We start from the raw sequence: 144,179 nt of genomic DNA, 5'->3' as shown, positions 1-144,179 counted from the left end.
AAGAGTCTCTGAAGTGGAAGAGACCTCGCTTTTGTGGCTCCTGAACCCCCACCACCATGAGTCCCCCAAAGCCTACCACTACCTCCCCAATTTTCTTAAGCTGGGTACTCATTTTACCAACCTACAGAAAGCTACAAGGTTGGTTGGACCTTGGAGCCCCTGGGATTGAACTCACAACTTTTGGCTATACAGGCATTTAACCATTGTGCCACCAGGGCTCCTGGAATACTCACACGCAAAATAAAACAATTTCAAAAATATTTGTGGCAGATGGTGGGTCTGGGCTGCCTTTTGGGTCTGATAGGTCCACTGGCCAAGCAGAAAAGAGAGTCTCCTCTCTCTCCCTCCTGGCCAGAGCTCTGGAAGACCTCAAAAGGCTGTGGGGCAGCGGGAGCAGCCCATCAGCAGCTCGTGGTGGGAAGAGGCTGCTTTCCATGTCTGGTGGCTTTGCTAGTCAGGCAAGAAAGAGAGTCTCTTTCCTCTCCTGTCAGACCAGCAGCTCCAGCAGACCGGAAAGACTTTGGGGGATAGGAGGAGAAGCCCACTCCAACCAGAAGCTGCTGATGGGAAGATGCTGCTTTCCATAGTTGGTGACTTTGCCCGGTGGCTTTCCTGCCTGGTAGCCAAGCAGGAAAGAGAGTCTCCTTCCTCTTCTGCTAGGCCAGCAGCTCCAGCAGATCTGGAAAGGTTGCTGGGCAGCAGAAGCAGTTCAACTCTACCAGTAACTGCTGGTAGAGGATGGAGATGTTTAAAAAGTAACTACACCAGATATCAAAAGTACTAGATACACCACTGGGCCAAGGCATCCCCTCCTCTTTTTAGAACAAGTCTTGCCAACAAAACCCCATGGTACATTTGCCTTAGGCTCACCATAAGTACAAAAGTACTTGAAGAGATGGAGTGAGAATCATGCAGCCCTCTAGATGTTGAACTCAAATTCTTACAATTCTTACTTATTGAAATCCAACATCAACTTGATGACCACATATTCCTTGTCCCTGACAAAATATAAATTGTCTCTGTCTATAATAATCTGAACTATAGTCAGGCATTGCAATAATGAGAAAGGGTGTGGGAAAACTGCCTCTGGCACTGAAACTCCTTCCCTCTTGATCTGTGGACAAACAAGACTAGAAGTTGTTGGAGTTGGATTTCCTTCAGGGTATTAGGTCATGGTAACCTTGCTGCAGGATGTCTTTCCCAAAATGTATGATCAGATTTTCTAACAAGGTGTAGAATTTAGATTAACCTTCTTAATATCGTTTGGACAAATTATATATGTTAGTATTTTCAACTGAGAAGGCTACTTTAAAAAAAAATGTATTTGCAAGACCAGCCAAGAAGGCTAGTATTTCAGCTGCACCTAACTTCATTGCCAGTAAAAGGTTTGAGAAATACTGTGATATTGGTTTCGTTCATATAAAATATGCCAGTTCTAGTGCAAGTCCTTGCATGTGCCTCTCTACATACATGCTTCGAGCAGAAGCAGCAAAACTAATCTTTCTACAGAGGCTTGTGGAAAGAAATCTTAATCTGTCCATAGGGATAGAAACTCCACAAGCACGCAGAAGGTCCTAATTATCCTTCCATTCCTGGAGTTTTCAGCTAAAGTGATTCCCCTTCTCCACTGCCATTCCCTTCTCCTTTTGTGTCTTGGCTTTTTAGATTGTAATCCTGAGGGCAGGGAAATGTCTAATTTTTAAAAAATATAAGCCACTCTGATAGCCTTTTGGCTGAAGAGTGGGGTATAAATATATTATTATTATTATTATTATTATTATTATTATTATTATTATTATTATTATTCAGAAGGGCTGCATCCTATAGAATCCTGAGATCTGTGAATCCACTTTGACATTTAGCCCACACTTTTAAAAAGACCTGTAAAAGCTAACCTGTGCCTGAACCAACAAACTGTGCCTGAACCATCTCCTGTTTCAAATCAGTCCTTTGTTTCTATGACTGTACATAAATTCCAAAGTACTAATTCCAAACACTTAAAGTAAATGTTTGGTGAAAGTTTCTTAGACGCTTCTTTACAGTAGGGGCTGTGAATGAGGCTGAGTACCTGTCTTTATTTCTGTCCCTTCTATATGAGTAGTCATTCATTTAACTGCATAAGAATATAGGAAGCAGGTGATTGATCCCTACCATTCAGGACTGTCTAAACTAACAGACAGCATTTCACTAGTGTCTCTCATAGCTTTATATCAATTTTTCCCAGTCCTACTCAGAGCTTGGAAAATTACATTGGCTTATTATTGTTAATTGCCCTCAAGTTGATCTCATGGCAACCCTGTGAATGAGACATCTCCAAGACCCCCTATTCTCTACTGCTCTGCTCAGGTCCTACAGGCTCAGACCCATGGCCTCCCTGATTGAGACTAGCCATCTGATATGTGGTCTTCCTCTCTTTCTACTGCCTTCTACTTTTTCTAGAATGATTGCCTTTTTTAATATGTCATTCGTTCTCATGATGTGGTCTAAGTATGACAACCTCAATATAGTCATCCTGGCTTCCAGGGAGAGTTCAGGCTTGATCCTCCAGTACATTTGCCAGCATGGTTAGTAAAAGTTACTGTCACTAAAAAGTAACCTTTCTAAGGGCTGACCCATGACCCCTTCACACTACACATATGATTCTACTTGAGCTGCCATGGCCGTGTCTTATGGAATCCTGAGTTTTGTAGTTTGGTGAGCAATTACAACCTTCTGGCTAAGATTCCATAGGATGTTGCAATGGGAATTAAAGTGGAATCACAGTGCTATAATTGTGTAGTGTGAGATGGGACATTAAACTTTTCTATTTGCAAAGCATTTCTTTTATCACTCAGCTACTGAGTTACAGCCCTGTCCCTTCTTGCTGTACTGTGCCACTTATGGATGCTCTACCCAATTTTTTTCTGATCCATCCTCTGCCATTTGAAGGCTGAAATGAAACTTCTACATTGTTCCAAATGGATGCTGTATGAGCAGAAACTTGACAGTGTATACACAGCTAATGTGACAGTTGTGCATGTGTACACTTGTGTTGGAGGCGGTCCCTCAGCCTCCAAATACAAATGCACATTTCCCTTGGAGACATCCCATTAAGGCCTTTATGTGTTTCAGGGTCAGGGAGAAAAATCTTGCTGTGTTGTTTCTAGTAATAGTAGACGCAGTGGATCATCAGACAGAATCCTGAAGTTTAGCCAAAGCTCTGTCAGCACTACAAATGTTTAGAGGTACAAATGACAGCTTGGTTTCTTTTTATTGTTTAGGGGAGCATTGCTGCAGTGGAACAACAGATTTCCCCTAGTGCTGAAACAGGAGAGCTCTCACGCCTATACATGCCTGATAGTTTACTGACACATTCAGCAAAAGGGTGTGTCTTTGAGAATGGAGCTCAACTGATATTTGCAGTGCTTTCTTTCTTAGTGACTGAACTGAAGACAAGTGAAACTTGCTTCTCTTAGATTCACATGACTTCCCTTTTGACTTGTTTTTTCAGGTTTATATTTTGCTATTCAGCAAGTCTGCCTTTTAGCTTTTTAAAAATAATATCTTTTATAAGGCTTTATATATTCCAAAAGACTTGTTCATTTACTTGATGTGGTGTCTCGAATGGCCTCTTTTGGCAAGCATGAGAAAAATTATATTTGTTACACCCCTACAAACTTGCCTGTTTCTCTCAGGTAATGGAGAGCACTGTCCCATTGCCTCTGTTGAAGTCATCTGGAGCAGCTGGTTGGTCTCTTGTGGAAACAGTGAATCCACTCTTGGTTTTCACTTTTCCTGCAGCTATTCTGCATTGCTCAGGGGGTCTCCTCATATCAAAGCCCTCCCAGTAACAGGCTCCAGCACATAGATAGCTTCTGTATAATCCACACTAGCTGCAGGAGGAGAAACCATAAGTCTGAAAGTTAATTCATTGTTCTGAAAAGAATGAATCTGTCAGCTGCCCCTGAAAGTCAGATTCAACTGCCCATCTAGCTGGCTTTTCTATATGTATTAGGGCTGGCTTGTTTTCTTTCCACCCAGCTGGTAGCAAAATATTATGGCCTGACCCTCTTCCCTGCAGAGCTATAGAACCTGCCAGTTGCAGCAAAGTAATATCATGTTAGTTATGACAAAGATCTGCCAAGTAGCTTGACATTTGTTTGGCGTTACCAGGTTTATGTAGTTAATGAATTTTGTAACTCCTTTCATTAACCTTTTTAAAATGTTTATAGCAGTTAAAAGGGTACATGCCAGCTGCACAGGTTCAATGGAAAGAGTGACTAGGTAGAGATGTCCTCTATTACCCGTGTGATTTGCTCTTGCTTTAAAACTGCTAGTTACATGTATCAGATCATCCCCATTCATAGAAAGGATCAAACTTGATGGTAAAGAGCATACATTGAATCTTTATGTAGATGATTTGTTGCTTTTCCTGCAAAATCTTGCCATGACAATAGAAGAAGTAAAATAAATTTTTACTTATATATATTTTGTCTCAATTACAGGATTTAAAATCAGCTATACAAAGTCTTGATTATTTTGCATAAATGATCCTCTCTATGAACAGCTAGCCCTCCAGAGAAAGATGAATATGATCCTTTCTCATTGCAGTTTTAGATTTCTGGGGGTATAGATCATTAAATGTCCAGCTCAGCTCCTTTACAGAAGTCATAAAGAAATTATACAGTAGATAAAATTTAAAATGTAGGAATAGTCAGCCTTCTATTTGTCTCGTTTAGGATGAATTGAAATAATTAAAACCTTTGTTTTACCTAAAAAAAAAAAATTATTATTCTACTGTTCTTCCTCCTCAGTAGCCATTTCATTTCCCCACTTTTTAAAATCTTTATTAAAAAGAGGGAAAGGAACATAGAGTAAAATAGAGCAACACAAAGTAATACAGAATCTTATATCAAATTTCAATCATCTTCCAACAATTAAACAAAGGCATAAGTTGTGGTTCTCTACCTAATATGACTCTCTTGTCTTCTATGTGATTAGAAAACGTAATAAGAAGAACAAAATGAAGGCATAAAATCATGTTGGTTCAATCAAACAGGTTCTCTTTGCCTTATAAAGTTATGTTCATGAACAATGAGTTTCTGCAAAAAAAAAACAATTATTTTCCTGAGGAGGCTGCACATAGTACAAAAAGTATTTATATATCCAATATATATTGACCACTCCTCCTGCAATGTGTTGTATCCTTTGTGCCCATGAAGAACTCTTACGTTATGCAAATGTTTTTCCAGTAGATAGGTGTTCCATATTCTAATCCACCAACTGATTAGGTTAAGATCTCCAGTCTTCCATTTCTTAGCAATCTCTATTCTGACAGCCATAATTTAAAAAAAACTATCAAATGTCTATCCTCATTTTTGATGGAGCTTAGATGAATGGAGCCTGACTCTGTCAACAATCACTTGCATAACTTTATGAACCACTTTGCAGGATTTAAAAGATGTCATGCAGGAAGAGGATAGCAAAATCTGTATGCGTATCACAGTGGTCCTGTAATGGTGCACTAATGACTCAGCTTTGAGCTCAAAATTCTTCTGGCTTCACTGCTCCCATTAGGATATGTAGATAGCAACTTACTGCAAATTAAAGATGATGCTAATTCCCTCTAATACATCCCTTCCCCTCAACAACTCACTTTTATTATATATATTTTAGTAGCATCTCCTTTCCCCCAATCAAATTTAATAAAGTTAGAAGGCAACAGTATTAAAGGGAATTCAGCATTGCTTTATTTGACAGTAGCCCGTTAATGATAATGAGAATGGGATTCCTAACTCGGCGATCATTAAACAAAATGATGTTAAACTTAACTCTTGACAGCAGCAGCATAAGTCACATTGCATCACATATGATTTTTTTTTAATCACAATTATCTACCAATTACATGTTCCTCTATCAAAACCCCATGAGCCATTAAGGATATTAATGCACTTGCTCTCTGCCCACTTTCTTTCTCGACAGAATACAGTTTGTCTGGCTCTTATCAACCAGAAATTAGGAAACAATTACTTTGAAGTAGATGGGAAGCACACACTTAATAAGGCTATTTAGAGAGTTGTGTAACCCCAGAAGTAAGGGTCTATACATAATCTATCCCTATAAGTAAACAAGGACAATAGGCAATCTATAACAAAGTGAACTATAAACATAAACATACAATAGACTGGATCATCTTGAATCTTAGCAAACTTTCTAAAAATGTTATTTTTCTCCAGTTTCTATGCAATGTCTCATTCCAGAATAGTTTAAACTATTTGCTCTTTTGGACTCCAACTCTTTGAATCCCCAGTGGATTGAGGCAGCTGTAGTGCAAAAATTAACTTTCCCAAGCTCTTAGTTTAGCCCAGACATGGACAAAATCAAAACACTGAGGCCCAAATGAAAAAACAAAAATATCAAAGTTGGGGCATATTTGTTAGTTTATCTGATAAAAACAAAATAAAAATAAAAATGTTGAAACCCAAAATGTGGGGAAAGAGCTGAACCAATTAGAAATGGCATTAAATGTAAAATTAAACATTTAGCTATTTGCTTTTGCAGATATGCTCCTTCAAATGATGGAAGATATTTGTCATAGCACCTGGGTATTTTTCTGAGGTGGGGTCCACGTATCTTGTATTTAGAGTGCTTGGGGAACAAATCTGAAAGTATGATGGCTGAAGCACCTGTATCTGAAGAAAACTTATTGTGGTAGAAGTAACCATTATCTCATGCAAATACACATTCCCTTTAACATCTAGTTTGACCTTATGCAATTAGGTGCAAGTGCAAAACAGAAACTGTTAAGTTCATCTGTTTTAATTTTGGATCATACTGTAGCAGCAGCTTCATTCCATTCATAATTGTCTCTCTAGTTTGTCTGGTTATCCCTTTTTCCTCCAAGTAATAGTATCCTTGTGAAATCTGAGGTGACATTCCTTTGTTATCTTTAAAACAGCATGAGATACTGAATGCTCAATAAGCATTATTGCCCACCAAAACAATAAAGATATATATAGTGGTATAAAATGGGAGATTGGCCATTTAATATGTGTATTTCAAGAGTGCTTCTAAGCTGTTTATGATTCAGCCTCTAAGGCAGGCTGGCTTGATCCAGATGTCTTTAATTACCATTACTTTGGGATTTATTTCTTTGCTTATCTGTTACTGCCCTACAGCATGTTTGATTAGATCAGCCTCAGTAAGATCATATATCTCTACTGGTACACACACAAAGCATTCCAGTCTTAGTTTCTTCATTACCATGTTGGGTAAGATGTCAACGTTACTCCTGAAGAACTATAGGTGGAACAAATGGTGTGGTGTCACCGCACTCTGTTTCACTGGCTGCTTTTTGTGAAGGCAGGAAAAACTAATGTCATACATACTGTAGCATTACACATTACCAGGAGAAGGAGATGATTCAAGACTGTGGTTTTCAGAAAAAGCCATCTCCTGCAATTTTTCATTTTGGTGTGACTGGAATAGGGAAGTCAAAAACCCTCCCTGGATCCCCTGGTGATAAATAATTATAGACTGGTCTCCCTTCTACCATTCTTAGGAAAGGTGATCGAGAGAGCAGTTCCCTTCCAACTCCAGGCTGTCTTGGATGAAGCTGATTATCTGGACCCATTTCAAACCGGCTTCACAGTGGGATACGGAGTTGAGACAGCTATGGTCACCTTAGCTGACAATCTCCATCTGGGCATCAACGGGGGAAGTGTGACCCTGTTGATGCTCTTGGACATCTCAGCGGCATTTGATAGCAAAGACCATGGTATCATTTTGGAACACCTGAGGGAGCTAGATATTGGGGGTACTACGCTCCAGTGATTCCAGTTCTACCGCTTGGGTAGATTCCAGGTGGTGATGCTGGGGGACAGCTGCTCTTCTTGTTATAATTTTGTTTTGACAAGCAGCATATATATTCAAGAGAGTACATATCTCTGTAGAGAGGAATCCCTAATCTTTGACTATCCTAGCTTGGGTAATGAGAGTTGCAATCCAGTAGCAATTAAAATCCAATAATATTTCCCACACCCAGTGTAGGAGAGAACTATAGCCTAAGAAAAAGTCTCAGATGTGTGTTAGGAGCACATCCAGACCTAAAGCTTGATGATACTGAAATTTATGGAGTTTGTTAATTAAACAAACAAATATTTGTTACAATTAGTTGAAAAAAGCAAGAAAAAAAGGAAAGAGACGACTGGTAGACATTAGAAAAATATCTAGATTTGTTCTTTTTAATGGACTTTGCCTAAGATACAGTATCTGTAGAGAGTACAGTTGCATTCATGAATGTAATTAGCTCAGACATTGGTTAATGTTGATTTATTAACTAATTTAATTTTCCTTATTGTAGTCTTGCCTGCTGCATAAGTAATTTACTATTTTAATGCTTTGGGTCAATACTAATTTCATAATTTGTGAAATGTTGAATTAATATGAATTAGTACCCACTATCAAGACCTCACTTCTTTAGATTTTCTTAATTCAATTATAATATCAATTCACCACTATTTCACAATTACATAGACACTTGATCCAATAGAAAGGGATGCTATAATTTCTGTTGAATTTTCATGCTGATACAAATCAAAGCAACAGCAACAATCTGTTGTTGTCCTCAGAAACATTCCTAAACACCCACGGAAGCATCAGCTAATGATACATGTTAATGTATAATTTTAACAATAAAATTAAATAAAAACCTGTACTAAATGGAAATTAAAATTAATAGGAAACATGCATGATCTGAACAAATCTAAGTATTAGGCAAGAACCAATGTTGCAAGTTTTAACTGACTGAATAGTGTGACTAAGAAATTAAACCAGTAATCAAAAATTGCACTTGATTAATCAATACCCACAACCATGTCTCTCTGCTCTGATTCAATTAGATTGAAACAGGTAAGCTTCCTCAACCCTATCTCTTTAGAACAATGGTATTTAAAACTATACAGGCAGAGCTAATACCAATATTCAACTGACACATTCTTAAGTTTTGGAATCTCAGGATATTTACATGAGATAATGAGCAGACTCTTTGCTAATCTTTTAAGCCAGTGGTTCTCAAACGATGGAGCAGGACCACCAGGTGGGACATGAAAATTGCTCAAATGGAACATGAAACTTGGATGCCCTGATCGCCCTCCTCCTCCTGTTTCTCTTCTCATACTTTTTATGTGTAAAATTTAAGTGTGTTGAGTTAATCGTTGAATTAATTTAAATAAAACTGTTTTAACTTGAATGGTGTTATTTCCTTTTAAAATGCTAAAATATGAATATGTATAAATATACTGAAGAAAATACACACGCTAAATAAACAAAATATTTTTATTCATATACTGCATCAGGGAGATTGGTGACATCTGCATGTAGATGTAAAGGGGTGTCCCAAGGGTAAAAAGTTTGAGTACCACTGTTTTAGGCTGTTTATTATATGCATTCATAAATACTCAAATATATACATTCCCCTCAGGGAGAAACATAGATGCGGGCACTTGTTTTCATGACATTACATCAAACTGCATAGTAGGCATCATACGTTTATTACATATGGCCATTAAGATGTTGTACTTTCAAAAGGACTGCACTTTTATCTCTCTTCCTCTCTTTAACTGTTTTTCCAATAGTTAACACATATAGGGACATTACCATCTTAAACAATATCACTTAGCTATTTATTCATTAAAAATACTGTATCTTCTATTGAGAAACTGTGCTTCTCTGAACAGGCATCTGTGAACACACGGGCATCCAAGGGATAATCTCCTTGAACATTGTTAAATCCTAACAGCATCCATTATCTCCACAAGCATCCTAATGGGTATCCATTACAATCAGAATGGGACATATATCTATTTGAGCATAGCTAGATTTTCTTACCAGGTCTTCACCCGCCAGTAAGAAAAAAGAGACAGGAGGGGGCTAATCAGATTTCTTGGTGGAAGAGAGTGCCACAGCCTGGGAGCAGCCATTGAGAAGACTCTTTCCCATGTCCTCACCTAATGTGGCCTTGAAGGTAGTGGGAGTGAGAGAAAGTCCTTTCCTGAAGATCTTAAGACAATGCAGGGATATAAATGTTCTTTGTGTCTTGCTTGTATCTTGCGAAGTAACCTGACATCCAAAATGAAACCACAAGAAAAACCAGAGGTGCCATAAAATGTTGAAATCAATATCAATTCCTCTTTTAATCCACAGTTGTCCACTTAATTCCCATTCCCTTGAACTTGCTGGTTTTCTGACTTGGATGTATTAGTATAATAATAGACAATGTCATATTCCAAAATTAGATGAGGGAAGATATTAGATGGTATTTTTCTTGTATAGTAGCAATGATAATGCATTTGTTTTGTTTTGATGCAGGAATGGGCAGTGTGTGGTTTCACCGATCTGCAGGCTCCAGATTCATTAAAGTATTCCACCAGGAGGGAGATCATCAAGGGCAAATACCACTCCTGGAATGACCTGTGTGACCCCTCAAATGGTGTTTTTTTTATTAAACCAGAAGAGGACTTTTGGCCCACTCCAGTTTTACTGGGAACCCATTCAGACTACCTTTTACCCTGATTCAGAAATCGATCCTTGCACATGAAGTGCACTCCAAATCCCCCACAAGCGAATCAGAGGCTTGCACACCCGTTTTGTGTCAAATGCCCCTTAGCGCAGGTTAAAAGAAATTGGAGCATTTGCTGTTTCTTTTGGGAGGAAAACAGGTTCTGCTGAATATGAACTTTCCCCCGATCATGATCAGGGCAAGTTCAGGGAGAGATTTAGGTCAGAGGGCAGGCAGAGGGCAGAGCATTCCCTTCCCTTAATCAGAGAAGAAGGAGGAGGAGGAGGAAAGAGCCTGGATGCAAAAGACAGGAGGCAAAGGTGACAGGGTAAAAAGGGAAATCGAGGGCTGCAAAGGGCTGTCAGCAGGTGGGCGGGGGGTACTGGAGAAAGTGACAGAGGAGGAGGAGGAGGAGGACAAAGGAGCCTTGGGAAGAAGGGGGCCATGGAGAGCATTCTATAACAGAGCAGGAGGAGGAGGATGAAGGAGCCAGGGCAAGTCAGAGGGAGGGGAGGTCAGAAGGAAGGAGGAGGAGGAGGATTGCCAAGGGAAATTGGGCTGCGGGGCCAAGCCGGAGGAGGGATGTAGGGAAATCAGGTTGAGGAGGAGCACCTCTCTCCTTTTATTTTTTATTTTTTTATTTTTGACAGTCTATGCGCATGATTTTTTGGTTGACATAGGATGTGTGTGTGCTTGTGCTACTTTCATTTCCTCTTGTTTCTGGAACTTAAGAGCCATCATTATTATTATTATTATTATTATTATTATTATTATTTGTGTTATATGTGGATGCTACAGTCAGAATGCCTGCACTACATTTCCCTTTTATTTCCAATTGATTCCATGGGTCTACTTTAGTTGAAACTGACAGGTCACTCTCTCTCAGTCTCAGTGGAAGGCAATGGCAAACCTCCTCTGAAGAGAATGTAAGCAGGAGGAAAAGGGTAAGTTCAGTTCAGGTCAGAGGCAGGGCATGAACGGAGCTCGCATCAGGCACCTTCCTCCCCCCCTTTTATTTTTTTAAAATTATTTTTGGCAAAAAATGTGCATGATTTTTGTTTGAGGTAGATATATAGATAGATAGAACGTGGCTAGCTGCTTGTTCACTTTCCCTTTCATTTCCCCCGCTTCCAGCAAAGGGGAAATGTTTCAAAGAGTACTTTGCAAAAAACTTTTTTTCCTTTGCGAATGACTGCTACAATTTGAATGTTACAATGTTTCTCTTTCCAATTTGGCAAATTGGCAAATTGATACACAGAATGCTTTTGCTACTGTCTCTAAGGAATTCAGGAGTAGCCTAGGGAAAGCAAAAAGGAATGCATGGCATGGCATCCTTTTCTGGCATTCTGAGGTGAGGAAATTGTTGTTATTATTATTATTATTATTATTATTATTATTATTATTATTATTATTACATATGTGAGAGGCATTCTGGGGTGGCAAGGAGGAGGGATACAGGATGTAGAGATGGCATTAGCTTGCATTTTGGGGTTGAAAATGGGCAGATCATAACCTGCACTGACCCAAATGCCCACAACACACACACACAAGAGTTTTTTAATTTGACAGAATCTGCACATAGAGGTGCCTTTAAAAAAAAAAAGGAGGGGGAAGGACACTTACGATGCCCCAATGAGTACTGCAAACCTATGACGATCGCTTGATTGACAGCAGGCGCCTTCATGTTAAACCCGATTTCCCCAAGAGGGCATTCAGGTTTAAAATGCCCCTGATTTTGTAGTGGGCACTTGCTTTCAGAGAGATTCAGGAGCCCCCCCCCCCCCCCCCGAATCTGCCCAGTTCCTTCCAGGGCAACAGTGCCAGTGGGAATGGAACCTAGGATTGATAAAAACCAATTTATAAACTTCAACTCCCAGAGGTTTTCCGCCTTGTGCTAATCCATTAAATAAATCCCTCCAGATTTTAGGGCTAGAATTGTGGGTCTGATGGCAATGCAGACATGTACCCCATGTGTTCAATCACCAGGGCTCCACTCTGGATTTTTTTTTCAAACCAGAATTGTGGAACCAGTAGCTGTCCAGATGTTCTTGGAACCTGACCCATCCTGACCAATGGCAAAGCATGATGGGAGTTATAGTTCAACATCTAGAAGGCCTGGACAATGAGTGAATGATTCCAGGTTTTCAAACTCATAGGATGGCCATTGCCTCTTCTTGGCAAAAGAGAACAGGCTTGGACTTTTCAGGCTTTAACCTTGTTTCAGATTCTGAGTATGGTTCCCTCATCTCAGTTATTTATACTTGCTAAAGGGAAGAGGAGCATTCTCCTTTACATCAAGTGAAGCATAGGGAAAGAGAAGGGAAGAGACTCCAGAGCTGAATTGAGGAATTGTTGAAGGACCAGCTTTTCACCAGAGCAGTGCTCAGAATCAGCATGGAATCTTAGGAAGCCACTACCTGGTGTTTCGAATGCCATTGTTCTGTGTAGGAAGGAAGCCAGAGTCAGCTCTGCCATTAGACAAAAGCTCTGCCTCAACCAGAGAAATGAGATGTGAATAATTGCTTTGCTACTGGGGTTTTTATTTAACCACAGTTAGGAAAATTACTGTTTGTAATATTGGCTGAAGATTTTGGAAGTTATAGATGCAAAAAGTAACTTCTTCAAGATCTGATTTCTACTGCCCAGAATATTGGCAGGCGCTTAAATGTGAAGTATATAGAGCAGACCTTGGAAAAGGGATGGATTTATTTATTTATTTATTTATTTATTTATTTATTTAGGATCATAGATCCCCAAATCCATGATGAATAGGGGATTCTGAGACCTGTAGTCTAAAAAAGGTAGCATTTCCAAAGTGTTATATTTTTACTGTCCAGGATGAGGAGAGATTCATTTTAGATTTTCCATCTCACATCCAAAAATAACTTGGCTAACACAGGATGCTATTTGTTGTTCTCCTTTAGGCAAACAAAATTATTAGGCTAGCACTACAAGAAGCAAAAGTACCATACTGCATATATGTGAGTGTGAATTGTCTTTGAAGGAAATGCCCCTTTCCCTCAGGATAGTCAATAATCTCCTTAATGGAGCCTCTGCAACATATAAATGTATTTTAAATGATAAAGGATTAATCAGTTGCAATCCACATGGCTAATCTGTTTAAATGCTTTAATCAATTTACAGATATAATTAGAACGTATGTTTCAAAATGATTAGCATGATTAGTTCTTCTTAACCTAAACCAGCGATAGAGAAACATACCACATATGGGCCACAAGATCACTAGAACAGAATACTAGATCCACATTAAATCTGGCCATCATCTGGGTTGTGAAGTAGTATATTAAAAGTAATGACATTATCTGTAACATGTTGTTTGGGCGTGGTAGCCAACAACAATATCATTACTTTTTTAAATTAACATAATACATGGTATCAAATTTATATATTTTAATCTGATGAATGACATTTTTGTTCATTACTCTTAGAATGTTAATTTGTAGTGAAATTTGGTGATATGTTTTTTTAAAAGCCATTAAAAAGTAAATCACTAGTAATGCATAAATTGGTAATGTACCAAGCTACATTTGGGTAAAGTATAGCATAGAGATTCTCCATTTTCAATTCATAACAAGGAATGGGAATTAATTATTTTCTAAGAGCAATAAGCCAAACTCTGATCTACCCCATAACTTGATTATGCACAGCTCTTTTTTATATAAAAAAGTAACACAACTTTCCAATATTCAGCTCAACAAAATAAAAGTAGATTTAAGATCTAACACCACTTCTTAGCAAATCATGTAAAATCTCATTTTCAGATTAAGATATCCTGACCTGATATATGACACAGACGACATCAACATGACCAATGGTACAGTCTAAGAAAAAAAGACATTGTCTGGAATTGCTGAGAGAAGGAGGACATGAATATTTAGCTTCTGGTTTCTCAGTCTTAAAATGGATCTGTAAAATCCACATTTTACAAAAATCCAAAGCAAGTTGAATAGAAAGTTTCTTATCTTCAGTGTACAAAGCAAAGATTATTCTCCATGTTTGTTTTTCCTTGCAATAGTCAGCTAATCACTTGGTTATTTTTAATATTGATATAATCACCATCTAGTAACGGAATGGGAAATAATGAGTAGGAAACTCAGAAAAATGCTGGGGGAGGGCATGTTCTGTAATAGCTAGCAGCTGGAAGTTTGATTAAAGTTAAATGTGAATACAAGACAGATTGTGGGCCAACAATATCATTCACTTTAACTGACTTCTCATGAACTGCCTATTATTTTTTTACATTTTTTTATTATTCTCCAGCTTCTTATCAGGTTCTAGTATCTACTACATAGTAGAATGTTTTCTCAATGAAAAATTGTCATTCTTACCTTAGCCCAACTTTATCCACTGCAATGTCTTCCAGATGCTTTGGGAATTGTAGTTCAATACTTGTGGAAGTCACCAGATTGAGGAAGGCTGCCCATATCAGTACAGTATTCATTTGATATGCATTTCACATGAGAAACAAAAGTTTGTGGGTTTTATCCAATCAGTCATAAAATGCTTCTTGACAGACCTGGAACCAGGCTTAAATGGAGCCAATTAGTCTCTGACTTTGCCAAAAAGAAAAATATAAAAAGAAGTGTTTACTTCAAAGTCATGGCAAAAGTATTCCAGGATTATCCTTGGCAGGTGCTTTATCTTAACCATCCAGGTTAAAAATAATTAAATCTTAAATGGTTTTCTTTAGTATAATGTCAGGCATACATAACACCATTCTTTCATCAAGCTGCTATGGAAGTATCTAATTATTAGGTGAGATCATGTATGTCTTGTTATTTAATCTACTAGAACTGATAATAATAATGTCAAATGCTTATTAGAAACTCATGCTTTGTTCATCCTGCTGACACAATATGACACTACATAAGACAATATATCATAGTTCCTTTTGTGTCAGATAGTGAAAATTTCCTGTAACATTTGGTATTGTACTGAAGTATTGCACAATGGGAGCTACATTTGAGCTATAGTACTCTGTCCTCCCATTTATTTCAGGTGCATTTAAAATGTCCCGGTTTCTCTCTCCTCCTCCTTCTTTCCTTCTTTGTCCTCAGTTTATTTCAAATGCTGCAAACTGAGTTCAAAGTGCAAAAGTAGTTTTCACTCAGCAAGGGGTAAAAGGGGCTGAATCCTGCCCTTTCCAATAGGCTAAGCCAAAAGCCAACTGCTGAAGTAAAGTTAACTGCTGAAATAATGCAGTTTGATACCACTTCTAGTGTTGTAGCTCCATCCTATGGAATCCTGGGAATTGTAGTTTTATAAGGTCTTTAGCTTTCTCTGCCTGGTCTCACATGTGTGTTCTTTCTCATTAACAATTATTACCATCTTGACTATGTTCTGATGTTAGTTTGCCAGGCATGTTTCAGTGTTCTTTTGTTAAGTGTTGGTGGGTATGTTATCAAATTCAACTTTCTGTTGGGAAAGTAACTAACCATATACCTACTGGAAGCTATCAGAACATGAATCCTATAGCATGCTCCTCCCAATGTTTACCAGCAACTGATACTGACAGTGGCATATCTCCTGTGGAAGTACAGGCAATATCCAGCCCTCATGATTAAGTAGTCTTTTACATAACTTCATCCTCCAAGAATTCATTTCATCCCTTTTGAAAGTCATCCAAGTTGGCAACCATCCCTACATCCCTGGTAGCAAATTCCACAGTTTTATAATATCCTGTTTATAGAACTATTTCCTTTTATCTGTTCTGAATCTCTTACCATTCAGCTTCAGTGGATGGGCCCAAGTTGTAGAATTATGAAAAAAACAGAGAACGAACTAGCCAGATCTCTCTTCTTTTTCTGCACACCATGCATACTTTTATACACTTCTCATCTCCTTTTTTCCCCTAAGCTGAACAACATCAAATGTTGCAACCTTTTGCTCCAGCCCAGGGGTAGGCAACCTTTTTGAGCCGGGGGCTGGGTTGCTGTCCCTCAGACAACTGGGGGGGCAGAAGCCAGGGGGTGGAGCTTCCACCCTTCAGGGGCGGGGCCACATGCTGGGGCAGAGCTTCCACCCTCCGGGGGCCAGGCCTCCTCCTCTTTGCCAGCCCCTGACAGGGCCCCAGGCCCCGTCAGAGGCCAGGAAAGAGCTGGCGGGGGGCGCCAGTGCTGGAGGCCTCCTCTGGCAAAAAAAACGGCGGGGGCCGCCAGCGCTGGAGGCCTCCCCCTCTTTGCCGGCCCCTGACGGGGTCCCGGGCCCCGTCAGAGGCCGGCAAAAATGCCGTCGGGGGCCGCCAGCGCTGGAAGCCTCCTCCTCTTTGCTGGCCCTTTTGCCGTCGCTGGGGCCCTCCAAGAGGGCTCTGGCAGCGGCAGCGGGCCTCTTGGAGGGCCCCAGTGATGGCATCGGGCCTCACAGAGGCCCGCTGCCACCGCCGGAGCCCTCTTCCAGTGAAGGCCTCCCAGAGGCCCGCTGCTGCCGCCGGAGCCCTCTTGGAGGGCCCCAGCGAAGGCAACGGGCCTCCCAGAGGCCACCGCCAATGGCAGTGAAGTCTCACACGACCTTTCTTGTGGTCACACGAGACTTCACCTCTAGGCTGCCGCCATTTTGTTTTTCAAAATGGCAGCGAAGTCTCGCACGACCTCACCACCATTTTGAGAAATAAAATGGCGGTGCCCGGGAGCGGCAAAAAGCCACAATCATTGGTGGCGGCAGGGGCAGGCAGGGGCCGGCCGAAAGGCCTCCGCGGGCCGCATCTGGCCCACAGGCCGGAGGTTGCCAACCCCTGCTCCAACCCAATAAGGACTGATGGTTATCATAACATTATCATGTTAAGGGACAGTAGGAAAATGAAAATGAAATACCAAAATAGACTGTCCTGGGAGCAGACTGCTATACTTAAGTAATTCCCAGGGTGCATCTACATTGTAGAAATAATGAAATTTGACACCATTTTAACTGGTATGGCTCCATCCTATACAATCCTGGGATTTGTAGTTTTGTGAGGCACTATCATTCTTTTACTAGGCTAAAGACTTTGTAAAACTATATATTCCCAGATTCCACAAGATGGAGCTACAGCCCTTAAGTGGTGGCACACTGCATTATTTCTAGTGTGTAGATGCACTCAGTCTCAATTTACCTGTACCATCCTCGGGATTAAGACAGTGAAGTCTTTCTAGTAGGAGGAGGTTTGGTTGGAATATTTCGCTGTACCTCTGATGTGGCTCCTAGTCACAATGGCTATATGTTACCTCTGGTTTTACATACAGGAGGCCCTATACAGACTGCCCAAAAGGCCGGCTTGTGGGTGGTGTCTATGATGCACACTCTGATTCCACCCCCAGGGTGCCTTGATGCCACGCACCACTCCAGATGGCATGCGGCATCATGGCCCGTCTCCAGCACTGTGTCCAGATGATATAGCTCTGAAGGGGCGCCATACACCCACTCTGTAGTGGGCTTCCTAGAACTCCTGGATAGTCATGGAGGAAAATTGGGATGCTAGGCTAATCTAAAGTGCTGAAATGTGCTGGATTAGACTACCCTCTCATTGGACCTACCAGAGCTCATCTTACATTCAGTTTTTAGAGTACACAGCATTTCCTGGGAATGCAGCAGTTGGCCATCCCTGATCCTGCAGCTAAATTGCCAGAACCAGATGGAACTGTCTGTTTTACTGTTTCTCAAATGAAAAAATGATGAATGATCAGGATTTGACACCAAGTGAAAGACTCAAAGGGTTGATGGAACAGGGAGATCATTTTAATTAAAAAGGATTGTTGTTCAAAGAAACTGCACTTATTAATATCTGAAAAGGTTAGCAAGACACCTGGGAATCTCCAGGCATTTCTGTTCCTTCTTGTTTCTTACACATAGTGCTTGTTTAATATAAGGAGTCATCAAAAGTTTGAAGCATTCGAATGCACAAAATTGATGTCACTGAGATTGAATAGGATGCTGCCACCTTGACAAATCAACATCACTATCACAATGAATCCTCAGAGACTCAAAGAAGGGTTGTTCTAAGAAACTGGAGGAAGAAGGTCTGTTCTCTCAGTTCCCCCAGTGCTCCCAGCAACCATGCTGGATGATTTTGATAAGTGTAGTCAAAAATTAACTCTTCAAAACTCTGTTTGTTACTATTTTCCACAATGTCCAGTGGCATCAGGACCACGCTCAGTAGCCTTGTTTCACATTCATTATTTTTGTCTGAAAAATCCTGTGCATTTGTTGTGTCCTTGGTAAGATGGTGGTCCTATGAATTAAACATTTCTCTCTCTCAGAGTCTCTGGGATAGAGAAAATAACAGCATTTTTATATAAGGGTCATTTGCTGAGTGAATCACTTTTAAGAATGTATACAAAATATTTATGCACCCTACACTCACAAACCACAACCCAACATCAGCTGGCAGATGTATCTTCATACCAGGTGTATCTTCATACCATCCCCCCTGTCACCACATATACAGATTGAGAGAGAGAGAGAGAGAGAGAGAGAGATCTAAAAAGTACTCTTCCATGACCATTTTTGGCAGGGTACACCCAAGCAGCATTTCTGAAGCCAGAAGCACAAAGAAGACATCATCTTCTGGATTTCCTGTGGATCCAGAAAAATGATATCTCTTGCATTCAGCACACCCCTGCCCTCTAAACACTAAACAGCTGTGGGGGCAATCTCCAACAATTGACAGGTCAGCAATGTATAGGAGTATAGCATAAGGAGACACTTAGGACCTGCTTCTTCAATGAATGTAGAATAATGTATGCAGGCAGAATGGGAGTTTATGTCACCAACAGAATTCCAGCCTTTACCTTCAGCATATGGATAATTCAAGGTCGCATAATGTTTTCTGAAAATGCCTAAATTGGGCAATGTTGATCCAGTAAAAAGGGTAGCATCTAAGGCTACCCTTATCACACCCGGGGGGGGGGGGGGGCTGTGCAGCTCAGTACCGATGTGACTGCACATCCAACAATTTGAATTCACATTAAAATGCAATGTTTTATCCTACCAGGTTGCCTTTCCGAATCGAGGGGGAAGCGGAGTGAGTGCAAATTGTATCCCCACACCAGTGCGGATTCAACTATTTGAATCGGCACCCTTATGCATGCTCAGTGGTTGTCTGAGCAGGCAGGGGATGATGGGGTAGGTGGCAGGGTGAAGGAGGGGAGCAGATCGGGGTGCAGGAGCAGGCAAGAGATGATGGGATAGGCAGCAGGGTGAAGGAGGGGAGCAGATCAGGGTGTAGGAGCAGGCAAGAGATGATGGGATAGGCAGCAGGGTGAAGGAGGGGAGCAGATCAGGGTGTAGGAGCAGGCAGGGGATGATGGGATAGGTGGCAGAGTGAAGGAGGGGGCAGATCGGGGTGCAGGAGCAGGCAGGGGATGATAGGATAGGTGGCAGGGTGGCAGAGGGGGCGAGATGGGGTGAAAGAAGAGGAGGGGGATGAAGGAGCAGGATGCAGGGGGCCAAGGAGGGCGACATCAAAGTGATCTTCCACACCAGGCCAATTCAAAGTGAAATCGAAGTGAGCTTAGAAGAAAATTTTGGTGAATTCGCTTGTTTCCGAATTCACCAAAATGAGGAGTCAGTGCAGATTGAATGCAGAAGCACCTCGTAAGAACCCCCCATAGAAAGCAATCACATGAGACAATACATCACGTTTTAGCGTGAATTCGCATCATTAGACCCGCAGTCACGTCGGAACTGAGCTGCAAAAACTGTGATAAACACCTAACACCTATAAACACCTATATCAGCATTTAAGTTTGAGGTTGGTACCACAATATGAGAAATATAGCATGTGAACTGACTGGCAGTCATTTGTTCTTTGCCTTCTCAGCATTCTGTGAGATGGCAAGCAGACTTAAACGGAGAGGCAGTGATGTCTCTTTTCTCTTAGTTGCCATATGAAATGTTCCAGTGTGGGTCAGAATCCATCTGATTTGTCAAAAATCATCCATGTCAAAGGAGCCTATTGCACAGCTTTTATAACATGACTTACCGCTCCTGAACTGAAGCCTAATTCAGGCTGCATCCTGGTCCTATTGCATGGCTTTTGTCTCCTAATCTGCCATCTGAGTATAGCCCAGCTTTCCAGCTTTAAAAATGGCCATTGAAGTGCATTAAGGGATGTGGGCTGCAGCCAGACTGTACTCATATAGCAGATTGGGAGACAAAAGGCATGCAATAGGACCAGGATATAGCCCAAATTAGGCTTCATTTTGGGAGTGGTAAATTACATTACAAAGCTGTGTGATAAGCCCTTTAGTTACATTGTGAGTTGAGTACTGCATGGTTTTGCATGGGTTTACACTTGAAGAGCATGCAGAAGCTTCAGCAGAAGTAAAATGCACAGTCTAAGCTGCTACTGAGATCAATATCTAGATGATATTACTCAGAAAGTAATTAATGAAAAACATGTAGTGTTTGCCAATCGTTTTCTGTGCCAGTTTTAGGTGCTGATTTTTAACTTTTAAAGCCCTCAACAGCTTGAAGACTGGCTTTTTAAATGATCACAGGTCTTGTTATGAACTGTATGGTTGCTAAGTTCTTCAGTGGGGAGAACGAAATTATTTTTATCCACCAGCTGCTTGGTAGAAAACTGTTGAGTTTGCTTACTTTTTACTAGCCTACTTTCTTGTTATTTACCTTTAAGCCAATTCTGACATAAGGCAATCCTATCCTAGGGTTGTCTTGGTAACATTTATTCAGAGCAAATTTGCCATTGCCTTTCTCTGAGGCTGAGAGACTGTGACTTGCCCAAGGTCACCTGGTGGGTTTCCATGGCTGAACAAGTATTTAAGGTCCTACTCTCCTAAAGTGTTAGTTCAGCACTCAAACCACTACACCACACTGGCTCTCTGCTTGCTTACTAGTAACCACTTAGTGGGCAGGAGTGGAAAAATCAAACTAATGACTTCATTATACTGAATGCTAGCATACTGTAGTGATTTGAGCATTGGACTATGACTTATGACTCTGGAGGCCAGGATTCAAATTCTAGTTCAGCCATGGAAACCCATGGGTGACTTTGAGCAAGTCACACTCTCTCAATCTCAGAGAATGAGAATGGTAAACCATTTCTGAAGAGACTACCCCCCCACAAAAAAAAAAAAACCCATGATAAGTTCTCCTTAGGGTTGTCATAAGTCAAAACAACTTGAAGGCACACAACAACAACAAGAGAAAGAAAGTAAGAGAAAATGGTTATGTATAATGTGGCTTGATATTTAAATTGAGGACAATTCTGTGCCCTGGAAGGATTTCACTGTATCACTGTATCATGTACAGGTGTAACATGGAAAGACAGACATATAAACGATGAGGAAAAGCAAATTATCTAACTGTATAAATTAAAGCTGCTCGTGGCACCATTTAAATTACGAACCCATCATTTACGCATTGTGCATAATTGCTTGAGGAATTACACACTTTATCACCAGGGGACAAATTCTAGGCTATGTGCGGGGTTTTTTAAAAAAAAAAAAAATCTGCAAATCGCTATGCATTTCTCATGGTGACACTTACTGTTAGTTTACAATGGATCTATTGTGTGTGTGTGTGTGTGTGTGTTAGCTGTCAGTACTCATAGACTTTCCCATAGGTTTTGTCCAAACTCTGTGATCCAATTAGAAATTAAATGTATTTAAAATTCCAGTTTTGTGGATACATTTCAAGACAAATACATATTTAGCAAAAGTGGCAAGTCTACCCAAAAAGCTATGACTAAATTTAAATTGAGTAGATTTAAATCTAGCTAGTACGTAGTGTTTTGACGACATTATCAGACAAGCCCCATTTTTCTCACAGTCTCATTAATAAAAATATCTAGATACACATTGGACTGGGAACTTTCCTTATTGTACATTCCTCCAAAAATGCAACTGAGACTGTTTCTGGCATTAACAGTCCCTTCCATTCTCTTCTGCACTTCATCTTAACCCTGCCCCTCTGTCCTTTGCCCTAACCTTTTGGGATTTTTATTTTTATTTGTAATGCAATTTACCAATTATGATAATGCTATTTAGTAATAAAAAGATGAAAGAAAAGAAGAGAACGTTTTAAGAAAGAAAACAGGAGGCTTGGGAATAGCCAGGGTGAGGGAGGACTGAGGGAGAGGAGGACATTATGTGGCTACCCTATGCCAGAACAGGAGAAACCTATTGTACCAGAGGACTGTGTGATTTGCAGATTATTGGTGGGTGCATACTAACCACATTTCAGAGATACAACAGTGAAGTTGTGTGATAAGTATCACCAGATGCACTATTTTCCAAATTTAATTGTCATTTAAAAGCCATGTGTGATAATCTCCTGAGTGTTGTACTACAACTATGGAGACCAGGATCTGAACCTCTGCTTGGCTATAGAAATGCATAGCTGATCCTGGGCAAGTCACATACTCTCAGCCCCAGAAGAATGCAAAGTCAGCTCCTCTGTGAACAAATCATGCCAAGAAAACCACATAAGAGGTTTGCCTTAGAGTCAGAAACAACTTGAAGGATCACAGCAACAACAATAATTTGTAATCCTATGGGTAAATGGTCACTTTCACCATATCCCTTGCTCACAATGTCAGTTTCTCATGTGAGAAATTCTTGAAGCTGCAACATGAGAAGTGAAAAATACTTCATGTTATCTCTAACAAAAGTATTGTGTCATCCTGTTGAAAATATTACATTTTTTTTTTCTAAACGATGTCTGTATAACTAAATTGGCACATCCATATTTCAGAGCTTGGCTGGCTAAGAGATTTTTATAGATATAGTCCAAAAAAACAATTTTGATAATCTTTGAAAATTTGTGTAAACCTCAATTTTCTTCTGGTAACTTCATTTCTCTTCTTCTCTTTTTTTTCTTTTTCTTTTTTTGGGGGGTGAAGGAGAGGAGTATGTGGCCATATTATGCCAGATTCAGGTTATTTTCCTTATTGCAAAAAGTGCATCCCCTCTAACATTTCCAGATGAAAAGTGGGACATGTGTGACCATGTAACATCAGAGTGTAGTCAAGATAGGAAAGTGAGGAACGGGGGTCGGCAAACTACGGCCCGCGGGCCGCATCCAGCCCGCCAAGGCCTTGGGACCAGCCCCTGCCTGGTCCTGCCGCCGCCCCCGCCACAGCTGGGTTGATCGAGCTGCGCGGCCTGGGGCGGAGGGGCGGAAAGGGAGGCCGTGCGCCGCCCTCTCAGAGTGGCCCCGCGCTGCCTCCTCCTCCTTCCCCTCACGGAGGAGGAAGAGGAAGCGGCGCTTGGGCCGCTCTGAGGGTGGAGGGGGCAGAAAGGGGGCCGTGCGCTGCCCTCTCCGCCCTCCCCCACCCTCTCACAGTGGCCCTGCACTGCCTCCTCCTCCTCCCCCTCGCAGAGGAGGAAGAGCAGGGTGCTGGGGCCTGGGGTGGAGAGGGGAAAGGGCAGACCGCGTGCGGCCTCCCCTTTCCCCTCCCCGCCCCCAGAGCGTGGCCCCGCCTCCTCTGCCTCCTCCGCCCCACCCCCAGGGGGGAAGAGGAGCAGAAGGGGAGGGGGAGGAGGAGGAGGAGGGAAAAGGAAGAAGAGGAGGGAACAGGAGGAGGAGGAGGAGGTGAGTGGCCAGAGAGGCCTCAAGGGGTTTTTTTTTGGGGGGGTGCTTTTAATGCTAACAAGTCTCCCTTGTTTTGACGACGACGACGATGATGATGATGATGATGATGATGATGATATGAGTCAGCTTGAGAGGCATGCAGGCACTGTTTCAGAAGCCGAGAGAGTGTGACTTTCCAAAGTGCCTTTTCTGTGTGTTTTTGGTTCTGAGGCATGGCCAGTGTAAATTGCTGTGATTTTTACAAACTCATGCACAGTGAAGAAAAACCAAAGCCCCTTGACCAAATACACACTTCTGAGAAGTGTGAAACCCAAAGAGTTTGGTTCTGCAATAAGCCTCTGATTAAATATGCAAGAGATTGCCATGTTAAGTAAAGCCATGTGAAATGCCCAAATGTGCTTAGTGTGTGTTTTGGAATTGTGTGTGTGTGTGTGTATGGGGGGGGCAGTGTTTGGCCAGAAAGGGAAGTCCATTTCTGCCATCTGTCTAGGAATAATGCCCAAATGTCCTCTATTTTGATCATGCCTAAGAAACATGCATTTATATTAATATTTTTTAAAAATCATCAAATTTTTTCACATGTCCTCCATTTTTAAAAAATGTGTCCTACATTTGAAAATGTTGTCCTATATTATTTAATTATTTAATTATTTATCCCCCCCCCCCCCCCCGTTGTCTGGCGGACACCAACCTGGCCCCCGGCTCAAAAAGGTTGCCTAACCCTGGTGAGGAAGAACATCCAAGCTACGAGATGTTTGCTTTTGCCTTAGCTTATTGGGAAGGGCAACAACCCACTCCTTCCTCTCTTTTCTCCCTTGCTAAGTGAATTGAGTGCAAACTACTTTTGCACTTTAAACTCAGTTTGCAACAACTATAGTTAACTGAAGATGAAAGGAAAAAGGGGGAGGCCAGAGAGGAAATGTGATATTTTAAATGCAACTGAAAAAGAGGGCCAATAGGAGATTCACTAGCAATCTTACCAAATCAGGACAGTTGGATGATATAGAGGTGTTAATTCAGGAAGCAAATTCCCACTCCTTGTATTACTTATTTATTATCATTATTATTATCATGATGGTGTCTGTACATAGCATTGCATACAAAATACTTCCCCTTTGAAGTCATGGCCTTGTGAAACTGGCCTTGTATTTCTTCTGTGTGGAGTGCCTTCTCCCTCCCCAGTTTTGCTTGCTTTTTCCCCTTTTGTCTGTCTCCCATTGAGGAGAGTTTTAGGGAATAGTTCACTTTTATGTATTTCTTTTCAAAATCTGCACTGATCTTTAAACAGAAGAAGAAGGAGAAGAGTCCCAGGCATCCGCCAGCTTATGCAAGCATGCATTCAAATGTGCAATTGATTATCCAATTTTCATACAATTAACTTTTCAGAATCTGGCTGTGCATTACTTGCTCATTTGACCATGTAATAATTAATTAGCATTAATTACAATAGATTGCACCTTCACACTCTGCAGACACATTCAATTAGGGAGGGAGGGAGCAGGCTTTCATGGCAGTCTTATTTTTAGATAGAAAAGGAAAGGCATTCACCAACTAAGAAAGAGTATCCAAAAGAAGGGCACATCTGTTAGAAAAGATATTTTGAGTAATGGAGTGTTATAATGTTTTCTAAACTGTCTGTTTGTTATGGGACTAAATCAATTGAATTTTTTTATTTAAAAAATGAGCATACTAAAAGCAAAACCCCTTTTAAGCCCCCTGTCTTCTAAATTAAGAGATGTAGAAAAACTAAATTAAAATTAGTGAGGCTTGAAGAAATTAGTCAAGCAACCATACTATGCCTGACTGAAAACCAAATATAATTCTTCCTGTACCCAGCCAGAATTACTCTGTGGGGGGGAAATGTATCCCAATTCCTGACAGGTTGTGTTAGGCCTATCCATTTGTTATGTACCTTGTAGATTTAGCCCACAATCCTATACCAAGTCATACTCGCTCATGGATGGATAGTCCCTGTTGACCCATGAGTGGAACATAATCTAATAATTCACAGAAAAAAACTGTGAGGAATGGCCAAGCATCATCAGAGTATGGCCAAGATGTCAAAAATTATTAATGAGGAAGAGCACCCAAGGAAGGGGAGGCTGCAGCAGCTTGCTTTTGTCTGAGCCTACAGGGAAGGACAAGATTTTGTCCTTTCCTCTTCTCTCCTCCATGCTGAGTTGATTGCTTACAAACCAGTCCCTGGTTACAGGAGAGTCCAATAGATACAACCCTCTCCCTCTCCCTCTCCATACTATTATTATTATTATTATTATTATTATTATTATTATTATTAAGGTTTATTTATAAAGCACTGTAAATTTACACAGCACTGTACATACAACCAGTAAAAAATAAAATAACACAGCACCACATTTCAAATGGTTGGATTCTTTTCCTACTAGCTTTCTTCACTGTTCAGCTTTTACACGCATACATAAAAAAATATGAAATACAATGGCATGGACAATTCTAGCTAATATTCAGTTTTATATCTTTATATATCTTTGTGCTTCAGGATCTAGTCCAGTTCCTTCATGGTTGCCCTTCCAAGTCCCTGTCTTCTGATTTCTTGACTGCAGTCTTCATTCTGATTAATGACTAAACAAAGGGATGGAAAACTATTGAACTATTTCAATGTCTTCATTGTCTTCTTTAAAGTTATGTAAATCATTTGTGGTCATTGTTTTTGTTTTCTTAATATACAGCAGTGGTGGGATTGTGTTCTGTGAGGCAAAAGGCCATGCTGATGGCAGTAGTTCTGATGGTAGGGTTCCCCATCTGAGAGAGGCTTTTGCCAAAGAGCAAAAGGGCCCAAACAGACAGGCCAAAATAAAGCTGCTTTGGGTCACTTCGGAGGTATGCTGTTTAAATGCTACATGCATCCTAAGAGGCCAGAAGCCTCACTAAACCCACACTACAGTCCTAAGGAGTGGAGCGCAACTTTGTCGCAGCTTGGGACCTCTTAAGATACGTATGTCATTTAAACGGCATACCTCCAAGGTGACCCGAAGCAGCTTTATTTTAGCCTGTCCAGGCCCTAAATGTGCCAAACTACTATTGGGCAGCAACAGTAGTGGGAGAAGATCACTCTGAGACAACAACAGTAGTACCATGGCTAACACATGTTAGTACAGTAAGTACTAATGGTAAACCACTTTTGAATGTCTTTTTCCACAAAACCCTAATGATTAAACTATCCAAAATGAAACAAATGACAGTGCCAAAAGATGAAACTCCCAGGTCAGATGGCACTCAAAGACCTACTGGGATACAGCAGAAAACAACTACTAGCACTGTGTAGCACTGTGGCTAATGACACAATTGGACTGAAGCCAAAAGGACATCCAGCTGTTGACATGCTCAGAGGCAAAAGGATCATCTGAAGCTCTGCAACACAACCTTTAATTTTTTTTAACCTTTATGTGTTTAATATGGATATACCTTGAATTGTATCTACCCGCAGTAATATTAGTTCTCTGCTCAGTTAGTTTTGTTAGTTTTATACCACTTTAACTGACAAGAGCTGCATCACCAGGAGAGATGGTTAGTACACATCTAGTGTGATTTTGGGGAGGAGCACCATTTGTGGTTTTGCCTCAGTCAGCAAAATGGCCCTAGGCCAATGCTCCTGCATCAGTACAGTCAATCTTATGAATGTTGTGGTTTTAATAAAGGACTATGCCTACTTTGTAATGCAGAACTGCATCTACACTGTGTATACTTTTTAGGCATTCTGATACAATTTATAGCTCACTCTAAGGAATCCTGGAATTTCTAGTTTGATAAGCTACTTCGAGTTTTGTGGTGGAGAGCTGCAGCACATTCTTTTGAACTACAACACTAGAGAGCCAGAGACAAGAATAATGAGTATTGTTCCAAAGAAAAAAATCAGGTATCTGTAGGATGGGACCATGAGAGTTAAAGTGATATAAAATTAACGCTATTGTGTATAGAGACAATCTAGGGGTGTAGCCAAACTGAACAATTATAATAGTTTGGTGCTATTTTAAATGCCTTGGCTCCATCCTACAGAATCATGGGATTTGTATTTTTGGTGCGTTTTACTTCTATGAACTGCAGAATTAAAATTTTCTGGCAGAAATTTTTAATTATATCATGCTTCTACAAATTACAAGATTCCATAAAATGGAACCATGTCAGTTAAAGTGGTATCATAGTTCCAGTTCACTATGATAATATCTAAGATCATGCTGGCTTTTACCACATGTAGAAGAAAAAGTGGACATTGGCATATTTTGTTTTCTTGTTGTTGTTTTTTCTATACATTTTAAACATAGCTTAACACTTTCTCTGAGCAGCAGAGGGCTCCATGCTATAAAGGATCCATTTCTCTATGAGAAGAGAATATTTAATGAGTGTTGTGGGCATCTGTGTGCTTCCAAACCTATATGCATGTTTTTTATTGAAAACATTTCTGTCACACCTTCCCACAGCAAAAGTCAACAAAAAGATTACCACCAAAAATTCAAATAAAATGCATTCAAATTAAAACAGTCTTAAAAAGAGAGAAACGTTTCCCAAAGCACCAACAGCAAACCAGAAAGAAAGCAACTAATGAAAAAGATATTTCAGATCTGGAATCTAAAAGGCAGTTAGTAGCAAGGTTTTAGGCAAGGAGGAGGCAACAGCATGGAGAGTGGAAGCCATGTCCCCAACACCATATTTGTGCATTAAGAATGTACAAGAAGTGATGTCACATTACTTCCGTACTCAATTTGAGAATGAAAATGGAGGACATTCTGAGGTTAAGGAAGGGGTGGGCTTTTGCTATTTTCAGGTCAAAAATCACCTGGAAATATCCCAAAACAATTAAACTGGGGGTTCTGGAAACTTCAGGGGCTGCAAAAGTGAGTCTTTGAAGCGGCATGTTGTCTATAGGTCAACACTTTGTTACCCTTGGTTTAGAGCTACCTATCTACTTCTCTCTCTCTCTCTCTCTCCCAATCCTCTCTTGATCCCACAGTCAACTAACTGCAAGGGCTTTTAAGAATTTGTTGCTCTATTTATTTTTATCTTTGTTTAAATGGATTTGTTTTTAATGGTGTTATTTTCTATGGATAGTTTAATTACTTTTTAATTATAAACTTGTCTGTAAATTTGTCTGGTTTTGCTTATGTCTTTGTATGTAGTTTTAGCCATTCCTGTTTTTATTTTTGGAAACCATCTCTGCTTTGGGGAAAAGGAATTATATAAATAAAACAATAAATCAGAATCAGTATTATCCTGCTGCCTCTGAATTGAGATTTACCAAGGAGGTATGTTGAGTGATGTCCTCACCTATCCTCCAGAAATAGTAAAACAACCTTATCAGTGGTAACACCCCCATGGCCAAGATATTTTTTCCTTGGAAGTTAGAGTAGCATCAACATTGCTCAGCATTCAATACCAAGTAAAAACTGCCCTTTTTCAACAGGTCTTTTGAAAAAACAGTCGAGCCTTTGAAAGCAAACCTGTTTTATGATTAGTTGCAATATATGGGTACACACATACAGGCACACATACACATACACACTCACTCATTTCTGTGCACTTGCATTGGTTTTATAATTATTATGAGTTACCCTGGTATTGTTCTGGACAAATGGTAAATTGGAGATATTTATGAATAAATAGAAACTATATACATTGGATTCACCACATTTGCTGGGGTTAGGGGCACAGAATCCCTGTGAAAGTGGGAAAACTGCAGCTAAAAATATACTATTTTTTTAAACCTGAGAACACATCTCTGGGAATCTCTAGGTGCTCCAGCACAACCCTGTGGGAGATACAAGCAGCAGAATGTAACAAGCCAGGGAAGGAAGCATGGTAAGTAAGGAAAGGGCAGCAGTACAGCTGCAGTGTAAGAGAGGGAAGCATTTTGAGAGAGGGAAGCAGTCCCCAGAGGGTTCAAGGGACAGAAAATTGGCTCCCAAAGCCAATGCAGTTGCCCACTTCTGGGCCTAATGAGTTGTGGTGCTTGCCAACCAGCCATGGCAGCTCACAGAGTAGGGGCATACAGGCCAGAGGCCCAGGTATTGCCACTGGTTAGGCAGTGCACATATATTTGAGATCAGCACAAAAACTGGGGGGGGGGGGGGGGGAGTTGGGGACTGCTAGCCTAGAGTCTCATTCATGCTTATTACGTAAGCCATGCACAAAATCCTATCCTCTAACTGTGAAATACTGGCATGATGCAAAATGAGAGAGAGAGAGAGAGAGAGAGAGAGCAGACTGGACTGTCCCTACATAAAGAGAGAGGATAAATCATAAACCATAAACCACTGACCCGGACCTGTACTGAACTGCTTTTTGGTTAAGGAGACTCAGCACTGTGCCCCCTCCCCCCCCCCCCTTTTTATTCATTATTGTTCTGTGTAAATCATTGGTTTCAGTGACTCATCCTTCAGGGAGGAAAAATGCAAGTGCTCTTGGATTTTTCTAAATGAGAATTTAAATGGCTGTCAGCCTATCTGCTGATAACGGAAAACAGATTGTCAGTGTAACAGGGATGCAATCAAGTCAAACAATTCCAGGGAAAGCAGCAGAAGGCTTAATATTAGGATAACTGGCATTCACAGTCTTTGCTAATGACTTAACAATTATTTGTGCAGATTTGTGCTGGCATTTATATGCAGAGAGAAACTCTTCCAAATTGAAAATGAGACAAAATTGTCAATGAATTGTCAACCAATCCAAATATGATATATTTAAAATATTAAATAAATACTAGATGCCTATTTTATGTGTCAAAAAGCGAGAAAAAACACTTCAGTCTCATTCAGTGGGGAACAACTGAGATATACAACTTCAGTCTTCAGGTGGGACTAATAGCTCTAAATGCACCATTGTGTAAAATAATAAACCTTCTTGTACATAAAAAATTGGGTGTTTGGAATAATAATTATTATTATTATTATTATTATTATTATTTCTCACCCACCTCTCTTCATTTTCTTTTAGGAAAAAACAGAGCAATTGTACCTTTCCAAACATGAAAAGATAGCCAATTAATAAGGTTACTGGTGGGGAAACACACAGCTGACAACTATGGTGTAAAGAAACATGCATTACTTTGTAAGCACTCACATGGATTTAGAAATGGTTGTATTCCTGATGTTTTTGCTAGATTACCTTGGCCTTAAAGCTAGTTATGGCCTTTTGGCCTAAATAAGCATCAACAATTAGTCTCTAGTTTATTTATTATGTTTTTTAAGGTCAATTGTGCGTTTTGTAGAATGACTGCTTTAAGACCCGATGTGGATGATCAGTCATTGTTGTTATTCTTTTGTGATAGCCTCCTGTACTTTTACCACCCTAGCACTAGAGTCTGAGGTAGAACATCCATACCACTTATATTAACTCAGATTTACCTAGAGTTTGCCAGAGTTTAGCATTAAAACCAATAAGTAAGTTCTACAAAACCAATAAGTAAGTTCTGGGTTTCAACATAAATGGAACTGTATCACAACTGTATCCACCTAGACATAGGACCCACACAATCATCTTTCTATTTCTATCTTAGGCAGAGTCTGGAAATAAAAAAGTTACAAGTGACATAATTAATGGTAACATGTTGCTGTTCTTGGAAATGAGGGTGTAATAAAGTTACATTTGAAAAGTAACCAATGGAAATCATGTTGCTTTCTTTGCTGTAACAAGTCACATTTTCTTGTTTCTTTTAAAGTGTTCTTGAAAGGATTTTCAGCAGATTTTTATGAGGTTCATGCCACTTTCTTATTAATTCTAGGAAAGTGATTAAATAATAAAAAGTAGCCAAAAAAAGAAGCCAAATAAAACATAATGAGTTAATGGAACTGTTGCAACATTAATAGTAACAAATTACTATTGGGCTTTGGAACCAGTTACACAGCAAATTTGATTTTACATGTAACTTTCCAAGTCCTGATCATGTAGCAAAAAAAGGCTTTGGCTCAGAGTGAAGTAAATGGGCTTATCCACCATTATTATAGTCAGAAAGCTAGTGCTAAGGAAGCAGTTGCTAGTTTGATATATAGTTCTAGCCAGATCACTCACTTCTTGGTTTCTTACCATGCATGTCTACTGCATGGTGATGTCCATGAGATTCATTCCTAGGTGTATATAGGATTGCAGCCTTGATCAAAGTATAAATACATAGAAGCAGGTGCCTACTGCCTTGAATGGGGAGGTGGTTTGTCCTTGCTTGCAGAGGACCTCTCTGGACCCAGAGGCATGTGACAACAGGCCCAAGGGGACTCTGTAGGGTGTTTAGTGGCAATAGTGACCAGTGCACCATATATGGCCTTTCCCTGACACTACTTACTTATCCATGGTAGCCCAAACACTGGTGACTTCCCAGTTATACTGCTGCAATGCACTCTACTTAGAGCTGCCCTTGGAAATGGTTCAGCAGCTACAGCTATTGCAAAATTCAATGGCCAGAATGCAAACTGGAGTACTATATAGACAATATATAAAGCCATTGTCAAACGAGGTCCACCAGCTACCAGTTTGTCTGAATTCAAGGTGCTGGTGGTGACATTCAAAGCTCTAATGTGATTGGGACAGCAATACCTGAAGGAACTCCTCTCCCTATATATGTATAACAAAAACTGAGGTCTCCTTGCATCCCGCCAGTGGAGGCAGTAGGAAGTTCAAGGACATGGGACAGGGCCTTCTCCGGTGTAGCACTCCATTTAATTTATTTCAGAAAAATACACAATGGCTGTAGCTTTTTAAGTGGTTTTGACTGTGGCTTTTAGAGTGGCTTGAACTATTTCTATGTTTAATATGTTTTTATTGTGTTCAAATTATTTATGGCTTTTTAACCTGGAAGTATTTTAAATTGTTTATATCACACATGGGATCAGATGTGTTAATTAATTAAATAAATTCATAAATAACTCATTTCACACAGACTAAAGTACAGAATATTGCCCAATAATACAAACTTGACTGGATTTCTCTCTATCTGTCCATCTCTCTAGTAAGCAAAGCTAGCATTGAGAGTGATTCAGAAATCTCCCCCAAGGGTTTGTAAAGAACGTTTTACATCCTGGGAACTATGCAATAAAGAGACAAATGGAAAATTGTAAGGAAAGGGTAATAAAGTGTGGATTTTTTTTAATGGTCCATTTTATAGAATAATCATAATCCTTCTTTTCTTAGTTATGGCTTTGGAAAGCACTAATTAAAATTTATAACAAAGCGGTGCCCTAGTGTTAGGACTTTCTTTTCACATAGTCCATGTTAGGCAGGATACTAGCCAGACAAAACATGAAGGTGTTTGCTGCCCTCAGGACATTCCTAGTCTTACTTCTAGATTATCTGTAGGGCAGAATGCTTGTCATAGCCAAAGACACAAGTGATGCAATAAAATGTTTACCAACCTGAAATGGAACATTTCTAGAAATATGATGCAATGAAATAATTTATATGGAGACTGACTAGAGTGCACTTTATGTCACAGACAGGCAGGTCTGGGAGCCAGAAGCATCAGTGACTTTGGAATTCCTAGAAAGGAGCAGAAAAAGTTGGCAGGCCTTTTTAAAAAGAGAAAGAGGAGAAGAGAGGAGAAAGACTGGGACCTAGAAAATGAGTGAAAGACCCTGAGAAAGCAGCAACCCAAAGACTCAAAAGGTGTCAAGGAAGAAGGTTTGAAACACAGTAATCTGGGAATGAGAGGGAAGTAAGAAGTCCAATAAATGGAATCTATGTATCAAATTAGACTCTCTCTCTCTCTCTCTCTCTCTCTCTCTCTCTCTCTCTCTCTCCCTCTGTGTGTGTGTGCGTGTGTGTGTGTATGTGTGTGTGTGTGTGCGCACATATAATATATATATATATATATATATATATATATCACATTTTTAGCAGAGGTGCTTCCTCAAGTAATGGATTTTTTGGTTTTGGTTTTGTTTTGTGATTGATCATTGAAACATTAGCAATTAGATACGTCTAAATGCTGAAACACCTTTTTTCTTGTCTTGCCTTGTCTTTTTTCTCACAAGAAATGCTGTAAACTAGATTAGACTGAGAAATCATGACTGGCAGTGGTCCAAAGTCCCTCATTAAGTTTCATGGCCAAGTGCAGGATCTGAACCCATGTTTTTCAATAGTCTAACCACTACATCATGCTGGCTTTCTATATAGAAATATGTTGTCCATACTTGAAGCACTCTCTATATAAAGTCTATGTTGGAAAATCTCATTTTAGGTCAAATTACATGGAGTGGGTTTCCACTCAAGGGTGCAATTGGGATAAAACTGCACTTCTTTTGTACATTTGGGGGAAGGGTGAAATTTACTGGCAATTTTGCCAACCATCTCTTGGCTGCTGGCAACTTTTTTAAAGCTTTCTTCAGAATGCCACAGAGAAACATTATATCATGATGTAGCATATTTCTGGAGCTTTTTAGGGAAGGAAAAAGTGGAGTAGCTAACCAAGCAAAGCTCTGAAGAGCAATGGTGATACCGCCCATGCTCCTGAAATTCACTCCCACGCCTAAAAATCCCTTAAATGGTTTTTACAGCTTCTGAATGGAACCACAGAATCATGCTCCATCCCCAATATAACACCCCCTTGAAATACTTAAACAGAGCTATCCTGTTGCCTCTTAACCTTCTCTTCTCCAGGCTAAACATCCCCAGCTCCCTAAGCCTCTCCTCATAAGGCATGGTTTCCAAACCCTTCACCATTTTGGTCAACCTCTTCTGGACATGCTCAAGCTTGTCAACATCCTTTTTGAATTGTGTCCAAGAACTGGACACATTATTCCAGGTGAGGCCTGACCAAAGCAGAATAAAGGAGCATTATTACTTCCCTTGATCCAAATACTATACTTCTATTGATGTAGCCTAGAATCACATTGGCCTTTTTTAGCTGCTGCATCACACTGTTGACTCATGTTCAACTTGTGGTCTACTAAGATTCCTAGATCCCTTTCACATGTACTGTTGTCAAGCCAGGTTCCCCTCATTCTATATCTATGCATTTCATTTTTTTTACCTCCCTAAGTGCAGTATCTTACATTTCTCCCTGTTCAAGTTCATTTTGTTAGTTTTGGCTCAGCTTTCTAAACTATTAAGGTCATTCTGAATTTTGATACTCTCCTCCTACTCCCCTCCTAGCTACTCCTCCTAATTTGGTGTTATCTACAAATTTGATAAGCATGCCCTCATTTCTTTCATACAAGTCATTGATAAAGATATTGAATAGCACTGTTCCCAGACAGACTGGGAAGGGGGAATTGGCTCAGCACTATATAAAAATTTAAAATATCAGAAGAATTAAGACAAGAGGTTAGGTTTACAAAATCCCACCTAGTCTTTCCTGGGCAGATGTCATTCTTTTTCAAATGCAATCTTTCTCTCATAGAAAGACAAGCCTTTAGTTTGGAAATCATGTCATTATTCCTATCTCCCTGTTATTATATCTCATCTACTTCAGTATCTCCCATACTACCCCCTCTCTCTATTTTTTTAATTTTTTAAAATCATTTTGGTATAATGTGCTTTTCACAGCCATGTTAGCAAACTAGGTCAGGATAAGGCAGACAGACAGAGACTCAAATGTTCTGGTATGTCGGACATTATTATAGAAGATAATTTTCAGAGCTAAAGGCAAGAACTGACAACATGACAACATGGACCAGTTATAAAAGAGGTGGGTGACTTGTGTCTTTGCTGGACTACAGCTCCTATCATCTATCACCACTAGTTAAACTAGTTAGGCCTGATCTGAGTTGCAGTGCAACAATATCTAAAGGGTAAAGTTGCCCACACACTTCTGAATTATAGAATGAAAATGTTTGTAAATGAAATGTGTGCTATGAGCAAAAGGTTCTGGAAAACAGTCTCTTAAGAACATCAATAGAATTCTGGGTCAGTCAAAAATATACTAACCTAGTTGCACGACTACAAGTGAAAGCAACAACCTAGACCCCAAAATATACTAGGTTTTCTCAGGAGAACTATCTAGGTCACAAAGATCTCCCACCTAAGCTTCACACACTTGGTTGTCTTACTTCCTTTATGGTTTTGCCAATTGTGTACAGATCGCCTTATGGAGCATCAAATACTCAAGTGAGGCACTTCTCTTGTGGGAACTGGGGAGTCGCATATAAATCAAAGATAGCAACCACAGATCTCAAGATCACAGAACTCTCTGCTAGGCTTCACAAGTACATCTGATAAAGAAAGGAGATGCATGTGTGCACCACACAAGACATGTAATGCTGTAAAACTCCTGCTAATAAAACTCCTGCTAATAAAAGCAAGTTACAGAAAGAAAGGGGCAAAACACTTAGTAACTCTTAACATATGGAAACTGCAAAAATCTATTTTGAATTATGTCACCGCAGTTTGTTAATCCATCAGCTGAATCTAATTTAAAAATATTTGCTGACTAGATCAAAAAAAGAGAGTGACCTCACTTGTTCATGTATACAATTCTTTTCAGTTGTCAGTTTCACCAGCCATGTACATGTGTACATAATACACAGGTATAAACCTGCCTTTTCTTTAAGATCAGCTGTTGTATAATATTGCCTGCGTCCATATCAGAACTTGGAAAAATTGCTTGTTTAGACTAATGGCCATGTTGTCTGGAAGGTTTTGTGGGGTTTAATACAAACAAGTAACTTTTCTGCATTCTGCCCAGTACCTTCAGAAACATGGTTCGTAGCAATGCATAAGAGAGGTTCTCAGTGGCATGTGGAACTCAACTCTTTGCTCCAAAAGATTATGTTGTCTTCCTCTTTATTTGTATTCTACAGTACCAGCAATTGAAGACATTTTTTCCAGTACAAGCATTAGACACAGTTGTACCTTAGTTTCATTCACTGACCATTGGTTTTGCTTTTGGATTTTGAATGTCTGCTTATTGTTTTAATGCTTTTCTTTTAAAAAAAAATTGCAAGCCACTTTGAGCAAATCCCCTTCCTGGAGGAGAAAAACATAATATAACTTCCTTAAATAATAAACAGCATTATTTATGTATATTCAGGTGTGTATATGAATGTGTGTATGTGCACTGAGCTAGCGTGGTTCAGTGGTTTGATTGTTGGACTAGGATTCTGAGAGACCAGGGTCTCAATCTTAGTTTAGTCATAGAAACCAAAGGATGACCTTGGGAAAGCCACATTCTCTCATCCTTAAAGGAAGTCAGTGGAAAACTATAGTCCAACTTTGTTTATTTCTAAAAGCTATTAGCCATCACAATTCAATATAATTAAGGTAAAATACAAACAAATAAACTACATTAACAGTAATAAATTTAAAATAGAATACAGTTAACAAGCAAGTGATACAAAAATGTACAAATGCAAAAATATAAAATCATAATTAATAATGGCGTGGGACAGACCATCCAAAAAGGACTCTCTCCCGGCACCTAGCTTTGGTCCGCAGGGAATCCACAGCCTCCAGACCGCAAAACTTCCCCGTGGACCAAAAAGAACCCGCAAAAAGCAAGTTCTTCTTGCGGCACCATTATGACGCCACAGTGCGCCAATGGCGCACTTGCGATATCATAATGGTGCCACGACGTGCGGATGCTAGACGTCCATCATGTAATGATGATGGTGCCCATCTGTACAGGGCGCTGCCATTTTGACACCCTTGTCACATACAAGGGGCGAGGGGAATCCAGAAGCGCCGCCCTTCGCATGTGACGAGGGTGTCCTATTGCGCCCGTCTGGATTGGGCCATAGATTAAATTTTTTAAAAAAAAACTTGATCGGGTACCATGTATCTTTATCACCTCCATGTAATTCTTACAAATGATTTTGATGCCTGGAGCTTAACTTACAGCTGAGGCAAATTTTGCCGCCATAGCAGTAATATATGCATTTTTGCCTGCCAATAAGATACAAATCTGCTCAAGGGGAGGCCGATTGGAAAGAGTGTGGAGAATATAATTAAGAAACCTTTGTCTAGGTCATATAGAGAAGACATTGCAAAAGATAGTGGTGAATGTCCTCTACTCCCTCTGATTCACAAATGCAAAATCTTTGGTGCATTATTATATCTTACCTCCAAAAGTCTTGCCAAGAAAGCCCTGTGATAGAATTTCCACATGTCAGAGTTGACTTGCAGGCATATAAAAACAACAAATGCATATCATTCCTGGTAGGCTGGTTTTAATTCATCCCTGTATCTTCTGCCACTAGTATCAGCTTGTGTATGCATCAGTTGACTAAAGCAGTGGTTCCAAATTTGGGTCCTCCACATGTTTTGGACTTCAAATCCCAGAAACCCAGCCAGCTTGGCCAACAGTTAGGAATTCTGGGAGATAAACTCCAAAACATCCAGAGAACCAAAGTCTGGGAGCCACTGGACTAATGGAAAGGCTAGGGAAACTGTGACTGTCCAGTCCACAATTTCAAAAAAGGTACTTTTTTGGACTAGAACTCCCAGAATCTCCTGAACACCATTTTGATTGGGAAATTTCTGGGAGATGTAGTTCAAACCTTTTCCAGATTCTGCTGCTGAACTCTTATTTGCATTAGTCCCCATTAGCCCAGCCAATAATAAAACCATTCAAATGGGAATGGTTCTAGAATAAAGGAAAGCACAGACATGATATTTATATCATACAAACATATCACCACTACAGTGTTATAGCACTATTCTTCCACTTTAACTGCTATGACTGCCTCCTGTAGAATTCTGGGGTTTGTAGTTTAGTGAAGCTTAAGTGCTCTCTGGCTCAGAATCCTAAATGCCCCTCTTTAAACTGCAACTCCCAGGATTCAACAGGAGGCATCCATAGCAGTTAAAGTAGAATAATAGTGTTATAACAGCATAATGTGATGTTGGCCATAGCCTGATACTGTGGTACTGTTGTTGTTTTTTTAAAATAGACTGTAGGTAGTAAATCAGGACTGAGGGGGTGTAGGGAGTGGGCTCCTACTGAGGTGCTTTTACCAAACTTGCTATCTGCAATGGGATGAAAGTTCACATTTGCACCACTATGGGCTTTCCTACCACTGACAGCAGCAACTGTTAGATGGTGGAGGTTTGGATCAAAAGCAGTACAGTGATAAAGGATGAAAGCCTACCTTCCATCAGTTATGGTCTCTAAATAGGTTATGTTTCTCACATTGCAAGCTATTTAGTGTTGGGTTTTTTTAAACAGCTACATGGTACTAAATAAAATAACATAACACATATCATGTCCAACTTGCCTACAGTATCACATGTTCACCACTATGCATGTCTGCTCAGCTGTGCGTCTCATTTAATTCGGCCACATTCATAGGTAAGTGAGTATAGCATTGAATAAAAGACTATGTCTGGTGCTCTATGTAATTCACCATTTCCCCATCCAAAGTCTTCTTGAATATTGCTATGTATGGATCAGACATTCCAATCTGCAGTGATGACATCTGAGAATAGAGCCAGTGAATTGGTTGATTTTTCCTCATTAATTTTCAAGTTAAGAGGTGTAATTTTTGAGTATATATAGCATTTCTGATACCATTTGCCAGCTTTATGGATGGTTGGAAACAGGTTGTGTGACATCATCTTTCTATAGGCATGACTTTGAGTTCATGGAATTGCTTCAGCTGCACATTTCTCTGTGAGCTCTTCTTATTAGGGCTTCATTAAGAGACGCTTGTAAAGTAAGATGAACTGAAACAGATATATGAGGCAGATAATGGGATCTCAAAGCCAACTGGAAGCTGCTTTCTGTCTGTGTGTGAGTCTTACTGTCACTACCCCACACTCTTCATACCATTAGGATCTCAAAGGGAAGGCATAGACAGTTGACACCCTTTCCTTCCCATTTGCCTTTTGAATGTCTCATGCATGTAAATTAATCAACTGAACTGACAACTCAAAATTCCAGAGTAGAAACTATCATAGGACACTTACTATACTAGTCATGGAGAAAACTGAGGCCTCTATGTCACAGTTGGGCAGAAAGTCTGTCTGGTTTTATTAGATGTTTTTGTGGCAATCTGTTGAAAATCAGCATAGAATCCCAGTTAACAATTAATTTAATTCAATTCATTTTTTTGTTTGTTTTTACTGAGTTTTAAACACAATTTATCCAAGAAATCAGATAATGACAGACTCATAGAGTGCAAAGAGATGACAAGAACCATCCAGTCCAACACCCTACCATGCAGGAATACACAATCAAAACAATCCCAACAGCTGGCCATCCACTCTCTGTTTATAATCCTCCAAAGAAGGAGACTCCACCACTCTCTGAGGGAGTGTGTTCCGCTGTCTAACAGCTCTTACCTTCAGGAAGTCCTTCCTAGTGTTTAGGTGGAATCTCTTTTCCTGTAGTTTAAATCCTTGCTTCATGTCCTAGTCTCTAAAGCAGCAGAAATAAGCTTGCTCCCTCTTCACTTTGACACCTCTTCATATATTTAAACAAGGCTATCATGTCACCTCTTAACCTCTTCTCCAAGTTATACATACCCAGCTTCCTAAGCCAGTCCCCACAGGGCATGGCTTCCAGACATTTTGCCATTTTGGACACATTCCAGCTTGTTAATATCCTTCTTGAATTATTGTGCCCAGAATCAACACTCTGAATTCTGCCTTGAAACAGAGGGTAGCCAGTTTAGCTGTTTTAGAAAAAAATGTTATTTTCTCTTTATTATCATCCCGGATCAGCAGTCTAGCAACAACATTTCGAAGCTGATGACGTTTCTGAACAGTTTCCAAAAGCAGCTTCATGTAGAGTATGTTACAGTAATTCAAACATGTTGCTTCTATGAAGGGTACAATGTTAAATATTTCAGCTTGTAAAGTACCTGGCCTCCAAAATTCAAATCAGCACCTATACTGGCTGTTGGTTTGTATAGACGCTGCAGGCTTAGGACTGAATCACTGCTTATCAGTGAAAATCTGGATCAACTTCAGTAATTAGGTATTGAGATAAGATGAAATATGTGGACATTATGTTAGTGGCTAAATTAAAAAAAAAACAACCTTAAGTAGCATGTCCCCAACAAAATATGATGTCATTTAAGGGCATTTCCTGGGAACAATATATGGGTTGTTTTCATTTGTTATATTCTTTCCACTTTTTGCCTTACCAGGTTTTTTCACTCCATGGTAGATGGTGACTGTAGTAGTGAACACTGTGATGCATGACAAACAGCAAACCACAAGAAAAAGCGAGGAAGGAGCAAGAAGGGGAGGCAATGCCCTGCTTCATGTTGCAGCATGCATGCAGAGGAAAGAAAGTCAACTGCAGAGTAAGCAAAAGAAAGGGAGAGGAAGTGAATGCACTGATGAGAGAAGAGAAGAAAGAAAACAGACAGACAGAGGAGAGGGGCAAGATAGGTGGCACACAGGAAGGGAGAAAGAGAAACAGGAAAAGAAAGATAGACTATACAGATTTGGCAGGGGGATGGTGATGGAAGATGACTTGGAGAGGAATTAAACAGTATTAGTAAGAAGGGCACAAAAAACAGGACATTCAGGAAAAGTAATGATGACACAGACACTGGAAAAGAATAAGACTCTGGCAGTGGTGAGATGAGGGGGAAAGATAAGAGAGAGACCAGGCAGCAGGGAGGAAATGGAATAAGGGAGAAGTGATAAAAGGTGGCCTGGCCAATCAAGTATCATTTGTAGGTAATACAGGTGTGGTACAGACTGCCCCAAAGAGGCGGCCTGTGAGCGGCCTATTTCCCTCTGGAGGGAAGCCACAGCCACCAAACCGCACAGCTTCCCTCCGGAGTAAAAAGAACCTGGTATTTCCAAGTTCTTTTTACAGTGTCGGAGTGAAGTTACGAGTGCACCACTAGCACACTCATGACATAAGCAACATGCAATACCATGTGGATGCTGTGCAGCACTTACATCGCAATGGTGGTGCCTGTGTACACAGGACATCGTCATTACTATGCCGCCAGTCCGTGCTGAGGTTAGGGACCATGTGGTTGGTTCGCAGTCCCTAACCCTAAAATTGGCACCAGCATGGTGCATTTGGCTCGTCTGTGACCATGTTCTCGAGGAGTGTCTTTCTGATGTTTCGCCAGCATCTGTGGCTGGCATCTTCAGAAAATGCTTGCCTGGAAAGGAGATGGTCCAGAATTTCAGTGTTTTCAAACAATATTTTATGCCCAGGATGGTTTGTGGCACGTTCTGCTACTGCTGATTTTTCTGGATGGCCCAGTCTGCAGTGTCTGTCGTGTTCCTTGATTCTTGTTTGCACACTGCGTTTGGTGGTGCCTGCCAAGAAATACCATGTCAGGATGCACAGGGAAACCATTGAAATCCACAAACACCTGGACAATTTCAACAGGAAAGAGGAAACTATTTAGGTAAACAAGGTTTGGCTACCAGTCCTGAAAAATAGCAAGCTGAAGATTCAACAAATGCAAATGAGAAATTTCCCAGGGTCAGGGGGTTCCCAACAGATAATGAGCACTAATCAAGCAGACACTAATCCTCTTTTGCAGACCTTCCTACCCTGAGGCCTGCCATTAGCAACAGAACAATCCACATGCAAATCACTCCTGCCTTCCCAGGTTTACACAGTATATGTATACCCACTCCTTTCCAGGCAAACATTCTCTGAAGATGTCCGCCACAGATGCTGGCAAAACGTCAGAAAGAAACTCCTCTAGAACATGGCCACATAGCCCGAAAACCCCACAAAAAACTATGGATGCCGGCCATGAGAGCCTTCAACTTCATACATATGTATTTGTTTAATAATTCATTTCCTTTGAGTGAGCAAGGAGGCAGGAAATTGGGTTTTCAGAACTTCATGCCACTGTTTCTTTTCCTCCCAAACTCAAACCCCCAATATAAAGTTGGAAAGAAAGGCACTTCATATTCATAAAACATTCAAAGAATAAAATCATGAATGGGATTTTTTACTTTCATTCTAGTAAGATCTCTAGTGAAATAATATAGCATACATTTGAAACAACAGCCGACTTAAACTGCAAACAATGTTCTCTTTTCAATGTAAACAGAGCTAATGTACTTTTTAAAAGAAAATAGTGTAATGTGTAACACATAGCGCTTTTCCACTGACTATCTTATCTCTGCTTAGGTGTCTCCGTCTGTAAATTTGTTCTGAGGAGAAGAAATAGTTATACTGTAACTTGCCCTAAGCTCTTAAGGATATGGTAGCAATTTAAATCTAAATACATTAATTGAAAGGCATGAGGTCAGATAGCAGCCATGGCAGGCCAAGCTTAAGGCCAGGGTGTTGTACAGTTTGTATTCAAGGGAGACCTTCTGCCATGAAATATTACCCTGCTGGTTTGTCCAGAATGCATTTCTTGGTTTTATCAACCCTGAAAGAACCCTGATCTCTTGCTGGTTATACTGAAGTGCCTCTCAAAAATAACCATGCCACACCTTGAAAAGTAAGCATTTCAAGAATGTAGCTATTTACTCATTCAGCATCAAGAAGAAAGAGTGTGTTTCTGTGTGAATAACTATTTCTGTTTCAATTCCTTTGCTGCAGTCATAACAAGAGAAAGCACGTGCTTTACACAAGTATACAGAGACCTGCCACACTGCAGAATTAATGCAGCTTGTCACTGCTTCAACTGTCATGGGTCCAGGGATGTAGCCAAGGGGGGGTTCTTGGGGTCAGACCCCCCCCTTCCATTAGAAAAATGAATGGTGTGTGCTGCTGCGCCGCCACACCCAAGCCCATTATAATGGTGGCACTTAGTCTGGACCCCCCCCCCTTCCTAAAATCCTAGCTACGTCCCTGATGGGTCCATCCTGTGGAATCCTGGGATTTGTACTTTAGTGAGGTATTCAGTCTTACCATATTATGAATTCCAGACTTCTGTAGGGTAGAGTCATGGCAGTCAAGGTGCTTTATTTTGCAGTAGAGGGTATATCCACACTACAGAATTATAGCAGTTTAACACCACCTTAACTGCCACGACTCTATTGTACAGGAACCTGGGGTGCCTAGTTTGCTGAGGCACCAGAGCTCTCTGACGGACTAGGTTGGATACCTCACCAAACTACAAATCCTAGGATTCCACAGAATGGAGTCATGACAGTTAAAGTGGTGTAATACTGGTGATTACCTATAAAGCCCTAAATGGCTTGGGCCCAGGATACCTGAAGGACCGCCTCTCCCCGTACATTCCGCCCCGCACCCTCAGAACTTCTGGGCAGCAACTACTTAGGGTTCCAGGGGCTAGGCTTACCTCTACTACGAGGAAGACATATTCCATCACTGCCCCGGCCCTATGAAACACGCTGCCCACAGAGCTCCGCTCGGCCTCCTCCCTGGCTCAATTCAGAAGGGAGTTAAAAACCTTCCTATTCCATGCTGCATTCCCCGATTGAAGTTCCAGCTGGCTTCCCTTCCTCTCTTGCTGGCAAGAAGATTGGCTAACGGGGTTTTTTAATTGTTTTTATACTGATGTAATTTGATTGGATGTATTTTTATGTATTGTATTGTTTATTATGTTGTTCACCGCCCTGATCTTTGGAAGGGCGGTATATAAATAAAAATGTTATTATTATTATTATTATTAAGTCTGCAGTGTGGATACATCTGTGGCTGCACATTGACAAAGAAGTTTGTGTTTAAGTCTTCTTAAACACATGCAGATCCCTCTTTTTCCTCTGCTAGGTGAAAGGATTTTTTAAAAAAAGCATTGGTTTTGGTAAAATGGTGAAGTAAGGCTGGAGAAACAGATGTTTTGTGTTGGGCTGAAGCAGTTATCTACAGTACACAATGTAATAAATCTCAAACTGGAAAAGAATGGGATTCTACTATAGCTGATCCTGCTGTAGCTGTGTGTTCCTGCCTATAACAGGCAAGATATTTATTTATTTATTTATTTTTATTTACTAAAATTCTGCCTTTCCCTCAATAGAAGGATTCAAGGCACCGAACAGTAAACAGCATCTGCCTCCAGATAATTCCCTGAACATGCATAAACATGAAAATAGAAAGGGGAAACAGATATGCAAGTGTGAAAAAGAAAGTCCTATCATAGAGATGTACGTTCGACCACCAAAACAGAAAACATAAAAAGAGTGGAGGCTGGTGAAAGAAAAAACATCCCTGGATGCATTTTGGAAGAAACTTTCAGATGGTCCCTAGAAAGTTTAGTGTTTTGTTTTGTTTATAAAAGATTTACCTTGCCCAGGTTGTTTCATTTCACATGTGCATATGGATAGTTTTGATTTTTAAAAAGGTTTGCCGAAATATGTTGAACTGCCCTTATTTTCATGGTTCATGAGCCTATCCCTGCTCTTTTCATGTTATTTCAGCCTCTAGAATGAAATTGTCTCTAAAACAAGTAATGCCCAGGAACACATCTACATCATTAACTGAGGTATACCTGCCTGCCTTTTAAAATACTACATTTACTTCATAGAAAACTTCAACATGCCCAGGTCAGCACTTGCTTCCTTTGGTGGGGGCTAAGAAGGGTGGAGGTGCATGTGTGTGCTTGCATTCATGCATGCTCACTCACTCACTCACTCACTCACACAAAATCAACATATGTTATTACACAGGAGGGGAAACATTGGCAAGAAAGGGTCTAGGCTGATTTCCAAGCTGGCCAAAAGCCAAAGAAGGTTCCAGGCAGACAAGAACCACCTGTTATAACACAGAAGGACACAAATCAGACTAGGCTGAGGCTTAAAAGATGAAATTTAAAAAGAGGTGACTTTAAAGACCCTTTTACTAAACATAATGCACATAAATACTAATTATGCCAATGTGCGTAAAGAGAGTATGTGTGTGTATATGTGAAAGTGTACATTTACAGTACAACCTGGTTTACAGTTTTAAAGTTTAATCAACTTTTATTGATTTTGTTGATTTAAGGCAGTGGTCCCCAAACTGTGCTCTTTAAGGGACTTCAGCTCCAAGAATCCCAGACTACTGGCCAACATGGCTGGGGCTTCTGGGAGCTGAAGTCTAAAATCTCTTAAAGAGCACAGTTTGGAGACCACAGATTTAAGTCATGTATTTGTTTGTTTGTTTGTTTGTTTAAGTTCTTCTCAAAACAGAGTTTTAAAACAAAAGTTCTCTATCAATATCACACTACACTGTTATAGCACTATTATTCCACTTTAACTGCTATGTCTGCCCAGTACGGAATTCTGGAATCTGTAGTTTAGTGAGGCCTAAGAGGTCTCTGGCTGAGAATTCTAAATGCCCCGCCCTAAACTACAAATCCCAGGATCCCACAAGAGCAGATAAAGTGGAATAATAAAAGACAATCAAAATAGATATCCTTCATTTTTAAGATCCAAAGGGAAATCAAACTAGCACAATCTTCCCTGTCTGCCAGAAACACAAAATGGATGGAGCTAGCCTGACCTTGCTAAGGAAGGAGTTCCACAGCCAAGGCATTGCTACACAGAAAGTCCTGTCATGTTTACCCACCAGCCTAGTCTCATGGGGTGCTGGAAGACATAACAGGGCCTCTACTGATGATCTTAAATTTCAGGTAGGCTCATGTGGGAGGAGGGGTCTTTCAGATATTCTGGCCTCAAGCCATTGATAAGCCCTACCAGATTTTCTATTGATCAGTTGATCAGTTAAGCATTATGGATAGATAATAATACAGCTGAAGTAAGAATCATGTTTGTTTTGGTTTTCAATGATAGGCACACATGCTGTAGAGAAGACATCCCCTACCATGCATTGGAAAAATGGAACACATACTGCAAGAGGATATTTGGAACATGTATTAAGGGATGATATTGGGTGCCTGCAATTTTTAAGTGCTTGTTTTTAAAAAGATGGGCCTAAATCCAGTTGCTAGTTCAACTATGCACTAGACTCATTCAATCAAATGGAATTTACATACATGCTTAATCCATAATTGAATCAATGGATCTACTCCAGATGGAACTGGCAACTGCACATTAGCCATTGCAAAACAAAACAAAAATTTAACTGCTATTATTTAAATGTTGTTTGATTTTAAATCACTCAGTCTAATGTCATTTTGCAAACTAGTGGGTACAAGGAATTACTCTGAGTTGTTGTTTTTAGTGTTAGTGTTTATTTATATAGTACTGTAAATTCTGCACAGCACATTATACAATTATCAAAACAACATAAAACATGCCACGGCATAAAGTCTAAAGTCACAAAATTCAAAAATTATAAATAAACAATTTATCCCATTAAAATAACTAGAGACAATAAAACAATAAAATATAAACAAAAATCCCTTATCTGAAATACTCAAAAATATCAAGCTGCAGTCTTAAATGCTTCTGTGATCAGAAAAGTCTTTAATTTGGACTTAAAATTGACCAGGGAAGTAATGATCCACAAGTGTTTGTGGAGGTGGTTCCAGGAATGAGGTGGTTCCATTCATTTAAATGGGGCTCGAGCATAGGCGGTATTTGTTTTACGTGGGGGAGTCCGGAACGAATCCCCCGCAAAAACAAAGGGCGAACTGTGTAAGCCAAAATACAAAGTATAAACCTGATGTCTAAAGCAATGGAAATATATATAGAGATATATTTATATAGAAAAATACAAAGAACAAAATCCACAGTATCATCATAATAAATTGAAATATACCCTAACATACATCTGACCTCCTCTCTGTCAATTAGTGAAGTCTTCCACCTGGTGACTAAAGATAGCTTCAGAGAAAGATTTAAATTAACTAAAGTCAGTGTGTGGTAGTCATCTGAGTATTGAGCTAGGGATCCAAGCACGTGTTATCCTGCCCCAGGTTCTGACCTGGGTCAGTCCTCAGGTCAGCATGACGATGGGTAGGTGTTTACACACCCTCCCACAACCACAACATTGTGGACTCCCTACTACCATGCACCCTATACCTGCCTCCACTATTGCATCTTCTCTGAAGACACCTGTTGTTGCCCAAAATGGTGGAAACAGAGTGTCTCACTATACCCATGTGGCTAGGTGCCCCCATCTGACATCACAGGCTGTGACAGGAGTCTTTTGAGAAGATGAAACAGTGGAGGGAGGTACAAGGTGTGTAGTGCAGTGTACCAGCTGTTGACACCGAGTTTCGTGGAAACTGAATGGCAAACAGTGGGTCTATTTGTTCCAGTTTAAAGCCCCTTTGGGTTGGGATCAGTCCAGAAATGCTGAATCAACATCCACACAGGCCAGCCCTGACCCTAGGCTAATGTCCTGAATCATCCATACAGGATGAAATGAGGCCTAGGGGAGCACAGGGCTTTTGGTTTGTGCATACAGGTCCTAGGACTCTGGGAGATTAGCCTCTGAATTCCCACAGCATGGAAGCCCCTTGAGAGACCTTGGGCAAGTCAAACTCTCTCAGTCTTAGTGAAAAGCAATGGCAAACCTTCTCTGAATAAGTCTTGCCAAGAAAAAAAATATGATAGGATTGCCTAAAGTCAGAGTCAATGTGACAGAACCAAAAAATGAAAAATTAATCCATTAAAAATCCATATGAACCCAAAATGCACACCTGAGCTATCCCCTGAAAATGCTAAACCAATAACATCCAAACAATGATAACTTATTAGTCCAACCAAAATGCACAAATCAATGTTGCAAGCTTTTGAAGTCACACTGGCTTCTTCATCAGGCAAAGAGGAAAAAGAAATTGAAGATGTTAGCCAGAGGCCTGCATTTTCTGTTTCTGGTCTAAGTTCAGATGGTATGGAGGGCTATCTTCAGGCTGACACCTCCCACTTTTTGGCCATGTGGTCACTGGTAGATTTTCAAATTCAAGGAAATGTAATGTCCATTTGCAATTCAAAGCTGTTTCCTTGGAATCCAGCATGTCTACTTCCTTTGTGAAGCCACAGGCTCCTATGTAGGAAACTTAGAATACCAAGTTTCAGATGTCTGAGGTCGAAAACACACCACAGAAACAGTCCAGTTTGAGACCGCTTTAACTGTCCTGGCTCAGTGCTAGGAAATCCTGTCAATTGTAGTTTATTGTGGCACCAGAGTTCTCTGACAGGGAAGGCTAAATGACTCACAAAACCACAGTTCCCAGAATTCTCTAGCACTGAGACAGGGCAGTTAAAGCAGTCTCAAACTGGATTATTTCCACAGTGTGTTTTGGACCTGAGTTTCATGGTCTTGGACTAAAGTGGACACAGACAGAAACACTCTTTATTTTCATGAAATCATCCTAACATGTTTCTTTAGTATAATCACATCTTATTTTAAACAGAGGTGTCCTTCTGCTGCAAAATATTAACAGTGCAATGCTAGACTTTTTTGCCCAGAAGTCAGTCCAACAGCATTCAGTGGCATAAGACTGCACTGGGAATATTCCAAAATGTTATTTGTTTGAAAAATAACATAGTATACTATATATACAATGTAAAGATACATAATACTACAAGCAACCCTTGGTTACAATTTATATCTCCATTATTTTGTTTCAGTATTGCTTGTATATCTAGTGGGCCCTTTTCTGTGTGTATTATGTACTCCGTTTTATAATGACTAGAACCTTACTCTGATGTTTTGTGGTTTCCATTTATGTTCCAACATGTTGGATTTCCTTATCTGCGTTTCTCTCTTCTATGTGTTCTCTCTCTCTTTTTTTAAACTTGTAACCAGCAATGTTTATGTTTTGCTTTTGAAGTTTATAGAAAACAACCATTGTTGTTGGGTTGCAATGCACAGAACAAATCCATGCAGACTAAACACATCTATACCATTCCATAGGGGCAAGGTTGTGTTATTTTCAGAGCATGGAAATGTTATTTGGAGGACTGAATTCCCAGGATTCCACAGCTTGCAAGAGCCATGCTGATTTTTGAAAAAATAAAGGAGTGTGTGTGTGTGTGTGTGGCAACTTCATAAATGTACAGTTTTCAGGAATCATTATTCCATCTGTCCAAAAGCAACAACTATAAATCAGCATTATCAGCATCCTCATTTTTTTCCTTTTCTGTTAAAATTAAAATAATATGTCCCATCTGTTTGTGCTGGAACTTTCAGTCCCTATATTTAAGGATGAATTTCAAAACTGCAGATTTTGAACCCACATAGTGTAATGATTTGAGTGCTGGACTAGGAAACTAAAGGGGTTTCCATGGTGCTTGGGAATTCAAAAGCTGGTCTCCCAGAGGCCTAGGAGCAAAATGTCCCTTGCTCCCCCTGGCCTGAAGTCATCACTGGGAGACCAGGGTTCAAATCTCCACTGGGCCCAGGGAAATCCACAGAGTGGCCTTGGGCAAGTCACACTCTCTCAGCCTCTGAGGATAGCCATGGCAAACCCCCTCTGAAGAAACTTGCCTAGAAAACCCTATGACAGTGATGCCTTAGGATTACCATAAATCTGAAACTGAGAGTGAGCATGGCCTGGTGGTATGACTCTGAAAATCAGGATTCAAATCCCAGGTTGGTCATGTAAACCTAATGGGTGACCTGGGACAAGTCTCACTCTCTCAGCCTCAGATGATGACAATGTCAAACTCCCTCTAAACAACAACCATTCCAACCAATTATATTGGCATATTCTAAACCATTATATCTGTCTAGTAGAACAAAAATGTTCACACTTGAGATGGGGCAAACAGAGGCAAGGAGAAAGTAAGTGTTCTGATCACAGGTTGACCAGATGGCCTCCTTTTCCAGGACATGTCCTTTATTTCCACCTTCTGTCCAGGAGGAATTCCAAGATGTCCTCCATTCCCAGCAGGACTAAGCTGCCCAGATTTATGTTGAGGGGGTGCTTTGAGCTTTTGTTTGGTCATGTCTTCCATATTATTATTATTATTATTATTATTATTATTATTATTATTATTATTATTATTAACTTTACTCATAAAGTGCTGTAGGTTTACTCAGCACTGTACATAAAATATAATAAAATAAAATGGACCTGGCAGTGGCCTGCATTCTAGAAAATAGAATATAGGACAAAATTGATAGACAATATCATTCATCAGAAATATACAAACAACAGAGATGTAAAGAGGAGAAGGAGCAAAACCTCACCACCCCCCAAAAATCCTTTTTTTCCCAAGTTGGGGGTTTTAATAGACCTTTAAAAGTAGCCCCCCTCCCCTTAATCCCCCAGTCACTTCCAACCAATTGGAGGCGAGCAAGAGGCCTGGATATGGAAATCAGTTGAGGCGGGGCTTGGGATGCAATGAGGCTGGCTGGCCCATTGTGATGAAGGAGGGGGCACGCGAGTCTCTCTTCTTTAAGGGCTTCGTGAAGAGGAGGAGGAGGAGCAGCGTTCTCCTTGTCGCCCCTCCTCACTCTTGTAAACTCTCCCACTCATTCTCCCGGAAACAGCATCTGTGGTGGGGAATGACAGCTCCTCCTCAGCAGCCCTTTGTCTGCAATCCGTGTGTCACCTTATTGGCAAGCAAAAGGCACTCCCTTCTTCCTCCCCCCCCCCCCCCAACATGTCCCTTTCTGCCTTGGAGGGCAGGGGAGACAACTTCACACGTTCTGGCCTATTACCAGTTTTGGAAGGATGCTGGGGAGACACCTCACACATACAGGGGGATGCTGAACTCCTTTCTCTGATTTTACTAACTGTCTTGGAAAGATCCAATAGCATCCAAACAATGGGCCCGTATAGCTTGCAACATGTAATTGTGCATTTTGGTTGGTCCGATAAAGGTATCATTGGGCCCATACAGACAGGCCAAAATAAAGCTGCTTCAGGTCTCTTTGGAGGTATGCTGTTTAAATGATGCATGCGTCCTAAGAGGATGGAAGCCATGCCAAAGGCACACTCCAGTCCTAAGGACTGGCACAGCTTCTGGCCTCTTACGATGCATGTGTCATTTAAACAGCATACCTCCAAAGAGACCTGAAGCAGCTTTATTTTGGCCTGTCTATCTGGGCCCAATGATACCTTTATTGGGCCAACCAAAATGCACAATTACATGTTGCAAGCTTTTGAAGTCACACTTGCTTCTTCTTCATCAGGCAAACAGGAGAATTGAAGATGTTAGTCACAGGCCTGCCTTTTGGTCTTAGTTCAGATGGTAGGAAGGGCTATCTGCAAGGCTGGCATCTCCTCCTTTTTTTGGCTCTGTGGTCACTGGGAGATTTTCAAAGTCAAGGAAATGTAATGCCCATTTGCAAGTCAAAGAAGATGTTTCCTAGGGATCCAGCATGTCTCCTTCTTTTGTGAAGCCACAGGCTCCTATGTAGGTAGAGAACGCCTTGGAAGGACTAAAGGATGGTGGGGAGACCCTTCACACCTTCAGGAAGCTCTTTCTCCAGTTCTGTTACCCCTCTTCTCAGCACTGGCGGGGAGCTAGCACTTCACACGTTCCCTGGGTCTACTCCCCTTCTTCGAAGGACTGGCTGCTGGTGCTGGGCAGACCCTTCACACGTTCAGGGGAAACCCTGAAGCCCTGTCTTCGGGTCTATTCCCCGCCTTCTAAGGACTGAGGGGTGATGGGGAGACCCTTCCCAGACTTCGGGGAGACTGGGGTTGGGGGACCCTTCCCGCCTTCCAGGGGGACGCTGTTCTTCTCCTCTTCTTGGAGGCCTGTAGGGAGTAAGGAGACCTTCCCCGGGTTCAGGCTGAAGCCTTTGCTTTTCGGCTCTACTAACCCTCTGTGAAGGACTGGGGGGGTGATGGTGGGGAGACCCTTCCCAGGCCCAGGGGGGACGCTGAAGCCCTTCCTTTTCGCTCTGGTGCCCTTCTTGGAGGAAGCGGGCGATAGTGAGGAGACCCTTCCCACGTTCAGGGGAGACCTTGAAGCCCTTACTTCGGGTCTACTTTTCAAAAGAGTGGGTGGTAGTGGTGGGGGGAGACCCTTGCCACGTTCCCCCCTCAGTTCTCCTCCTCCTCCTCCTCCTCCTGGGAGACCCTTCCCTAAGCATCCAAGGGGAGGGAAAGAGGGTCCCTATCCTCCTTCCCAGCCCCCGACCCCAAGCTAAAGGCAGACAAGGGGAGCCCTGGGGTTCGGTGGGGCGGCTCCTGTGGGCCTTCCCCAGCCAGCCAGCCAGCCAGCCCTCCTCCCTGCCCTGCCTTGCCCTGCCCTCCCTTCCCTTGGAGCCGGTTCACATGGCAGTCACGTCCGGCGCTGGGGCTCCATCCTCGCGGCGGCGGCGGCGGCGGCGGCGGAGGGCTGAGAGGGAAGAGACGTCAAAGGGCCCTTATGAATATTGATGCGGAGGAGGCCAGGCTGCTGCTGCTGCTGCTTTCGTCAAGGAGCAGAAGGAAGCAAGATGGCTGCCCTTTAGGACTGGAGCGAAGGGAGAGAGCCCAGCGCTTGGGAGGGAGCCCACAGGCGGCCGAGAGAGAGGTCAGAGCCCTGCCCTCCCCGATCTCTTCCCCTTCCCTTCTTTTATTCTTTCCCTTCTTTCTTTCCAAAGCTCTCCTTCCCTTCCTCCTCCTCCTCCTCCTCCTCCTCCCTTGGGTGGCCCATTGCTATGACTTTTTATGATGGGGATTATTAGTATTGTTGCAATCATTATTTCAACCAACAACAACAAAACCCGGCCGCACAAGTCGTGATGAGAGCTGCTTCTCCAACATGGCAGACAAAGAGACCCACAGAGAGAGAGAGAGAAAGAGAGAGATTCTGTTTAAAAGAGGCTTCTAGACACCCCCTTTCCCCAGCCTCTCTTTCCTCCTTTTCCTCTGGGGAAAGTTGGCTTCTTTCAGCCTTTGAAGCTTCTTTTCCCTGCTTGCTTTGGGCCGATCAAAGAGTAAGTTAGGAGCCCCTTTGGGGGGAAAAAAGTTCTCCCTTCATGGAGTCCTTTCCTTCTTCCCCCCGAAGCTGCCTTTTAAATGGGGGCTGCTTCTCCTTTTCCACACGTGCTGCTGAGCTTCTGCCTCGCCTCGACTTGGATCCTGGGATCGGACTCCTTTGATCAAAGCCTTGATGGTTTTTTAAATATATATATATATCACTTGAGCCAAAGTTTTCGAGCAGATCCACTGGCTCCCTTTTTTTTTTAAAGGAGGTTTGTGATCGTTGGGAGGAAAGAGTAAACTCTCCTTTTCTTTTCTGGAGAGGGGCCACAAAGAGAGACTGTCTCGGTCCGGCAGATGGATGTTTGTGTGTGTGTGTGTGTGTGTGAGAGAGAGAGAGAGAGAGAGGAGGGGGATCTTTCTGTATAAGTCTGTTTTTGTGCTTTTCCTGAACGTTTGGTTTCCAACGGGTGACACAACAAGCAGACAGACACAAAGGGCAGGCGCGATCCGAAGAATGGGGAGCGAGGCCAGAAAAAATGGGAGGAAAAAGGTGGTGGAGTTTTTGTGAAAGAATCTGAAGTCGGAAAGGAGACATTGGAGAGGAGATTTGCACCCCCAGCACCCTTTTCACCCTCCAGGACACAGTCGAATTGTTTTGTCCTCTGAGTTGCTTTATTGACACTCAAGGCATGGCTATGGGGAAGTGAGGGGGATCTTCTTTATGTCCTTTTTTATTGTAGGTCGATATGATCAGGGACGTTGAAACAAATCGAAATCTGTAGGGGCAACCCTGGGCTGCTCTGTGGCAGCTTTGTTTTGTTGTTTCCAGACCTCCTGCCCTCGTTCGCCTCCGCTGCTGATGTTTTTTGACCTGGTCATGGAAGCTTTGATAAAGCTGCTTTTCTCTTTAGTAAGTTGTTTTTCCCCCCACTCCAGCCCAATGCTGACATCCTGTTACTGATTTCCCTTTTGCAAATGGATTAAATGGCTGAGGAATGGAAGAGAGGGAGGAGTTGTCTGTGTGTGTGTGTGTGTGTGTGTTGGGGGGGGGGTGATCTTAGCAGCCTTCCCTTGAAAACAGTCTGTCTAATGATCTCATTTTGAAAAATGGATGGTGGGTAATGCACACATGCAAAACCTGACACCTTGGAGTGAGAAACAGCAGGGAAAGGAAGGGGTCCTGAGTGGCTGTTGTGCCTCGAAAATGTCATTTGGAAGAGACAAATAGAATAGAGATCTTCCTCTCTCTGTCAAAGAAGGTCAGTGGGTGTTGCTTGCCAGCTAATGAGGCCATTGTATTTGCATTTTAATGGCAGGCTGGCATTAGAGAGAGAGAGAGGAGTGCTGACAAGGAGTGGCCATTCGTAGGTGTAATTGCTTGTGTATTCCATGGTGGCACTTTCAGTGGCCTGCCAAACAGGGCTCATTTGTAAAACAAATTTGGCAGATGGGTGTTAATGGTCAAGAGGCATGAATAGGCTTTGGTTGTGGGGTTGGTCCAAAGGCAAAGAAATTCACACTCAGGTGTGCTTAGGCTCCTTTCTCTCCAGGAGACCCTACCTGTTGAAATTCTCCCTCCAGAATGTGAAGTCCAAAGAGTTTCATGGCCAGCATCCATAGTTTTTTGTGGGTTTTTTCAGGCTATGTGGCCATGTTCTAGAAGAGTTTATTCCTGACCTTTTGCCAGCATCTGTGGCTGGCATGGGTCTTCTCTGAGGAGGCCAGCAACAGATGCTGGCAAAACGTCGGGAATAAACCCTTCTAGAACATGGCCCAAAAAACCCACAAAAAAATCCCTTGAGAATCATTGGCACTTTTGACCCTCAAGTCAAGTGTGTCCAACCTGCAGCACCTTTGTAACACTCTTCCGAAAGGTTTAAAGTTGTCCGTTGGCCTGTGCTTGATTGTATCAGGCATTTTTTAATCAAATGGTATGAGCTTCGTATTTCCTACATTGTCCTTTCCCTTTCTGAAAATAATAATAATAAAACTATTAATAATAATAGCAATATACAATATTTCCATGCCCCTCTTAGTAGGTTCCTAGATGAAGATTGTTTTATGTGACCTAATAATACGTGTACAAAGTATTGTGTAAAGAGTTCTGTTCTTTGTAAAACAAAGAAACAAACAAACTATCCACTGCCTACATGGTGATGGCAAACGTCTTTCCAAACTTTGTTTCTTCTGCCAGAAGGGTGGGTGCAGGGATTTCCCCATGTGTTAAACTTTGCTCCATAGCTATAAGCTGAGTGTTCATATTTTGTTATGAGCATCCAGCATTCTGAAAAGCTTAAACAAAAACGGAAATCCTCAGAAACTGATAATGGGCTAAGCATGAGAACAGATTCTGCACACAGATTTTCAGTTAGAAGACGTACACGGAGGTTGGTTGAGGATAGATGCTGTCCTCCTGCACAACTTCCACTCCGTGATTCCATCTATGGCCACTCCAAATAGAGTAGACCATTATGTCACCTGCTGAATGCCATGTTGGATTGGATTGCTAGTATGTACAGAGGTGTGTGTCCTCCTGTGTCAGGGCTGGGGAACATTTGGCCCTCCAGATGTTGAACTTCATCTTTCCTCATAGCCAATGCTTGGGGATTGCAATCCAACAACACTTGGAGGACTACACATTCTTCAGACTTGCTGTATGCATTGTAACAGACTTGGAGCCTGAATTCTCAACTGTTTCAGGCTGTATTTTGGTGCACTGATTCATAGAATTTATTAACTCTCTCCTCTACAATTCATAAGTACCTAAATGCCTATTTTTTCCAATCCATAAATACAGTACCAATGTTCTGTGACACATTCTGCAACACAGGGCTTGAGAACCTGTAATCAGTTCAGAACTCCAACTCGTGTCAGTCACAGCCAGCATGGCCAGAGGTCAAGCATGCTGCAAAATGTCAAACAACACTTGAAAGACCACAAGTTCCTCACCAGTACTATAAAACCAAGTCATCTTTTAGGGTTAAGAGTGCTTACACCACTCCTCTGAAGTACTTAAATGTATACCCATTTGCAAGACAAAAAGTAATGTTTAGAGACATAGTCATATACAGCATGTATAGTGCATATAAATCAGTCTTTTTTAAAGTCTTTTTTCATCCCATTGTGGTATATCATCATATGTGCCATTAGAGGTCTAGACCACTTCATGCCTTGCTCTTTAGAATTAATAATGAAAAACATTCTCAGAGCATGAAGAACCTTATAGAGGTAAAGCATGTCTTTAGCATTTGTTTTAGATATTTTTATTTACTGTACTTTCTTGTACATGTCTTGGAAAAGGAGAAGAATAATATATCTGCTATGTAATTGAAATGTTGCTTTTATTATTGTTTCAACCAGGACTTTTGTCCTGCATTGGTTGCTGCTTCATGTTCTGTCACACTAGTCCTGTTATGCTACCCCCAGTTGTAAAGTTTGTGTTGTGGTTGTGTTTAGTGATTTTTTTTTTATGGGAGTGAGATTTATTTAGCTTTTTAATGACAAAATGAGGTGACTGTGACAGCAACCCATGGGTCTTTCTTCTAAATGAGCTTAAGATCATGCCACCATTGGCTTTTTAATATCACTGGTACCACTGAAATTCCCTTTAATATTACCTTAAAATTAGTATATTATTCCTCTCAAACCAACTAAAACAAGTCAAACCTAAGGATAATTTAAGTGTCCTTATCTAAAAACATCTTTATGCTCAGGCTTTCAAAAACGTAAAGTTGTATATGGCCAAATTTTGTTAGAGCAGACCCAAACAGTTACTCTACTGAGACTGTTAACCTCTCTTCTCCTGCTCACCCCCCACCCCCACTTCCACTTAAGAATACTTCTTGTATTACAGTATAGATTCAGACTAATCCACTATACAGTACTTACAAGAACTGACAGGACAGTTCTGTGCATATCTAGTAAAAAGTAAGACCCATTGACCTAAGTAAGCAAGTATAGGATTACAGCCTAACTTAACAAAATCTGACTTTTCACCCTGACTGCCATGAGACTAAGGCTGATATCTACTGCATGCTTATCTGCAAATAAATCCCACTGGGTGTAATGCGGCTTATTTTGCAGTAAGCATGTACAAAATGCTCAGCAGAGAAGAGATTCAGGATAGATAAAAGGAAATACTTTCTCACACAACACATAATTACATTGTAGCATTCACTACCAGAGAAGTTAGTGATGGCTCCTAACTTGTACAACTTCTAAAGGGAATTAGACACATGTATATTCTAACCAATTATATTGGCACATTCTAAACCATTACTAGAACAAAATAAATATCTGCTGCCATTAATGAATAGTGATATACACAAATTACTGGATGTGGTGAGAATATAAGCCTCCTTCTCTAGCCATCTGTGATAGCCAGTGTGGTGTAGTGATTTGAGGGTTCAAATCTTGGCTTGGCCATGTAAATCCATGGGGTGACCTTGGATAAGCCAGTCTCTCAGCCTCAAGAGGATGGCAATGGCAAAACCCCTCTGAAGAAACTTGCCAAAAAAACAAAAACATGATAGGTTTTCACCTTAGGGTCATCATAAGTCAGAAACAACTTGAATCCACACAAAAATAACAAAGGCACACAACAACAACAACATTTTGCCTATGATTTGTGGGAAAACACTGACCTTCAGGGTGCTTGTTGAAGTTGGAAGGGAAGGGAAGCAAGAGAGATGGTGTTCACCTCTGTTTTCTCCATCCCCTGAAATCCTAGGAGATGCTGGGGGGTTGAGTTTGTGGGGAATATCTATGTCCATTTTGCACACTGTGTTTGTTCACACAGGCCTCTGTGACCACAATGTTATTTGTGGCTCTCAAGTTGTGATCCTGTGCTTTACAACATTATTGTAAAAAATTTTTAAATGTTTTTATGTTGTGAGCTGCATGAAGTTCTTTTCTGGGAGAAAGGCAGCATAAAAATGTAATAAACAAATACTACTCAAAGTGGTAGTTCCCAAGCCATTGGCTAACAGTCTCTGAGAAATTTTGAGGAGAGAAAGAAACTACTTGAAAAAGATTATGCATCAGGCCAGACGTAGATGAAATGTGGCCTTCTAGATGCTGTTGGACCCCAGCACCCAGGTTCCTTACATCAGTTCCTCACCACTATTCATGCTGACAAGAACTAGTGGGAATTTCAGTCCAAAAGCACCTGGAGGACTGGACTTAGTCCACCCATTATGTAGGTTATAGTGTATGTGAGCTATGTCATTTAAGCAGGTTATAGCCTACAAAGTCATTGCCTCCATTTTTTGCTGCATCTTACCAATAGATGTCTTTTGGGGAAAGGTTGCAATTTATCCTGAAATTCCATGGAACATTTGCTGTGCATACATCTTGAGTGCCCAGAGTTACTGCTGAAATACTGAGTAGTTCTTCGCATGGTAGCATATGCTCACAGCAGAGGTGCAGTCCTAACTATGTTGGTGATATTATTGTTGTTGTTGTTATTATTATTATTATTATTATTATTATTATTATATCCCACCTTTCTCCCAGTATGTTTACCACTTCGCAGATGTCCTTTATTTATCATAATGAAATATTATTTCTTTCTGGATCTAATCTAGAACTAATCAGAAACAGTTCTAAAGGAGAACTGTATACTGTGCACATGACTTCATTTGTGGATTTGCAGCCTACAACAGTGCTACTCAGAATGGTAGTCTGTGGATAAGTGTTGGTTTGTAAGCTGTCAAATTCTAGTTTGTGATGAGTTTCCATGAAAGAAAGTAGCAGGTTTAGTCAATGGGCACAAATATGTTGCTGGTCCCTGGCACATTGGGGGGAAAGCCCTGTTGATGAGAGAGATTAAAGTATATAGTGGCTAAACAGATCCAGAATCCCCCTATCCATGGGCTCCAGCAACTAGATAAAATAAAGGCAATTTCTGCCACTTCTGGATGTTGCTCTAGTCTTGGTGCATCTTTGAGTGACAGAGTTCTATAGCTGAATAGCAGTCACTGAAAACACCTGTCTGTATTCCCTGACTCGGTACATGGATGCTAAACGTTTGCTGGTGGTTGCTAGGGGTATGATAAAATATGAACTGGAAGTGTCTAAGCTATACATGGTGCTTTAGGATAGGAGTGACAAAATATGAACTTTCAGAAATTGTTGGGCTATAGATACCAACTTCCCTAGCCAGTATAGCCAGTGTTGAGCATCCTGACATGGTCATGGATGAAAAGAACTCCTATAGTTGCTGGAGTGTATAGGTTTAATATACTTACAATAACCTGCAGCTATGGGCAGATGGGCTACATTATTGTGCACTAGTTGAAATTTCTAAACAGTTACCATGATTTTTTTACTATTTAAAACTGAAATCATAAAGAGATAAATGATAGTCACCAGTTCCAGTATGTCAGAAAGAGTTGTACAGCAGTGTCAGCAAGCAGAATTCATACAACACCTTAGGTACTTACTGTTGTAACTTCAATTTCTGACAGCAGCTGAAGATTCCAAGCTTCTGCCAGACTATAAATCTCAGTGGTTTAGGAAAACCTCAATGCAAGCAGAATTGTGGTGGCACTAACACAGAAGATTCATAATATTTATTACATTTACACACCACCCTTCCTTCAAGGAGCTCTGAGACCAGAAATGTCTATTCAAAGCTTCTCCATGGAATTCCACCACACCTTCATGTGTAGGGTACTCTCTGAGGACAACTTGTGTATCTGTGTGTATGTGGCTTTTGTGCCTGGGCAACCACATGAATTTCTTAGGTTTATCTTAAGCAAGGAATATTCAGAGGTGGTTTTGTCAGTTCCTTCCTCTGAAATATAGGGCCAGAACAGACCAGCAGTAAACGCTGGCTTGGGAGCAGCATGGGTTTAGATGACACATGCCCCGACACTGTCCCTAAGCGGGCGTCACATCACCCACCTGACCTGATGACAGGCAGCATTGTCTTGCTCTGGCAGCATGGTGTTCAGACAGTGCATTCTGCAAGAGCACCACAGAGCTGTAGCAGCAGTAGAAAGGGTGCCTTTTGACAGCTCAAAAAGGAGTGGCATTTTGCTGCCTCTTTTTGAACTGGCAAATAGCTGGATCATGGTCTCAGCATGTGGTTGCTGCAGCCCCAATCCGATGCTCAAAGGGGTAGCATCACACTACCCCTTTAATGCCGTCTGTTTCTGCCCATAGTTTATCTCTAATAAATTAATCTTCTATCAATAGCTAACACCATTGACAATTTAATATGGTTGTTGTGGTATATTTAGGACAATATATCGATGACTACTAGATCTGGAGACAAATAAGAAACATTTGTTGAATGCTTTTGGAATCAGAGATGGATTAGATTGCTGTGAGAATCTTATGGCTTTGCAAGTGGTGTTAGACCTTCACCATTGGTTTTATTGCTTTCAGTCCAACAATATCTAAAGGGCACAGCATTCTCAGACCAAGGTGAGATGCATATCTTTAGTCAGATGTAGAAGTTGCATATATGAGATTATGAGTGGAAAAAGCATGGATTTACCATGTCTTTTGCCATCTAAAGTGGAAGTGATGCCACTTTGATGTTGTAGCAACCAATCCCACTCCAATGATTTGCTGCAGTATATTCTTTTAACAGTGATCTATGCTACTATGGGTAAATTTTGTTGCAAGTTAAAAACTTTTTCCACCTGCACGAGCTGGCTGGGTGGCTTTCTTTCTTTCTGCCCTTCAGCCACTTTTGAATCCTTTCTAAAATGATAAGTTTTAAAGAATAATTGGTAGCTTTCCCAAAATCAGAGCTGGTATCACAGTCACCAATTATATTTTGCCAAACAAGGTAAAGTATTGATTTAGTTCTGCTTCCTGATTGCTGTGAAAGCATTTTGCCAATTCTGAGTGTTGTGACATCATCTGAAAAGGCTATTTGCTTGATCTGCTGGTTTTGAAACGCAGTGGGATGCATTATGAATCATAAAAAACTGACTGCAGTCTGAATCAGAGATGAAACATAGGGCTGGATAGAAAAAGAAGGGGGATTTGTAACTCCTCTGTCATGGCTTTATTATCATTTTAATCTGGACTGCAGGTAAAAGCAATCCATTTCAACTGACCTGTAGTAACAGAAAACATCTAGATGCAATAGATTTGGAACTAACTAGAAGGGCTGCTGTTTCTCATTGCCATTATTGGTACATAATGCAGTATACTGTGATCTGGTGTGGTGGTGTGGTTTGAGCATTGGACTACAACTCTGGAGATCAGGCTTCAAATCCTTGCTGTAGAAACCTGTTGGGTGACCTTGGGTAAGTCACACACACTCAGCTTCAGGGGAAGGCAAAGGGAAATCCCTTCTCAGACAATCTTGCCAAGAAAACTCTTTGATAGGGTCACCTTGGGGTTAGCATAAATCAGAAAAGACTTGAAGGCATACAACAACACTACATATATTAGCATTCTTAATTGTTGACTGTGCTTGGGAATTGTAGGTTTTGATTGTCACCAGTTTTAGGGTATTTACCTGAAGATGATTTGTGTGATAACCATTGCCTTTTGTCCATAGATCAAACCATAAACATGCTTATTTTGGGTTTAAGGATTCTTTTTTTTTTTTTTTTGGGGGGGGGGGGCATATGCTGTGACCTAGAAGGAAAGTATTGGCTGGTGTGTAGGCTAAGAGTATTCACTTTATTAATACAAATAAATGTCCTAAAAATATTCAAAGTGAAGTATGACTATCAACAAAAGGAAGTTAATTGTGGAGTACAGCTTCTATATGTTGGCTTTAATGTTTGAAGCAGCTGTAATATAGTGTACTTCATTTATCAGGTTGACTCTAATCAGAGACTTCCGACCTCTTCCCCCCTCAAAAAATGCTACCAGGGAATTGATATTCCTGGAGTGATTAAAACACAAGTGAGCAGGAAGTAGTATTTTCTAGGTTTGCAAAGAGTGGTTCTTCACTTCTCTTTCCCTTCCCACCCACTCAAGGTAAGAAGACATAATTTAACTGCAACAAAATGATGCATATTTTACCCCATTTAAATAGTATAAGGGTTGCATAAGAGGTTCTTCAAATCCTTAGTGGAATCTACTTAATGAACTGCCTGTCTTAGAAGACTGACCAACCTTAAACACAAAATAGTCAATAGTGGAGTACAGTAAAACAAAGCAACTAGAAAAATGTTTTGCACTTATTTCCACTTTCTCTAATCCTTTGAGATACTTGTCACAAGACACACCAAAAAACTAGGTATATTTAAAAATGCACTGCTAAATATATTGTATATTTTTGAAAAAGTTTTGTTGCCTCCTAAAACTCAAAGAGGGGAGACCAGCGAAACCTTTTTGGTAAAAAAAAATCCACAATCTGAGTGATGTTGCTTCTGGAAAGGCCCACTCTGAAATCTTCTCCAGCTGTACCTCTGACAGCTGTAGAGCAAGACATCAGAAGCTGAATACAGTACACAAAGCAAGTTGATGCTTACAGGAGAAATGGCAGCTGCTGATATCTTCTTATTGGTTAAGCCCCCTCCTGCTAGAAGTCATCAACTGTCCAGTAAATCCATATTTGAACCTGCCCTTTCATGTTTTTCACTCTTTTAAGAAGACTGAGGAGAAAAGTGGTAGTTTACCTTTGTGTGTGTTATATGAAATACACACTTCAGATCTATTTTTATACAAATGTATGTGTACAATCCTCTTGATATGGGTGTTTTTTGGCTTTGGTTTTTGTCACTTTGTATTATTGAGATTCTGTCTTTACCAAATATGAATAATACTAGTCTGTAAAGCACTTAGAACATAATCTTGACACCCATATATGTATTAATGTGTTTGGTAATGCTGCTCTAATGCACACTTTCTGTTCTCTGCTAAAGCATAAGAAACTCTATGGGGAGCTTTATATTTATTCATCTGAAAGAATAATGCCATTAATCTATCAGTAGTGCGATGATTGTTTTGTTGACTTGCCAGAAGAGTTTCAGGAAACTGCTAGGAAAATACATTTATTGGTTGGAAGCAGCCCAAATAACATTGTAGTTCAGGTCTTGCACAACATGTTACAATAAGTTGCCAAGCATACTGTAGGATGTAAACGAAAGCTACTTTGGTTGAAACATCATATATTAGTTTCCCTGGCTAAATTTCTGGAATGGTTCCTTTACTGGGCACAGATACTGTATCTAGCTAAAGTTTGGGTCAGGGTTTAAGTCTTCACTTTGTAAATGAACTGTGAAACCTTTCCTAGACTTCAAAACAGCATATTTATCTTGAAAAATGATCCTAATATGTATGTGAAAAACTGAAAAACCTAATGGTCTGTGGAAGCTTGAGTAGCGCTGCTAGATTGTCACAGGGCATATTTCTGCCCTGTATTTTCAATTCTTTGAAGATTGTTCCACCAAAATTATTGCATTTGAATGGGTCCATTTGGCTCACTGGAAGCTTAGGTGTGTCTACTGCATGGACCATTTACAAGCTGCATAGGACTGTGAAGGACATCTGAGTTTAGGTACACATTTGGGAAATTATATATATATATATATATATATATATATATATATATATAGTTTTATATATGGTCTTTATTATTTTTATATATTATAAAAAAAAACCCTAGGGACTGCTTTTAAGCTCTGAATTTGAAAGGAAGAAAATGGAACCAAATAGCTATACTTCAGGCCACCTTTAGTCATCCACTTCCCCAGTGATGACAGGTGTCTGACTCTAAGTGAAATCGCAGAGGGGAGACCCAGTATTGTTTTTACTTGAAGCTACTATTGCTGGCTTCACAAAGAAAGTTACTGTTACCCATGTGCTAAACTTGCTAATACATTTGATTGATTGCTGTGTGTGTTGCACATTAGATGGCTAGCTGGGTGAAGGCTAGCTGGCATTTGGTGCAAAAAGAGTACAGTCACTGGAGAAAACGAACATGCTGCAGACTAAAACTGATCAACTGAAGTAGTATTAAGAGTTTTAGTGGGCTTAATTATAGAAGTTAGAAAATTGAATTGTCCACACAAAGACACAAGGTTGCAACTGATTTCAAAATTTGATAGTATTATTGCCCATAGACATCTTATTACAAATGTCTATGGATTAATACCCAATGCATACAGAATTAAGAGTGTACTCCTCTACCCATATACTTCACAGTAACCTTCATTGAGCTGAATGGGACTTGGTTCTGAGAAACTGCATTATTAGCATTGCTTTGGTAATCATTTTAGAATCAGAAATTGATAGCCAAGATACCTTATTCATGAAAATAAATTGCTTGGTGAATATTCAATTCTTAATGAATTTTCTAAAGCATTTTAGCTGTTCCATGTCATTGGCATCAAGGGAACTGCCCTTATGTCTTAAAATTAAATTTCAAGTTTAGCCTTTGAACTTTTAAAAGTAATTCTCCTGTAATTCATTGATTAATCCAGAATATTATATACTTTAAAGGCAAGGTTGTTGCAGCCCATTGCTTTTTAATCACAAGAGAGTGAATCCAAGATTCAAAGCCAAAAGAGCACCAGATTTTGTAAAAAAAAAGAAAAAGAAAAAAGAAACACTCATTCCAACCTGTATTTTTGTTTCAGTGCCAATATTTCTTCGTGCCTCTGTCAAGAATTTTTGCACTATGAAGTAACTATAATTAAAAAGAACAGTAAGGGCAATGGTTCTCAAACTGTAGGGCAAGACCCCTGGGAGGGGCATGAGAGTTGTTTGGGGGTTGACACATGGAGGCCTTGATCCCCCATCCCCGTCCTTGTCTCAGACGTTTTTATGAGTAAAATTGATGCATGTGTTGAGTTAAATATTGCATTTACTCAAACAAAACTGTTCTAATTTGAACAAAGTCATTTCCTTATAAAATATGAATATATATTAATGCACAAATGAAAATACACACAGGCGGGATACAAACCGCCGCTTTGCGGCGCTTCCCCGCCGCTGCTGTTTGCTCCATGCGGGAGCTGCAGCAGCCAAACCGCGCGGCTCCTGCGCGGAGCAAAAAAGAAGCTCCATTTCGGAGCTTCTTGCAGCGCACTGATGACGTCGCGAAGCGCCGCTGCCGCATTCGCGACGTCATAGGCGCCGCAACACGTCTGGACGCTATGCGTCCAGTACGTAAAGATGGCGGCGCCCATGTGGAAGGGGCGCCGCCATCTTGTACGTATAGGATACGTACTAGGGTTAGGGGGGTGCGGAAGCACCGCCCCTTCCTAACCCTAGTACGTATCCTATACGTACTATATGGCGGTTTGTATCCCGCCACAGTAAACAATTCATATACATCGAGTGAGAGGAGGTGACATCTGCATGGAGATATAAGGGGAGGGGGTCCAAAGGATAAAATGTTTTGAGAACCACCAAATAAAGGAATATGGATGTGGCATGTCATTTTAACAAATGAGGTGCTCTAGTTTATTTGATTCAACTTCTGTGTTCTGAAACGTATGTATTAATCACTTCAATATGCTCTTGCATCTTATTAATTAGTTCAGTTTTAGCATCTCTAGGCTCTTTATGTTGCTTATTTGCTGAAAGATAATGTAAATTCTTCAGCCTTAGTTGGCAAATCATGCTTCTTTTTATTATCCTGTTGGACTAAATTTGCATCCACGTATGTGAAGTTTTTAAATGCACCCTTTCAATCCTCTTCTTGGAGGAGAAAGTGAGAATAACATATATAGGTGAATAGTTTCATACTTGCAGTATCTTCATTTCAGGAATCTCTTATGTGCCCTTTAGGAGGACAGTGCTTGAATCTTCTTGCTTGTGTGTGTGTGTACTTTTATTAGGTACGCTTAGATTATACTTAGATTATAAAGCATATGAATAATATACTTGATTCTGATTCCTTTCCTTGAGTATTATCATGCACTTGAGGCTAGCGCACATTTGGGAAATAGGTATGGCTAATTACTATAGAAAATGTCTTTTACCATGATAGAGCATACACACATTTTGCAACATTGACCTTTGTAGTCAGAGAGAGAGATTAGTATTTCCAAGTTGCTTTCACTTTATCGCTGCAGCCTGAGCCGCTTTTTCTCCATTCAGAGTTTCTGCAGATCCAGCCAGAGTGAAGCCACCACGTGGACTTTGCGCACATGGCTGCACTGTTTACAAACACCCTCCCAGAATTCCCAAGAGCTGTTGGGTAACAGGCGGGTACAACATTTCACAAGTCAGCAGCATTAGTCCATGGCGGTCTGTGTTTCCACTCCATATTTTACTATTGCCCGCAGCCACCATATCCTTATTACAAGCTGGTTGGAGTATTCCAAGAGTCAGTTCTTTTTTCTTTCTTTCTTTCTTTCTTTTTTTTTTTTTTTTTTTTTTTTTTTTTTTTGTCTTTCCTTTAAAAAAAAACCTTTTTGTTTTGTCGACATTCAGTTCTGTAACTTACAACAAGGTCATCTGTGGTGATCCAAAAATAGAGACATCACTGTTCAACAAAGAACTGGAACTGGGCAGTGCAAGCTAGTGTTTATATGCCATAGGGAGTAAATTTCAGTCTGTGCTTGCCAAAAAGGCAACTAGAGAATCTGTAAGCAGCTAAAATCACATGCAAGTCATGGTGGGTGTGTTCTCTGGTTTTGGATTCTATAACGTTTTGAGCAATCTAAACAGAACAAAAAGCCAAGGCTGCAATCCTGCAATATAGTTAAGCTGTGTAAAGTCAGTGGAAGAAAATGGTGTTGGAATGGTCTAACCCTGAAGGTCTGCAGCCTAAGCATATAATCTTTTTTTTTTTAAGTCAGTAGACCTTTCATTGATGTAGTGTTTTTCTTGAAGTAAAGTGTGAATTTTGCTGGCTAGAGGGTCAGTAAACTGATCAGGCTACAGCATGTTCATAGTTATTAATGCTGAGCATGCTGTCACAGGATAAAATTGAAAATCACAGATGGTAATAACCTTGAGCCAATTTGCCATATGAATGTCATGTTGAAGTCCCAGAACACCTCTGTCTCAGCCAACCAAAAGCTATCACACACAGGCTCTCTGTGTCTTCATGTGTATGAAGTCTCATGGACCACAATCCTTGCCTTTTTTTTTTTTTCTAGTCCTACTACCTTGTGGTTTTCTCTTCGCCCAAGTGAACAGGAAACAGTCTTCGTTATTTTATTTCACAATTATGGGGAATTTATCACAGATTTCAGAACTCTTTCTATTGTATTTTTTTTAATAGCATGTAATGCAGAAAGAAAAGACTGTAGTCTTCAAAAGGCTTGTATTTTCTAAGGTTCTCTCCTTTTTGTTTTGATTTGGGGTGGGATCTGTGTGCTTTTCTTATTATTCTTGGCTTAAAAGGTCTGAAGAACTGCAAGCTCAGCAGGGCTGAGTAACATTTTAATTCCAACCTATTCTCAGCTCTTACAGTAAAGGTCAAAAGTAAATGAGGTCCACAGCTGCATTTCAAAGGGACTGGCAGAGGCATGAAGTATTTTTTTTTTTCAAAAGCAAAGAAAAAGAAACACACTGGTTATAATACTTAGTATATTGTGGACTTGCTTGTGAGACAGAGTAAAATAATCTAAGGAAAATCTCGCTACCTAATGAAAGATTGGCTATAGAAATTATAAAGCATAGATCAGGTCTGGGGGGGGGGGGAAGAGGACATCTGTACTTGATTCAAATGTCTAATGAAATTTCAAGGGTGAAGCACAAACAATGGCAATTATGTATTTTTAAATAACAGGATTTCTGGGCTGCTGCACTTACTGGGTAAATATTTTCCCCTAAATTCACTTACCCATATAGATTAGAACACCTGAGACACATATTATGTCTAGAATAAAACTACCATGGATCTCTTGAGTTGTATTATTTAATTTTATCTTTAAAAGATGAGGAAATTGAGGTGTGTCGCTTTTTACAATCAGCAGAAATAATTAAAGATCTGTTTGAACAAACATCAAAGGTTTGCTTCTGTGTCACTAGTTCCATGATGTTAAATGTCCACATCCCTCTTATCCTTGAGGTGTTTCGTATTGTCTTTCTTTCTTCAAGACTGCCTGTTGTGTTTATTAAAACAATAGACATTAACACAGAAAGCAGGGCCTCTGGAATCAGGAGAGCTTCCTTGCATTGAACTCAGGTGTTCTTTGGGAGAAGAAATAAAACCTCAGTCATTTTTTAAAAAGAAAATACCCAGCAGTGTTAATTGCTTGTTGCTGTCGGCCATGGCAAGGAAACCTGTTGAGACAAAATAGATTGAAACATGCTGATCTTATGCTGCAAGGATAGCTTGGAAGGATAAACATTGTAGTGCCAGGTTTTACCTTCAAAGTAGGAGTTTCAGCCCATGCTCTTGCTCTCATAACGTGGCTCCGCGCACATGGCTGTAGTGTTTACAAACATGATCCCAGAATTCCTGAAAGCAGTTATGTAACAGCCAGCAAGTGCTGTATCAGGCTAACTAAAGTGACCTGGATCACGGATGTTGGCGTAGACTCAGTGAAGCTGTTAGCAGGGGAAATACGCACACGCTGTCTAGGAAAACGCACATTGGGCATCTGAGGACATAACGTTCCTCCGGCAGCCATTCACTAGAATGAGTAGTTGTTTCAGGAACATCTTAATATAAAACCTATAATGGCACGTTCTAAGCACCATAAGCTTTACGTTCTTAAATGACTTAGAAAGTTTTCAAAAACTCTTCCACAGAAGAGGGAATTGTGTTCATACATATACCCATCTGAAAGGCTTTTCTTGTATTCTTGACTTTCAAAATTGCATTTTGGGAATTAAGGATGTTTATAAAAGGCAGCAGACAGGCCATTCCTTCAAATGTTCCATATGTAAAAGGCAACTGTTGACCCAAACTATGAGCTAGGTGAAGCAGTCTTCATATGCAGTTAATTTTCCTGCATGCAGTATGATTTATCTTTGTGCTAAATAGATTATAGCTATCAGATGCCACAATGGAGGTGATGCAGCATTACATATGTTGTTAATTATGTGAAAACATGTGGGATTTGTTAAAGTTATAGATATCAGTTTTCAATATATTAAGCCTGACAATCCTAGAAAACTTAAAATGTGTTGTTTTAAACAGATGAATCGTTGATACCATGTTTATAAATATACTGTAATTCTTACTTTAAATAATTTGGAGATGGAAGCCCTTGTGCAAGATTCAAACTATTCATTTCAGTATAGGATTCTGAAATTTGTAATCCAACAATATCTGGAGACTTGTAACCTAAAAACAACTGAATTGTATAATATTACCCAATTACAAATTAATATAAATGTTCACTGCTCAAAGAGGAGGCTGCCTGCTATGTATGAACTCAGGGTCCCCTGCCACAGAAAGTAGGGGAATTAGCACAATTCACTGGAAGTAGGCATGGTCAAATCAAGGCATTCTCAAAAATAGAAGTAGATAATCAGGACCACTGAGTATGGTCAGTTCTTCCCTATCTATTTTAGCATGGTTATTTTAGAATATGATGTAAGAAGAAACCAGTGACCTTTATTGCTTTCTTACCAATCTGAAATTTAAACTTTGGGATGCAGAAGTGGAACAAGGCAGCAAACAACTGCTATCAGAAGTTTGGAAAACTCCAGTAATAAAATATTTGATAAATCCATAGTCTGAAATGCCCCATGCTAGCACATCCCATATATTTCAGTAAAAATCTATCATATAATTTCTTCCCAATGGATTTGTTGATGTCAGGGTATTTAAATATATGTAAACATTGGAAGAGAATCTATGCTGGAGATATTAGTTCATTTTCTAAAAATGAGTTGTTTGCTTGTTTGTTTTAGTTGTTGCTCAGTGGGCATCATATAACCAATGGCAAATTAATTTTGCCACTTCATGCTGTTTAACTATCTTTAAATACTGTGCACAGTACCATACAAGATCTTTATGGTCACAAAATGCTGTTTAAAGTATTGTATATTCTGTTTAAAATAATTAAAGGCTCAATGTTCTGAAGATATTTCAAATATTAGTCTGAAGGAATGATGTATGTTCAATCTTTTGTAAAGAATTAAAATGCATAAAATGTATTTGTTTTTTGCAGATTTTACATGTATAAAGAAACTTCAGCTCATAAAACAATTATCAGGAAACATGACACTTCAAGCTGCAATCCTTTCCTTAAAAGTAAGCCCCCACTGAACATCTGAGCAGATGTTGTTTGTTTAAAATGTTCACAAATCTGTTTTCTGCTCACTAGGACCCAGGACCCTAATGTAAAGTGGTATACTGTATTACAACAGAAAAAGTACTCCCTCGCCCGCCCCAAAAATCTTTAAACTAAACTGTGGCATAGTACAGACCAATAAAAAGTGGTATACCAGGGCTGGTATTAGGGTTAGGGAGCGCGCACCATGTATATGCTCCCTAATGCTAATACGTGCTGGTGGCAGCATAATGGCAGCACCCTGTGTACACGGGCGCTGCCATTATGACGTACGTGGGCATGACATGTTGTCGCCGCCCAGGCTGCTTGTGGCGGCCTAAGAGCGGCTCTAGAAGGACCTCCAAAATGGAACTCCTTCTGGAGGGCACCTCATTCCCACAGCCACCAAATGGCTGCGGGAACAATGCCAGGGAGAAAGGGGCTGAGTGGCCCCTTTCTCCTCTGGCTGCGGCTCCCGGGGTGTCCAGGGGCATGAAGCCCCAAGGACACCCATTTCCCAGGCTACAGGGAAACGGCATTTTGCCGCTTCCCCGTGGCCTGGAAAAGTGCCGTGTTGGAGTTGCAGGGGCTGCCATTCAGGCTGCCCTGCCTCCAACCCAGCAAAAAAGGGGGCGAGTGCAGGCCACCCCAAAGGGGTGGTCTGTACCCCACCTGTGTAATCTGAAAGTTCATCAAAATGCATTTGCATCATAGGTCCAAAACACACTGCAGAAATAATCCAGTTTGAAATTACTTTAACTGCCATGGCTCAGTGATAGGGAATCGTGGGAACTGTCGCTCTCTGATAAGGAAGGCTAAATGTCTCACAAAACTACAGTTCACAGAATTCCCTAGCACTAAGCCAGGGCAGTTAAAGCAGTCTCAAACTGGATTATTTCTGTAGTGTGTTTTGGACCATACTCAGTAAGGATAAAGCTAATCTGACTTTACTTGGAGCAAAGTTTCAGGGCTAGAGTGCTGCTACAGATACAGCTCTATATAGGGCACATACAAGATTACATTATAAAGCACCACTTGTTGGCATTTATGGACCAACAACAGTAAAATGCAGAACAGAATGGGTCTGTGATATCCCATAGTTGTTCATATGTTCCACAGATTTCATTGCAGCATTTGAGGAAACTCATGAGATAGACAAATTAATTTAAAAGATAAACCTTTAGTTTTAATCTTAAATCAGATGAACTGACCTATATTTCTGAAAGTAACAGATGCATATGAATGTCTTATCTTGTGTTGGCTACCAGTTACTATCACTAATGTAACAAGGTTGTCTGAAAGCAGAGCTTGCATATAATTTTTGGACTATAAATCCCTGGGGATTCTGAGAGTTGTAGTCCAAAAAAGTAATCCTGCCCCCCCCCAAAAAAAAAAAAAAGCAAATTTTTAATCTTATCCAGCAACTTTATTGGGAAAGCATAAGCTTGCAGATGTTCTGGTTTCAAAATCACTCATGTTCAAAATACATTTAATAAATTGTGTATACTGTTTTGGAGAACATAGTGGTACACCTAGGCTTCCAGCACCACCAGTTTCCTGGCAACCCTTCAGTTACTGGATGAGGCAGCACATGGGTTTCATCACCTGATGCTGCATATTGTGTGGCAATGGACAGGTCTGGATGTTTCTGCATGGAAAAAGGTTCCCTGAAAGTAGAAAAGCAGCATATCAGGTAGGAATAGTATCTTGTTTACTGTGTCTTATTCTTTCATCTGAATGGAGAAGCAATCGTTCAGAGGACCATTCATCTGCAGTGCATAGTGTAGTCTCTTTATATTTTATATGCAGATGCCAAAGAGCGAATGCATATGGAACTCATCTCTGTGCTTACCTTCCATAATGCTTTTTGGAGAGTGTTAAAGATCTATGAGTTTAATTTTTGCAGGACAGAATGTGATAGAAAGTATAGGAAATTAGGAAGAACAGTTTAGCTTGCTGCTTTCTGTAGATAGGCAGGTTCTCTGTGTCAGTTTAGATTAATATCTCAGAATAAATACAGACGCTGTCATGGGTTTGTCATCTAAACAGTGAAAAGAAAAAGAAATCCTGTCCAGCAGGTTTAACAAAGGCCACACCTAGAGCTGAATGGATGCCTCCCTATTGCTTTAACAGAAATTGCTCTTAGGCTGTTGAGGGCAGGACTGAGACACTGCTCTGAAATATAATCACTGAAGAAAAACGTTGCTTGGAAATGTTTCAAGGCATCTTAGGATGGCACAGCAATCCCCTTTGGTACACATGGACCTCTGAATTACTTTACTATAAGCAAAAGCACCCACAGCTCAAACAGAGACTTGCTTTGAGTTCAAGATGCAGACCTTCTCTTTTGGAACAGAGGAGTCTAAGTTCAAAAGTTCTTCGTTCTGAAGTTCAGAACACCTTGAGGACTCCTGGATAGTCTTTAAGAACCTGTGCATCTGAGTTCCTGAAAAGAATATCCAATTTTAGACAACCTTATTTCAAAGGAAAAGAAGGTGGATTTGAAGATAGTCTTGGATCAAAGTAATGTGGGTAGAGCAGTCATCGTTGCTTACGCAGCTACTTTCTGAGGATCTGGGCAGAAAGCAGTCACTACCTGCATTTAGAATACCTCACCATTAGAAGACAAGCCTGGTAGTATGCCTTCAATAATAGAGAAATGTGAAATGTCAGAATAATACTGGACCATTTTTTTAAAAAGGAAAAAAGTTGAAATGAATGAAATGAAACATAGGAGCTTGCCAGTACTGAAGCAAAGCACTTGGTAACATTTTGTAAGCTAGTTGCTATTTGAATTAGAATAGCTGCCTGTGAATTGGACACAGCAGCAAAGGTTCTAGATTTCATGATTTTAACAGGGTTGTGGCAGCTATTACTGTTCTGAGGTTCTTGCGCTCAAGTTCCCATCAGTGCCTACCAGTGGCCAGTTGAAAAGTTGCTCTCTCCAAACACCAGAAGCTGGAATGCCTTGTAACCCAAAGCTAAAATGCATTGTACTATAGTGCAGTGCTACCCAAAGTGGTGGTCCCTGGACCAGTGCCAGGCCCTGAGCCAATGCCAGGCCATGAACTATCACTCCAATCATTGGAGTGATAGTTCATGAAGAACCAGAAGGCTACTGATCTTGGAAGTTAAGCAGGATGAGACCTATTTAGTACTTGGATTGAGACTACCAACAAATACCAGGTGCTGTGAACTATATTTCATTGGAAGAGCATGGATACCTACTGGGTGACCTTGGGCAAATTACAATAACCTCAGCCTCAAAGGACGGCAAGAACAGCCTCCTCAGAATTCTGCCAAGAAAACCCTATGATAGATTCACCTTAGGTTTGCCATAAGCCAGAAATAACTTGAAGGCACACAACAACTGGCAAAACCACCTTTGAGAATTCTTGCCTAAGAAATTCCTATTAAATTCATGGGGATCACCATAAGTTGACAAATGACTTAAAGTGACAGAGAGAGAGAGAGAGAGAGATTCCTCACCCTAATTATAACCAGAATAGAGGTTGCCTCAGGTTCTGTTGAGATTTCTATCCTAAAAATGTTTTAATAAAATGTATTCTATGTGCTGCTTTTAAACAATTCAGCATATGCCATCTCTAAAGATGGAAAAACAAAAGAGACTCTTAACTTGTTCCCTATTGTCTCAAACATCTCCTTTTACAATTTTGAGAAGATTTAGTACTAAAAAGGTGAGAAGAGCTGAAAAGTCGTGTTTAAAATGAAATGGTTTTAAGTAGGCTAAAAAAAAAACCTGCTTCTGCTTTTTGTTGTTTTCTGAATATAAAATAATGCTTACCTTTATAAAAGCAACAAACCAGGACATACTATATAGTCTTACAAACTGTGGTTCTACAATAACATTCCTCTCCTGAAGAGTCAGAACAAACCCAGGATAACCCATCAGACATCAAAAATATATATTCAGGGGAGAAGTTCTTCTATGCAGCCCTTTGTTTCCAGCTTTAATATTTCATGAACATGTGATATTGTTTTAAAGCTTGCCATGATGGTCTTGTGAAGTTTAATATTTAAAGCAGATGGCTGATTTAATAAGATGGTTGCTATAGAAACAGCACTGTGAAAGCAGTGGTTTGTGTAATGTGTGGTCTCCTTGCTAAACAGCTGAAACATTCTTGAAGCAAACACTTGGAGGAGTGGTAAAAGATAATAAGCCCATCTGGCTGAAATCTTCATTTTAAGTGAGACTCATTGGCACTGGACAGTTGATATTTTGGTGGTGATGTTTTGGTGGCTTGCTAAAGATTTCCTTGAAGCTTCATGGAGAGTGAGTGGAGGTAAGATTTATATTCTAAGAAATGCTGTATTCTGCTGCTGATGCAATATGATAATTAGATTAATTCTGCACATTCATACAACCCAGATTCCAAGGGATGAAGAAGGAAGCAGTATATCAGACCATTCCATATTTGCTGTACCTGAACAACTATGGGATGATCTGATGGCAGAACACATGTGTTTCATGCACAGGGTCCCAGGTTCAGTCCTTGGCTCCAGTTAAAGGATCTCATTCTAGGAAAGATCTGCCTGAAGCCTTGGAGCTGCAAGTCAAAGTATACAGTGGTAAGCTAGATAGCCATTCTGGACTCCAAGGACCATGACTGAAGAAGAAGGAAAGCTTATAAGCAATAGCCTTGAACACTGTATTCAAGGGCATTACAGTAAATAGTGATGGGGTTTACTGCACCCATACCATAGCAGAAGAATGTTATACAAAGGTCAGTGCTTGATTGCTTCCAAATGAACCTCACCATTTGCCAGAACAGATAAATGTATCCCTTTTCATCTTGCATACATTGTCTTTCCCTAAATAAAACTAGTATTTAACCAACAAGCAGCCTTCAGTAGTGTACAGACTGGGATAACTAGTTGCAGTTGAATTTGATTACTCCGGAACCTTGTACTAGGCTGTCAAACTTCTAGTTAAGCTGTGTGAACAGTGCGCACTTTTTTTGTGTACAACGTTTCTCTCATACACACATGTGCTTACATTCTCACACATACACTTATTTATAGGACTAGGAACTGCACGGGAAGTGGAGTGGGATGTGATTGAAATAATGCATCTATTTATGTGTTGGGGAAATCAATATCTGATAATAATAAGGGATTATACTGTACAGCCTTGTGATAAATGTGTTAACAACTATTTCTAAGTCATTGATAAAAGATGGAAGCTCAGAAGGCATAGAAGTAGATTTGAGAGATACAGAGTTGATTTATATCAGTGTTTCTTGGGCTATGAGGGACCAGCAATTATTTTCCTCCACAGTGTACCAGGAACTGGCATCATATTCATGCTGATTGGCTATAATCACTGCATTCTTTCCTGGATACATGCCAGGGACCAGCAGTCAATGGCTCAGGGCCTGGCATTGGTCCAGGGACCATCACTTTGGGTAGCATTGCTCTATAGTTCAATGCATTTTAGCTTCTGGTTACAATGCATTCCAGCTTCTGGTGTGGGGAGGGAGCTACTTACAAGTCCAGGCCAATATTGGGACAATGGAGTGTGGCATCCCGTTATTCCTAGAAAACTTGTCAGTAGCCAGACAGTACCTTGATTCTTCAAGAACTGAGACCTCTGGCTAACATCCAAGAACACATACAAAAATCTATTCCCTAACCAGTGAAATCCTAGGAAATAAAGGAAGTAGAAAAGAAACATTGCCTACAAGAAACTTCAAGTCTTCTTTCACATGTGCTGAAGCAGAGTTTGTAGAGCTAATGTACCAAGCTCAATATTTTGCAGATATATAGCTTTTCCCTGCCCAATGGTCCCCAGATGTTTTCAAGTACAGCTCTCACTTTCTCTATTCAACAGTTATCCTATCCAGGGAGTTCCTTCATGCAGGAGGCCAAAACTCTGTATCTTTGAATGAAATACAGCAAAATATGTAGGTCTCTTTTTGTCCTAAGAATCTACAACATTTCCCTGAGGCATAGTTTCATCTCACTATTCTTTTTTTGGCTCACCTGTGTTATGAAATGACTAAAGAGGGAAAGCAGATGATTAAACAAAAGGTGTATACCATTGAACTTATTAAGAAATCTGTGCTGCTGTAATGCCAACACCAAATCATTGCTGTCATTGCATCTGCAGAGTGCCATCTGGCACAATGGTCCCTTAAGGGAGGGGTGTAAATGGCTTCATGAACAGTTTGTCCTTTACTAGAAATTACTTTCAAATCTGCTTGCTGTATTCTTGATAAATGGAATTGCTTATACAGTATTCCGATGGGAAAACCATGAGCCATCAGTCTAAACATGGTGGTAGACTTTGAAGTTTTAAATAATCGGTCAGGACATATTTTTATCTGTTTTGTTTGGTGTCACTAACTTGTCTCCGAAGAAATGCTTTAGTTATACAAGAGACCACTTCTGAACTGGATCTATGCGTATCTGCATCTGTGAGAGAGTGTGGTAAAAGACTAAGCAAAGAAAAGCAGCCCTGTGACCACAGGGAAGCAAAATATAGATGGTGTGTTCAGCCTCTACTGGCTAATGTGGTTTTCCTAGTTTGCATGCTTATGGTTCTCTGGCTGTCATGTCAGCTTCAGGTTACAGCAGTGGCTAGTGTTGTTGCCACCTTTGACCATCTCCATTTTGTGTGAAGAGAAGTGTTTTCTTATTGTTGTTTTATCATACTTAACAGCTGTTAACCACCATTCATCTCACCCTTAATCTCAGGGCCAGAATTCTGCCATCCCAGTGGGTTGTAGTTTATTCACAATGCTTCTTCAGAAGCAGGGAAATCAGTATTTTTATTCATAGATCAGTACAAATTTTTCAGTTTGGAAAGAAGCAGATGTCTAGCTGCTGAGGCTGCAAAACTGTTGAGGCTGTAGGCTTTGGAAGTATATGGTGAAATCTTAGAATATCTCATGCAAAGTAAGCAAATATATGGAAATAACCTTAATGTACATAGTGGCGTGCGCGCACTCATGCATGTATGTGTGCCTGCCTTCAAGTAATACAGGATACAAAATCTACCTTTTCTTGGGTCAGAATTTTTATTTTTCAGGCAATAGAAGTTATCACAATGCATTTTGTCTGGCATTTTCATGTCATACGGTAGGATTTGCAATACATGTTTTATCTTATTTGTTAGTCACTTTTAAAGCACATGTGGTGACCATAGCTTGGCTCTGACCTGCTGTATTATTTCATTGTATTTGAGTTATTGTAAATTCTGTTATTGCTGTTTTAAATTGTTTCTATTGTCTGTTCCATATCTTTCAGCTATGGAATGATTTCAAGATATAGAATGTGAAATACATATTTTAATAAAAAATAAACAAGACATTCTATTGCGTTCCCCCAAAGCAACTACTATACAAACTTCTGCTTTACTTACCAAAATATTTACAGAGGAATATAGTCATATAGCTACTGGAGGAGGAATTCCTTTTCCTGGGGCTCACCCAACTTTCTGAATGCTTGCTGCAACTCACAAAGGGATTGTTGCAAAAAAAAAGACCAAGGAAACTTGTGGCCTCAGTGATAGGAGCAGAGATTGAACCTGTCTAAGCCATTTTCTTATTTTTCTATTTGAGAAACAGTATTGCATACTCAGACTGGGAAAAGCTCTCTAGAGGTTCAAGCAGGCAGATTTCCCATCACCTGCTACATGGTCCATCGTAGTCAAACAACCTGGAAATACATGAAAAACTATATCTTTTGGTATTTTGTGCACATGTAAGTTCTCTTACATATGCTGCTGTACTTTTTTGGCCATGGTGTAACCTCCATATTCAATTCATAGTTGCATAACTGGAGCTTTATTTGCATTAGAATAGCTGTACATGTGATTGTACATTCTTGGATAGTGAGTTCACAACTCATCAATGCCTTTGGTGTACCATTTGATTTACGAGGATTGCAAAAAGAGCAAGCATATTTGCAGATATACAGTTGGTTGCACAATGTTGGCATTCAGCAGAATGCTAGTGTAGTGCAACCATCACTTAAGCATGTAAATAAAGATTTATTGTGGAGAATCGCAATGTAGGATCTTGGCTCAGATTTCAAATCTCATTCAGTTGTTCCAGTAAAAAGGTGGACATTATCAGAAGTAGCTTCCCACTAGCACAATTAGCTAATCAAAACCAGGATACCAGGTTCAGATGTCACATTAAAGAAACTATTTCTGGTTTGTTTAGATCATCATAGAAGCAGGTGGTCCAAGTGGACAGCATACAGCTCATTCATAGAGTGCCAACACTCCCCAAAGTCCTGGTTTACTGTTCCATGCCAACACAGTCAATGGTTGATGTAATTATATATTACAGTAGGAATGTTTACTTTTCTTTCTCAAAAACCAACTACCAATAAGTTTCAGGATAAGCAATGATTTGCCTAGTACATAAAGGCATTCTTATCTCTTGTTATACTTTCAGCAAGTTAATCCAAAATCCTGTTTTCAGTAAGACATGCCCACCTAATTTCAGTGGAATGACTTGTTACTCATCAAGGCATATATGTTGTTGGCTATAGCAGATGAAGGTTTTTGCAGATGGCTTGGGCTTTGAAATGCCAAATTTTGAGAGACAACTTCTGGCATCTTGTTTAGTCCCAACTAGAGTAGACTCATGAAATTAATTGTTGAACAGTGATTCAACACATAGGTAAATCCCCTGATTGTATAGATCTACTCTAGTCAGGATTTACAACACAATGTTGAACCACTGTAGGCTTTATAGGTTGTCACCAACACTGTGAATTGTGTGTGAAAATGAATCAGCAGCCAGTGGAGCTGTTACAACAAGGGGGTTATATGCACCCTGTAGCCCAGTGGTTCCCAAACATTGGTCTTCCAGATGTTTTCAACTCCAGTTCCCCGAGTTCCTGACTGTTGGCCAAGCTGACTGGGGCTTTTGGGAGCTGAAGTCCAAATCACCTGGATGACCAAAGTTTGGGAATCACTGCTGTAGCCAGTTCAAGTTTCTGAGACTTTTCAGCACACGATGGGAAACACTTCTTCCTGAAGCCCTACAGAGCCTCTCCCACTTTGAATAGGCAATGAGGATGAATAGTTCAAGCCTAATATGAGAACTTCCTAAAATGTATTACAATAAATGTATTTCTGTATGCAGGAGGCATAGGAAGCTTTGAATAAGGACCAAAAAATCCTCCTAGACTCCATGCAACCTGAGTTGATTTATGCAACTGCTGACTTGCTGTTGATAACACATGACCCCATTTATCATTGCTAGTCGTGACTCCAGACTGTTCCCTATCCTTACTTGAACCTGGCAGGCTCTTTGTCCAGGCCCCTGTTTAATAAATTAGCCTGCAGTCAGGCTTATCTGGTTTTGAAGAAATTTATGCATCAATTAGAGAAGGAATAGTGTTTCAGATACTGCTCTGAACCCTGCTAATGTAGATGTGATACACTTCCATTCAAGTTTTCATAGATTGGTTGTACTGGTCAACATTTTGCTTTATAATCCTTACATTTACTGTGAAAGCTGCCAAAGGTTTTCTATTCTTGGAATTTAAAAAAAAATCATAAATGAGCCTGACTTCCAAAGCTTGGAGAAATTATTTCTTTGGGCCTACATTTAGTTGTTTGCCCCAGTTAGAGAAGCCCTATTGAATCAGTGGGAACTTGGTAAATCAACACTTACTGTAGGTACATTTATACACATTCTATCAATCCAATGAGTCTGCTGTAACTAGAACTAAGGAATGAATTTTGGTTTTGAATTACAGATTTTAAAATCTCAAGGGCCATGCTGGCAGGTGAATTTGGGGAGTTGTAGTCCCCAAAGTAACCTTTCTGAGCTCTTTTTCAGTTGTTTATTTTTCTCTTTCCTGTCCTTTTCTAAACGTCAGGAGGATTTGACAAAGCAGTTCTTTTCAGAAATGGGATTATGAGAAGCAGATGGTGTATGGTATTAATTGGCTCAATTTGTTCTGTTCCCACTGTCGCACTTCAGAAATATTCTGTCATATAGCCAAAGATTGGTAATTTTGAATCAACTATATTTTTTCATTTCGATGACCCTTTGAACTGACAGACATTGAAACTTTGCTGGTGGCAGGAGGATGTATAATTGCTTGTTGACTGCTGTATGTGTATCTATCTATCTAGGTAAGAAATTTTATATCTTCAGTGCTAATCCGGAAAGAGAATACAATGCATTTTTGTCATTCTTGGAGTAGGGAGAATCTAGTATTTTCCATAGTTCTATGCAAGTAAACTGTTTTTCACTTGAAGCAAAAATCAATACAACAAGCTAAGAATTTCAAATTTTGTACTGGTATGGTTTCTATATATTGCAATAAGGCTTCATGTGCTAATAGTGCCCACTGCTTGATGTGTGAAGTGATCACAAATCATCCTCTTCTCACATTTGGCAGTCAGGTAAGGAAACTACAGCCCCATGCCAAAAGAATGCATAAGCTAGTCTGGGGCCCTTCTACACTACACAATTTTGGCATGATGCTCTCACTTTAACTGCCATGGCTGCATCCTATGGAATTCTGGGATCTGTAGTTTGGTGAGGCACTACACCTTCTATCAATCCAGTGAGTCCCGCTGAGAGTTCCAAATGCATCCTCTAAACTGAAAATCCCAAGATCCCATAGGATATTGTCATGATAGTTAAAATGGAATCATAACACTGATATTTATCACACAGAGGTTTCTGCAGCTCAGATCCGGGGTGACTCCCGGTTCAGCTATGTGAATTCACGTTATAACGTGAATGTTTTATCACACCTGGTTGCCCTTCCGAATCGAGGGGGAATCAAATCCAAGGCAAGTCACATGATGCAGATTCAAGCAAAGCGAAGTGAGTGCAAATTGTATTACCACACCGATGAGATTCAACAATTCAAATCGGCAACCTTGAGCATACTCAGTGGGGGTCTGAATGCATCGTGACCTTGTATGTTTCCAGGGTGAAAAGGGGCGCAGGTTCTTGTTCCCTGTTTCACGTAATTACGTATTTGCATGAATATTTGCCTCATGAGTATTTCTGTGTTTTCTTCATCCCCCTTTTTTATTTTCCCTTTCATTTCAGCTATTTCAACACACACATAGATAGATAGACAGACAGACAGACATATCTGTATATTCACATTCACGCACATACACACATGCATATATCCCCCCCAAAAAAATGAGTTGCCCTGAAAGTTGCCCTGAAAGTTGCCCTGAAAGTGAAAGGACCACCAAAAGGAAATGGGGGAAAATTGCAGTGCTACATCATGGGAAATTTGCAACCTGGGGGGTTTGCGGTGGTGTACCAGAGCAGAAGCAAAGTTGCATTCCACACCAGACCAATTCAGAGTGAAATCAAAGTGATCTTGAAAGCGAATTCTGTGAATTCACTTTTTTCCGAATTCATCAAAATGAGGAGTCACTTTGGATTCACTGTAGAAGCACCACGGAAGGAGCACCCATAGAAAGGAATCGCGTCTGATAAAACATTCATGTTATAAGGTGAATTCACATCATTGGACCCGCTGTCACATCAGATCTGAGCTGAAAAAAGCTGCAAAAACCTCCGTGTGATAAGGCTCACTGTAACTTTGAAGTCCCCCAACTTTCAGTAAAAAGAGAGGAAAAAGAAAATCTCTACCCCAGGGCTGGGGAAATGTGCTGCTCTTCAGATGTTTTGGCAATTCAGCTCCCATTAGCCTTATCAGCATGGCCTGAAGAGCCACAATTTCCCTAACACTGATCTAATCACTTAGTATCAGAGGTGTATGGCAAAACATAGCCATACTACTTTGTACAGCCATTAAGGGGCAAGTTTGTGGTACTGGGAAGTTCAAACTCTAGAGATTCAACTGTTGGAGCTACCTTATATAAATTCCATAGATATAAACTGAATTACATGGGACTGAATCCTGCTGGTAGTTTCAGCTGGAGTAGACCTTTTCAGGTCCATAAGATTTGCATGAATATTGACGCACCATTCAACTGGTTCTGCTCTAGTTGGGACTACAGCCTAAGGCTGTAACTGGTTGATATTATTTCTGTCTTTTCTCTCTAAAATAGGGTGCATCGGTTTGGGGGGGGGGGGGGGGAATAACAGCAAACACATTAGACATCGGGCCGCTTGAAGACACAATACAAATGTTGAAAGGTTTTTTTCCTCAATTTCAGCACAATGGATAAATGAAAAGAAAATAACGTGGATTCAGTCTTATTAGTAAAATACAGTTTTAAGCATTTGTTTTGCTCAGAGTTCAATAAGTATATTGCAAGCCAACAAGGCATTTCTTACAAAGTTCATCAGAAAAACACTACTGAGTACATAATAAACCACAGTGTATGTAATACAGCTGTAAATAAACCATATGAAATAAATTTATATTTATATTAGTGTTTTTAGCTTTTATTTGGTAATGTCCTACATTTTTCTTGAATGTTCTACATTTTGCGGAGCCTCGTCCTCCTTTGTGGTTATGACATCTGGTCACCCTGGTGCTTTGGCTGTCGTGTAAGTGTTCTGTTGTCAGGCAAAGGAGAGCAAACACAACTACTCGAGTAGGACAGTAATGAAAGGCCTGGTGAGTGGAGTGGAATGGCCTGGTGAGCTGGAGTGCTAGCCCCAGCTTCCTTTCTATATCCCTATAATTATGCCACAACGTGGTTTTTTTCCCCCAACCAACAGTGTCTGCAGTAGGGCCAGCTCTTCTTTTTGGTCTTATTCAGAAAGCAAACCACAGGAAATGCAGTGCCTCATTGTCGCTGTGTCATGGAGTCAGTTTAAACTTAGTTCAGAAGTAAATGGATCCCCCACCAAAAGACTCAAACACTACTTTGTTCTTCAACATCGTATTTTTCCTAAAGCTCTTCCTTACTGTTATGTCCAAGGTTTTCTCCCATTTACTCTGGGATCTAGAAGCTAGAGGACATTAATGTTACCCAAAAAACTAAACATCTCTGGATTACTTTTTACGTCAGTAATTCTTTATCCTTGCTGGCTTATCTATGTACAAGTAAAGTTCAATGCAGAAGTGTTTTTATAATGGCTGGTACAAACTGAAGAGCACAAAGAAACACATTGCAAGAGCACATTTGATTTTCACAAGAACAATTTAAATTTTTAATTGTTTTCAGTCGTTTATCTAATATTTTAAATGTTTTTAGCTTCAGGGGCCCTGGTGGGTTAAAAACTTTAAAGAAATGCCTTAAATAAAGAAACATATATTAGTTACATTTGTAACTTTGGATGTTTATGTAAGTTTGTATTGTTCTTAGCTAATTGATTTTTTAAAAAAAATATTCCTTGTAAAGTTTTAATTGTTCTTATTTGTAAGTATCTTTCTGGGAGTATCTTCAATATCTTTCTGGGAGAAAGGCAGCATAGAAATGAAATGAAATGAATAAATAAATATAAACATATGCCCAAACAAGTAGACCAAAGTAACCTTTACAGGACAATCCTATGGGCTGTTTACTCATAAGTAAACTCCATTAAACTTAGTGCCTATACATAGGACTGGGGCCTTAGGGAGGTTCAATCTAGACTGTGGAGTTTGCTATATTTATGTATACCATACGCTGCAACATTTCACAGGTGAAAACTGGGACATGTATGACCAAGAAACATCAAAGTATAGTCAGAATGGAAAATCTTAATGAGGAAGAACACACAAGCTACAGCAGTTTCATTTTATCTAAGTCTACTGCAAAGGGCAAGATTCCTCCCCCATCCTCTCCTCCCTGCTGAACTGAATGCAAAATATTTTTACATGTTGAACTCCATTGCAGCAACTGATGTAGACTGAAGACAAAGGAGGCAAGGGTGGGAGGAGAAAGAAACTGGAATATTTAAAATATAGTTTAAAAAGAGGGATGACAGGACTCACTGAGACTGTCCCTGAAAAATCAAAACAATTGGAGCATATGCTGTACTTTAAACTACAGAAGCTTTCTCCCCTGGTTGTGTCAAAACTAGGAGGGAAAGGATAGCCTAAAGAAGAAACAATTTGCTTGTGTATATCATTGCTTTTTGGGGGAGCCAATTTGATGTAGTGGTTTGAGCGTTGAACTATAACTCTGGAGACCAGGGTTCAGTTTCCAACTTGGCCATGAAACCCCCTGGGTGACTTTGGGTGAGTCGCATACTCTCAGTCTCAGAAGAAGTCAATAGCAAACTTCCTCTGAACAAACCTTTTCTGAACAAATCTGGCCAAGAAAACCCCACGATAGGGTTGCCTTATGGTCACCATAAGTCAGAAACACAGAAGGCATACAACACACACACACACACACACACACACACACACACACACACTCTCTGTAAATAAAAAAAAGCTGAATTTCGGATGACTTGTGCACAGATGAAGACATCACTAACGTTATGCTGTAACCATAATACAAATGCAAATAGGGACTGAGGAAAGTCAAAAAGGGAATTTTTTTTAAAAAAAAAAGATTATTAAATTTTCCACTAATATGTATAAAATACTACAGATTTTTTGTTGTACATATTTACATCATCATTACTTCCAAAGAGGGAATAATGTTAAAAGATCATATCAGAGTTTTCAAAGGCAACAAAAGGGGTTTTAGTTCATGTTTAAAATTAAATATAAATAATAAATTTAAAATACTTTCAAATAGGGGTAGACACAGATTATCTCCCCCCCCCCCTTCCTACTTGGTTGTGCTTTCTTTCCTAGTGCTGACGCAATAGAGGGCACTGTACTGCATGCATTACAAGTGAAGAAATAGCCCAATCAAAACCCCAACATTTGCTGGTATCCATAAGGAAACATATTTCCTAGCCTATTATTTTTTTTAAAAAATTACCCCAAACTATTTCATAAATTCTCATAATCAGTTTTAGTTAATTAAAATCTCATAGATGAATAGTGGGGCAGGGAATATCCTTTGGGACAGTGAAACTTTGATCCCATGGGTATTTCAGACTTCAACTCCCAGAAGCCCTAGCCAACTTGGATGGTGACCAGGAATTCTGGGAACTGAAGTACAAAACATCTGGACTATTTTAAGAACTGTTTAATCATTAATATATTTTTGCCCTTCTATGAAGAGTTTCAGGAAGCTGTAAAAAACAAAGATTGGTTAAAGGAAGTGTAACATACTTCTTTTTAATTAGAAAAAAAGCAAAAAGCTAAAGGTTGCTTTTCAAGTAATTCTTCCCCCTCTCCTTAAAATGTGAGCACTGCTGCAGGGCAATGGGCATTATCCTCCATTTTAATGTTTTACATATCTTGTTCACATCTATGGTGTGTGTACAAGGATTTATTTTCTTCTACAGAGGCAGGCTCTGTTTCTGAGACACAGCACCAGGAGCCTGGAGGAGCTGGAAGCATCTTTTGACAGCTGAATTATGGAAGTGAGATGATGTTTGGAAAACAGAGGAAGGGAGGGGATAGAAGAGAAGATTTGAGACACTGGGCAACAGATGAATGCATCTTAATGCAGCCAGTCAAAATGGCAGGCCAATTGTGCCAGGGGCTGAAGCTTCTGCACAAAAGCTAATAGATTCTCTGAAATAAATTGAGAAGGGGGTGGGGAGGAGAAATGCTGGCCTCTCCTTTTGTTCTTTTAACAGGAGAGCCTTGGGAAGAAAAATCTCTGACTGAAAACAGATTCAGTATTTCCAGACTTCAAAGAACACAGGTTTCTTTAACATTAGCAAGCTTCAGCTTTTGTATTTCACAATGTAATGACGTTTTGCATTTCTTGAAAAATCCCATGGGACCACAGACGCATTGGTTCAGCATGTTAATTGTGCAGAATTTAGATTTATTTGGGGGGTTTTTTGTGCATGTCAGTGTTTTCAAAAGCAAAGCAAAAAATGAAGATGGTTAAGGAGTCAAGGGAGGGGAGCTAATGAGAACTGTTGAAAAACCAGACATTTCCTCTGGAAAATCCAAAATCTTCCCCCGCTATGAATAGACCCAATTAAAATTAGAAAGGGCTGATGAGGAAACAATCTGTATCTTTGTTCTTCTCCAGGTCTCTCAATATACACTTTGTCCATTTTTTTTACCAGTAATGGGTTTATTTCAACCTCTTTCTTGTACCACCTGATAGACTTTTACAAGTTCTAGTGAGCAACTGGAAAATGTTAGAATCATAACTTTAGCTAGGAAGCATGATTTTAAAAAAGAAAACTGCTGAGAATATTTTTTTCCATTTTTGGAACAATCTATTTGTACTTCTGAGCCAGCATGGTACAGTGGTTTGAGTGTTGGGATAAGACCCTGGAGACAAGGGTTCAAATACCCACTCAGCCCTGGAAACCCATTGGGTCTAACTATGGGCAAGCCTCTCAGCCTAAGAGGAAAGTAAAGGCAAATCTCCTCTGCCAAGAAAAACCCATGATAGATGCACTATAAGTTGGAAGCAACTTAAAGCCACATAACAACATAATTTGTAATTGACCACCAGTTAATGTTCGTCCACGAACATACATACTGTATTTGAGTTCCCTAAAAATGTGCATTTGAGGGACCTGAATCTTCCTCTCTCCAGTCATTTTGATCTTTACTTGGTATTGTATATAATAAAGGAGTCAGCTGTTGTAATGACAACTTCTCCTTCCAAAGAGCATACTTGGATCTCATGGATACATAATAAGCACAATAAGATCATAACACCACATTTTCAGAGTTGATGATTGGCCATGTAATGATTCCACTGAAAACAACCAATTGTCCTCATCCTGGTTACCTTCTCGCCATAGATGACAATACAAACCCTATTCTGTATGTAGATGCACCCTACACATGCAGAAAATGTTGGTAATCAGAAATCCTGCATATTTTTTAATCTCTGACTATTTACAGCTTGTATATTTGTGAGATCAGTTCATGCAACTAAGGAACTGGGTTTCCTAAGTAAATTCCATCCTCTGGTCCCTGCATCTGTTCACTGTTTCCAGTGTAAGCAGGGCACATTTTTTCATGTTTATCTAGTGTTGCCAGCTTTTCAAAATAACAATAACAGACAGGAAAAAGACATGACCTGCAGGGTTAAAAATCAGGACATTCCTATTGACAAGTGTGTGTTCTCTCTGTAAAATTAACGTATTGTCTACTTTCATAAATCACATGATACACACCTTTCAATCATACTACCAACTTCTTTCTTTCAGATAGTCTCAAAGGTGCTACAAGTCTGTCTACACACCTTTCAGTCTTTAGGGAAGACTCACCCCCAAAATATAAAAAATTGGGGGCATCTCTTTCAGTCTTTATAAAGAGAAAAGCTTTCCAACCCTCAAATGGAGGGCACACCTTATACATCTTCCAGTCCTCCTCCTATGTCAATATGAATCTACCTCCTGCACCCCCAAAGGTATGCTTCTTTTGTTGCTGCCTTAAGACCCACCTTTGGAAGGTAACTGACTTGCAACTATGGTCCAAAACATATTACAGAAATAATCCAGTTTGAAATCACTTTAATGGCCCTGGCTCAGTGCTAAGGAGTCCTGGGATTGTAGTTTATTGTGACACCAGAACTCTCTGAGAGAGAAGGCTAAATGCCTCACAAAACTACAGTTCCCAGAATTCCCTAGCATTGACCCAGGGCAGTTAAAGCTATATTATTTCTGCAGTGTGCTTTGGACCCATGCAACAGAGTTAACTGCTGTGTTTTTATTCTTTTTTCTGTTTCATTCCTACACTCGCATTTTCAATTGATTTTCAGTTTGTTACAGTTAAGCTTTGTAAGCACCACTTTTATTTAAATAGGTAGCTACTACTTTATAGGATATAGTGGAGAATGGCTACAGTATAGGTGATGTTATTTACTTTTCTAAATAAATTTAAGTTATTTTAGGAGCATACCAGCCTCTAGTTTCCACAGAACTAATTCTCAGGCAGGTTAAAAAAAATCCCAACCAGAAATCTTCAATAAGAGTTCTGTGAACCTTAAGAGTTTGCATGACTCTGCCCCTTTTGGTCCATGGAATCATGACAGAAAGAAAAGCTCTTTCATTCAAAACAGCACATTAATACAACCAGCTTTGCATGAAAAATGTTTATTTTTGCAAGTGTGATTCTGGTCCATGGCCAAGTGGCCTCACCTCAATAGCAATAGCAAGTACATTTCTATACTGCTTATCAGTGCACTTAAGCACTCCGTAAGCAGTTTACAATGTGTAAGCTAATTGCCCCGAATAAGCTGGGTACTTCTTTTAGTGACCTTGGTAGGATGCCAGGCTGAGTTAACCCTGAGCACCTGGCATGTATTGAACTCACAGTCTTGTGGTTTGTGAGCAAGTGGCTGCAGTACAGACATTTAACCACTGTGCCATCAGGGCACCTAGATAATCCATTTGATACCAGATAAACCATTTGGTGCAGCATGATGCAATTTTGCTCTAATACCAGTCTTAATTTTAGCAATTGTCGTTAGAGCTGAAATACTTCCTCATTTTGTTTGTTGTTGCATCAGAACATTGATAAGATCCTTCTGCTTTCCCTTTGTTCTTTTCAATAATTTCCCTTGCTTCTCTAGCTAAGCGCTGCTTTTTGTGTGTTAAAACATATAAAGGAATGTTAAAACATATAAAGAGTAACACTTAGCTGGAGAATCAAGGGTAGTTATACAAGTACAACTGTACTTTTCTGAATAACTTCTTCACGGTTGTAATTTTTCTGTCCCCCTCCCCCTTTTTTTTTCTTTTTTCTTTTTGTTATCCACTGGTTTGTGACAAGCAGTTGTTAGCTGCCTTCAAGCCAACTTCAACCTTTGGCAACCCTGTGAATGAAACTTCTCCATGACCCCCTATTCTCAACCTCTCTGCTCAGGTCCTGCAGGTTCAGGCCAATGACCTCCTTAGCCAGTTGGTATGTGGTCTCCCTCTCTATCTACCATCCTCTACCTTTCACAGCATTATAGTCTTTTCCAATGAGTCATACCTTCTCATGATGTGGCCAAAGTACAATACGTCAGTTTAATCAACTTGATTTCCAGGTTTGTCTTTTTGGCCATCCAGAGTGTCCTCAGCACTCTTCTCCAGCACCACATCTCAAATGAGTTGATTTTAATCCTGTCCACTTTCCTCATTGTCCAGCTCTCATATCTATACATGGTAATGGAGAATACAATGGCCTGGACAATTCTGACTCTTGTATTCAGTTGTATATCTTTACACTTTAGAATCTTGTCTAGTTCTTTCACAACTGCCATTCCCATTCCTAATTTTCTTCTGATTTCTTGACTGCAGTCTCCATTCTGACTGATGCTTCATCCGAGCTATGGGAAATCTTTAGCTATTTCAATTTCCTCATTATCCAGGTTAAATTTGTGGAAATGCTCCATGGTCATTATTTTTGTTTTCTTTATCCTCAGCAGTAAGCCTGGCTTTGCACTTTCTTCTTAAACTTTCCTTAGTAATTATTCCATGTCTATGAGATCTTCCACTAGTAGTATGGTGTCATCTGCATAACTTAGATTGCTGATGCTTAACACAACACTAGTTGACCTGGATTTAGGGGGAAATTTTACTGCTGAATTATTTGGACCTTACTATTGAATCTGTCAGCACAGGCCAGTTTTGAGTTTGCAGGGGAGTATTTTCAAAAAAGAGAAATAAAGGGTTTATGGTAGTTTTTGATTGTTTGTTTTGTTTTTGTTTTTCCCTTTCTTACTCCAAACAACCCTAGGGGTTGCTGTAGTGAATTTACATCTGATGAATAGTAATGTGAAAGTCTGCAGATCTTTCATTCTTTTCCAAGGCACAATGTGCAAACATGGCTTTTAAACATAAGATTAAGCATAACATAAGGTCTTTTTCCTCTTCCTTTATCCTCATGGCATTTTGAAACATCCTGCTTGATTTTTTTTTTTTAAAAAAAGATCTAATGAAATCAGACTATTGCAGTTTTGGGGGTCTTTTTGGTTAGCTTAATAAATATATCTCTACAAGATAGGTTTGGATTTTTGTAATGGCCAACAAGGTGATTGTTGGGCCTTTTCATGGTAAAGAAGTTAATCATTTCTAAATTCCAACATTAAAATCAATGTGTTTTTTTTCCAGTGGCGCTCCTCCATAATGGAAGAATAAGGCAGGCAGTTTTCACCAAAGGTCACTTCCTGCTGTAGCTCTGCACTCCACCATCCATGTTGTTCCTGGGAGCCTTCTAACCCTCTGGAGTAAATCTGAGGAGAAGATAACTACAGAGAGAAGGGGAAATGTTAAAATCACCTCTGCTCTTCCTATAGCACATGAAAGCCTTTTCAATGAATGTAAAGGCACAATTTTGCCATATTACTGATTTATTACTTGTCATTTTTACATCTGAAAGATATAAGAATTTTTATAGTTGTTTCGTAGTTGACATGTTTCATAGATTGAATATTTCTTTTACAATTGCCCCTAAAATAATTATTTTGCTTTAACATTGTTGACCCTTAATACACTTCTTTTCATGTTTACCTTTTGAGGCATTCCACCCCCTATCTTTGAATATTTGACTATAAGATCAGTTAAGCCGTACATTGCTATGGTGGATTTTCTAACTATACTATGCACATTTCCACGAAATTCATCCAACCTGTTGACTAGAGACGAATAAACATTAAGTCTATGGTGTATTATGGCCACATGGGAATTGAAAGAAAACCTGCTGGAACAGTAGTTTTTGCACGTTCTAGCAAATAAAGAGTATTGGCTTTGACTTCAAGAATATAGTTCACTTAGCAGTGAATCTGATACTCCCTTTCTTCTGTACGCTGTACGTCTCATGTAAACAGAACAAAATGTAATTGGAAGCCATTAAGGGCCTATTTAGAGGGTATGTTACAAACCTGATATTAGTTTGTGGAGAGGAGAGGAGAGGAGATGTTCTGCATGGACCATTGATGAATGTGCTCCACCCATATTCTTGTAACCACATGCAAAAGCAAAGAAATATGAGAGATCCCTAGCTTGTTAATCTTTTTCTTTGCTGTGAAAGGAACCAAAGTTTTGAACTGATATCTGCCACTACCAGTATCACCAAACCCACCAAACAACCCAAACCTTCAGCATTCCTTCTTATCCAAAGGAAATTAACCTTGTCAAACTTTTTTTTTAAATTATTCTTCAATCAGAACAGGGAGACCAAGAAACATATTCTATCCCTATAATTTACCCTGTTACCCCTGTAATACTGGACATATAACATTTCTTCTGTGCCTTAAGATTCTGAAGGTGATATCTACATGGCTAATTAGTGGTGGTGCATGCACTAAGTAAACCAGAGCACAAAATGGAAGCATGAGAATTATTATCTGGGCATCAAAATAGGAAAAACATGAAAGATACAGAGGTGAAGAGGCTGATTGGTGGAATAACATAAACTGGACCATAAAGGCCAATACTTATAAGACCAGGTAAAGGAAAGTAAGAAAAAAATATAGCTGATGGCAATAGTATATAATGAACAGAATCACTGAAGATAGGATTAAATATTGATAGGGTGCCTGAGATACTGAAGAAGGGGTTAATGAAATGCCAGAAGCAAGGCACACACAAGAATAGAAAATATTGATGACTGTTATACTAATTAGGGTACAACTCTGTACAGCTTAACTGTGGATAAATATCATTGCAAAAAATCTGACTGCTCGTGACAAGAGTAGATTCAATGAATGTATTGCTATTGATACTTTTGATTCTTTCTTTATTTTAATTCTATTAATTCAATTGAGTTAGGCTAGGCGTGGGAATCACGTGGCCCCCTAGGTAAGTATAGTACAGTAAGAAAATCTTGGAGTAGCAATTCTACCATATCTTAAAAGCAGCATGATTCCCTACCCTACCCCACCCCAATAAGGCCATCAAACTTCTTAGGAGGACTAATAAATATATACTACCAGAGAGAAACCTTCCATTTCTTGTTTGATGGACTAAACTCAACTGGAATGTTTTTAGCAGGGTACATAGATTGTAGAAGGTGGTGTGTAGAATTACTTGAGAAAAGATATGGATTGAAGAGGGACATTTTTTTTCTCTTATGCTCATTCTTCTTTTTATTTTCCCTTCCCCACACAAAATTATTAATAAACACTGCTTTAATTAACTGAATATAGGAAACCCAATATCAAATCTGTACATGCTTTTGAAAGCAACGTGCTTCAGTTTAAAGGAGGAATGTTTTAGATAAAATTATTAATTGGTCTCTGTGGCTACCTCATATTTTTTCATTAAAAAAACAGCTGTTCATTTTTTTCCAAAGGCTTTGCACAGCCAATTGCAACTTGTGGCTTTATTTATTTATTTAGCTACAGCTGCCATCAACTGAGGCATGAAGCTCCATACAGTTGCAGAGCTGAAATCCAATAGCTCTCATCCTAAACACAAGACGTCTGTGTGTTGTGCTTGCGATCAGTTAATCTGGCTGCTTTTCTTTCTTTTTTTTTAATCAGATGCATGAAAACCCATATTCATTTTTTGCATTCTCATGACAGATTGTCAAAGGCTACCATCATGACTGTGGTAGTATTGTTTTGAGTTTGATATAACTACTCCACAGTAAGCAAGTGTTGTGAAAGATGTTTAACTGCACAGTCTATTCTTGGCAATGACTGGTCAGGAACTTTAATCTAGCAATACTCTGAGTCACCCTAATTTTAGCCAAATTATACCCTTCTGTAAACCTTCTAGAAATGGTTGTTGTGAAGGGAAGGCCATTTGTTCTGTGCCTTTATATCATTTCAGACCTATGATGAACCTACTTTGCAAGATTTGTTCAGAGGGATTTCCCACTGCCTTCCTTTGAGGCTGAGAGAGTGTGAGTGGAGTTTGAACCCTGGTCTCCAACAAAAGTCCTTGTGCGACACTCAAACCACTATATCACACTGGCACCATATCTTGCTCTTTATAACTGAAGAAGTGATCTGTAGAATCAAGAGTACTTTACTGGTTTCCAGAGGGGAAAAGAGTAGCTCATTTAAGCAAAACTTTATCCTAAAATTCATGGTTGGACAAAGGGACAAAACCAACATTTCTATTCATCTTAACCTGAAGCTTTCAGGTGACACCCTCCCCCCCCCTTAAAAATATGTAGTTACTATTTGGTTCTCCTATAAAAGCTACATTCCCAATCAGCAATCAAAATCTATAGGCAGATAATATATCCATCTTTTATAACATCTTTTAACTGACATTTGACAGGCTATGAAGGAAAACTGACACTGGGCTCATTTTTTTTTTCATTAACCTTTCACCAGAAAACATTGGAAGTACCTCACTACTGTTTCAGCATTATAATTGAGCTTTCGGGTACTTTGGAAGATTAGGAGCTGAACTGGGTTGGCAGTAGATGGCAGCCTGCCAGAGCAAAGTCAGAGAGCTTTTTTCAAAGCTTTGAAAACACTTGAAAAGGAAGGTGAGGTTGGGAAGGAGTACAAAAGTCCCCTATGTTCAAAATCCTAGTTCCAAGTCATCATTGGCAAAGACTAGAACTTGTAACTAGAAATAAAATTCAGTCTGCATATTTTCTGTTCTTTTATTCAAAACCAGCAAAATGACTACTCACACACACACACACAAGCATATTAATTAATTTCCCTAAAAGAAAGGTAAAAGAGAAGGTTACTATACCTTCAAAGGAAATAGTGTTGTGTTGTGCTTTGAATGGAATTTAGAATAAGTACCTTATATACTTGACTATAAGTCAACTATAAGTCAAGTGACAGTAAGTCACTATAAGCCGAGGGTAGGCTTTGGGACCAAAATTATGGATTTTGATATGATTCGTGGATGAGTTGAGAGTAAAAGAGGCATGTGACAAAGGATGTAAAGGATGAAGCAAAGAGAAATGATACCAAAGAACTTGCAAAATTCCATCAGACATAACTGTCTGTGCTCACACTAAAGGCTGGACCAACATACATAAATGATATTCATATCCTTTGAAGCCCAATTGCTCTTGGCATTCCATTGAAGGGAAGTGCCAAAGAGCTTCCACCACCATATCTCACTCAGATATTCAAAAAGGTCAGAAGTGATGCCATGGTGGAGAGAGTAGAGGCAATCTATGCTTCTTTTAGGTGCTCCCAGATGGCCTAAGCTCTCACCTCTCTTCACTCAACTCAGGAAAGGGAATGATTTCCTTTTTATACATAAGAGCTTAGGTATAGCACGTACCTTAAGTCAACCCAGGTTTTCTGTGTCAATTTTTTGACTGAAATTTCTAGACTTATAGATGATATATACAGTATTACTATTGTCTATTGCAGTCTGTATGTATTTGGAGAAATGGGAGAAAGATTCCAACATCAACTGACTGTTGGATTTCTGTTCACTAACTCTTTAGTACAGTGTTGCATTTCTCTCCAGTCCTATGCATCTGTTGCTGGAATTAGTTTTAAGATCAAGCTTTTGAATGGCTTCTCTATCCACTGAAATTATGTTTGGCATGCCCCTCTGACCGTGTTTCCATAAAAAGATTAGGCACCTGTTCCCAATATGGATTCCTAAGTGTGTTCTGAGCCAATTGCTTATGCTATTCAGTGCTGTTTTGATTTTTGTCAACCTCTTTGTGAAATGTTGCTAAGCAGGAGGGAAATGCCTGTCCTGCCACCTCTTAGTCTACAAACATTAGCCATGACCTGGGCCTAGCATTCAGGACACTTCCCTTCTTCTCCAGCCTCACTCTTTGCCACTGTAGGCCAGGAAACAGCTACTGCCATTATGGTAACATCTGCCCAACAAGAAGAATATAGCATAAGGTACATCTTACTCAGTGGACAAAGTGCAAGACAACAACACTACTCAGATGTTTTAGGGTGTGGTCCAATTGTTTATTACATGACCTCTTGAAAGAGGTTCTGTAAATACTGCAAGTAAAAACTCCGTAAGAAACTCCAGATAAATATGCTAGTTATTTGCTAAGTTTGGGCCAATAAGAAATAAAAGGTGTCGCCTTAGCAAATAACTAGCATATAATGCCCTGTGTTTCATAGGAGAACTAGCTGATATATTGGTTATAGTCTAGGAATAAATTGGAGCAATCCATATTCAAGTCTACACTGCTGTCTCTCTTAGCCTAAACGTATTTGTAGCAAGATAAAGTGGAAAGGAGGAAAGGTATGTATACCACCTTGAGATCATTTCAGCAGAGATACAAATGTAACTAAATATTTAACTGTCATTTATATTTGAAGCTGTTAATGACAGTTTATGCCATAATAAATTTATTTATCTTTAGGGTGCTGCAATATTGCTACAACCAACTGATGTGGCTACAACCCTGAAAATTCATCTTAGGCATAGCTGGACTGAAAAATGTGGCAAAGAAGCATGAGCTTATGTCAAATAAGCATTGTTAGTCTTTAAGGTGCATAGGACTCTTGGGCTGCATCTGCATGGCAGAAATAATGCAGTTTGACACCATTTTAACTACTATGGCACTATGTTATGGAATTCTGGGAATTGTAGTTTATTGTGGCACCAGAGCTCTCTGACAGAAAAGCTAAATGTCTCACAAAACTATTGTTCCCAGAATTCCATAACATTGAGCCATGGCAGATAAAGTGTGTCAAACTGCATTATTTCTGCAGTGCAAACAACCTCTTTGTTGATGTTGCCTTGTTGACTACATTGGCCACCCACCTGACCTCTCTAAAATAAATTCTAGTGGAAGCCATTCTACTTAACCATTTGCAGTGAGAAGCCATCAAATTTATGAAGAAACCTACTAGCCAAGACCCAAACTGTTATCATCACCTACATTATATAAAATTAATGAACAATGGGATTCAGTGGTTTCCTGGATCTTAGCCAAAGGATTTTCTTCTTAATCAGATCTGCTCACAGCCTCCAATCATGTTGTTGTCCTAAGCAAACAATTGCTAAGAGTAATATGCCTCATTTTCCTAATACATTTTTTTAATTCTCATGTTGCCTGATGTGTCATTGTCCTAGTTTAGGGTGAAAAGGAAAGAAGACAAATTAGTTTTTCAATGGAAAATCTTTTTAAAAATTAATGCATCAGTGCTGGGATTACAATAGTTAAAAGTGGAAAATTCAAAAGAATTTTGAAAATTTTTTATGTAAAGAGCCATATACTATAGCAAACATTTGAAGCACAGAGACTGATGGATTTGCAATGTTTTCAGGGTACTTATGGAAACAAAAAGTTGAGAAATATTAAAATAAGCATCTTTGGCTAAAATACATTTAATAACTTGGGAAATGAGGTTAAAATATTTGGCGCAATTATAGCTTTGAAAACAAAATGTCTGGAAGATGAGGCATGGATGCAAACGGAAATGCAATGAAAATTATATTTCACTTGGAATGCTTTCATTTTGGCGTAAGCACTTGATTCTGAATTGTGGTCTTACATAACTGTTTAGAACTGATGTATAACATTTATCCTTTCTTGGGTAGCTGTCTATATTCAGTGCTGGTAATTTCTCCTTGGAACTATTTGTTAATGAAGATTCACTCACCCTTCACCTCAAGGGATTTTGCATGTCACAAGCATGTCTTTTACCTCTGTCTTTAGGCCATGCATCAGTGGTTTTATTTGTCACTAACAAATAGGAGTTTTCTTGGGCAAAATCTTTGACACCCCCCTCCTGCCAGTCTCCATGAACACACTCCCCCTAAAACCTTCCATGTATCCACTATACTCACAGTAGTAGTATCACTGTATAATCAGACACTAGAGAGATAAATCTTTGTAAATTTTATTCACATAGACCAGAATAAATATTTTTGCCAATTTTTAACCCAATGTGAGAAAATCTTTGAAAACTGCCGTTTCCAAGGATTATCTACAGTTTGGATATAATTCATTCTGTGGGAAGGGGCACAAATGTGGGGGAGTGTGCACAGAAATTGTCATTTTCTGTGCAGAGAAGATGATTTTCTGTCAGAAAATGCTATGTTCTTTTGCAAGAACATAGCATTTATGTGTAGAATAAGTCCTGAATTGCAAAGAGTCTCATCAACAGTATAGTGTCTGAATCAAAAGTAGTAGTAGTCCTACCCTATTCTGCTTTGGTCAGACCACATTTGGAATATTGTGTCCAGTGTTCAAGAAGGAAGTCACCAAATTGGAACATGACCAGAGAAAAATGACCAAGTTGATCATTGGTCTGTAAACCAACCTTATGAGAAACAACTTGGGAAGCTAAGGTGCTTTACAGAGCGCCCAAAAAGGGCGCTCTGCCGGCGCTCGTGTTTGCTGCGCCAGGGAACCGCAGCGGACAAACCACGCGATTTCCTGGCGCAGCAAAAAGAACCCACAAAAAGCGGATTCTTTCTGCGGCATGGTTATGACGCCACAAGGCACCAATTGCGCACTTGCAGCATCATTGCCGTGCCGCGACATGTGGACGCTAAGCATCCGCAATGTCAAAATGGCAGCGTCCATGTGTATAGAGCGCCACCATTTTGACATACCCAGTACGTTGTAGGGGTGAGGGCTGATTGGACACTGCATCCTTGGCCAACCCCTAGGACGTACTGGGGGCATGGCAAAGGCCTGTGTAGAATGGGCCTAAGTATATTTAGCTTGGAGAAGAGACAACTAAGAGGACATACCTATCTTTAAATTTCTAAAAGGATGTGATGTAGAAGATGGAGCAAGCTTGTTTTATGCAGCTCCAGAGACTAGAACATGAATCAAGTGCTACAAAAAGAGATTTCACCTAAACATTAGGAAGAACATCTGTACTGTAGGAAGTGTCCAACAGTGTGATGGATTGCCTCAGATGGTGGTGGAAGTCTTCATCTTTGGAGGTCTTCTTGAAGGGACATGCAGCTTAAAACAATAAAATCTATTTAACCAACAATAATAAGTGCAGTTTCTAAAACATCATAGGAATAGAGGCCAGCCTATTTCCTAGGGAATTCCATAGCCAGATGGCTGCTACAAAATAGACCCTAATCCATGTGGCAACCAAACTTATCTTTCTCAGTGGTGGACCATACAACAGGACTTGTAGTTGAAATTGCAGGTTCTGGCCAGGCTTGTATGAAAAGAATCTGTCTTTCAGATTTCCCTGATCTGAAGCTATAAAACCAGCACAATGAATTGGTTCAAACTGGAGAGCTGGTATAGCTGGTTGAAGAGAAACTAGGCAAAAACTTCACCATAAGATTTTTCATAAGTGGTAGCTTCTTAAGACTCTTCAGTGGTAGCCCTACATAAAGGGCATTTCTGTGAATGACAGATAATTGAGGTGTGGATTGCTGTGGTCAGATCTGCCAGCTCCATGAAGCACCAGCCAAATCTGGGCATAAACATGCTTGGAAACATGAGCAACTTCACCATCTTGGAACAATGCTGATCTTGTACTGATGCTGGATTTTAGCTGATGTTCTTCTGTGAACCTGGTCCTTTAGTGCAGTGCTGTATGATGTGGGCAACCAGAAATCCCCCCTCCCCAATATGTCAGGGACAAGCAGTATATTTTTGCCCTTTTTGGTACAATTCTTTCTTTCTCTTCCTAAAACTTGCAGGAAGCAGCAACAGCACAGGACCCACCACTTTGAGCAGCACTGTTTTAGAAGGACTTCAGTTACATCCCGTATCCCAATCCAAGGTTGGCTTTTCTGTTGACCAAAAGAGCTTCCATGAGCTGAGTTGATTGTAAAAGATGCTAGAGTGGGATTCAAGTTCTTCTATATTGTTATGGGCATCAACACCACCTCCAAAGAATATGTGAGAATCTGGCATCTTTTTATAAACATCATCGTAATTCTTTCTGTAAGATCATATAAAAGGAGAGGTTTAACTTTTGCAATCTGTGTCCTAATCTGTATCTAGAAAGATGAAAGAATATAAAGTTCTAAATTAGGATTAACGAGGCCTTTGTGATCATATATCTATTTTGATTTAGCAAAGGTACATCTAAAGCAGCATTTTGCTTCCCATATTGGCCAGCCAGATGTTTCCAGAAAATGTACAGAGCATGAAGGCAATATGTGTACTGTGAGAGCACTTTATTTTAAACTAGACATCACTTAATGTGCCAGGAACAGTGTTTTCTCCAGCTTTCTTAAAAGAATAAAGAGGGGCTTTGGTGAACATTAGATTCTTGTGACAACTTAAAGGCTAATAAATTTACTATAATGAGCTTTCATGAAATATAGCCCTCTTATCATTCTAAAAGTAGTGAAGGGACAATGAGATAAAGGAAGGATAAATATTTTTGGCTGGGGCTTGTCATTTGTGGTTGAGAAGCTCTTCAAGTAAGTATTTTCCTGTAAAAAGAAATGGGTAGTAATTATCCTGAAGTCCACATTTATTAGACCTGGTAAGCCTGGTTTACAAAATTGTGTTCCCTTATAGAACCAAACTGGTTTCACAGAGACATTTTTTAAATAACCCTCCAAAAAAGAGTCTTTCCTTCAACACCCATCTTTTCCCCCTCTAACAGACAATGTGCTAATTTACTGGAAAGCAACATAAAAGAAATCCAGTTAGCAGGCTTCACTGTTTGTATTCTTTTGCATTTGAAGGTTGTTCAATGGCAGCTTCACACATTACTCTGATGTAATGTAATACACTTCCGAGAATAATAAAAATATTATGTGTCTTTAAGAAACACACATTACTCTGAAGTATCCCAGAGTATGCCACATTGTGTTAAGTGTGCAGTTACATTTAACATTGTATTGGGGGAGTCAGCAAGATTGGGGCTGCAATGTGCAAGGAATTAGGTTACCCCTATCCTACTGTTACTAGAGTAGGAACAAAAATCAACCTGAATACTGCTTCTGGTACAAGAACCAGCTTGTCTTCTGAATCAGAACAAATAACTTTCAATTTCTACCAAATAATAGCTTTGGAGAAACAGAGATTTTAATCAGGAACACCATGTAGGGAAGGGAAAAAAGGGTTGAAAGAGCAAACACAACACTATTTTATGCCATAGCCTAACCCTGATCTGATCCCCTGATGATTTCTATTTTTAAAATGAAAAACAAGCAGATGCATTAAATATGAACCTTGTTAATATAATGTTTGGCCCTTAGCCAGAGAGATTGCCTCATCAGACAAGGAAAAACATTAGTAGTGAACTTTCTTAGGTGCTCATTTCCTGGCCATGAGAGAGTTGGACCAAGAAAGGCTCAGTTGACAAGTTTTGCCCATTCTGTGTCTATGTCTGAAAACTGCAAAGAAGGTGGGTTTATCTACAGAATGGTGAAATTGTGGAATCTTCCATTTGAAACTTGCTAGACCCAACAGAACAAAGATTTTCTTGGGTGAGGTAATCCCATGTTTGGTAAATTTCCATTTGTGATGATCCCTGGGGTCCAAGCAGCCAAACAGCAACCCTGTTCTTGGCCCTTAACCCACAGCAGATCATTAATTTCCCTAGTCTCCTGGGTCTCTGTTCCCACTCCCTGCTGAGCTGAATGAAACCCCTTGAGATCTTCCAGTCAAGCTGTCACCACCCAGTGAACCTATAATGAATTCCCCTTAGCATACACTGAGACTTACTAAGGACTTAAAGGCGCGTTACAGACCACCATTTACTACGCGCTCTGTGCGTACTAGGGTTAGAAAGGGGCATGCTAGGGTTAGGAAGGGTCTTACCTTCCTAACCGGCCCTGTCCCTAGGACGCGCGGAGCGCGTAGTAAATGGCGGCGCCCATCCATCTTTATGTCTCGGACGCACAGCGTCCGGACATGGTGTGGTGGAAGTGATGCCGCGAGTGTGCGCCTCACGCCTCGTGGCGCCACTTCCGGGTGCCAAGAAGAAGCACCATTTCGGCGCTTCTTTTTAGCTGCGCTGGGAAGCCTCGCGGTCTGTCCGCTGGGGCTTCTCGGCGCAGCTAATGATGGTGGCGGTAGACCGACCACTTTTGGGCGGTCTGTAACGCGCCATAGTTTCCTTCCCTTGCTAACCTAAGCAAGGAACAACCAAGCTCAGGCATGTGTACAGAGACAGCATATACCTCTAAAGAAAGTATTTATTCTAACTAGACAGTACAGAACAATAAGTTATCATTCATACAAGGCCTCCCTGCATTGCAGGTACAGAATGCATAGTTACAAGATGTTCATTTTAGGCAAGCCAAAAGATAAAAATAATAGCCCCTAGATGCTCTAGCTAACACATTTCCTAAGATACTCATACTGAGATGGCATCTGCAGTCCTTGATGGATTTTGGATGCGAGGAGCTGGCCCCCATTGCCTAGTTCAACCCTCATCCCTTAAGGCTGCCCTCTTGGCACAGGCCCAACATCTGGGCTCACAAACAAGGAAAACTCACAAGGCCACATGGGCCATACGAAAGAAAGACTGAAACCACATGGACTCAGGGGCCTTTTAAAATCTCTGTTGGGAAGATTCTTTAAACTCCCGGTCCTGTTCAACTGATTGGCCAATTGAGCCCTATGTCATCTGTGATGTAAGCTCTTATTAGCATGCACCTCCCCCCACCTTAACCCTTTGGTGCCTGAGAGGAGTCCTCAAATGTCTGGTGGGTCCAGTCATTACACCATCTCTTCTGAAGTTTTGAAAAGGAAGCTTGTGAAAAATGAAGGGAGTGGCAGGGCTAAAAAGAAACAGCCAGGGATGTATTTTTAAAAGAGCAAGAGCAATAAAATATTGGTGTTTATAGTTTGTGCCCCATATGAGAAAGGTAATATATCAACATTTCCATGTGCCACAAAGTGTCAATTGGTATGGGTGGAATTACTTACAATGCACATTGGAAGAATAAAATCCTCATCTATTTGCACACTAATGTGCTGTTCTAAGTAATCTTCAAGGAGGCTAGTCATAATTATGATGGATTAGGCTGCATGGTTGGTCCTAGATTCAATAATTGTTTCACAGATGCTACTGATGTGACTTGAATTTCTAATTAATCATGGTTTTCAGGGAGGAAATGTACTGCTGATATGTACCTGGCTCAAGTAGTTGCAGAAGGGGCTGGAAATCCACCTGCTGTGTTTGAGCAGTGTAGACTTAAAAGGGGGGGGGGGGATGTTGTTAATACAAAAAAGAAAGTGATGCCATAATATGTGGCTATTTCATAGACATATAAAACAGTAACTGATACACTCAGTAGGGTAGGAAAGATGGTGCCTCACATTTATTTCTTAGGAGGAAGCACCATAATCAAGAGGAATTGCAGGAGCTTCTCTTCCTAGTAGCCACCTGTCCAACCTTAAAAGGCAAGGGACCTGGAAAATGGTAGAGAGAGGAGAAAGTTCTTTTAAGGTACCTGATTTCTCACTACCTTTTATTTTAATTAAAATTTTTATTATTTGTACAAATGATAGATTTCTCACTACCTTTTTGTCCCATAGATACTTTGTTGCCTCAAGTAGAGCCCAGATGCAACTGTTTTAAAATACTCTCAATGCATTCAGACACCCTTTATTTACCTCAACAAAACATATAACATGGTACTGCCTGAAACTGGTTTCTTTGCCTTGCTGCATAGCAAGGTAAATGGGAACTAGAGAGAATTTCAAATTTTGGGCAAAATGTTCTCATTGTAACAGATCCAGGCTATCATGTTAATCAGGGTGCATTACAGACCGCCCAAAACAGGCAGTCTGCCACCGCCGCCGTCATTTGCAGCATGGAGGAGCCCCAGCATCCAAACCGCACAGCTCCTCTGCACTGCAAATAAGAAGCGCCAAAACGGTGCTTCTCTTTGCGGTGCAATTATGATGTCACAAGGCGCCAATGGCACACTCATGGCATCATATGTGCCATGCGACATACGGACGCAACGCGCTTGCTACGTCAAGATGGCGTCACCCGTGTGGAACGGGCGCCGCCATTTTGTATGGACTTGGTCCGTATTAGGGGCGTCCGAAAGGGACACCCCTTCTCAACCCTAATACGCACAGAGTCAACCCTACTACGCCGCTTTGGCGCATCTGTAACATGCCCAGGACACTTTTTGAAGGCAGCACCACATATAATGCACTCTAGTGATACAGCCTGGGTGTATGCGGGGTGGGGTGGGGGTGGGGTGTGTCATATTTCTTTTCTTAGAGGAGTGTCAATTGGCATTTCTACCAGAGTTAGGGAACTATGGATTGTTTTATGTGCCTATAAGCAATACTGGATCCAAATCTATAAACCTGGGCCTCTAGTACAGGTTCAAACTACCTCCATGGTTCCATTGTCTATTAATAGTACTTCTGCTTTTTCTGCATTTATTTTCAGCATTTTTGTTTTTGTGTTTTGCACATTTATAACTCCAGGCACTTTTTCCCGAGCATTTAATGGCATACTTGGGTTAGAGGGAAGGGATGAAATACATTTGGGTTTCATTTGCAATTGCTGCATGTAGATGTTAGATAATATGGGAGACAAAATAACAAAATAAATATGAGATCCCATAACATAAATAGCACAGTACTGAATCAGAGTTCCCCAGCCCCACCTTCCTAGCTTAGTAGGTAGGACTGAAACACAGTACCTTTGAGTCCTACAGCATTGTAAAATAAGCAGAAAGGATGCCACTGTATAGAAAGCCCAGGAGCATCCAACAGAGTTCTTGGTCCGTATTCTGGTGCAAGCTGACGAGAATGACAATAGGAGTTTAAATTCTAAAATTGGTGTTGGTGAGAGTTTGAAATGGGCATTTGTAATAATACCTTTCAGATGTCTCTCAATCCCAACTATCTATGTATGCACATTGCCCAAATCAGGAAAGGAACATTTCACAAGTATTTAGGCAAATGATTTGAATCCATGGAAGCTTTCTTTAGAGCCAGCCTTGCAACTATCTCTCTTTTCCATGTTCCATTCAATTTTTCTTAAAGGGGCATTACATACAGTAAAAACAATATTTCCAAATTAATAAAAAAAATTAAGGTAAATTCATCTGTCGTCAACTAGATATCACCAATTAGAATGGCAAAAATTGAAACATGGTGATAAACTATAACTCTACAAGCATCCTGTCAGTAGTATCAGAAATTAATTCAGTACATTGCTACATGATGTCAAAGGGCTATCTTGCACTTGTACTATGGCCAACCTTGCATTTGTACTGCGGTCAAGGTCAGAGCAGATGGAAATGATGTTATTCACAAAAACATAGAGAGACTCAAATGGCACAATACCTGCCATGTTCCTTGGCTTTAACCCACAGTCAAAAATCTCTCCACCACTATAAGACCTTGTAGATCAGAAAATATTGCTTCATCTGACTCTTTAGATTTTGGAAAATCTACCATGATGTAGAAACCATCAGCGTAGAACAAGCAGTGGTTCTCAAATGGTGGTGTGGAACCCTAGGAGGGGTACAGTAGTTGCTCAAGGGAGGCATGGGAGTTCAAGACCCCAATTCCTCCTCCTCCTTTTCCCATAATTTTTCTGTCATGGAGAAGGGAAAGTAAAGGAGGATACTTGGAGCCTCTGCCTAAAGGAGGAAGAGAGATATTTCCTTACAAAATGTTAAGATATGAATATGCATGAATGTCTGAACAAAAATACACATACTAAGCAAACAAAATATTTTTATTCATATACTACATTGAGCTAGGGTGTGTGTTGTCTGCATGTAGGTGTAAACAGGATCACAAGGGTAAAACCTTTGAGAAACACTGACCTAAAGCAAAAGAAACTCTTCAGAGAGGCGGAGCTCACAACAGGTCTAGTTTGGTATCTGGTGAGCTTTTGCAAGGCATCAGATGGTCTGTGTGCCTCTAAGTCAACTTCCGCACAGTGCTCTGTCCAAGGTTCTGACAACATCTGTTTTGTTTAAACCAGCCTCAGCCTGACCTTCCCTTAGCAGACATGACTGTGCCTTACTTGCCTTGACCGTAACTGAACTTACTTTGCTGTGCCAATAAATATCACAGCTCTGAGAAGTTTGTTTTTTGTTTGTTTGCTTCACAACACCACTTCCAGATTTCCCCCTTCACTATCAGATTCTGGGCATCTGTAACCTCCAATGATCATGTTTCTAAGCTCTTGTGTCATAGTGATTTAAGCATTGGACTATAACTTTGGAGACGAGGATTTGATTCCTAGCTCAGCCATGAAACTCACTGGATGACCATGGGCAAGTCACATGCTCTCAGCCTCAGGAGAAGACAATGGCAAACCTCATCTGAACAACTTCCCAAGAAAATCTCATAGTCAGAAATGACATGAAGTCACACAACAACAAGCTCTAGTAAATGCATTGTTGCAATCTGCTTTTTCTAGGAGCTAAAAGCTGGGCCAGAAGAGGTCATTGCCATTTCTTCTCCTTGGGCAAAGGTACTTCAGTGATGTTATAGCAATGCTTTAAGCACTAGATAACTCTTTACTGATCATTGCTTTTTCCTCTTGCCCTGTATTTTGATTGCTTACCTGTTGAACAAAAAAGATTTAAACTGAAGACTTTCAAGACTTTATCCATATTTTTGCATGTGGTCATTTTAGATATCTGTGGGGGAGGGGGAAATCTCCATTTCTGTAATCTCTTATTACCTTCTTACATTATAAGGCAGTAAACTAGTACAATGAGGAGCAAGCCATTCCAACCATCTGTTACTCAATGTTAGAGAAATTGGGGGGGGGGGGGGGGTCAAAGTAATATGTCTGCTACAGTCTGAGACTGCTTCAAGGAGCACCTTTTATGAAGAAGTTACAGTATGGAAGTATCTGTTTTAATAATTCAGGCAGGTATTAATTACATCAACATATTCACATTTCTTTCCAGTTTTGAATTAGCAATACTGCTTTAATTATAAACATGACATGACATTCAACTCTCAATATAGGTTTTAGTTCGCTGATCTTTTTGTTGGTTCTGTTGTGTTTTGTTAGTACGGAATGCTCAAAATTATTATCTATTTAGAGATGCTACTAAGCTGACATCATTGGCCATGAATCCAGGATCTGCATCCCAGGAGGGACAAATAACTATGGGGAACTAAGATGGTGTGGGGATCAGGACTATGGAGTCAGTATGTCAAACCTTTGACTCCGATTCTGTTTCCTCTAGATTTCTACTGTATAACTCTGACTCCAACTCCTTCATAAATGACAAATGTAAAGTAATTTGTAAGAACAGTACAAGGTATTTCACCACCACCATGTGAATCACCAGGCTACTCAGAATGAGTCTATTTTATCTGATTAAAATTTCTGAACAACAAAACTTTCCTAAATTCCTATGCAAGTAAATGTGAAACAAACTAGGCATCTAATATCATAATTTAAAGTCTGCATTGGTACATTTCTACTAACACCAACTCTGGCTTCAACTCCAACTCCACCCAAAATTGCTTCTCACATCAAATCCACATCCCTGGTGGCATCTGGAAAAGCTGTGGAACATGATAAATGGAAATGCTATAATACCCAGGAGTGGTTACAACTACAGATATGTGTATCCCATGTTAAATTAAGAGAAGCAGTGAGTTGAAAAGGTCAGATACTGCCTGGAGGTAGGGGATGGGAAAGAGTCAGGTCTTTCAGTATTCTGGTGCTCTCATTGGCCAAAGGTCCCTAAAGGCAAAGTCTGCTTGGATCAGATGACTAACACTCTCATGCTGCCATTGCCCTTCCCCAGTTCCCAACCCATGAACATTTTTTGGCCAAATATCAATTTTAGAGGAGCCATTTGGGCTTTCAAGTGTTTTCAAAAACCACTAGAAAGTGACCTCTGGTTAGATCAAACATTGCTTCCTGTCAGAGGAACCAAAGGGGTTCTCAAAACACTAGAGTGTGCCTTTGCTTTAAAGCACAGTGCTCAATGTTCCATGAAATCTTTTCCTCTGTTAAATCTTAGAGTTCCTGAGTTTGTGATAGTGTTAACTGCACTACATCCATCTTGAAGAGGGAGGTTGTGATTCTTCCTGCAGTGTTGCCATACCCATTGTTCCTCTGCAGGAACAATCTTGGGAGTTATAGTTACTGGTATTATGTTTTCATGCTTTTGTATACATTGTCAACTTATATAAAGAGCAGTAGTGCCTTTACAAATGTGGCATATTACCTGATTTCTTTCACAGAGATTGCTTATTGAGAGTTATAAAGGAAGAGAGATGCCAGGTAATTTTCTAAAAAAAAAAAAAAAGCAGCCTTCTCTATACCTGGGATTATGACTCTTTAAAAGATTTGCATAAACAGGATTAGACAGTCAGCTGGACTTTGTTCTTCGCACTTTAGCAACGCCTTGTGTAGCATAAGGAATCATTTTATACCCAAGGAAAAAAGCTTCCCTCCTCGTAGCAGCCAGGAATATGATATATATCTGCAATTTCAGGCATATCCAGGTAGAATAAGATGTTTTAAAAAGAAAACAATTGACTTTATGTGGTGGCTGGAATCCTGTCAGTGTCTTTCAAATGGATATGGTCCACTACAAAAGTGGTTGAATGTTTTTGTCTGATGTGGAATGACCGTATTCAGTTCAGGTTTGTGGAAGCAGAGTTGCCCATGTTGTGTTATGCTACATGCAGATACACATCTGGGTGTCAGTATGCGTGCAAATATGCACATGCATGTGCATGCACATTCAGTTGTGCATTTGTGCCTGTGTTTCTGATGTGCAACATGGCCAATGAAACACAAGAGTTGTGCAGCAGAATCAATGGCCACATGCAGGGATTTTCACTGCTGTAGCCACACTTAGAGACTAATTATTGAAGCTCTCTGTGTCCACAGTGCCTTGAACACATACTATATCCTGGGTCCAAAACACACTGCAGAAATAATCCAGTTTGGGACCACTTTAACTGCCCTGGCTCAGTGCTAGAGAATCCTGGGAATTGTAGTTTATTGTGACACCAGAGCTCTCTGACAGAGAAGGCTGAACATCTCACAAAACTACAGTTCCCAGAATTTTCTAGCATTGAGTCTGGGCAGTTAAAGCAGTATCAAACTGGATCATTTCTGCAGTGTGTTTTGTACCTTGGACATCTTTGAATTCCTTCTTAAAGGAAGAGTGTTCAGCATAATGTTGAAGGGTCTCCTTTGTCATGGCACCTTTCATTTAATGCAGTTGCTGATAACTCTGTAATGAAGCATATCAATTTGTATGACAACATACTGCCACTTTAAATGTTAGTACACATAAGTTTCTTGAAAAGGTGGATTTAAAAAAAAATTAAAATAGTGCATGGACATGCCTAAAACATACACTAAGAAGGTAGCTGCCTCTGCTACATCAAATAAAGCATGACTAAGTAAAATTCCATTTTCATTTATTTTGCAATATTAATGTTCTGTTTTGTTTTGCAAACACCCACAAAGAAGCAAGGAATATGCTGCTCTGTGTACACAGGTCCTTGCTGCAAGTCTTGATCAACTAAAGCCTCAATTAACGAATGATGTCTCCTTCCTCTTTTTCTTACCACCCAACCTCACCTGAAATAATTGGGGGATTGACAGTAAACAGAGAGGGCATTCTTCCCTTCTGGCTCCTTTTCCATGCTCTAAATTGGATGATGACAAAGCCTGCATGGATGGCTTCTTTTTCCAGTTGATTTCCAAGCCACTTGATTCTGTTTCAAAGTGAGATGATTAGTTTACCAATTCTCCTGAGCAGAATATCAATAGATTTCTTCAACTTGAATCTTCAGTATTTACTAATGAATCTTAAACAGCTACTTTGTCGGTTTTTCACATAGCATCTTTAGGTCTAAAATGTTGCTGTAGTACAAAATATTTAAATGTTTGCATCCTAAAGTTGCTTTTTTAACATTAAAGATATATTTGTTTATTTGTATATTTAAAATACATTGTAATTTTCGTAATTAAAGATGGCTACTGTTTGTAACAGTGCATGTCTGCTCTTGTTAAATTCTTGTTAAGCTGTAAATGTATCAAATTCCTTTAGGATTCTAGAAAAGTTCCTTTCAAATAATATGGAAATTCATTTTCTTATTTGTCTTATCAATATATTGATCAGTTCAAATACATACTAAGCATTGCTTTTAAAACTGAGTTGATAGTTCTAAAATTCAGAATAATTTCTTCTATGGGTATTCCCCCCCTTAAATCTCTGTCAGGTGATGTATATATTCTCAATGTTCTTAAGACTTTCACATGTCTAGAGATGTGGAACACATGTTAAAGATAATGGAGGTTTTGATTCCAAACCTATAATGAACAATACATTTGATACAATTCAGTTGTGTGTTTTGCTAACCATTATCTCAATTCTTCATTGTTAACTCCTCAGTGAATTTTTGCCATGGGGATTCCACACAATGAGAAAAGGATCGATATAGAACTTGCTAGCTATGGAGCAAAAGTAGAGTTTGCATGAATTCTTTCAATGTGAATTTAGTGACTTTGATTTAGAAAGAGAAAGTATACTATAACTTAGTGAGCAATAGGGGAACACTATGGAGACATAAATACTTAACTACTATGTGGGCATGTTAATTTATGTGGGTTGTATCAAATAAGAATGGCTTTCCCCCCTCCCTCATTTTCTCTTTCAGATACAGTAAGAGGGCAGCCTTGTGGATGGCCCCAGAGTAGGCCAGATGGAACAGGACAGAACCAACCATGTTGATGGCAATAGTTTGAGCCCATTTCTAATACCAAATCCTTCTCATGTTTGCCAGGCAGAGCCTTTGTCAGTGAAGCTGCAAAATGGCATCCCATCAGCAAAGAAGGCTTGTGTTGAAGTAAATGGCAACCACACATGGCTGCATTTCAAGAACAGCTATGAAATGAAGTATGCTCTGAAAGGAAATGCAAATAATCGAATAAGCCCTGATTTTGTGCAGGAAAAGAGAGACTGTAGCAGATATATGCAAAATGGTGGGATAAAACGCACTTTTAGTGATCCGTCTCTGTATGGGCTTTATCAGAACAAGAAGTTTAAACAAGATGAAGAAACAAAAGGCAGGAAAGATGCCTTATTAGATGATGGTGATCAACCAGATATTTCTAACACATGCAGGAAGAAGGACTCGGTGGATTTTAGGGTGGAACAAAGTGCAGCTTCTGTTCTTATACAGTCTTCAAGATACAACTGTGGTGCTTTAGAATCTCCTCATGCTCCCCAGATTCAGAATGAACTGGAGAATGAAAACATTAATTGCCACAAGAGGGACATTGCCTTCCTACACAAGAACAAGGCAGTGCCAATACCTAATGGTGCTATCGTTTCAGCCTCTTCTATGGAAAACATGCATGGTGAACTCCTTGAGAAAACACTCTCTCATTATAACCCAGACCATGTTTCCATTGCAATGCAAAAAACCACATCTCTTACAAATGCCATAAACACTCAGGCTACTAATGAGTTGGCTTGTGGCATACCACATTCATCCCATACCTCAGGGCAGATCAGTTCCCCACAAACCTCAAATTCTGAGCTGCCTCAGGTGCTAACTTCTGTGGCTACTGAGATCCACAATACAGAAAACTCCAATAAGCCACCCATATTGCCATCATGCTACACTTTTCAGAACCCAGAGTTACAGCAACAAAAGTCAGAAAATACACACCAATCACCTGCAGAGAACTTTGCTCCAGGAAACACAGGGCAGGTTCCCAATCTGGACTACTCACTAACCAGTCAGGATTTCTCACTGGATCCCAACAACAGTCTGAAAGCTCAAAACAATAGTTTGGAAAGATTGTCAGAGCCTGCAGATGAAAATGGTGCTTTATTCCAACAAGATTCCATGTTCAAGAAAGGTTCTTTCAGTCCACCTTCAGTTGCAGCTTCATCTCCAACACCAGAAATAAACAGTGTTCTATCCACTGAGGGCTCAGAAGGACATAATAACCCTTCTGAAACCCAAAGTCAAAAAGCTCATTTTAATGGAGAGAAAAATGGAGAGCAGCAGCTACAAGGTGAAATAGCAACTCAGATTCCTGACTGCTGCCACCAAGCACTAAATTCTCAACAGGGTCTTCAACAAGGTGCTCAGGTTTCAAAACCGTCTGGCAATGAAACCGATCCGGTGCTTTCTGTGATGACATCAGGAATCAGGCAACAATATCCCAATGAACTGCAGACCAAACTAGAGCCTCACATTCAAGACCCACAAATATTAGGAAGCAGTAAAGAGTTGCAACATTTTCAGAATCTCCTTGGCCAAATTAATCAGGAGAATCTTGGTGCTAATGAAAAAGACCTGGTAAAAAATCAGTTTCAGCAGTCAAAATCTCACATGCAATCTTCTTGGGCAGGAATGACTTCCCCTCACTTTCATCCCAATGAGTCTCCACCAAAATCAAATGAGGTGCTTTTGAGGACAATGCTTCAGTTCCAGTCAAATTCAGCAGAGCAGACACATCTAGAACAGTATTCTGAGAATCCTGATAGGTCAAAAGGATGTACAGGAGATGCATGTTACCAGAATATCACACAATGTGAGCAAATACCAGCACTATACAAGGGTGAGGCAACACAATTGCCTCCTCGCCTTACAGCGGACCAGCAAATGCAATTCCAAAAGCACTCACCTCCACAGCCTGCAAAGATGGATACACTGTTGAAATCCCATGAACAGCAACAAAATGAAAAGCACTTTCACTATGAGACACAAGCAGAACATCACAATGAAGAGTCTTTGCAGGCACAGTTAAAACCGCAGCACTTAAATAATCCACCACTGGAGAATGAGCAATTTTTACGTTCCCATATTTTGCAACAGATGCTCCAGAGTCAGCCAGTACAATTGCCACAGAGTCCACAACTAACCATAAACTCCCAGCAGCCAACATTACAAATGAAGAACAGAGACCTTCCCCAGACATTTCCCCATTCCCATAGCAGTCAAGAGCAGCAACTGGAAGGTACATCATTTAGTCAGTTTAAATTAGAGGAATGTTTTGAAACAGCAAACAGTTACTTCAAATCAAGTGAGTTCCCAGTACAAAACCCCCAGACTAGATCAGAACAGGGATCAGGTATCAATACTCATGCTTTTAAAGCTAATTCTGTAATAAAGCATTCCTACCCAAACAACATGCACTTAATCTCTGAGAAAAAGGAAAAGCCAATGAACACAGAGCTTTTTTCAGAAAACATGACACATGACTTGCAAAATATGCAATATTATTCAAATAGTATGACCCCAAAACAAGATATGTCCCAGTGTTTTCAGGATCAAAAGCCCCAGTCTCCACGAACATCAGCTCCACAGATACCCTTCCAGCAAACACAGGGATATACTAATTTTACCTCCAACATGTGTAACCAGCAAGCAACCCAGACTCAACCAAGTTACATGCCATATAGTCAGCAAACAGTAACTCATGCAATAGATCAAAGGGAATGCCAGTTTACACCTCAGCCCCACAGGGATTTTCAAAAGCATGCTGCTCTCCGGTGGCACATTTTAAACAAGCAAGAACAACAAAATAACCAAAATAAATCTGATACATGCCACGTTATGGGTCAAAATAAACCTATCAAATCTGAAGCTGGCTCCAAGTTGAATGCCTGTCTTCCTCTGTTGGCTGGACAGTTGGAAAACAAGACATGGAAGAAAACAATCAAACAAGAGGTTCAGAACTTTGGTTGTGAGAACATGCAACAAAAGAGTATCATTGAAACCATGGAGCAGCAGCTGAAACAGATTCAGGTCAAAACACCCTTTGATCACAAGTCCCTTACTATCAAATCACCAAAACACATAAAAGTTGAATCTGCAGGGCCCATCACTATTCTGTCAAGGAATTACAATGCTGCAGAATTTCATGCTGCCTCGTTAGATCAACAAGCCTTTCATTCTAATGAAAAAACGCCAACTAAAAGAACTGCTGGAACAGCTCTCAATCATTTTTTAGAATCACCTTCCAAGTTATTTGACACTCCTGTAAAAAACTTACTAGATACACCTGTCAAGACCCAGTATGATTTCCCCTCATGCAGCTGCGTTGGTGAGCTGAGTTTTATGTTTTTAACATGACAGTGATAAGTACACTCTCTATTTGATTATAACTCACTCAGGCTATCCAACTTAAGGTATGCCTTCATTTTCTCTGTCCTACCATACAGAAGACATTATTGCTTTTAAAAAAATAATGATATAAGAGAAGTTACATTTTTCAGAAATTCTATTCAGATGATTTATTTTGGAGAAGACATTTAAACCTGGTAAGAATCTCAGGCTTTAGCAGTTCCACTGCATCCTGTCCCTTTCTTTCATGGAGAAAATTATGAGCAAACCAAGTCCAAAATTTAGTTGGACATGGAATCTTTCTGACTCTGTGATCCACTCCCTTCTTTTTCTTGGGAGTAGACCATCAAGTCAGGAATGTCCCATGGGTAAATATGTGCAATGAATATAGCTGGTACCTTAATATTGAATCCAAGCATAGTACAAGCAGCTGGCTCAGAGAAAGTAAAAGCATTTGATGCCCTTTCTCTCCAGCCTAAACAGAGCCAGAAATGCAAAGTGGACACCTAAACCAGAGATGCACAACTACCCAAAGTGTGATGATTGCACATGTCCCACTCCAGAATTTGAGGAGCACATCCCCCTGCTTGGACCTTCTAGGTGACTGGCCATCACTGGTCTGAGACATCTAATGGGTGGAAACAAACTGTTTTATGCCTAGGAGATGTCTCTTTCCAAAACAGGAAGTGGCTAGAAGTCACATCCTCCTTTGTAAGGAAAATCCATGGTCCCAAAACAGCCCAGGGCACAAAAACAGTGAAGTTGCCCCCATGCCCTCCAGAGGGTACATTTTGAGTGAAGAAAACAAAGGAGCCCTCTGTGACTGTCTGAGGCTTATACTGTGTACTTTTCCCACCCTTGAACCAGGCAAAGGAGAGCAAGATGTTTGTTGACCAAAAACATCTACCATTAGAGCAAGAACATTGCAGCCAGTTCATAGGGTTGTCCTAAATTGACAGGCAACTTGAATGCATGCATACACGCACACAGAATGGGCTGTGGGGTAAGAGGAACAGCGTAAATTCAGCATCTTGCTACACACCCTGCACATCACTGTGGACTTTTAATTATAAACCTCTGTGCCCATTGTAGATGGAATTAGTGCAGACCCACAGTTAAAGACACATGACTTTGGAGCTTGAGCAATTATCATTCTTCATGACATTGTGAAAATAATTTCAACGGAAGTAGAATTGTACCTAACATTAAAATAATTTCTCTAGTTTTAAATGAGCAGTTCAGTGTGAGTGACTTCTTATTTTTAACTTCAAAATGAAAATAAGTTCTTTTTTTTTTTTTTTTTTTTTTTTTTAGTTTTTCAGTTTCAGATGTCCTAATCTAGGGCCATCTTGTTTTTAAGATTTTAAAACAAGGACTTTAACCTTAGGGTTCAAGGATTGTAGCCACAGTCAAGAATAATTACAGTGATGTAAACCAACATCACTCCAGTTTCTCTATGGCTGAGACAGATGATATTAAGAATTTTTTTCATCTTTCAGTATCTCTGCATCAAAGAACAAAAAGAAGTGGTGATGCTTCGTTTTCTGAAACACTTTAAAAAACTTATCTTGATATTTTATCACAACACAGCAGAGCAGCCTCTAACTGACTTTTGTCAGAGAAATTGTGTTAACCATGCACCACCACAATTTCCTACTTTTTGCATTATGAGTTAGAACAAATTGTTTATTTAATCCTAAACATTACTCACCATTATCAGTGGTACAAATATTGCCTATTATATTTTCTCTTCTGAAATGAAAATAACAGCTATCTCCACACCCTTCTTATCAGTCTGTGAATGAACTGTCAAATAGATAATTACACTTAACCAGCCAGAATTCAGGAAACCAAATATCATATGGGTTGATTTTTCTCTGTGTGCAGTATGTATCTTGAAATAATTTCTTGGAGAAATTTGACCCAAAGTGACCTTAATAAATAAATGAATTAAAGTTTTGTTGTGCGACCTTGAAAAAAATCTTCAAAAGCAATACAATATTAATCTTTGTGTTTTGTTGTTTCAATCTTGTTTTAAACAGAACAGATTATTGAGAAAGATGAAGGCCCTTTCTATACCCATCTAGGAGCTGGTCCCAATGTGGCTGCTATTAGACAACTAATGGAAGAACGGTAATGAATTACCATAGCAGATTAGCAAATTTGTCCATGTCAATTTTCCCACAGCCTAGATAGATAAAGAACACCACAATTACACATGCAAGAAATAACTGATAGGTTGGCTATTCCACCATTGCCAACATGACTCTCTTATTCAGTGGAGAATCATAAAATTTGACAGGTCTGCTGAGTTGCTCTCATAAACTGCCTACACCCAGCCAGATGACAGCAAATTTAAACAGGAACAAACATTCACCACCTTGCCAAAAGAAATGTTGGCAGTGGCTAGGAAAGCAGGCTAGAGCGATCCATTTAATTTCTTGTAGGAATAAGCTAATACTTATCCTTGGAAACTTGGTAGTTACTATGGCGCCTATTTGGTTTTTTCTTTAAAAAACCCAGAATATTAATCAGGCATAAAGCCATAATCTTTTCTTTGGTTCTATCTTAGCAGTTTTCAAGTGGTGATTAAACAAATGATATGTGCAGGTCTGATTGCATTATGTAAAATTGGCCCACAAAAAGGTATTGGTTTGCAGTTCCCAGGGCGATGCTGGCTGTGGCTTCTAGGAACTGAAGTCCAAAACATCTTAAGGATCAAAGGCGGGATACAAACCGCCATATAGTACGTCTTCTATACGTACTAGGGTTAGGAAGGGGCGGTGCTTCCGCACCCCCCTAACCCTAGTACGTACAGAATACGTACAACATGGCGGCGCCCCTTCCACATGGGGGCCGCCATGTTTACGTACTGAACGCATAGCGTCCAGACGTGTCACGGCGCCTATGACATCGCGAATGCGCCAGCGGCGCCTCGCGACATCATAAAGGCACCGCAAAAAGAAGCTCCGAAATGGAGCTTCTTTTTTGCTCTGCGCGGGAGCCGCGCGGTTTGGCTGTTGCAGCTCCCTCGCAGAGCAAATGGTGCCGGCGGGAGACCGCCGCAAAGCGGTGGTCTATATCCTGCCTTAGTTTACAATTCACTGAAATAGTATAGACATAATCTAATAACATAGACTTTTCCAAGTACCTACATAGAACAAGCTGTATTGGTCTTTAGGCACCTTAAATTATATATTTAAATTTAAGGTGCCTAAAGATCAATGCAGCTTGTTATAAAGTTTAAAAAGTGTGTGTGTGTGTGTTTAGGAGACATACATCCACACACACTATAACACTCTATGAATCCATCAAATGTTAGATCACAGACAAATTTAGAGCAGTTGACACTTAGCAAATTGTGAAAAAAAGCCTGCATGATATATGGTATTTACCAATAATTTGAGTTGGGGCATTACAAGTAATGGCTTGTATTGTAATCTGTGCTATGCATACTACATTTAGAGAGCGGGAAGAAATGGGGAGGGGAAAAGGTTTTCTCGTTTTTATGCAAAGGTACCAAATTTGCATTTTCCAAAGTGATACACAAATTAAATCACCACCATTTTTTATCATTTTTCATAATTTTGCATCACAATTCTCCATTCAAAAAATATATATAGAATACATAAATTAAAGAAAAGTGCACTCAGTATATACAAAAATAATGCCTGACATGCATTATATTAGGGGAAATAAATAATAAAATAAATAATATATACAAAATCCATATACCAGGAAAAGGTGCATCCAAAATGTATCGATTAGGCAACAACACATACAAATATTTCTGCAGATTTTTTTTCTTTTTAAACAAGAATGGAAAAAGATGCAGAATTTGCATATTATGAAGTAAAGGTGGGGAAAGTTGAGGGGGAAAAAACAAAACTGGCAAATTTGTCCATCATAACTGCACATAAAGCTGTATCCAATTCCAACTGTTACATTCACTTTATTAATTATTTGCATTGGTTGTCTTTTTTTAAAGATATGAACAGAAAGGCAAAGCCATAAGGATAGAAAGGATTGTCTACACAGGGAAAGAAGGCAAAAGTGTACAAGGATGTCCTATTGCTAAATGGGTAAGAATTGTGTCCACTTTTCCATATAAAGCAGGAGTGCAACATCGTGCCCTCTGGGCTCCCAATCAGGCCCCCTGGGAATCCCCAGATGTCCACATTCCCTCATCCATAATACACATCTTGGGTTATTTCTCAGCCTTTATTTGGGATTTTCCTCATTTTAAAAGGTTGAAATATCTCTGCTAAGGCTTGGCTACTGGTAGTAGCACCTTTCACCTCAACATGCTGGTATTCTTGGTCCAATTTTTTTTATTATTATTATTTTGCCTTTGGCACTAGAATGCAGCTCCCCAAGGACTTCTAATACTGAATTCATCCCCAGGGCTGAAAGAGGTTCTCCGTGTTTTACATAAGGGCTATTGCTCACAAGAGTGGAAAAACAGTATCTGTTTGCTGTAAATAAAGAGGTAAATTTAAATATTTAGGGAATAAAATAATCCAGAATTTCTAAAATGTTGACCTGGCATACATTTTAAAGGAAATATAATAAATCTAGAAATAGATTTTAAAATAACTGAAGTGTAAAATGTATCTCACAGTCAATGACAGCCCAGTATCACCAAATTTTACATAAAATATATATGTCCAGTTAAAAAGAAGCCTGCCAATAGTGTTGGATTCAGCTAAAAAAAAAAATGAGTAAAATTGCAGTACATTGAAAATGTACCTCACTAAAAGCATTCCAGATTAATTAGGTGTTCGGTGGGTGTATTAAAGAGCTTTGACAAGGTCACTCATGATATTATTGTAAACAAGCTGGAAAATGTAGGCTAGGCAATGTGCCTGTTAGGTGGATTTGTAATTGGTTGACCAAGAAAGCCTAAAAGGTGCTCACTAATGGCTTTTCTTCATCCTGGAGAGAAGTGACTAGCGATGTGCCACAGAGTTTTGTCCTGGGCCCAGTGCTATTTGACATCTTTATAAATGACTTGGATGATAGAATAGAGATTATGCTTATCAAATTTTCAGATGACATCAAATTAGGAGGGGTAGCCAATACTCCAGAGGATAGGATCAGAATTCAAAATGACTAACAAATTAGAGGACCAAACTAATAAAATGGATTTAAAAGGGGAGAAATGTAACTAACTACACTTAGGAGTCATGCAAACAGGGAAAAAGGAGTGTCCAGAGACCACTCCTACCCCAATTGGCACAGGACCGCGGCAACTGCACAGGCCCGGGCCCAATCCAGTCTGACACTGCAGTCCCAAATAGGATGCCAGCAAAAAAGCAGACTTCCTTTTCTCCTTTTCTGGCTGGCTTATGATCCTAGGCTGTATCAATAGGAATATAGTGTCTAAATCAAGAGAAGTAATAGTACAACTCTATTCTGCTTTGATCAGACCTCGCCTGGAATACTGTTTTTCGTTCTGGGCACTATAATTCAAAAAAGACATTGACAAGCTGGAATGTGTTCAGAGGGGGGCAATCAAAATGGTGAAAGATCGCACCCTACAAGGAGCAGCTTTGGGAACTGGGTATGTTTAGCCTGGAGAAGAGAAAGTTAAGAGGTAAAATGATAGCCATGTTTAAATATTTGGAAGGATGTCATATTGAAGCTGGAGCAAGCTTGCTTTCTGCTTCTCCAGGGGCTGGGATATGAAGCAATGGATTCAAACTACATTATGAAGAACCTCCTGATGGAAAGAACCGTTTGACAATGGAAAATGCTGCCTCAGAGTGTGATGGAGTCTCCTTCTTTGGAGGGTTTTAAAGAGAAGCTGGGTAGCCATTGTACTTTTATTGTGTATTCCAGCATGGCAGGAGTTTGAACTAGAAAGCTCTTCTAACTCTATGATTCTGTTTATTTGGTCATAAACTCATGTATTAATTCTTAGCATCCCTTTTCTATGTAGTCTTCAGACACAGTAAAAATCATTATCACACTTTAAAGCCTACAGTCAACAACATACTCTGAGGTCAGCTATCACTAGACTAAATACTACAGTCTTTCATGAAAATTTAATCCCATTATTTCATCATTTTAAATCTATTAATACATAACACATGATAGGGCCTCATACTGAGTCAGACCATTGTTCTGTCTTTTCTAGTACAGTGCCTCTATTCTAGTTGGCAGCAGCCCTCTGATTTAGGCAGAGGTCTTCCGAGTCTTTCTGTGTGAAAACATCATTACATGAAGATGATAGAGATGTATTGGATAAAAAAATTGTGCTCTACCATGTGGAATCACAAGGAATTTTGTGTTAAAAGAGGAGTGAACAAGAGCATAACTGATTTTTTTTAATACTGAGACTAAGTTTTCTTTCCCACCTTACTAAAAGCTACTTTTATCTTGTTGGGGTGGGATGTTTTTTACTGGATGTGCAGGTAATTCGTAGAAGTAGCATTGAAGAAAAACTCCTTTGTTTGGTGCGGGAACGTGCAGGCCACAGCTGTGAAACAGCAGTGATAATCGTACTCATCTTGGTGTGGGAAGGAATTCCTCGGAGCCTAGCTGACAAGGTTTATTCTGAACTCTCTGAAACTTTAAGGAATGGCACACTTACAAACCGCCGGTGTGCTTTAAATGAAGAGTAAGTTACATATGCACTTCTTTCCCCACAAGTGGGTTTTGGGGAGAAGGAAAGATTGCACTACTGAAGCTGAGCCTATTGACTTGGTGTTTGTTGGATTCACATCTTGGTGTTAGTTGGATTCAGAACTGGTGTAAGCAAGTCTGAAAAAATAGCTGTAGCAAAAAGAGTTCTTCAACCTCCCCTCTCCCAAAAGTTCCACTGGTTCCATGAATTAGTTCTAAAGAGTATTTCTTACTTACTTTTCATTCTGATGCCATTAATTCCACACACAAAAAAAAAATCAGTGGATTATGTATGCCTTTACTTTAAGGCAACATTACCAAGCAATGCAGGTTGAGTCTCCATTGTCCAGAATTCCAAAATTATTTATGGGTGGCTGAGATACTGACAACTTTCCTTTATGATGGTTCAATGTACACAAACTTTATTTCATGCACAAAACTATTTTAAATTATTATATAAAATTGCCTTTGGGCTATTTGTATAAAGTGTATATGAAACATAAATGCATTTTGTGTTTCAATTTGGATCCCATCTCCATGATATCTCATTATGTAAAAGTAAAGGTTTCCCCTTTGATGTGATTGGTTAGTCATGTCCAACAGTAGGAGCAGTACTTATCTCCATTAATAAACTGAGGGAGCCAGCATTGCCAAAGACAATTCCATGGCCTTGTGTCCAGCTTGACTAAAAGCAGAGGCACAGAGAGCACTGCTACCTTCCCACCAAAGTGGGAACCTATTTATCTACTTGAACTTTTACATGCTTTCGAATGCTAGGTTGGCAGAAGCTGGGACTATTGACAGGAGCTCTCTCTGTCATGCAGCACTTGGGTCTCAAACTGCCAATCTGCTGACCTTGTCGTCATCAGAGTCTGTGTCTTAACCTCTAAGCCACCACATCCTCATCATTATGTACGTGTTATGTGTTTATTATCTACATATATACACTCATTATGTACATATGCAAAAACAGGTATTCCAAAATAAAACAATTACAAAATACTTCTGGTCTCAAGCATTTTGGAAAAGGGAGACTCAGGCTGTACAAGCATTACAAGTACTGTGTATGACAGACAGACAGACAGATGCTATGAGAAAGCTATAATCTGATGGTACACAGGTTACTGAATGAATTGTTTGCCCACAATTTTTTTAACCTAGATTCTGCTCTGCCTGGAAGTACAATCTATCACTTGAAGGCTTTTTTTTTTTTAAAGGAGCCCTGATGGCACAGTGGTTAAATGCTACTACTGCAGCCAGTATTGCAGTCACAAGGTTGTGAGTTCAATCTTAGGGCTCCATGATTGACTCAGCCTTGCACCCTTCTGTAGGTTGCTAAAAGCAGTACCCAGCTTGTTGGGAGCAATTAGCTTACACATTGTAAACTGTTTAGGGAGTGCTTAAGTGCACTGTTAAGTGGTATGTACTTGCTATTGCTATTGCTATTAGCTATTAAGGAAAAAATGTTGCCAATAATATTATATATTCTTATTTCATTCTTATCTTAACATAAGTCACTGGCTTCACTGAAGTAACCAATCACTTGTGAGAAAAAGCAATAATCTTAGCTCTGTTCATGTGTGTCAAGCTGCAGGAGATAAAAACAACCCCTTCCACTTTGGGTGAATTCTGTAGTATTATTTCTAATCATAAAAATATATGGAGCAAAAAAATGGGTATAAAGAACTTTATACAAGGTAGAAAATAAAGAATTCTTTTTCTCATTTAAGAAAAGCTGGAGGACTTTAATTATAAATGAAACACTTGACCCCAAGAGTTAGGAAGTCAATTGACTAATTTATTTTAAAAACCTCTGATTTTAATAGAATAGGATTTCTTATTCATTCAGCAATAATGAAAATTTTTAATGTAGCTTATTATTTGATGTGTATATGTGGTATTTCTCCTTGGTTTTTTATTTTGTTTTGGTTTTTGGCTTTGTTTCTTTGCTGCTGAATTAGAAAAAAATTAAAGCCCCTTCCATTGATACTTTACTTGTGCAAAGAATGAACATTTTGAAGTGGAGAGTCCACTTCTAGTAAATTTGAACTCTGACTTGTGTGGGAGACTTTCCACATGTATATGAGGCACTCTTGAAAACTACTGCTTTGCATATGATCCAAGTAATAAGGAAGGAAACGGAGACTAGCATGCTTCCTTCTTGACCTCTTTTTATACCTGTATGGGGTAGTAGTTTAAAAGACAGCCCATTTTCTTCTTCTCCATGACCACTACATTTCCCAAAATGTACCCTGCCTAATGGGGTAGGCATATCACAATATGTGTAATAGAAGCTTAGTTTCATGTCTACCAATTATTCTCTTAATGCTCCTTGTTTCCTAGATTTTTCATGGAACAACTTTTGCCAAATGTAAAGAGTGCAATAATTGTAGCAAGGTCCATCCACACATCTCAGTGTCCTGATTATAAAAATACATCTTATGATGTTCTCTCTCCTTTTATCACTTTGTGTAATTATTTTAGTCATCTGGCATCATGGAAACTTTATGCATTTGTGACTCTGAAAATATTTATATACTGTTTTTCAGGTACAATATATCCAGACAGTATACAATTTTAAGTATGCATTCTTACGCACTTTAAATGCCCTGGTTAGTCACAGAGTTATAGTGTGTCCATATATCTGATCATATAGTTATGTTTATTTTCATGAGCTTTTTTATCATTATTTTCATTATTTTTTATTTATTTTCATTATCATTTTTTATATTATTAAAGACCAAATATTCCCAAAAGGCAAATAAAGACAAATAATGATTTAATGCAAAGTATTCCTTTCCAAACCTGTTGGCTGTTGCACCCCAGAAAACACCCTTGTGCCCTTTGTCCACTCCCCCCTCAAAAAACACTGAACAAAAATGAAAGAGAAATCCAAAGGAAATAAATAAAATATTTCTATTGAAATTATTAATTTTTATTTGTCTTTATTAAATCCAAAATAAATAACTATGGGGATCTTTTGTGTTTTCTTTCATGCTGGCATCATGGCCCAGATTTTCATCAACAATTAAGGCAATACATGATGACCCTCTTTCCTAGCTAACCTAATTAACTACATGTTAAGTGTTTTACAAGGAAGGCAATAAAAGTTACTGCACCTTATTTTTCTCACCAGTTTAGCTTTGGAAACCATCCCAGACTCTTATGTTTCTAGATAATGCTATACATTCAATTTGGTGTGGAGCCTAGTGAGATCACTTGCAAAAAAAAACCAAAAACCTAATTTTCTAGCCATGGACATTTCACTGGTATACATCTTGTACTTGCTGAGTTCCTAGAAATTTAATTCTTTTCTTTCTTAGACGAACTTGTGCATGCCAAGGACTGGACCCTGAGACTTGTGGTGCATCTTTTTCATTTGGTTGTTCATGGAGCATGTACTACAACGGATGCAAATTTGCCAGAAGCAAGATCCCAAGAAAGTTCAGACTATTGGGGGATGATCCAAAAGAGGTAGGCACTAATTAAAATGGCATGCTTTGCATTCTCTGGGGACATTTTGCATTTTCTTGGGTGTCAGGTGCACTGATGGTCTACATTAAAAATGATGCCAGTAGGGGCTGGTGCCTGACTTAAACAGAACTAGGAACTTTCCACAGTACCCAAAACAGCATGGTTGCTAGCTATGTTGGCTGAAAATTGTGGGAGTTGTCATCAATAAAGTTACTTTTCCAAGCTGTGGTCTTATGTTTTCCCAGAACACAGCAACAGGCATTTAACTATACCAGATTTCAGTTTGTGAACTATATTTCATTATATTTCTTTTTCCTAGCCTTTTTGCCCAACAGAGAATATATCTACTCCCTCTTCTGTTGTGTCTCCCCTTAATTTTTTTATTCATTGGACTACACATGGCCATATTTTTCAGCTGTTAATCACAGCATTTGGTTTCCTACACCCATAATCTATGTCTATTTAATTTCTTGGGTTTTTTTTTTAAGTAGTATGTTGAATAATGCCAAAGTGAAATGCACTGTGTAAAATCAATGAAATTTCATGTTAAATGTGTTTTTCTAAAAATAGGAAGAAAAGCTAGAATCCAATCTTCAAACACTATCAACATTGATGGCCCCTACTTACAAAAAACTGGCACCTGATGCTTACAACAACCAGGTGGGTAAACAAAATATACAGTTCAGAACCAACACAGAAATATTCTATCTGCATGTAAGATTCATGAAATTAATAACAAATATTTGGGATAACTCTTGGTAGAAATTAGAAAGCAAAAAAAAATTGTTAGGGTACTTTCACATGTTTTTCACTAATTTGTTTGAAAAGGCTAAGGGGCTAGTGTTAATGGCCAATTTTAAAAACTGCTATCCCTAGGTGGGTCTTCTGCTTTACTGCTTTCTGCAGCTCTAAAATCTAGGATGGGATCGGGGGGAAATCTTTTCATCTCTCTAAAGTTAGAACTGGACAAGGGAGAAAAAAATCCTGTCATCCAAATGTTCAAAGTTGGAGCAGCAGTTCAAGCCTCTATCTTGAACAGGCAGTCCGGTGGAAGGAGTACTCATTAGGAGCAGAGCAAGTCTGTATACCTCTTCCACTACTCTGCAATGTGGAAGTAATAACGAATGGCATTGGTTGGTTCTGTCTGTGTGCAGAACCAGTGCTTGGAGTATCCATCAGGCACAGAGATAAAACACGTTTTCATTATCCTATAGGGGAAAGGGGAAAGGGGAAAAGCAGAGGCACATCAGTTTTGATTAGAACTTGGGAAAGCTGCATGTTAGGAATACAAATATCACATTTTGGGACTATAACCCCCAGTATCCCCAAGAAGAGGATTCCAGAAGATGTAGTCCAGAACAGTAACTTTCCAAGCTTCTGGTTTTGCTCTACAAGAGCACTAAGGTTGAAGTGTCTGTGCACACAGACAAGCCCATATATCTGTTCCTCCATTTTTCAGGCCCTTTTCAAGTGAATAGTCAGAACAAAAGAATGGAATGTGGGGGGGGGGGGTGACATTTCCTGTACAGGTTGAGTATCACTTAGCCTAAATGCTTGGGACTAGAAACTGGGATTGATTGATTGATTGATTGATTGATTGATTGATTGATTGATTTATACAAGTGGTATCACATGTACCTTTGCTGTATTTGTTAGGCTGGAGAGAGGCATGAGGCTACAGAGAGATACGGTCAGAGAGAAATGTGAGGATCTGTGAAATGGTGGGATTCCAAATGCAGAGCTTTGTGCAAATCCATGCTTCTTGCCACTTCACAAATCCTCACATCTCTCTCCAGCCTAGTGTCTCTCTCCAGTCTCACAAATACATATACAGATACATATTACACTACTTGTACCTGTATTCAGAAGTCCAAATATTCCAAAATTGAAGTCTCAAAGTGTCATGTCAGAGCTCAAAATTTTCAGATTTTGGAGCATTTTGGATTTCTGATTTACTTATACACAGTCTGTTATGTGGACTAAACAATGAATAAAGTATATTATTTGTAGTTCTCTTTGCTGATGTCCCCAGTGAATCATTCTTTTATCCCACAAGTAATGGCAGTATGTCCAAAATGCGATTTCCCTGGACTTTATGAGGCTCAGTAACTGCTCAAGGTATCCTAATTTTAATTCTTAATACCGCTTCGCAGGGTACCTTGGATACTGTAGTTTACAGGATGCACCAGAGGCCTCTTGCATAGAATTCTGAATAGTGCACTAACTAAAGAGGCCAGATTCCTTAGAATGGAGCAATGACAGTTAAAGTTGTGTTAGGCTGCTTTAACTGTATAGTGCAGATACAGCTTAACACCACCTCAGCATTATTTGGCCATTGAGCATCTTTGGTCCTTATTCTTGTGGAATGCCTTCTTTTGGAGTTTTTCCGTAATTCTTTTTTGTGCTTTTGCAAACCTTGTTTTTTATCCCTAGTAGTATTTAGTGAATGTTGTTATTTTGGCTACAGAAGAGTTCATACAATACATTTGCAATTAGTATATAGGCTATCTGTGAGTAGCAGATGCTGGGAACTGCACTGCCATAACCAGAACTTAGAAGAGGCTTTGAACTACAATTTCCATAACCTGACCATGGGACTCAACATGGGAAATAGAACTACATCATCTGAAATACATTTTTTTTAAATTTATAGCTAAATGATAGGTAAGTATCAAAAATGGAATAGAAGAGAAGAGAGAAGTATATTTTGGTAACAGTAATGTGAAGTATATTTTGTTTGCAGATTGAATATGAACACAGGGCACCTGAGTGCCGCCTGGGCTTAAAAGAAGGTCGTCCATTCTCAGGGGTCACTGCCTGCCTGGATTTTTGTGCTCATGCTCACAGGGACTTGCATAATATGCAGAATGGTAGTACACTGGTAAGTCACTGATGCATGCAACTGTACTCATGCGGAACTAAATTCCTCAGTTATGTTCATTATTTTTTCATAATCGGTATTTCTATTAAACACATGATGGCTGTTGGGGGAGGGAGAAAACAGTGAAATGTTTATATGAAGGGGAATTCTAACCTTCCAGACATTTAATTAAAAGAAGATGGAGTTTCCCAGGGTTCTTTCTTAAAATCTTTGCTCCTGACCTTGTTGCTTTTATTATACAATGAAATAATTTAAAACTAGAACTAACAAGGGGTGTTGCTATGATCATCCTGTGGCTTGTAGGATCTAACTTGGCAGTATAAAATCTGATGTCTTTATTTAAATCCCGAAGAATGTAGTTGTTAAGCACCCAGCTTTCATATCTGTTAGCAGGGAGAAAGACACATTCTACTAAAAGGTTATAAAACAAAAGGACTTAGGATAGGACTTGTGTGCCCTCAGGCGGTCGAGGGCCCTTCATAGCAATGTATTCCTCCACCTGTTGTTATTGTTAAATGCTCTCATGTGTGGGCCCTGAAACCAACTGGGATAGGCCCATGTTTGTGATGGATGCCATGAACTCCCGAGCTGCATCTGACAGACTGGTCTCAAACGAGATGTTGAAATCATCCAAGATCAAAAATCTGGTGACTCCAACACAAGAATTCTGCGAGCTTGGCCAGAGAGTATGATGTGCCCAATATATGACAGCCTCAATTTAGTCATCCTGGCTGCAAGGGAGAGTTCAGATCTGATTTGTTCCAGGACCCATTTGTTTGTCATTTTAACTATCCATGGTATTTGCAGAACTCTTCTCCAGCACTGTATCGCAAATAAGTTAATTTTCTATCAGCTTTCTTCACCAACCAATTCTCACACCCATACATAGTGATGGGAAATACAATGGCTTGAACAGTCCTCACTTTAATATTTAGTGGTCCACCTGCCCCTACTTCATTTTCCACTGATCTACCTTTAACATGCTGAGTATTCCATTTCCCTTCTTTTCCTTCACTACTCCAATGAACCTTCATAATTCAGCCAGATAAATCATGTTTCACTCCTAAATCAGGTACAAAGCACAAGAAAAATGCCTATAATTTCCTACTACAAATATAATTTACCACTACTGGTAGTCTCTAAGAGTGACAATTCTGTTATTGTTGTACTTTCACAGTGTGTTCAATGTTACAAAGTGGTATTTGAGACCATCAGTGATACAAATTCTATGAATTTGTGAGATATTGTCAGATAATGTGGTACATTCGAAGGAGTGTCACTTTTTATAATTGTGCCATTGTGATTGTAACTTCAGGAATTTCATTCAAAGGTTTTGTCAATTTGTTTCAAATTGTTTCCAAAGTACCTGTCATTCACCTGTCTATTACAAGGCAACAAATAAAGATGATATATCATATTATTAAAGGCCCTTTCTCCATAAACAGTACAGTCTCAGAGGCCTCTTGGAGAAAAAAGGTTTCACCTGCCACTAGAAGGATACTATGGAATAAGCCAATGTAGCCTCTCTAGGAAGGGAGTTCAAAACCTAGGAGCAGTCACCAAGAAGGCCTTCTCACTGGTTCCCAGGATGCAGAATCCATAGATATGGAGGGCCAACTGTATGATAATTGTACAGTAGAAACCAGAGTCACAGGACACCACCAACATACCTAGAAAGACATAAAGTACAATAGAGAAGGCATACTAATCTTTCATACCCAAAGGGTCTGACATTCTGTTACATTCATAGCTGCTTGTGGGTTCAGTCATTCCTTGCTTGATCTCATTTTTTCCCCTCTTTCTTTTCATGCTGCTTCAGTTGCTTCCCAATTCAGCTCGGTAATTACCTCACACCTATTGTCTTGCAACAGAACCCTGTGAAGCATTTTTGTCCAGTCCTAATCTTTCTCCTTAAACCTACCTGTTTCATTTAGCTGCCAGGGGAAGAGCCACTCTACACTAACCATTTCTAATGTTCTGAAATTAATTAATTAATTAATTAAAGAATAGGATTAGTTTCTGTGTAAATCAGGAAATTTAGTAAGATAAGCCACATCAGTAAAATGTTAAGAGCAAAACAATTTTATTTCCAAGTTCAGTCAGCAAGATATATACTTCTATATTTAGCTTTGCAAAAACAAGGCTGCTATTTGGTATGTTAACATTGGCTCCTTTTATGATGGAAGTAGCATTATGTACAGCCAAACATCACCACTGTGTGTTCTGACATTTTAAGAGGTCATTCCACTCCATTATCTTAACAGGTATGCACACTAACCAGAGAAGACAATCGTGAAATTGGTCAAACACCAGAAGATGAACAACTGCATGTGCTCCCTTTATACAAAATCTCCAATATAGATGAATTTGGAAGCACAGAAGGGCAGGAAGAGAAAAAACAGAATGGCAGCATCCAGGTCCTTAGCTGTTTTCGGCGGAAAGTAAGGATGCTAGCTGAACCTGTTAAGACTTGTCGGCAAAAAAAGCTGGAAGCCAGGAAAGCAGCAAATGAGAAATTGGCTTCTATGGAAAATGGGTCCAGTAAGCACGACAGAGAAAAATCAGCAACAGCACGTCAAAAGCAGGCCAGTGTAGAAGCATCAGGTCATGCAAAACAGTTAGCAGGTATGGGTTTGAATAAGTATACACGAATGTTCAAAGTTCTACTACATTTACATTTGCAAAAGTGTGAGATCATACTCAGTCAAAACCATTCAGTTTTTGAGGAGTCTGAGACTTCCCTGCATCAGTAAACAACTTGAGAACATAGTGATTTGTTTATTTATTTATTTTTGTGTTAGTTTATGGAAAGGATTGACAATGTATGTCCCTCTAGATGTGGTTGGACTACTATTCCCATTCAGATCTAGCCAACATAGCCAGTAGTGAGCTAAGATGGGAGACACTGTTTAACAACATCTGGATGGACTCCAACCTGAATTAAGACTTCAAAAGAGCTTACATTCCACACTGGGCTCCATTACATATTTAAAGATGAGGTATTCAAATAGAAACTGATGAGGGACAGTCCCATTGGTTGCATTGTTGTTGCCTTGATCATGTGTTTGGCAGCTTTAAGGTTTGTAGAGAAGAACACATTTATTTCAGGTCAAAGAGGACTTGATGTCAAATATATTATTAAATGCCCTGGGGCCACTGAGAGCTTTCATCCCAGTGCAAGTACTAGTGGGGAGAGGCAGCTTTTCAGCATCATTACAGGCAGGGGAGAGGTTTTAACTTCCACTCTCCCACCCACTGAGCCATGCTCAGCTTCCCAGGGGGCATTCTCTCCATTTTTTAAAGTGCACATAATTAAAAAAAAAAAAGCAGGGGGGAGAGGATGGAATAGTATACTGTATTTAACATCACATCTAGTTTAACCCTTAGGCTTTCATCTGAATGTCCCCATTTAATGTGGGGGAAATGAACAGCCTCCCCATTCACAGACATCATCCCTTGTTCATGCTTCAGTGCTATATTTGATCTCCAGTTTTTTCAAGTTTACCTCCAAGCCATGTTTAGGATTAAGAAATACATATACAAAAGATTTTATGTATAGAAACTATATAATATATAGAAATGTTTTGGGGTGGGAAGAGATGGGTAAGCCATATTAATATGTGACAGAAAAAATAACAGGCCCTGCTGCACCATAAATAATAATAAAAAAATTAACCTAAGCTTTTGGGGTGAATGGGCTGTATATCATGAAAGTGTATATGTGGCTTCAAGTCACCTGTCAACTTATGGTGTCCTCAGGAATTGCATAGGGTTTTCTTACACAAGGAGTACTCAGAAGTGGTTTTATCATTTTTGTCCTCTGAAATATAGCCTACAGTATTGGCAGTCACCCATCTAAGCAGGCTGACCTTGCTTAGCTTCCATGATCAGACAGGATCCTGGTTCCTCTAGGGTATTTAGTCCCTCTACTTATCTCAAAGGAAATTTGTTATTTTTTCAAGGTATCCTGAGGCTTTTTCTTCTTAAGACAAAAACATATACAGTAGACCCTTGGTATCTGCTGTTCCAAGTTCCCCCATTTGGTTTAACCCCGGGTGTGTGTGTGTGTGTGTGTGTGTGTGTGTGTGTGTGTGATATACACACACATCATTTATAACAACAAAAATGGAACTTCCTTACTCAAGCTACAGGCACATTATAGTTTGGATCTAGAGGATCTAAAGCTGCCCCACATCATCCCTGCAATGCCTTTCGGAAGGGCTTTCTCCCAGTGACCACAAGCTAAATGACTGCCCGTGATAATTTTCTGTGTACCCATATGTAGAATGGACCTCAGCCTCAGCAAAACCCTTCCCTGCCTCTAGCAGTGGTCCTGTTCTCTGTGAAGAGGTATAAAGTAACATTCCAACATTTCTAGCAGTCAATAGAAGGAGTAAGAACTGTAAATTATTTATTCATTGTGTGATCTGGGGTTTACAAATCCTATTAACAGCACTGTCCCTGTGATCTGTCTTTCCCTGATTGTTTATGAAGGTTGTCCCCTCTTCATGTTATCGGTTGGCTGCCTCCGTGACTGGACCTCCATGAAGGCTTGACATTTGTACTCTACTTTCTGTATTTGAGTACAACATTTGAGTACGACATTTTTGTTTTGGGTTTTTTAAATTTAATTTTATTTATTATTTAATAATTTAATTTATTATTAAATAATTTATTATTTAAATAAAGGTTTATGAAATCCTTACTGACCAATTGTTTTGATACCATAGGTATGCATGCCATCTGAATCTTAAATTTGATGATTCTCTTGTCTGCCTGGAAACTGCAACACAATTGGTGTTATATATAAATTGGAATTTTGTAATTGTGCTGGCCAAATGGCTGTAATAAAGTTATTATTCTAAAGATTCAATATTCAACAACTTTGTATTTTCAGCCTTAATCCAATCCTGCAACCATAATAATCCACATGACCCAAAGTATAATTTCAAATCTGGTAATGCACTTCCACCTTTCTTTTTTTTTCTTTTTTTTAGTATCTGGTTCTTAATCCTAGCTTTTTTTCCTTTCCAAAGGAATTTGTTAATTTCTTTACTCCACTCTGTTAATTTTTTTTTATTTGTGATAATGGGTAAGTTTGGATATAAAAACATAAGCCTTGGTTATATGTTCATTTTTAATACCGCCACTCTACCCAACAGAGACAGTTCAAGTTTATTCCATTTCTGCAAATCTTTCGTGATTTGAATCCATACTGACTTATAATTATTCTCAAACAAATCAATATTATTTGTCTGCCAAATTCCCAAATATTTTGCTTTTTCCCCCACTTTAATTCCTGATTTTAACACTAACTCATTCTCTTCTTCGACTTCCATATTTTTAGTTATCATTATTGTCTTTTCCTTATTTATCTTAAATCCAGATAGTGTTCCAAATTCTTTTAACTCCCTTAGGGCAAAATCAATGTTCTTTAAAGGATCCTCTAGTTTTAGGACCATATCATCGGCATACGCCCGAAGCTTGTATTCACTACCTTTAATTTTGGTACCCCTTATTTTTACATTAGTTCTAATAGCGTTATTAAGTACTTTCAAAATGGTTATAAATAATAGAGGGGACAATGGGCACCCCTGCTTAGTTCCTTTCTCCACATTTATGTACTCTGTTTTTTGTCCGTTTATTATTATTTGTACTTTCTGATTGGTATATAACTGAAATATATTTTCCAAACAATTATTGCCTATCCCCATTTTTTTCAGCACCTGAAACATAAATTTCCATCTTATGTTATCAAATGCCTTTTCAGCATCGACTAATACTAAAGCCATATTTTTTCATTATGAATTGTATAGTATTCGATAATGTTGAATATGGTTCTTATATTATGTCTTAGCTGTCTTCCTGGGAGAAATTATTATTATTATTATTAACTTTTATTTAGAAAGCGCTGTAAATTTACACAGCGCTGTACATACAATCTTTTAGTTAGACGGTTCCCTCCCCTCAGGCTTACAATCTAAGAATCCATTCTGATCATCCTGAATGACATCAACCAAAATGTTCTTAAATCTATTTGCTAATATTCCTGTGTAAATTTTATAGTCAATATTCAGTAATGCTATAGGTCTATAATTTGACACTTCAGTTTTATCCTTACCTTCCTTTGGTATAAGTGATACATTAGCCATACACCATGCACTTGAAATACCTTCTTCAGCAATATTATTGAATATTTGATATAATTCCTTAATTATTTCCTTTTCAAAAAATTTATAAAATAAAGCAGTATAGCCATCCGGACCTGGTGCTTTTCCATCTTTTAATGCTCTTATTGATTGTGAAATTTCCTCTTCTTGTATTGGCATTTCTAATTTTTCTGTTTGTTCTTTTGTAAATTGACTTATTTTCTATCTAAGTATTATCTTATCTTCACCTCTAATTCACCATCTTCCATTTTTTCCTTAAATAAATTACTGTAATATTCTTGAAATACTTTCTTTATTTCTTCCTGTCTAGTTATCATTTGATTTCCTACTTTAATCTTATCAATCATTTTCTTATCTCTTTACTTTTTTAATCTACAGTGGAACCTCGCCATACGCGGCCTTGAGCATATGCGCTCAAGCCGCGGCGCACGCGCAGGCGGAAGGGGTGGCGCGTCCCATTCAGTTGAATGGGCGCGCGCGCCTGTTGTGCCGCGTGTGTGCCCGTTGCGCCACGCGTGCCCCCGTTGCGCCCCGCGCACCTCCGCGCTGCCGTGCATGAGCCCCATTGTTTACAATGGGGCTCGAGCATAGGCGGAAATCGCCATACGCAGAGGGATCCGGAACGGATCCCCCGCATATGGCGAGGTTCCACTGTATATGCTAGCCAACGACCAGTCTTGTTTGCTCCCTCAAAATAATTTTGTCTTATTCTTTTTAATTTCTCTGCCGTCTCCTCTGTATTTTGTTGCTGTATCCTATGTTTTAGTACAATGTATTAGGGTTTTTTTTTTCATTTTTTCATTATCTTTATTTTTCATCATCTTTTCCTCTAAAGCTTTCAATTCTTGTAGATCTCTATTATTTTTTCTTGTTTTTGTTTTTTAACTTCTGATCCTCCTTTAATTAACATGCCTCTCATTACCGATTCGAATGTATCCCATATTATCTTGCTTTTCACTTCAGCTGTATTGTTTGCCCTAAAAATGTTTTTTATTTCTTTTCTCATTATTTCTATAAATCCTTCATCTTTAAGTAAGCTTTCATTTAGTCTCCAAGACCACTCAGTTTTCCTGTATTGCATCTCTAATATTAATTCGATCTGATTATGATCTGACAACAATCTAGGTGCAATATCCATCTTTTTAACTTTTGTAATTAAGCTTTTTGTTGTAAGGAACATGTCTAACATGGATAATGAATTGTGTGTCCCAGAAAAAAAAGTAAACCCTTTTTTATTTCCATACAAATGCTACCATACATCTACCAATTGATGTTCATCTATCATTTCAAAACAGAAATTTGGAAGTTTCCCTTGGTTATTTTTGTTTTTTTTTCTTTGACTGTCTATCTCATTTTGGTTTTAAAACACTGTTAAAGTCTCCAACAATTATTGTGTTTCCTGTACTTTTTGTTAATTCCTTATTCAATTTTTGAAAAAAGATATCTTTTTTCCCCAAAGGAGCATATATACAAACTAGTTCTATTTTTTCTTTTTTCTACGCCAATTTCTATCGCTACAAATCTGCCATCATTGTCTTTAAATATCTCTTTTGAATCATATTTTTATTTACACAAATTGCCACACCCCTTCTTCTTTTCTTTTCATCTGCCGAACAAAAAAGACATCCTAAGTTGGGGTTTCTTAAGTATTTTATTTCAGAGTACAACACATTTGGGAGTGTGGTGCAGGCTGGAGTACCATGGGAATTCCAATTTCCCACAGATGTTGGATTCTCCTGGGGAGAAGCATGGAACAGACTGTCCCTACATGTTGGGGTTGTCTTTCCTTGAAAATGACAAAATGAATGCAATGGTGGCCAAGCTAACCAGAGAGGAAATAGCTAGACTTGTCTTCACTCCCTTCTTCCTCACAGGTGGCAGTTTACCTGATTTTTTAGTGTCCAAGAAACATCCTTCCATTCATCTTCAAAGGGGTTTTGGACACTAGGACCTCTTTCTAAACACATAAACATGAATTCTGTATGTGTAACCTTTATTCCTCCTTTCCTATTGCTGCTTATTTCCTGTTTGGTTTTTTTTCCCCCAGATCTGTTACGACTTTCAGGACCAGCCATCTCACAGCAGCAGCTATATCAGCATCCATATCATGCCCTACCTGTAAAATCTCAGGCAAACCACATCAACTCATACTCTACTCCAGGTTCCACAAACCTCTACATGGGTCTCCCTAATCCAGCCAATCCATATCCAAACTCTTCACATGCTTCAGAACCTTATGGAGGATCCAACCCCATGAATATCTATCCAACTTCTTCACAACCTACAGGAGCTTATTTAAATTCTTCCAGTCTCATGAATCCCTATTCTGTACACTTGGGTCAAAATAGCCAATATCCACATTACCAATGCAATGGAAATCTGCCTATGGGCAATTGTTCCTCCTATTACAGTTCCTATTCCTCTCAGCCTCAGCATATGGACTTGTTTAGATATCAGAGCCAAGATTCTCTGTCTAAACTAAGTCTACCTCCAATTCATACATTATATCAGCATAGGTTTGGAAACAGTCAGAACTTTGGGCCAAGGTACTTGAATTATGGAAACCAAAATATGCAGGTAGACACATTCAACAGTTGCACCATTAGACCAAATGTTCAGCATGCAGGTTCTTTTCCTCCTTACTCCACACATGAAGCTGATGACTCTTTTATGGACATTGCATCCAGGCTGAAATCTAATCTAAATAATCCAGGCATGGACTACATGAATAAAAATGGTGATCATCTATATCCACATCTAACCCACGACTACCACTCTACTGCAGGTATGTTCGGTGGTCCTCCACATTCACTCCATCTCCAGAATACGGATAGTCAAACAGCCAATGGATTGTCAAACATGCTTCCAAATCTTAATTCTAGTAGAACTGCTTCCCAAGAGGGTGCAAATAAAACTGAGGTGCTCAGTCATCCGGAGGAACCTGATGAAGTCTGGTCAGACAACGAGCAGAGTTTTCTGGATCCTGAAATTGGAGGTGTTGCAGTTGCTCCATCTCATGGGTCTATTCTCATAGAGTGTGCAAAACGTGAACTCCATGCAACAACCCCACTGAAAAATCCTAACAGGAACCACCCCACAAGGATATCACTTGTCTTCTACCAGCACAAAAGTATGAATGAGCCAAAGCATGGTTTAGCTTTGTGGGAAGCCAAGATGGCTGAGAAAGCAAGAGAAAAAGAGGAAGACTGTGAAAGGTATGGTCCAGATTATGTGCCTCAGAAAGTGCATGGTAAAAAAGTAAAGCGGGAGCCTGTTGAAGTGAATGAGAACTTGGAACCTACCTACATGCGCTTCATCAGGACTCTTGCACAAAGAACAATGTCACTCACCACAAACTCCACAGTTACTACATCTCCATATGCCTTTACACGGGTTACAGGGCCTTACAACCGATATATATAGAAGTCAGATCTTTGTTCATTACCTCATCTGTTTACTTTTGTTTTTATATGTCAATAGGGAGCTCATTCTTTCTAGTTTGTGGGCAGGGAAAGGACAAGAGACAGTATTTTTCTTTTTAACTTGTTGATGGAAAAACTTCCGTATACCAGCATACGAGGTGACATTACCATTGCATTCATTTTCTAAGTGGTCACAGGTGACATGCTCAAAATTGGAAACCAAAACACCCTATGCAAAATTAGTAAATTAAGTGATAGGCAGAAGTTAACACTGAAACACTGACTTGATTACTGGAAGAAAGAATCCATATTCATAATTTCTTTTGAAAATGCATCTGTGACCATTTTAATGAAAGTAAGTTTGGTAAGAGAGGTTGGTTTGGTTTTTAAAGTAAAAATACTGTAGTATTTCAGTAGCAGAAATTTTAAAAAACCACCAGGTGCTGAATATATACTGTGCTGAAATACTGGAAATACAGCTTTTTAACACGCAGGGGTTCTTTTTTTGGCTGTAATCTTAATATTGACTTGATTTTTATTAATCAGGATAGCTACATATATAACAAGGTATACAAGGAAAAACACTGAATTTGTTTGGCTATTCTAAAACATGGTGCTATATATAAGAATGGTGTCTAATGCAGCAGTCAAACAGTTTTAATGCCTTTTATTAGCTATGAATCAGTTAAAAGTATACTCTGCTCTTCTTGAACAATAGAAAAGACCATTTTTAATTTTTAATTTGTATCCAGTTAGCCCAATTATTTTATAAAATCCAGTTTTTAAAGCATAGGAACTGTGATGAGCCAAGATCAAGATCTAACAAATCTATATGTGGGCAATGGAATGGCTGCATGTGAAGCCAGTGATCTATTTAAAACTTTCCATAACAACCATTTGCACTAATTCAAATGCCTTTTCAGCATGCTTGTGGACAGCAATCTGTTTCCAACTAGGGCTTTTAAAAGTTACTTTTCATGACTAGAACTCCCAGAATCCCCAACTGAGAAATTCTGGGAGTTGTAGTCCACAACAATTTTCTGAGCTCTCTTTGAGACATAACATTATACTATTGTTTACCAGTACTATATGAACAAAAAGTGATCCTTGGTATCATGTATTTACACCTCATCTCTTCTCCTTGCATCCATGAGAAGTCATCAAGAATTTGCCACCTGTTTTAAGTTTGCCAGAGTTTATCACCATGCCCAAATGAGGGAAACTGTGATTAGTTTAACCTGTGATTGGTAGACCACAACTTATGATCCTGGCTTGTAAACCATAATGTAAGCTAACTTTCATTTCCTAAGTTTTAATACAAAGTTAAACTCTGGTTATATTAGAACACAATGTAGTGACATGAATTGGAGAAGGGAGTGAGGAGTCATTGAATTACAGAATTATAGAAGCATAGAATCCTTAAGAGTTGGAAGGAGCCACAAAGGCCATCTAGTTCTACTCTCTGCTATATACAACTAAATATACAACTAAAGCACTTCTGAAGTCTTGCATTGCTCATTCAGTAATTGCGAGCCATGGTGTAATGTTATGTCAAAAATGGGCCAGCTAGGTTGTAGTATGATAAATGCACAGTTAACACTTTATTTGATCTGCATAACCTGAGTGGTGGTGTTGGTTTTTTCCCCTTGTGCTAGTGCTCCTATATTGAGAAATACTGTTTTCTTACCCTTTAAACAATAGTGCTCACAGTCACAGTTCTAGACTAAAGTAGTAATCTTTAGTAGAGAAACAAATGTGGCTTAAGACATTTTGCTTCCTGAGGCAGAGCAGAAAACCCTCTTAAAAATGAAGTTACCCCTACTGCTATAAAACTGCCCTAATGCACTTAAGTTATTTTGGCACCCAAGGCATAAAATGTCACAAGCGCCTCTCTCCCATCCTGTCAGTAAAGTAAAACAAACAAGCAGGCAAATATTAATACAGTGAACCCTTGTTATACGCTGGGGTTTGGTTCCAAGATCCCCCGTGGCTAACAAAATCTGTGGATTCTCGAGTCCCATTAACTATAATGACATAGCAAAATGGTGTCCCTTTTAAAAAATGGAAAATCAAAGTTTGATATTTGAAATTTATACTTTTTTGAAACATTTTCAAACCATGTATGCTTGAATCCGTGTATAAAAAATCTGTGTATAAGAAGGGCTGACTGTGCTAACTTAAAAATCTGGCATCCTTTCATGACATTCCAAGTCTATTCTTAAAGGCAGGTGCTACATTCTGCCTTAGTGAGAGCTGGGTCTGGGCAGAAAAATCAACTGGCTGAACAGGAGGCTAGTTTGAAAAAGAAGTGTTTTCCCCTTTCCTTTAGGTGAAAAATTGCACTTCAAAACTTTAAAAACAGTTTTGGTCCTTTTTCCCCATCTGCTGGCTGTTCGGCCATTGTGTTCCTTCACCCAAATAATACTTACTGATTTATTTTCAATTTCTGATCCCTCTGCCCTTCTGTTTCAAAAAAAGTTTTCTTAAAATTTTTGGTTAAACAAAAATTCTTCCCTACTAGCCCTCTTCTTCCTCCTTCTCCTGTTTTATTTATATCCTGCCTTTCTCCCAAAATTGAGACTCAAGGTGGCATACAATTTTAAAATAACAATACAATTAAAAACATACAAAAAGTGGACATTTAAAAGGAATTAAACTAATCATAGTATTAAAATAATTCAGAACTTTTTGTTGTTGTGTGCCTTCAAGTTGTTTCTGACTTATGGCGACCCTAAGGTGACCCAATCACAGGGTTTTCTGGGGCTGAGAGCATGTGACTCACCCACAGTCACCCAGTGGGTTTTCATGGCTGAGCAGGGAATCGAATCCTGATAGCCAGAGTTGTAGTCCAAAACTCAAATGACTACATAGTGAAATATGATACAATTAAATAGATGTTTTAAAAAAACTATTAAAAACAGTTGAGTATAAAACAATACAGTATCCCTTAGCCCATTCTTTAAAACCTTTCTGTGGGACTGTGCACACCGGCAGGAAAAATCAGCCTGGGGGAGGAGTCAGGGTGTGGCGTCCACATGACGCATGCTCCAACTCTGCCCCTAGGGTGGCATGATGCCACGTACCACTCCACACAGAATGTGACACCACGGCACTCCTCTGGCACCGCATCCACCTGACACAGCATTAAAGGAGTGCCTTAAAGCTGCAACTATTGCACCCTTTGCCACTTTCTGCACCCTGGAAAGGTCAGATTGGGGCCACATAGGGTTGCTATAAGTCAGGACTTCCAAACCGGGACAAATGTAGGACAACATTTTCAAATGTAGGACACATTTTTAAAAAATGGAGGACACGCAAAAAAGCATTAAAAGCACCAAAAATACACAAAAAAGACACTTTGAGGGAAAGGGAAATAAATGGGCACCCACCTCCTCCTCCTCCTCCTCCTCCTCTTTTTCCTCTTACTTCTTCTTCCTCCTCCTCCTCGTTTGAATTTCGCGCCAGGAAATGGCGCTTTTCCCTCCCCCTGGCCAGAGGCCTTGGTCCTCCTCCTCCTCCTCCTCCTCCTCCTCCAAAGCTCACTGGCCAATGGCAGACTGGGGCTGGAAACAGGCCAGCCCCCGCTCTTCTGCCATTGGCCAGACAGCTTCGGGGATGTGCGCTCCTTTTTAAGCCCCGCGCGTGGGTGAGCACACACTGCTGCCGGCCGCTACCCGAGCAAGTGCCGCGGGCGGCGCTGCAGCTGCGCAGAAGAAGGAGGAGGAGGAGGTGGGTGACCGGCCAGCACCAGCCGTATTAGCAGCTGCGGCAATGGCTGCATGAGCAGGCCTGGCCTGGAGGCCGGGCCAAAACCCAGGATCTAAGAGGAACCGGGCCGGGGCAGGTCCGGTTCCTCGAAAACCATGATTGCCCCGGGAGCCGCCGGGATATGGCATCCCTAGGGCCACAGCATGTGGTTTCTGGTGCAGTTGGAGGCAGCTGCAGGCCGCCCCTTGGGAGTGGTCTGCCCAGCCTCTGTATTAAAAACCTGTTCATTGAAAAAGAGTTTTGTCTACAAATGGAAAGACAATAAGGAGTGGGGGTCATTCTGGCTTCCCAGAAAAAAGAATTCCAGACTCTAGGGATAGCCACTAAGCTCTATCTCACGTCTCCACCAACTTTGTTGTTATGGTGGAGGGACTGAAAGAAGGGCCTCTCTTTATGATCTCAGGGCCTGGGTAGGCTCATCTGGGAGGTACAGTCTGCCAGACAGCCTGGACCTGAGCCACATAGGGTTTTATAAGTCATAACTAGCACTTTGAATTATGCCCAGTATGGCAGCCAGTGGAAATAACAGGGAAGTAGTATGATCTCTGTAACCTGACTCAGTTAACATTCTGCCTGCAGCTCTTTGTACTGGTTGATGTTTCTTAACAATCCTCAAAGTCAGACCCATTTAGAGCTTGTTACACTAGTCCCAGCTGGATGTAACTAAGGCATACAACACAACGGCCAGATCTGGTGTCTGAAGTAACAGCCATAGTTAATACACAACTTTCATTGTGCAAAAGTTTAACTGTGCAAAAGTACTCGTGGCCACCACAGCAGCCTGGGTCTCCAGGTTCAACCACAATCCTGTGTCTTCAGGGAAAGTGTAACTCTCTGCAAGACAGGAAGAATCCCTATTCCCTGGTCTGCCTTTGAAATGACCAGGAACACCTGTCTTTTTTAGATTAAGTTTCGGTCTGTTTGCCCTCATCCATTCCATTACTGATAACAAACACTGATTTAACCTCCCTGGATTAGGGTGGAAAGGAGTGATAGAGCTGTATGTTCTCCACATAGCTCTTAACAGCAAGCTTGTTGACAAGGCTTTGTATGTTCCAATTTCAGCAAAGTGGTTTCCATTTATTGGGTGCAAATAGAATAGCATATAATTGGTTCATGCAAATCTAGCACTGATCATTTGGAAAGTCCAAGAAATGCCTGTGGCTACATGCATAGCTTTGTTGGATCTTCTCAGAGTTGATTCATCTAATGGGGAGGGGGGGACCACATGCTAGAAAGATATACTTTTTAATGGTGCTTCAAGAGCAATTTGTCTCCTTAAAGTTTGGCAGCTCAAATAGGACTGGGATATTCAAACATCTTATTTTGATCTTATAAAAAGACCATGTTAACAAACAAACAAAACCCAAACCATTGTTTCTTAAGTGGGTTGTATTTTGAGCTCAAGGTTTAGAAAAGGTGCTTAACCATTTCCCTATCTGTTTGTTTCTGCCTGAGCTGGATGTGCAAAACCTGTTTGTCATGTATTTGCTAGAAAGAAAAAAATATCCCTATGTAATGCTGCTCAACATCAAATAGGGCTCACTGGATACAAAGGAATATGCTTAGTACACAAACCCCATATTCTGGTGCTCATCTTACACAACTATATTGTGAACATAAGTGGGGTTTGCTTGTTTCTTTTTTGGTACAATTTGAATGACAAGCTTATTCCTCAAATTGCTTGCTTTGAAAAAAATTAGACTTGACCCTTGAGTAGTTCAGTTTTACTGCTACTTTTTAAGACGCTATAAAGTTCTCCAAATATCTGGGCAGATTACTTTCAATGCTTCTTAGATTATTTGTGTTACAGTATATTTCATTGCTCAATGAAAGTTCCCCTCTTTACTAGGAAGATCTGAGAAGAATCAAGGCAGAAAATACAGGGTTATTCTGTATGGATCTGTTGATGAAAAAAGGAGATAGAACAGGCAGCTGGCTTGCTGTAGTGGGTTTTAAACCAGTGATTTGTATAAAAGCATAAGCAAGAAGAGATGTATAGTAACTTAACTTGTAAACAAAGATTTTAATGCAATGTTTTAGTATTTTAATACTGTACAAATATATAATTATATATTATCTATCTATCTATATATGGGATATGGGTTTAGAGCTGAATTCACATCATGGTGCTACTCAGCCTGTTGTTAAAATATAATGTGAGCTAAAAAAATACATTTAAATGTTTGAATAATGTTCCTACTTGTCATATACCTCAACACTAGTTGGCAATAGGATATTAAAATGAGAGTGGAAGTTTATACATTCTTATACCATCTTAATGTAACTCTCTGCCCCATTTGGGAAAAAATGATGGATTTTTTTTCTCAGTACTTGATATAACAGCAAGTATAACTTGAACTTTGACATTTGATGTTTTTTTTTCCTAAAAAATCAGGGATATATCAGCTCATGATCTCCATAGTAAGCCAACATATCATCCAAGTATGTCTGAAGAAGAGAAAGGAGGGGTGTGTGTGTGTGTGTACGTATGTAAAGCTGTGTTGTGTAAATTAATAAATATATTCTCCTTGAGGGTTTTTTAAAAATTATATTTTATTGTTTTTAAGGGTTTAATCTCTTTTTTTTAATCCTTCTAATTTTTCCTGTAAATGTACCGATGATAACTAAAACATTTTTGTTGTTGTTGACAAATTCATTTGCTCCTTTTTTATGTTAATGAAAATATTTTAACATTTAAACTCTATTCAGTCCTGGTTTTTGTTTTGTTTTGTTTGTACGTTTCACACAAAATGGAAAGTAGAGTGCACTGAGCTGACAAAAGGGAAATGGTAAAGGCAGAGATTTGGCAATTGACCCATTTGCTAGTAGGGTTGTGTGCAGATGTTTTCTTTGTGTGTGTGTTCTTTTTAAACATGCCTTTATAGGAGACTGAAAGTTAATGAAATAAAACAGCAAGCAGATTCACTAGAGGATTAGTCAAACTCATGGAAGATAAGGCTATCTGAGACTAGTAGTCATGATGCCATATGCAGGATGAGAGGTGACATGACTCTGAATAGGAGCTGCTGGGGTGCCTGATGGTGTTATTAGGAGCCCTGGTGGCACAGTGGTTAAATGCCTGTACTGCAGCCACTCACTCAAAACCATAAGGTTGCAAGTTCAAGACCAGCAAAAGGGTTCAAGTTTGACTCAGGCTTGCATCCCAGCTTGTTGGGGGCAAATTAGCTTACAGTTGTAAACTGCATAGACACTGCTTAGGCGGTATGAAGCGGTATATAAATGAAGTTTGTTTGTTTGTTATTCACACTCATGCCCCACATCTGGTTTTCCCAGAGGAATAACAAGATAGTGGACTACACAGGCCTTGATCTGACCCAGTAAGACTGCTCTTGAGAGGGCTTCCATTAAAAAAAAAATGTATGGCCGTGCAATATAATATAAGACAAAGAACCTATCCTGAAATTAGTTTTAATACTTCCCACATCATATATCAAATTGCTCCACAGCATTGTTTAAAACCCTCACCTTTACAAGACTAATGCCTCAATTTGGTCTCCTTAAAAAAAATCCAGCCCAATAGCAATTCTGTTCAAAAAAAGGTCTTTCAGTGGCAATGGTGTTGTTGATCAGTTACATGTAAAATTGCAACTCAATTTGTCTCCCACCCCACTCAACTTTAAATGCAAACTCTTCAAATGTTTTCTGTTTTAAACCTAAAGTTTCATTTTTCAAAATTGAGTTACAATTACCATTCACCTAAATTGCAATTGCAATTCACCTAATTCACTATTGTAATTGCATTCACCTAAAGGTAAGGCAATTTCTGAGCTGTGAGAAGAGATTCCATCACAAGTAAGGACTGTTCTGATTCTCTTTCCTGCTTGATTTAAGGAAGGCTTCACATACATAATAATACTCCTGACCTTGGAATAGAATCAAGCAACCACTGCTAGTGTGGAACTCCACATGCATTTTGGAGCTGCTGGATTCAGGGCTCTTAATGCATCGGGTTAATTAAACCAAATTAAATTTTTCCTTTAGTAATTCCATCTTTGCATTTGCTATTTCTTACCTGGCTTAAAATAAGAAGTGTTTATTAAGACACATACAAAGCACTGTGAATGGCCATAGATGCATAGTAAATTTGTTTCGACACATATTTGTGCAAGAGAGTTCATACAAAATACGTAAACTTGGAAAAGTAAATCTTGGGTTTATATATATAGATTTGCCCAGATTACAGGAGGAAGCTGGAGGCCATAGTCTTAAAAAGTTAGCCTGATTGGTAGGTTCTAGAGCAGCTTCACAGGTTCTCTTTGGGAAGGAGTGGAGGGCC

General features: G+C 39.7%; 1 protein-coding gene across 2 annotated transcripts; it reads left to right on the top strand.

Annotated features, from left to right (window-relative positions):
• The first annotated feature begins 53,040 nt into the window (after positions 1 to 53,040).
• On the top strand, positions 53,041 to 136,672 carry TET2 (tet methylcytosine dioxygenase 2). Of its 2 annotated transcripts, none has more exons than XM_089526033.1 (10): positions 53,041 to 53,257; positions 110,112 to 113,517; positions 115,580 to 115,670; positions 117,526 to 117,619; positions 119,954 to 120,159; positions 123,488 to 123,638; positions 124,209 to 124,298; positions 126,382 to 126,519; positions 128,784 to 129,144; positions 134,737 to 136,672. In XM_089526033.1, exons 2-10 carry the CDS (start codon positions 110,157 to 110,159, stop codon positions 136,110 to 136,112), a joined length of 5,868 nt encoding a protein of 1,955 aa, XP_089382159.1. In that variant the 5' UTR covers positions 53,041 to 53,257; positions 110,112 to 110,156; the 3' UTR covers positions 136,113 to 136,672. The 2 variants fall into 2 exon arrangements, with proteins under 2 accessions (XP_089382159.1, XP_089382160.1); XM_089526034.1 differs by lacking the exon at positions 53,041 to 53,257 and adding an exon at positions 99,208 to 99,401.
• The last annotated feature ends 7,507 nt before the right edge of the window (positions 136,673 to 144,179 follow it).

Source organism: Sceloporus occidentalis, unplaced genomic scaffold, assembly GCF_023333645.1.
Source record: "Sceloporus occidentalis isolate IW3139 unplaced genomic scaffold, rSceOcc1.0.p SCAF_5, whole genome shotgun sequence".
Classification (NCBI taxonomy): domain Eukaryota; kingdom Metazoa; phylum Chordata; class Lepidosauria; order Squamata; family Phrynosomatidae; genus Sceloporus; species Sceloporus occidentalis.
The sequence above is the reverse complement of the archived record's forward strand: the minus strand, read 5'-3'. Positions and strand labels throughout refer to the sequence as shown.

Coding starts and splice junctions, on each gene's coding strand:
- TET2 (XM_089526033.1), top strand. CDS start 110,157: ATGGAACAGGACAGAACCAACCATGTTGATGGCAATAGTTTGAGCCCA. Junction 120,160..123,487: donor CGGTGTGCTTTAAATGAAGA/GTAAGTTACATA, acceptor TTTCTTTCTTAG/ACGAACTTGTGCATGCCAAG. Junction 129,145..134,736: donor TCATGCAAAACAGTTAGCAG/GTATGGGTTTGA, acceptor TTTTTCCCCCAG/ATCTGTTACGACTTTCAGGA.